This window comes from Topomyia yanbarensis, chromosome 2 (assembly GCF_030247195.1).
Source record: "Topomyia yanbarensis strain Yona2022 chromosome 2, ASM3024719v1, whole genome shotgun sequence".
In the NCBI taxonomy this organism is placed as follows: Eukaryota; Metazoa; Arthropoda; class Insecta; order Diptera; family Culicidae; genus Topomyia; species Topomyia yanbarensis.
In genome coordinates this window covers 426,675,965-426,799,027 of record NC_080671.1, presented here as the reverse complement: position 1 = coordinate 426,799,027, position 123,063 = coordinate 426,675,965, and the positions used below count along the sequence as shown (strand labels likewise).

General features: G+C 40.2%; 3 protein-coding genes, 1 long non-coding RNA gene and 1 pseudogene across 11 annotated transcripts; 3 read left to right on the top strand and 2 right to left on the bottom strand.

The window, feature by feature from the left end:
- Positions 1–12,065: 12,065 nt before the first annotated feature.
- On the bottom strand, positions 12,066–14,704 carry LOC131685323 (mitochondrial nicotinamide adenine dinucleotide transporter SLC25A51). The gene is made up of 5 exons (XM_058968973.1): positions 14,437–14,704; positions 14,078–14,364; positions 13,401–13,896; positions 13,205–13,334; positions 12,066–13,096 (listed from the first exon to the last, which is right to left on the bottom strand). Exons 2-5 carry the CDS (start codon positions 14,118–14,120, stop codon positions 12,812–12,814), a joined length of 954 nt encoding a protein of 317 aa, XP_058824956.1. The 5' UTR covers positions 14,121–14,364; positions 14,437–14,704; the 3' UTR covers positions 12,066–12,811.
- Positions 14,705–17,911: 3,207 nt separating this feature from the next.
- On the top strand, positions 17,912–18,717 carry LOC131681989 (uncharacterized). Its single transcript, XR_009304004.1, has 3 exons — positions 17,912–18,335; positions 18,400–18,495; positions 18,568–18,717. It is a non-coding gene; the product is annotated as an uncharacterized LOC131681989 (long non-coding RNA).
- Positions 18,718–22,723: 4,006 nt separating this feature from the next.
- LOC131680965 (bifunctional 3'-5' exonuclease/ATP-dependent helicase WRN-like) lies at positions 22,724–24,458 on the bottom strand (annotated as a pseudogene).
- A 5,778-nt stretch (positions 24,459–30,236) lies between these two features.
- On the top strand, positions 30,237–31,564 carry LOC131681987 (cyclin-dependent kinase 7). Its single transcript, XM_058963113.1, has 2 exons — positions 30,237–30,381; positions 30,458–31,564. The coding sequence occupies exons 1-2, from the start codon at positions 30,328–30,330 to the stop codon at positions 31,427–31,429; spliced, it is 1,026 nt and encodes a 341-aa protein (XP_058819096.1). The 5' UTR covers positions 30,237–30,327; the 3' UTR covers positions 31,430–31,564.
- A 1,090-nt stretch (positions 31,565–32,654) lies between these two features.
- On the top strand, positions 32,655–84,239 carry LOC131685322 (phosphorylase b kinase gamma catalytic chain, skeletal muscle/heart isoform). 8 transcript variants are annotated; one of them, XM_058968966.1, is made up of 12 exons: positions 32,655–32,973; positions 33,165–33,613; positions 45,866–46,035; positions 46,379–46,511; positions 46,787–46,938; positions 47,025–47,115; positions 47,277–47,413; positions 55,523–55,620; positions 67,314–67,397; positions 67,971–67,988; positions 82,222–82,380; positions 83,460–84,239. In XM_058968966.1, exons 2-12 carry the CDS (start codon positions 33,522–33,524, stop codon positions 83,592–83,594), a joined length of 1,269 nt encoding a protein of 422 aa, XP_058824949.1. In that variant the 5' UTR covers positions 32,655–32,973; positions 33,165–33,521; the 3' UTR covers positions 83,595–84,239. The 8 variants fall into 8 exon arrangements, with proteins under 8 accessions (XP_058824949.1, XP_058824948.1, XP_058824951.1 ...); XM_058968965.1 differs by having other exon boundaries at positions 33,158–33,613; XM_058968968.1 differs by having other exon boundaries at positions 33,155–33,613; positions 67,974–67,988.
- Positions 84,240–123,063: the final 38,824 nt, after the last annotated feature.

Below are 123,063 nucleotides of genomic sequence, written 5' to 3'. Positions count from 1 at the left end.
CCGTTTCCTTCGATAAACCCTTTTTTCGTGGGTATTGAAGCCCGACCGACATACCATTAGGATGAATGGAAGTCGATTTGAATATTTCGCCAAAGGCAAAAATAATGGCGATAAGTCTCCTTTTCGATACAAATTAAATCCATCTAATACAATCGACCCCTGGATGGTCTACTTCCGGAACAAAGATAATCCATTTAACTTTATCGATATATACCTCATCTAGCTAAACAACACAAAAATTATCTTGTCTACGTACCCGCCCGAGAAGTAGAGATTGATGGTGTAGTCAACAACAGGGGCGTAAATTGCGAAGTATGAGGTTTGCTCCTTCAAGAACCCATTGTTGCAGTCAGTGAAAATACTGGTTTGCGAGCAATTGAGTTCAAAAAAAATCGAGGAGTATATGCAAACGAACTTTCGATCCTTTTACCGGATCTGTTCTTCCAAACTTTAATCTCTTGAACGGGGCTCGTCTACCTGTTTGCCTTTTAGTGCCGCGTTGCATGAACTGCTATCGTTGCAAGCAACAGCTACCTATTGTAGAAAATGCGGAGAGAATCAAGTTTAATGTCTTCTTCTCCCTGGCTCGACAAAGCTAAATGATATGCCAGCTAAATGGAGGAAACAGGTATCAGTTTCGAGAGAAATTCCGTTGCTGGGGAACTCTCAGTCGGATTAAGGTGAGTTTACCGCCGGGGACTGTCCAAGTAGCGGCAAAGCTGAGAGCTAAATGGCTCACGGAAACTGGAGCTAAATGGCTCATGGTATCAGGAGCTAAATGGTTTACGGAAGCCAGAGCTAAATGGGTTGCGGTTACTTACCGCTGGATAATATCCGGTGTTCAGGGTTAAATGGCTCAAGTACGTATATTATCTATATAGCGTAGTCGATGGAGAGAATGACGGAAGACAAGAGATATCTAAATGGAGATCTAAATGGATAAAAGGTCGAGCCATTTCAGGGATCAAGCGAGGTTCCGAGTTTCCTGCAGATAACTCGTGAGCAAAAGGCTTCATAACGGCGTCTTCGTGGGCAACTTTTTCGCACCCCCGAGTCTTTCATCGACGTCACATGCTGCACTCTTGCATTGACGGTGAACATGGACTGAAGAGTATGTGAGAAATATACCCTTAGCGACTGCCAGGCGATACGCTACCGTATCGGCCAACGGAACCCTGCTGTAATACGGAAAAGGATGACCGGCGAGCGAAAGTGCAAGACAAAAGCCTTCAACAAAAACCAATTCGTTAAGGCACTTCGGCCGGAACGTTGATGCGACTGATCTAACAAGAAGGATTCTGACAGCTTATGGCGCCACAATCCCGAAAAAACTGGAGGCACTGATTAGACGGCGTTCAGCTTGCTGGTGGAATCATGCGCTCAGCTATGCGCTGCTATTCCTATAGCCAGTAGGCGGGCTCAGCAGGATCGGAGCCAGATAGAGAGGAGCGTAAGATGGCGTTTCAGGAAGCTAGTGCCGCGAGATCAAGCTTAGCAAGTTTGATTGCCACAAGCAGCTGTGTCGAGAGGTAGACGTGATGGCGAAGATGAAGGGCCCATCAACGCCAGTTGAAATAGGCCCTGGTAAGCTAAAGATAATCGTTGAATCTCTTCCCGAAGCACGATCCAACTACTTGGCCACCGACATCGTACGGCGTAGAAGAAGGAGTAATTACGGAAGTTCATCAAGTGACAAACGATGAGCTCGCAGAAGCGTCGATGCGAAATCAAAGAAATTCTATCCGGTTCGGATGGAACAGACATGTTCAGAATGGTGCTGCAGAAGAGTTTAGGTGATGGCGACATCCCGAAATGTGGAAGGTACAGAAGCTGATGTTGCTGACCAAGCCAGGGCAGCCACCGGGCGATCCAGCCCAGTATATGCCCATAAGTCTGACGAAATACACGGAGAGTACGCGTAGATTGTCCAAGATGTAGCTCGGATTTCGCAAAGGAGTATCGATAGTGGAGGCAATTCAGACAATGGTCGAGAATACCGAGAAGCCATCTAACCAGAAGCGAAGAGGAGATCAATACTGTGAGTGGTTACGATAGATGTGAAAAATGCGTTGAACAGCGCCAGTTGTGAAGCTATCACCACAGTGCTGCACATAATGACCATGCCAGATCCTGAAGAGCTACTTCCAGAGCAGAATGCTACTATACGAGACGAATGAAAGGCAGAAGTCATCTCGAGCTACAGCGGGTGTTCTTCAGGGATATATAATAGGGTCTTGACACCGCGGCTGCCCAGGAAAGTGAAAAGCGTGGGTTTCGTGGACGACGTGTCACTAACGGTGATGGGAGAGACACTTGTAAGTAGAGGTTAGCCCACTACTCGGGTTCTTGTTTGCCCGGCGGACCCTTCTTTTCAGGGCGGCCTAGCTGCTCCTACCGGAATTTCGGATATTCGTATATAAACAAACAAAAAAGATAAAAAAACAAATCAACTAAATTTACCAACTTTTCTACCCTTGTATGCAAAAGTGACGTAAACGCCATCGAGTATATTTTTCAGGAAATCAATCTTTGTCTTGCATGGTACGGGTAAAAGCATGCTTTCGTCACTTTGTTTTTCGCGTTTTAAGTCATTTTTTATTTTTATTTGAAGTCGCTTGCACTGAAAGATGCGGATTGTCGCAGCGAACTTAAAAATACAAAAGTGAAATTTTACCAAAATGGCGTTTACGTCACTTTTGCATACAAGGGCAGTTTTATTCTCCTCTCCTCTATGTAGCACTCTGCCAGTGAAGCTAGCCAGTGAAGCTGACGATAGCGGAAGGCGAAGGTTTATCCGACCGGCCGGGACTCCAACGGCCGTGTTCTCCCGCTGGTATCGTTGGCTGCTATCGCAGCAGTCCTTTACAATTAGCCAGGGGGGTGAGCAAGGCTCTTTTGTTGGAACCTCCCTAACGACGGTGCGATTAATCGCTGGGTCCACTCACTTCCCGTGAATGACCCAGGTAGATGCCGCAGTAAACTACCGCTGGTGGATCCATTGTCCTACCTGCTTCGCCCTCCTTTGCGATTATTTGTGGAGGAGAGCTATGCTCGTTCGACTGATCCTCCTCAGTCAGGGCGGCGTGGTGTCACTGAGTCCTTTGTAATTAGCCGGGGAAGCGAGTGACTCCTTTGCGTTTAGCTGCTGATATCCGGCGATCCAACACCACAAAACACCATAGCACCCGAACCACGACCGACACTTTTCGGCGGGATTACTTACCGTCGCACGCGCTCATTTAACTCACCGTCCAGTGGCGGGAAACTGTCCAGGAACAAAACTATTTCCGGACGTCTGTTCTACTCCGTGGTTCGTCATTTTTTCAATTTTTTACGATAGCCGCCTTCTGCACAACCAAAACAAATCGACTCACCACCTCGATGCATAGCTGTCATCTCCCTTGAAGCATAACTAGCAACCAATTCAACAGCAAGAGGAGAGCGCCCTATGTTATTAATATACAAACATAAGCCAAAAATTACTACACCTATCTGAACGCACGGAACCGTTCACAAACGCGAAACTATACAAAAATTTACAAACTAAATGTGAACGGTATCGAACAGCGGTGAGCACAACTTTAAGTAAACAATACACTCCTCGGAGTGTATACGCAAAAAAGGGTATATTCACACCCAGTGCTAAATTGTTACCCTAACGGATTACACACTTGAAGAAGTGGAGGGGACGGTGACAATAGATGCGATCGAGAGCTGGATGAACGGGGTCAAGCTGCAAATAGCTCACCACAATACGGAGGTGTTGTTGGTCATCAACTGCAAAGAGGTTCAGCGGAGGCAGATCGACGTCGGAAGGCACGTGATTGCATCTAAGCGTGCACTGAAGCAATTGGGAATGATAATCGACGACCGGTTGAGCTTCAACAAGCACGTCAACTACGTCTGCGAAAAGTCAGTGAAGGCACCGAACGCAATAGCGAGAACAGAATATTCCGGCGGATGGTGGTACGAGTCGCAAGTGCTTACAGAACAATATCGTCGGAGGCAGTATGCGTTATCGCCGGGATGATCCTCATCTGCATCACTCTTGTGGAGGACGTGGAATGCTACCAGCGGAGAAATGCACGTATTGCAAGAAGACTGGTCCGAGCGAACTCGTTGGCTAAATGGCAGCAGGAGTGGGGCAATGCGGAGAAAGGAAGGTGGACCCATCGACTCATTCCAAATGTATCGGCTTGGGTGCATAAAAATTGGGTGCATGGAGAGGTGAACTTTCATTTGACGACGGACAACGTTTGGACATGCTTCGTCACACCGGAGTGTGCGAACGTGCAAGAGACACCGGAACACGTGGTCTTCGAAATTCGTAGAAGTTCGTAGAGGTATGCCTGGTGTGACAGTTGACAATATCGTCGAAGAGATGTGCCATGACGAGCATACCTTGGACGCTGTCAATAGAGTGGTTACGAGTATACTCTCCGAGCTGCAGAGGAAGTAGCACCATTGCATTGGCTAGAAAGTCGCTGCGAAATTTGGTTTCGAGAGCAATTCCGCCGCCGGGGAACTCTCCGTCGGTGTAGATCAGTTGAGTAGTACACGACGTAATACCGGGTTTGGATCATCGTGATGCCAGCGAACCGGACGTCGGGCAACACCGGTATCGCCGGACCGACCTCGCAACCCTACAGGATGGCTCGTGAATAGCCTAGATCCACTGCCGAGGATTAGACGGAGTAGATCACGTCGAATAGCTAGCAGTGGGTCGTTGGAGCGCCAGTGAACCGAAATCTACACTCCACCCGGAATCGCTGGATGGACCTCAGCCCCTACTGGCTGGCCCGTTGAGTAGGCTAAGTCCATTGCCGGGGACTACACGGTGTCTTTTTTCAACAACTTTATGCAAAAAAATTCAGCATCTCTGAAACTTCAGGATATGAAAGAATGGGCTTTCCTCTTCCATTTGAAACCAACATCAAAATAATCCGTCGGGGGGTCTAGAGCAACTTTTTTTTGAAGTTTTTTTTCGTGAAAACATAGATTTTACAATAGAACTAGTTCATATTTCTGTCCCTAGATGGTGGTTTCTCGCATAATTGATAGGAAATGGCCGTAAAATCCAACTGTCACAATATACTTTGCGGAAAAAAATTAAATAAATCGTTTCACGCTAACCACTAATTTGGAGAGTTACTTCTGTGGTTTGCGTTCAATTATAAACTGTGTGTCCCCACATTTCGTCTTGAACAGAACTATAATAACTGACTTAAACGATCATAATCTAAATTATGTGACGTATGATCCTTTCCAAAACATAAATGTAAGCAAACCCTTGTAACCCAGAAATACCTTCCGATGAATGGTAGCTCCTTCGAACCTATCGGGAAAGATTACAAACTTGAACCAAACGCACAAATAGTTTTCTGTCTCTGTCCAACATCCTAATTTTCAGAAGGTCAATAGAAACAGTCAACGAAGAAGTTGTAATGAATCCCGTCAAATATTTTCATGTCACTAAACAAAATTATTTTTTGGTAGTGAAATAAGTGCGAGAAAATATATTTCCAAACCACTAGGCCTCGTGTGAAACTATCTTAGATATAACTTCGTTAAAATCTTAAACAACTTTTTCGGGTGATTTCAGATCAATTTTCAGTTGTCAACAAACTTGTAGACAATTAAATTTTCTATCAAATTCTCTCATTTAGTGTTTTTCGAATATCCAAAGCGCCATCTAGGGACAGAAATATGAACTAGCTCGAGTAGTAAAACCAATATTGTTACGAAAAAATCTTCAAAAAAAAAGTTGCTCCGGACCCCCCGACGGATCATTTTGATCTTAGTTTCAAATGAAACGGGAAAGTCCATTCTTTCATATTCCAAAGTTTCAGAGATGCTGAATTTTTTTTGTATAAAGTTGTTCTAATAAATACACCGTGACTACATCAAGTAGATTCGGGGCGAAGCGGAGAGCTAAGCTCAGGCTAGATACATTGTCGGGGACTAGACTGAATAGTTCACGAACAAGATTTTAGTAAACTCGGGAGCTGAATGGCTCACCGGGGAAGTGGGGCGAAATGGAACGGTGAATAGACTGAGTAGTTCGCGAACAAGTCGGGAGATCAACGAGTATTTTTTCATTTATTCAGTTCAACATCAATTTCATGATAACACTGAATCAACAATTACCAGACGCGAGTTGCGGTGCTGAATGGCATGAGGGAGCCGAAGGGCTCGGTAAATTAGACAATCTGAAGTTTGCTGCCCAGATTGTCTTCGCATAGGAAGAGCACTACGTATCGACCCACAGCTAGCTTTCCGACCGCCATGCAGAAATTGGGTCATTAAATGAGAAAAAAAATCTTTTTTGCCTTTCTCAATAGAAAGGTATTGCAATTGCTCTGAAAACCGACTTTTTAACGGAAGCCCGGAGGGCCGAGTGACATATACCATTCGATTCAGTTCGTCGAGTTCGGCAAATGTCTGTGTGTGTGTATGTATGTGTGTGTGTGTATGTATGTGTGTGTGTATGTGCGTCTGTGTGTGTACGCGAACACAATCCCACTCACTTTTCTCAGAGATGGATGAACCGATTTTTACAAACTTAGTCCCAAATGAAAGGTGCAACGTTCCCATAGGCTGCTATTGAATTTCTAATGGATCCGACTTCCGGTTCCGGAATTACAGGGTGATGAGTACGATCACGCAGAAAACGTCGATTTTAAGAAATTCTGCAATGAATGTATAATGGTGAAAATTTTTCCAAAATGTGACCACAACTGCTTCGATTTGTAGTACTAGGTCATTAACAGCCATTCAAAGTCTCTTTGGTCACATTGGCCACCATCATCGGTTCCGGAAGCCCCGGCGGAAGTATCCAAATTCAGAGTAACAGTCACATCGGTTTCTCGGAGATGGCTAGACCGATTCGACTAAACTTGACCTCAAATGAAAGGTATTGCGTCCCCGTAAATGGCTATTAAATTTTATCCCCAACCGACTTCCGGTTCCGGAGTTACGGGTTGTGGCGTGCGATCACATAGCAAATTGTGATTCAAACCGATACCCCGATGGAAGCAAAAAAGGTAAAAATTTCGCTAAAATGTCTCTCAAATAACTTAACTTTGCAGTTCTAGGTCACCGACGGCCAAACAAACTTTCGTTGACTACATTGACCACCATAGACGGTTCCAGAAGTGCCCGGGAAAAGCGGCCATCTTTCATAACTAGCAAACTCATATCAGTTTCTCGAAAATGGTTGGGCCGATTTTCACAAACTTAGTCCCAAATGATAGCTATATTATCCCCACAGATGTCTGTAAAATTTCGCACGGATCGCTTGTATGGTTCCGGAAATATAGACTGAACGGTCCGGTCACACATGAAATTCCCATATAAGCCGGAACTCAAAATTTTTTTTCAAAGGGGGGACCCCATGAAATTTCAGAAATCGAATTCGTATTTTTGATGCCAAACATCTTTAAAATGCATGAAACATCGAGATTTAATGTTATCTCGAAAAAATTTTTTTTATAAAAATCGACTTTTTGGGACTTTGCCGATTTCGCACCATTTTTCAGTTCAATATTACCGTGGCTGTTTTTTCTTTTTCAAAATTTTAGAACTCGAATAATGATTTATTTTCCTGTATATAGTTGTCATGTGATGTATGATAATAAAATGTAATATATGCATTTAAAAGTTTTTAATGAATATAAACAACGCACACATTCTCGTGATTCATGATTGAGAAAGGCACAATTGCACCGCTAGGTGGATTAAAATAGGTTTTTATTACATACATCGATAAAGTTCATTTTCGTGATTCCAGCAATATTTTTTTCCAACTCAGGAAACGTGAAAACAAAATTTAAATTTAAAATAAATAAATATGTTGACAGTCTGGATTTGACATTATCAGAAGCATTTCGAATTTCACGACAAATGATGCCCTGTCAGAAAAAAATTAATACATGTTTTCCCTGTTTTCCCGCAGCATTATTTTTATTTGACATAAACACTATCCAATGCATATAGTTTTTTTTTCATTTTGGGTGTTGTCTTAGTAGGCCAGATGTAAACAACCGCAGTTTTCGTATGTATGGTTGCCAAGTTTACATAAGATTTATTTTAAAAAACAAAAAAAAATCGTTTTTACGTATTATAACGATTTTTTTTTAAATAATGTTATTTTATATATATTGAACCTAAAATTTATCGAATGGAACGGAAAACTATATATACTTTAATGACCCAATTGCACGACCAGTTGGATTAGAACAGGTTTTTAAATTAAAGGCCTATTTACATCCTCGGTGAAAACGAACGTGAACACGATGCGCACTAATTTGTTTTTTTTTTTTCAATATCTCACTTATTAGTGCAAATAAATTGATGAAAATGGAAGTAAACGATAGTATATTAATATACTTAGCGAATTCCTAAGCACTATTTAGACTCTCCGTGAAAATGAACGTGAACATGTGTTGAATATCTTTCATTGTTTACGGTGGACGACATCGTGAACAGTTTCATCAGCGAACAACGATTTCACGCTCAACTGGCAGTTGGCCTATTTACACCGTCAGTGAAAATTAACGTGAACTTCGTGCGCACCAAATTGTATTTTTTCCAATATCTCACTTATTACTGCATAGAAATTGATGAAACTGGATCTAAACGATAGTACATTAATATACTTAGCGAATCCATGCACAATTATTTGATATAATTGAATCAGTGGAATAATATTCCTATTCCCCGATCATTTTAAATATTCCACGGTGAAATATGTTCACAGTGGATTTGTCACTTGTTCACCGGGAGTGTAAACGCGGCGATAAACGGGATTGATACGAAATGGTAAATACAAATGTCATCGCTGTTCACGGTGAACGTTCACTTTCGAATACCAGATTGCATTCTGACAAACTGTAAACTGCCAGTTGAGCGTGAAATCGTTGTTCACTGATGAAACTGTTCACGGCGTCGTCCACCGTGAACAATAGAAGGTATTCAACACTTGTTCACTTCATTTTCACTGAGAGTCGAAATAGTGCTTTACAGTTGGTCAAAATGCAATCGGGTATTCGAAGGCGAACGTTCACCGTGACCAGCGATGACATTTATATTCACCACTCCGCATCAATTCCGTCTATCATCGCGTTTACACTCCCGGTGAACAAGTGAAATATCCACTGCGAACACATTTCGTGGAATATTTAAAATGATCGGGGAATATGAATATTATTGCATTGATTGAATTATATCGAATAATTGTGCATGGATTCGCGAAGTGTATTATACTATGTACTATCGTTTAGTTCCATTTTCATCAATAGTTGGTAAATCGATTGCCTTGTACGCAGCGCACCTGGGTTCGGGTCCCGACCCTGCACATAGGGTTAGAAATATTTCATAAGAGATTTTTCTAACCCGAAAAGGCGAATGACCTTAAGGTTAAAACCTCTATAATCGAAATAAAAAAGTGAGATATTGAAAGAAACTATTTGGTCGAGTTCACGTTCATTTTCACCGAGGGTGTATTGTGGAAATCAGCAAAAATAGCGAAAAATCAAGATAACGACAAGATCGCGACAAGTTTTTTTAAGATTTAACCACAGATAACAGACGTTTAGGCTAGAACAAAATTTCTTCAAAAACCTGTGTAAACTTTCAAATTAATAAACGTTGGAAATCCGTGTTTCACTATTGCCATCTGCGCAACTGTTTGCTACACGTGTTTGACAGCTGCACTCTAACTGCATTGTATCGATCACTGCACCATCTGCAAACGTTTGCCAAGCGTGTTTCAGACGTCTAATTTATTCGGAATTTCAGTAGCGGGTATTTACACACGATTCAAATCGACCCTAAACGTCTGTTATCTGTGATTTAACCTTTTCAATTCCGTAAGGCTACCAAAATGTAATTTGAATTGATTTTTATATGAAATGTTCAAGCGACTATTGGTCTTGAACCAAGGAAAAACTTAGGAGGATGCAAAGGAATCGAGTTAGGAATCAAAAAGGCACACTAGACAACAAATTAAATGGGTACCAAAAAATAGTAATACATAATTTCCGATTTTTGCTCAATAGGAAGTGAAGGGGTGAATAAATCCATGAACTGTCAATTCATGACCGTCCGATACCTGAACAACAGCCCGTATAAATAAATACCATTCCAGAAATCTTCGGAACCATTTCCTAACTGTTCATATAATACTCACCATATTGGGAATACTACTGATACATTCCACCATTATAATTCAACTATTATACTACCATACTCATTAAGTAACCATTTCTAATACCTTCCGTGTATCCTATATTGAAGATTCGTATACTACATTGTACTTTTGCGCCAGAGGTTATACACACTAACCCAGCCCAAACTTGTTCAGTAATTTCTTTTGACGACTTGCTCAGTAAAGTGATATTTTTAAGGAGCTGTCAGCAAATTGTTTAAAAATTTGCAGAATAGTTTTCATTCTTTGGCGATTTTCAGTAAATTTTCGAATAATTTACTGAAACCCGCAATATTTTTCACTGAATTTATCAGTTCTTCTGTTTTTTTCGGTACATAAACATTATCCAGTAAAATACTGACTGATTGTTCAGCAAAATTGTACCAACGTTACCGAACCTCGTCAAAAACTTACAAAACAGGTACAGTAAATCATCTGTCAAGTCGCCATTTTCAGAGGAAACTGCTGACTAAAACTGAAACACTCCTGAACATGCTCTCAGTAACGTATGTTTGATTTTTTTCATCTTGTTTTGCTCTGATCATTTTGATCGATTCCGATCAAAACACTCTAAAACTTGTTTACCCAATTTAAGGGTAACGTTTACCCAAATAACTGTTATACAACAACGTCCTAATCTAAATTTTCACCAGGTTTTGTGGAAGCTAATTTCAAAAAGATTGCTTGACCAAACGAGCATTTTTGATTGAAAATTCCAAAATTCGAATACGTTGTTCGAGCGTATATTTTTGGCATGATACAATTGTATAGAAAACTGAATAAATAAAAAGTAAAATGAAGTTAAGATTTCAACTCAGTCAGTCATCAAAAAAGTTGCAATTTATAATCATCCTTTATCGATGAAGTACATGGTTGCTGGCAGAGAGCGTGGCATTCCGAACGGAGTTCGTTCGGAGGTGAACATCGATAGGGTACCGTACCCTTAGTCTACACAAATCGTTGACACTCGCTGTCTTATCTGTACGGCTATGAGAGAAGCATTTTGATTTGAACGGAACGACCATAAATAGGATTTCTTTTTATATTCTAGTAGTAACCAAAATGTATAAAACCATCTACTTTAATAGTATCTATTTGCTGCGTTTGGTCACTTCAGATCAGCACCTTTTTGACGTCTACTATTTTCTGATTGCAGTTGAAAATGGAAATATTGTACTTGCTTCTTTCGTGTTTTATCCAATTTTCAACGTGACCAGTTATTATTTCTTTATTGGAGACCCTTTACATTTGGCTCTGAAGAGTTCCCATTTTGTGTACATTGTAGTGCATCATCACGCGAATAATATGTATTAGTTGCGAACGAAACGAAAGGCGCCAATACAATATTTCGATTTTCAACTGCAACTAGAATAACACCTAAAATATCCTGCCCAGTCATCGTCGTCATTCTCCAACTTATTCGTTAATCAGCACCACAGCTAACGTTAAGAAGTAGACGTTCAATTGTACAAATATAACAGGAGAAATACAACGGCTCACTAAACGGGAGCAAGCTTTATGCTAACACAAAGCTTTTATTTGTTGTTGAATTCATTGTCTCTGTTTCAACACCGGTAAATGCATTGTCGACTTTGTCTTGATTCAGGATAACGTGTTACTTATATACTAGCGCGCAATCGTAGAATAGTTCAACAGGCCGGCGCTAAGTAAGGGTGCTTACAGAGTGGCGGCGAGAAGCTGAGCTGGGGCTGGTACTGACATTAGAGTGCGAGATGCGAGAAACCTGCTTGCAGCATATTAAATGGAGCCTGTCAGAGTGAAAGCGGGTAGTCGGCGCCGATCCGCTCGGCTTTCACTCTGACATCACCCATTTGGTTTGCAGCAAGCAGGTTTCTCGCATCTCGCATTCTAATGTCAGTTCCAGCGCCAGCTCAGCTTCTCGCCGCCACTCTGTAAGCACCCTAAGAGTGGACTAAGCGACAGTTAAAAACGAGGACAAAATCGCAAAGCTCTAACGCTGAAACGCTATCTAAGATGCCAAGCAAACGAAAAGCATTGTTGCTTAATCAGCTCAGCTTACACATGAGCAAGTTTAAAATTAGTAAAATTATTGACAATTATTATTCATATTACTTGTCATAATAAACAAGTACTACTTTATTTGGCAAAACATTATTTTTGCAACATGCAACACTTGAACTATTTGAGTGGGCCATTTGATGATCGCAAATAACGAATTGTCACTTGATTCTGGCCGACCAGCATTATAGCGAGTGAAAACCTATTAATTGCCCTGCAAAAGATGAACTTTACATACATTCATTTACAGCTCCAATAAAACGGGAGAGAATATACATCCTAGACAACAATGTGAACAGTAGAAATCGCTATGGCTTCTATCCTCATCTAAACAACTTAAAATTACATCTGAATCTAATTGTTTCTTCTTTTTCTCTACCTGTATCTTATCTAAGGACTATGTACATCACATTCGTTTGTCCGCCTTCGTACTGGCACGAAGAACGTCCGATTGTTCTTATTGTCGCCACGATTCGACGCTTTTGGTTTCTTTTACTGGATCTCGCTGCTGTACAATTATTGTAAAGTAAAAACACAGAGCCTCCGCAACTTACGCGCCACTGCTCAATAAAGCACCTTTTTCAGCTGCTCGTAGGCACAGTTCATGATGCCCCAGCTGAAGAAAGCCCGGGTACAGTTCATGCTGACCCCTTTGTACACGTTCCGTAGCTTGCGGTCACGTTCGTTATAAACCTGCCGCAGTGCCACCAGCATACCATCGTAAGGAGTTCCCACGCGACTCTGCATTGTCACTTTTATCACGTTAAGCGGGTAGAACACCGAGCTGATAAATGCACCGATACAGGCACCGGCAACAAATTCCTGCGTCCGTTGCGTCACTAGCGTTGACTGCAAAAAAAACGGAGCTACGCGTTAAAAACCTTGCGTCCCCACCGGATGTTTAGCATTGGAAGCAAACGCACGGTGGATTGTGTTTAAAAATTTAGCTCCACTTACACGTTTCGGTAGTCGCTGATCAGCTTCCTCGCGCATCACGAAAAACATTGCATTGGATGGTCCGTTACGCCACAGGATCGGTACCAGTCCCCGGTACAGCTCCTTGAAACCATACTCGATGGAGATTAAGCTGCATTAGTGAGCATTATTCAACTATAGAAACGAACAAACATTGCCCCAATTCACTTCCACTTACCGAAAAGCATGATGAGTATTCTTGTACTTTTGATGATAATTTGCGTCCGCCAGTAGCGTCTGAATCCGCTCGAACGGTATCAAAATCGCCTCCACCGAGCCCGCAATGCAACCTGCTATCGATTTAGCCGTGTACTGATTCATCCCACAGTAATCCACTAGTGGCCGGCGTGTACCATCGTACACGCCAAACATCAGCGATAGGGAAATGGTTCGTTGCGCCAACGGTGGGAAGATCCCCCGGTACAGATAGGTGATTCCTTCGCTGCGCAGTTGACCGAAAGCCTGATGTAGCTGCACTCCGTGCAACATCTGCCGGAAAATCATCTTGTAGATTGGATAGGTAACGGCAATGTTGACGAAGGCAGCTCCCCAACCGCAAGCAAACTCTCGCCAACTCATCAGCGGAAGTGGACTAGTTGACCCGGTCGGATTTGTTGGGCGTCCATTTATTCCCGATTCGGTGCGAGCGACGGCCATCGTCTCAGCGGTTGCTTCTTTTGAAAAAAATTATAAAATTTCCTAGGAATTATTTACACTATATCAATGCAATGAGACACTTTTAGAATTATTCTTTCTATAACGGTGCCAAAGCTGTACTCGCTTCGTTGAAGCCTAAATTTGTTGATGCGCGTTGATGTTCTCAACCTAAGCATCAACATGCCAATTGTTGCTCACTTGTTATTGTCCGAGAGGTTCCGTTTTGTGTCAATGTCCGCATGATTTTGTTTCCACTCCAGCCACTGTTTCAGCTCAGTTCAGTATCTGTGACTTATCAACATAATGAACCATACGTTATATAACTAGATGTGGTAATCTTTCACGAATGCACGGCTATTCACTTGTCCGTCATCACTTCAGTATTGTTCTGCGCCCACACCTGGATCGGTTCTGTTGCGTTGGATACGTTATCAAGCGTTTTGTTTGGCTACTAAATGAAATCAATCGAGCGGGATTAGGCAGATCTAAAAATACAATGCATTAATTTATTCTATCTGACGGGCACCTCACTAATCCTGTCACGAGAAAAAACTTACTGATAGCTCACAGGTTGAAGATTATTTTTTGTCGTTCATCGGACACGTAGGCGGAGGGGATTCTGCGCATCATAGAACCGACAAGAACTCGTTGACACAAATTGAGCAAAGCATCCAATACACCGCTGCCTCCTCTCCTCCATCTGCTACTGCTGGGAAGTGAGCACCAGAAAGCGGGGTATTTGGATATAATATAAAATAAAAACAGTAAATTTTGCAACATTCGCCAACGTATGATAAAGGCTGATGGGGATGAAGCAGAGAATGCAAAAACGACTGCTGTCAACAACAGCTGACTGAAAATGCGATATTCGAAAAATAGAGCTGGGTTCTTATGACGACATAACAAGCAGGGGCGTCCAAAAAAGACGCCTCGTGAATGTTTTAATCCGAAACATTTATTTTACGCGACATCAACGAAAGCTGCACCGGAGTCCTCTTTTTACATGCGTTTAACACTAGAAGCAGATCACTTATGATGCATTTTTAAAAAATCAGCGAAATTAAATGCATTTCTTTCTTTCAAAATAGAAATTCGTAATGCATTTTGCGTTGCGTGTAAGACGTCAAAACCCTACAAAAAACAGCCTACAGCCTTAAATTCAACAAAACATCGAACAACTCCACTCAGCGTAGGACGATTGTTAAGTAATCTTTTCTGCGAGGGAGTGCAAAGTTGATGCAAAAATAGAAATTAAATGCATTTTGTCTAAGTTGATGCAAATTTGTTATACATTCCTAGAGTGATCTGGCCCTAGGTTTAACATGTTATGACCTACATTCCTTCCTTGACCTGAGTTTAGGCATATGTCGACAGGATATCGTAAAGTTGTTAATAAACAAATACAAATAAAAACAAATTTATTGTCGCGCTTATAATAAAATCTCACACTGCTTCGCAAGCCGTTTTCAGTGGTGCCACTTATAGCGGATATATAGATGTAATTAAGGAGAAGTAAAATTATCAAAAAAGAGCATGCACGAGTACATGACTCTTAAAGTTGACTCTGTATTTGATGAGTGAAGGCAACTGTTCAGTCGATAAACAACCCTGAGAAGCAGGGTGAGATACCAAATGTGAAAACGGTACTTTTTGTGGTACGACGGTTGCCATGGATGTGAGTGCTAGATGAGAGTGTTTGAACGGAATGACCGTGAAAGAAACTCTAGGAGAGAGAGCATGGGTATAACCAAATACAAATATGTTAATACGGAATGCTCTGATGATTTTTCGAGGACACGTTTTAAGCTACCCTGTACCTGGAAAGGTACAGTGTCAAAGAGACAGTGTACCTTGACGAACTAAACTTATAAATGGCAGCACTGAAAAGCGAAAAATCGAAAATTTGTGTTGCTATAGCTACTGTTTATCATTCAAGGAAATCGGAAGAAAAAAACGAACGAGAGAAATTTTTGGTTTATTAGATGTCGTTCAATTTAATAATTATAACATTATTTTCAGGCACAACTTATCAGAAGAACGTTTTTTTGCAAAATCGCGTGGAAATGCGAAGCTGGTAAATGTATTTCTTTAACAGAACTATGTCCATGTTACTTGCTCCAATCCTTTGAAATCTTTGAAGGTGCTGTTTTTGTAGACATTAATGACCGTGTCTCTGATTCGATGGAATTAAGTAGACCAGTTCTTGATATAAAATATAAACATAATGATTCACTTGGACTGATTTCTGCGATGTATGTGAATCAGAAATATTAATTTTTGCTTTGAAATAACATCATGAACTAGCCGACGTAATGGTCGGCTAATTGATTCCTAGTAATCAATTTGCTATGCATAGGGTTTAAATTTATACCATTTTTTCTGACCAAGGATTTTGAAACCAGCCCATCAATAATTTCCGCATTGGACATCACAGGCAACGATATGGCAGTTCTACAATATATGGTTTCAATCCATGCACCTGATAACGGTGTTGATGTAGGGGCTTCACCTTTGTGACAAATGGCATGGGATATAGTTCTCATTGGTGGCGGTCATATTGGTGAGACCAATGTAAAGTTGTATTGTTTTTTAAGTATATACAGAATTAACTAGTATTTTTAGCTTAGATTGTTGCTATTGAAATTAATTTTTCCAATCACGAAATATTAAAAATGATAAAAGGCTATGTTATGAAACGCAATTGCTTAAACACGATGTAAGAATTATAGTGGCGGATCCAGGGGGAGGGTCTTGGTGGTTCGGACATCCTCCGAAATTTTTGAACTTGTTAGTTTAAGTTACTTTTTATTTTAAATTCGTTCTAAACTCAAAGTTATTCAAAACCAAATTCGAACACCAAAACTGATTTTAACTAAAATGAGGTTATTAGGTACATATAGCGTGTTGTACCATTAGTACATTTTAAAATCAAAATTTAAGACTACCTCCGTTATTTTTTTCTGGACCCGCCCATGAACAAGCTTATTTTATTCATTTGTTCATAATGTTTCGCAGAAAATGTGGCGATTTTCGAAAATATCAGATATGAAATCATTGCTCTCAATTTAAGCAATACTATATACTGACATGATTTGCATAACATTCCCAGATATCATTATTATAAGAATATCTCAAACTTGGGTAGGTCATTTAAATATGAACTTAATGACGCAAAGCCCTGCCATAGTTCTGCGTATTAGGATCGTGTGTCATTTGATCTTGACGAAAAACTCGTCTAACGCTCTCACCAAAGTGATTGTAGCCATCTAGACCCTATCTACAGTGTAGTATTGTTTTATTTGTAGTATTAACGTAAGGATTTTTACTGATTGTTGATTTGGTCGGAGACAGGACACCAAAATCCAATCGAATCCCACACAGAAGAAAGTGTCTCTAACCTCTTTCGGATAGCTGATAGTTTGTTTCATGCAGAATCATTTACTCGTTTTCGTGGCGATCCGATCCAAAGAGATTTTTTCACGAATGTCAATTGCGATTTGTAAGGATTTGGCAGTGGAAGGAGCGTTGTTGAGCTCTAAATTTCGCCGCAACATGATGCATTGGAAGCATCTCACCTTCACCTGGAATGTATTCCATCCATTAACGTAAATGCAAGAGGAGAGCCGGTAGTGGAAAGTACTTCATTGACAAGTATAATTTGACGCAGCAAAACCCTTCTGCTCTCTCTGCAGGTCGATCAGGAGCACAATGTTTGTTTTCTATCGTTGGAGTTATGAAGGTGATTGTGGCCAACGCGAGGGCGTGACACTCTTTTATAAAAATATTTCGCCTGATTTTATATTTTTTATGTCCCCTTATATTTATTTATAATTGCCTATAAAAGTTATAACTATATTCGAAGCGTTGAAAGTTCGAAAAAAAATCGAACAGCCGTTACCATAGTAGCCTTAGTTACGCGTGTGATAAAAAACAATGAAAAAAATGGTGTCGCATCAACAAGATATGGTAAGTACCCAAATATGTATACGTAATTCCGGCTGGTTCTAATTAGTATTCGTTCCAGTGACACAAACGATGCTAATTAGAACCGGTTTTTTCACTTGAGATGCGTGCTAACTGGAGCCAGAAGGACTTGCGGCTCATTTTCCGGTTGGTAGTGGGTGCTACTATTTTCACCTGCAGTGCTGGTTCAATAAAATCGCAGTTAATTGCCCCAAAATATCTGTTTTAACACTGATAGTGATTCAACCATCCCAACCCAAATAACCACTATTTCAGCGTCAATCACGAATATTTCCCAGCAGCTGTAGCCTTTCCATCATCCGATCAGTCTGTAACAAAAACGTTCTAACGGCGGTTCTGTCACAGGATTTGATGTTAATTGTACAACCGCAACTAGATGAGCATTGGCTAACAGCAGCAGCTCCATCGGCAATAACAAACTATAATTATCACCCAGATTCCGCAGCAGTAGATACAGCAACATCACCTTTAGGTATAACAGTAACAGTAATGTAAAAATCCTGAACATCGCGCTAAAAAATTTACATTTCTTTCAGACCGAATTGGCCACAAATCGCTCGACAGCAGCAACAGGATATAATCGGTCAACCGCAAACACGCAGCAAGGTGCTCGCAAAGAACTTTTTCTTTTGGTAAGTTTCACCCACAAATTTCTCTTCGTCAGTTGTTCATTTTAATATCAAAATGACTTTACCAATCTATAGAGCAAACATGTGATGGGAGCGCAAACAGGCCAATCGTGTGTTATCCTCGGTTTTCTGTCACCCAAAATCCGCGGCCTAATCTGTCACCATTAAGCTGACCGAGAGCCAGTATTATTCGAAATGTGGATACTAGGTCATTAGTACATAAGCGACCCGTCCAGTATGGATAGGGGACTTGTGGGTAAAATGAACAGGGGGGGTAAAATGAACAGGTAGCCAAATCAAGTCAATGTTAGTTAAATTTAGAACAAACTTCACAGAAACGTGACCTGCCAAGTATTCAAAGGATATTGAAATAATTTCTTTTGATAAAAAGCTGTCGAATGTGAAATAAATATGATGAAAATTAAAATCGGCATTCATGTTTGTCGCTGATGTTAAATTCGGCATGTAGAATATAAGGTCTTTTGTGGTGAAATTTTAATTTTATTGTGAAAATTGTGTTACATGACAGTAGTTGAACCTCTTGCAGATATTTCACAGCAATAAGTAGGGATCAGGACATATCGGCTCAATCGGAACGGCTGTTAGAAAATTAAATGTCTTAGGGGGTAAAATGAACAGGTTGTAGTGGGGGTAATATGAACCATCTTGCTGCTCCAAGTACCAAACCTCAAAATTAATTGCTAAGTTCAAATTTCTATATCTTCACTGTTCTCCAACAGATCCTTAAATTTTAAACACCTATGGATAATCCCAAGTTTCTAGATGTGTTTCCATGTCACAGAATTGTAAATTGGTTAGTATTACATGAAAATTTAATTTTTCCGTGACAAGTTTTTTTGCCTACAAAATGCCCTGTGTGTATGCAATGGTCATGAGCCGCTTGGACATCAGCGTTGCTCGGAAATTGCTTTTCAACGCTAAGCATTGCATACATACAGAACATTTTGCAGGTCACTAGAAGGTGTTCATTTTACCACCAGCACATGTTCATTTTACCCACACGCTATAAACATGTCTCTTTTTTGGACATGTTTTGAAATCAAGAATAATGTTTGAAAACTTGTGTTTATGTCGAAATATTTTCACCAAATATGTACAAAACATGTCTAACAAGAAACGTATGAGGTGATTGTAGTATCTCAATCACTTATTAGTTAGAAAATAATGACTTTGCTTAACGTGTTCATTTTACCACCAGTTCCCCTACCTCTTACTGTACAAACGAAGAAGTCACGTTTATACTTATCGACCATAATCAACAGTGTAGCATACTTATTCCCGTTCGAAGCTTTCGGCCGTATGGAAAACGTGCTCCACCCGCGGCAAATATATTACAAGGCGTTACACCATGGCAGAGGAGTGGGAAGTATTCAACTGCAGCAGGAGAAAGTCCGCTAACCGAAACTAGTCCTGTCAGCAACTAATTAGTTATAATGGCTCTGTAAAAAAACTAATTGCGCGCAACAGACAAATGCAGGTGTCAAAACATTCGATCAGCACATTGGAAGCTTGGTTCGCAACATCATTTCGGGTGTCAGAAACGCTGTCACATGATGATTAGAGCATAGGACATCAGTACTGGTAATAGTAACAAGCATAGCTAACTTGACGGATTGACTACTTTTTGTACCTTCACTATTTTTTCAGTACGATGCAGAGCTCCAATCGAAATGGCACACAATATTCGAAGCAAACAAATCAATTACAACAATCTCGGTTTATCATTAATCATATTTTAACTAAAAAAATAATTTTTGTTAGTTTGTGCTTCTGTGTTTCTGTTTGATTTATATAATTATTTAATTAGATACAGTGGTATTCGTTATATTTTCAAGCAATGTAAAATTAGTATAAAGAATCCACCTTTGGGGCCATCGGGCCCAAGGATGCAAAATGCCTACCTTTTCTGCGGTTGTAATTTTTCTCCCTACATTCTCATTTCTCTCTCGATGCTGTTGTCATTCGCTAGGGCAGGAAGCCCAGCGCTGTACGGCTGCCTGTGTGCAAAGCAGTAACATGAAAAAAACTACTGTCCCCAGTACAGCCACCAGACGCGAGCGGTACAGCTTCTCTTTCCTTATTTTACATTTTTTTTTTAATATTTTCAATCTTTTTAATATTTGTATTCAAATATGACGACATTGAATGCGGCTCATTTACGCCACGGCCGGCATCAACGCTTTCGTGTGCGGGCCTCTCCCTTTGACTATGCAGAGAAAAATGTACAAAGCGAGAGAACAAACTTTACTACGCCACACTCTCACCGAGCAATCGGAGTACAGCAGCAAAACAAAAATGTATTCTACTGCTATACGGGAAAATGTAGTCGGTTTGGCTACCGTTCTGGCAAGAGCTGTAGTGATGCGTCGCTGTAGCGGGCTGTACGGCTTGTGCAAATGTAAATATACCGAAAAAAATGAATTTTATCGGTACCGTTGGCATCCCTGATCGGGCCTGTTGGTGTTACATATATACAAATATAATTGTGTTAGTAACTCTACTACACCATTCCACAGCCCGGGGGTTGAAGTCACCACCAATGACTACCGGCTTCCGGTCGATCAACTGCTCGGTTAACTGCTCCAGCATTAGGCTGAACTGCTCTACTGTCCACCTTGAAGGAGCGTAGCAGCTACATACGAAGATGCCGTTGATTTTGGCTATCACGAAACCCTCATATGAACGTTATACCACTTCTTGCATGGGGAATCTACTCATTACTTGTATCACAGCGGTTCCTGATCTTTTCGCCACCCAGTTACCGTTATTAGGGGGGACTTGATAAGGCTCTGCGATCAAAGCGACATCGCATATAGTTTCTGTCGTAGACTGCCACAACAGTTGCTGTGTGGTATCACAGTGATTCAGGTTTATCTGGGTCATCTCCATCACCGTTGGCCTGCAGTCGTCTTCTTGTAAGCTGGACATTTAAAGCCACCCGTCTGATGGTCGTTTCCTTCCGCTGGGGTGAAAAGCAAGCACTTCGGCCTCACGGTGTTCCTAAAACCGTTATTAACAAAGAAAAATGACCATAAATTTGTCATACAGCATTCGAAAGATACAGTATTCAAGCATCTTCTCAGTGAATTTCAAAATGATCCATCGAGGGATTCGAGAGAAATTGCAATTTGAAGTTTTATGACACGTTTCATAAGGCTTCCAGCGACGGTCGTCAAACGGTGGGATAACAAAATTCTCACAAGTTTCCTATCTCATGCCTCCACGCGAGTCTAAGTCTATTGATGACATTTGGTTCTTAGACCGGCGACGACTGGGTGCTATCAGCCTTCTGCCGATAGTAGCAGAATGAGAGGGTGCGAACAGATCTAGTCGAGAAAACATTGCCGTAAAAATGAATAGTTGATCGGAAATTAGCCCCAATACGAATAATCTGACTAGTATCTATGATCACGGATCAATACGTATTGAAAATTCGCCGCGTCTGTTTTTATGAACCTAATTTCAAGCTCCGTTATTGCTAACAAGCCCGTGCATCAGGTTAACAATCCTTTATATTTCCCTCCAGTGTTCGTTATTATCGCTCGTATACTTGTATTCCACAAATCTGATATGGAAAATAAGAAATACTTTCCCTGATTTATAACATCTCGCGCTATTTTTGCCTATATAATGTGTCACTTCGAGTGGAGTTCAAATTGCTTTTGTTTAGGGAACATAGTATACTCTCGGTAGCCGGCTGCCCAGAGTTTAAAAAAAACCAAAAACTAAAGAAGATCTCTTTTTCGAGTGATCGTGCACTCGAAGACTAACTAAACAACTACGTAATAAAATATGCTTTACAGGTCGCATCGCTTGCTTGGAGCGAATCCTAGACCTGATACCCTTCCAAACTACCAACTCCGCGACACCTATGGAAGAGTCTGATGAATCGTCGTCCTTCCGTTAAGTAGGTGGAGCATCAACACTTCCTGGCTACCTTATCCTTTATCCTTCCCCGTGAACGATGGAGATGGGGGCGGCCGGCAATGATGGCTATCATGCTGTTGAGGTTTTAATATGGGTCGAATTGGTATGAATTCCTACTTACCATTTCCTAAGCAACTCTTATTAGATAATCAGCAGTCAAACATGATGAAGTCAGTGTGCAATCCGCCAAAATCATCGTCACAACGCAACGCAACGCAACGCAACGCAAATCATATTTTAACTAAAAAAAATATTTATTTGAAACATGACCTCCAAAATGCATTTAATGCCTTGTGTCGAAACAATCGTTGCTCAATTTTTTCCTCAGCAGTAGCAACGCATCCCTTTTGCCAACATCATCGTCATCGCTATCAGTATAAATTATTCGTTTGTTTGATAGCCTGCTTCCAGACATTGCCGCACTATTGGTCGTTTTGAATCTGAAAGTGGGTTGAACAGCCCTTGTTGGTTTTTCTGGAGATGGCTCTACTATCTGTTCAATTTTAGTCTGTTTTTTTCTGGACTCGGACCCATTGATTCGTCAGCGCTATCATTGTAAATGATTCTCCTGGATTTGTAACTATTGTTCGTAGTACTCTCGGCTTGAACATTGGAGCCTCCACCAAAGGACGTATCACCTTTTATTACTGACTGTTCCAATGCAACAATTTCATCCAAATCGAAATCTACTTCCTCGTCATCAATGCTGATACAATCGGTCATTTGGAGTTTCTGATCCTCTTTCATACTGTTGATTGCTTCCCCTAACTTGCGATCAATTTCCACGAAGCTGTTATCTCCGACAGATAATTCCTCGTCTTCATCACCCTAAATATTATTTGCGGGTGGAAAGGGTTTTACTGTAGGCACTGGAGCAATATCATCTTTCAACTGAGCATGTAGCGATTGTAGCTGTTGCCTTACGTGAACATATGCCAGTGCCAATTTAATTTGATCGAATGTAACATGTGGGAGGTATTGATTGGAAGATTCGGTTTGATGTGCTCAAACAATCTGCCATCGCCGTCTAATCGAGCGAATTCTTTCCAGCCGAAAGAAAAGTCATGTTTGATTGAGAACTTGCACTGACAGGTGGTGGTAGTAGGTTAGGGAGCGTCTTTGGCTGGCTTTGAAAGTCCGATGTTGTATCATACAGTGGTTACACTTGAACCTGCGAATCAAAGTGGACTATTCATTCGTATTCCATTCTCAAAAATGGTAGATATATCAGTTTTTCGTGTTATCAAAAGAATACTTACAAATCGTAGCGATTTGAATATCTTGGTTGTTGGTTTCATAGACAGTTTCCGGTTTGATGTTTCGTACCATTTTTTCGCCTTCGGAATAGTTGAATTGAATCATGTAAATCAGAACAAATTTGTTATAATCATTTGGCAATTTAATTTTGTTCAAAAATCCTCTTTCTAGCAAAACGGTTAACGCTTTCCACCAGTCCTCATCTCTTAACTTTTCGACACCGTGAAGGGATTTTTAAGGTAATAATCATTTAGTTTCTTGCCTTTGGAGTCGCGCAGCAGCACGATCGGCAGCGTAATACCAGTACCACCACCGAAGGCTTTGATAGCTTTCGTATCGCTTACTGTCTCTTACTCCACTAAGGCGCTAGTCGTTCGGTCACATTTGTCACAGCAATGCTTGCGAGGTTCGACTTTATCATTGTCTCCTTCAAAATATCAGGATAAACCGCCGTCTGCAGTCTCTTGTGTCCAAATATTTGTGCATCTTCTTCGACAAAGCTTCCAAATTCTTCTGAACTCCACCCTGATTATATTCTCGTGGTAGATCATATGTTTTGAAATCAGCACGACTCCAAAACATAATACGCTTGGATGGTTGACTATCCCGGCCAGCTGTACCAGCTTTCAAATAACTTTCTAAATCCTTCGACGCACCATAGTGAATGACCGTCTAGCATCCGATTTGTCGATTCCCATTCCGAAAGCTATCGTAGCCACAATAATCCGAATGCGGTCTCTAACAAACCTGATTTTTAAATTTTAGCTATGCACTTGATTTCAATGTAAACAATAAAAGTGACAACTCCCACAAATTCACCGCACACTGAGAATAAGTTCGAAAACAAGTTCGAAAGTTGTATAAATATAAGCTGTCTATAAAATTATAATGTTATTCTATAATCGTCTATAAATCTACAAAAACAGTATAATTGTATAATAATTCATAAGTTATTAGAAGTGTCACGCCCCTTGGGCCAACGAGCTTAACATTTAATTTACCGGATCATCAGAAAAAACTTGACCCCGCGAGTTCGCTGTTTCAACCGATGCTATATGTAGATGATTTATTTTGACTTTGTCAACAAACGATAATTGCAAAACCAATAGCATACTTGGATCAAGGAGCGTTGCCAGTTTTAATATATTTCGTTAACTATGGGTTGTCAAGGCCAAACAAAACAGTTGGGTAGCGTAACTTGTTTGTTCCGTGAGCCAAAAAATGATGACCCTTTTTTATGGGACCTTGGCGTATTTAATTTGTATTTGGTATAACGGAAAGAACGGAAAAACGACTCACCTGTAAAAGTAGGCTTTGGAAATATTTTCGTTTTTTTTTCGGAAAATAATTCATTTGCGAACGGACGTGTTTAAATTCATTTAAGCGGAAACAGACGTTCCGAGAAAAATGGCGTCGAAAAGGAAGTCGGAAAGCATGCCCTCAGAGCGGTAGGACAATGGGCCAGTCGGTATTGATGCAAAGGAACCACCGCGGTAAGTTAACAATTAAAATAAGTATTAGCTTATTTTACGGTAACCATGTAGTAAATCAAATAAAAAAAAGAAAAACCATTGAAAAAAAAAGAACGGATTATGCGATATGTTAAATGAAAAAAAAATGAATCATGCGATATGATAAAAGAAAAAAACAAATTGAACTATGCGATATAGTGCGTAGTTAGCAATTGAAAAAAAATAAGAAGAGCAAGTAAGCCTAGAAAAAAAAATCGAAATAGGGCCCAAATATAAAATGAATAAAAAGCGATTGAAAAAAAAAGTTTAAAATGATTGATAAAAAAAATAAATTTTAACGACATTCAACTGCTAGAGATTACTGGGTAGGGAAAGTTATGAAACTTAGAGCCATAGTACTCAAGTGAGAGCAAGGATGTGAAGTAAACAGATCGGAAAACTAGAAGTGGCAGGGTCATTAGAACAGGCTTAATATCGTACGGGCTTAATCTTTGTCTTCTGTTAATGAGGGTCGAGCTTAGGCAGAATAACTACGAATCACCCGAGTTCACTAACATGTGTCCTGAAAAGGTAGACGTATCTATCTTTACCGTGACAACCGACAAAAATCAAGCCACGCAAGATCACCACTGAAAACCTGTCGAGGATTAGCATCAATCTTAATGATGATTGCTGCTGTTCATCTCTGTTTGCCTTTTGAATGCCGGGATAGATTTTTATTAGACTATTGTCACTGTTCTTACAGTCGTAGCGGGTTTGCTACATTGTGTAAGGTAATGGCTGTGTCTACAGCGGCTACCCACCGCTGCCGATGGATTCCCATCAGTTCCTTTTTCTTTTTTCCTTTTTTATTTCGACTATGTTAGTCACATTTTCTTTTTTACGACTGGTGGTATCCAACAGGGAAAACGATCGGAAATGGTGAGTGAAGCTAAGCAATCATGTGAAAAAAAATCCCCACCCAGAGGCGAGACTCGAACTCGCAACCTTTGAGACTCCGGCCCAATGCACTAACCCTTATGCTATCCCTGGGTATGGTGACATCCCAGAAAGAACATATGATTATCCCACTGGCGACGGTGATCGTACCCTGCCTGCAAAGCGAGGAATCACACACAACGGCAGCTGATCACCCCAACACATTTGATCTATTTAATTTCCCCGCCAGATACCAAGGCCCGGGTTTTTATAATCGTCTGATGTCTGATGATGATAATTTTTAGTTCATCAGCCATCGTACTTCGGTGGGTGACAGAGCTAATGAAGTGTGCATTGGGCCGGAGTCTCAAAGGTTGCGAGTTCGAGTCTCGCCTCTGGGTGGGGAATTTTTTTTCACATGATTGCTTAGCTTCACTCACCATTTCCGATCGTTTTTCCCCGTTGGATACCACCAGTCCTAAATAAGGTATTGGCACTTAAGCCAAAAGACCAAAAAAATTGAATTATTAGTTCTTTTTTACATTTTAACAACATTCAATTAGCTAGAGATTACTGGGTAGGGAAAGTTATGAAACTTAGAGCCATAGTACTCAAGTGAGAGCAAGGATGTGAAGTAAACAGATCGGAAAACTAGAAGTATCAGAAGTCATTAGAACAGGCTTAATATCGTACGGGCTTAATCTTTGTCTTATGTTAATGAGGGTCGAGCTTAGGCAGAAGAACTACGGATCACCCGAGTTCACTAACATGTGTCCTGATAAAGGTATCTATCTTTACCGTTACAACCGACAAAAATTAAGCCACGCATTTTGGTTCTTTGATGTTTCCATTTTAGAAAATCGAAAAAAAGGAATTCCAAATTCGAATCAGTTCTGAAAGAGCTAGCAGCGGCTAAGGCCAACAATGCATTGTTGAACGAAGAATGGAGTAAGTTAGTACAGAGCTATCACGCTTCGTGTCTTCTGTAAATCAGATGTCGCTTTCATCGGTAACAGTACCAGAGTGCAAACCATCAGTGGGCAGTGAAGAGATCGGACGACAGGATTTTGAAGCATGGAAGGAGCTACTGTTAGATTCTATGCAGCTCGCTGGCATTGTGAACGAAGCCACACAGTTTATAATATTCAAGCTTAAGGCCGGATAAAAACTCCTGGAGATTTTCAGGAACACGAAATCGACCAGCGAGGCTCCAGATCAAAACGATCATCCATTTTTGAATGCGATGTTCCGTTTGAAGGCGTATTTCACTTCGGGATCGGACGCCATGCTGCAAAGAAGAAGATTGGCTTTAATGGAGCAGAAACACGACGAAAATGATCATTTATTATGCGGGTTGGCGCAACGGCCAGATTGTGTGAGTTTGTCGCAGATAAGGAATTCGAAGAGATTGTTAGTACAGTGGCAGAGCATGCACATAACCGAGGAGTACATACGGCTGCCCTTAAACTACTAAGCAGAAAGGGAACATTTACGGACCTAGTAGACGAAGTTCGCGAAATTGAGGCGATTCGGTTGAACGAGGAATATTTCAACAAAAAGCATGGTGGTCAGAATCAGGTAACGATTGCACGTGTAGCCGAAGCAGAGGCTTATCAACGCTACAGTGGAAGATCGGGTCGTGGTTGGTATGATACCTAACACACTCCCCGGGGTGGAGCTGTGTACGCTCGAAATCCGAATTGGAGAGGATCAAACAGTTCGATTCCGCAACGATGCTTTAGGTGCAATAGCTTGTATCACAAATCGACTAATTGTTTCGCCATGGATAAAATCTGTCGGAATTGTGGTGTGAAAGGACACCTACAACGTGCACGTCGCTCATTTGTACGGGATAAATCTATGCAGCAACAAGGTGAACACGTGAGAGATCAAAATCTGTCAGAAATTTCCGCTATCCGCTAGCACAAAAGAGGAGGACAAACTTGAAGCTCAGATCATTCCAGATACCGTAAGTGATACATCTTGAACAGTACTTATGCAATTATGAAATAATGAAATAGAATAATAACTCATAATTTGTTAAATTGGACTGGATAATTGAATTCTTAATAAAGAACATTGAACCAGATGTTAAATATAATATCTGACAATATTTCAATAATTGAATTGAGTTTAATAAAAAAAATAAAGAGAAAAAATACACGACCATGCTACTTCCATGGTTGCGCAGCTAGCACATGTTCGAGATGATGGAGTGATAAATGCTTTAGTATCAGGATTTCCTTGTGAATTTCTTATAGACTCGGGGGACAAGTTAACACGATTACCGAGCAGTTGTGCAAGAAGATAATCGAAAACGAGGATTACAAAAAGAGTTTGCATAACATGCAATACGGATCAGATCATACTCTGAAAGCTTATGCTGTTTCTGGACAGATACCAGTGATAGGGATGCTTGAAGCTTTTTTGTTTTTGTATTATACTACCCTACAAACAACCTCCCAAAAAATGTTTGACGCAGAGTTCTTCCATCAAATTAGAAAAAAATGCATTTAATTTCCATATTTGCACCAACTTTGCACTCCCTCGCAGAAAACTTTGTTTAACAAATGTCCTACGCTACCAATGAACTGTTTTTCGCTTTTTAAAATAAAATTTGAAGGCTACTGTACACCTCGGGAATTCGATCGCGGGATTTTGTTCTCCAGCCATTTCAAATGGGAGATGGATTTTCGATTTTCCGTGGCGGAAAAAAAGTATATACGGAAAATGAACATTCCCGAAGCGTAAACTGAATTTTGGAAAATGTCACGGTTTTTTAAATTTCTCCACACCAAAAATCCGGGCGGAAACAATTCAACATGAATTGTTTCCGTCGGGAAAAATGGTGTTTTTATTACGTTTAAAAATCTGCTGTTCTGAAGCAGATTCTGGTATTTTTTAGAAGCAGTAGAAGTTATATTTTGTCAGTTTGGAGAGATAACGGCGAAAAATTTTCCGTGATAAAAATCCGGCGCAAAATCCCGGCACAAATCCCGCGATTAAATTCCCGAGATGTACAGTAGCCTTTACAGTTCGGGTAATGGGTCACGGGATTTTGCACGGGATATGTGTCGGGATTTGATCAGGGAAAATTTTCCGCCGAGATCTCTCCAAGCTGTCAAAACAAAAGTTCTGCTGCTTCTAAAAAATTTCAACAGTATCAAAATTGCACCGAATGTTAAACCTAATAAAAATACAACTTTTCCCGTCGGAAGCAAATTGTGTTGAATTGTTTCCGGCTGGATTTCTGTGGACAGTTTTAACATGCCGTGATGTTTCCCGCGGATGGGTTTACACTTCATGAAAACTGTCATTATTGTGTAGACTAATTTCCCGTCACGGGATTTGAAATTCCGAGCTATATTTAAAATACACAGGGACCAAAATCCCGTGACACGTTTTCCGAACTGTAAACTAGCGTTTATACTTCATGAAAACTCTAGCCAAACATGTCAAATGGTCCTCAGTGCAAATGACAGTTTCTCTTTGATTACTTTCTCCTTCGCTAATAACTCGGCAGCTTATACGTTTGTTACTCAACTCTTAGCAGGATAAGCTAGTCGGAATCAGAGTTTTTCGATATATCTTGAAACAATATTTAAAAGCTTTGAGATGAAGCCGTAATAATCGAAAGAGAAACTGAACAAAGAGAGGCTCTCATTTGCACTTAGTACCATTTGACATGATTGTCGAGAACTGTTATTTTTGTGTAGACTCTTCTCCCGTCACGGGATTTGAAAACTTGAGCTCCGTTTAAAATGCACAGGGACCCAAACACCGTGACACGTTTTCCGAACTGTAAACTAGCTGAAGTAGTGTGATGTAACGAACTCATGATCCCATGGTTCGATAAAACGAAAGTAATTTATCCGGCATGGATTGGCTCTTGAATCCATGGCTGTGCATGTGCGAAAAGAAGAATGTCGAACGAAAATTAAGGAGCCAGGATTGTCACGTCTTGTCTTGGGTCCAATTAAAAAGCGGTTCAGTTAAAAAGTATCCAACCAGCGAATCACGACTGTACTTAAAAGTTTATCATGGAACAAAACCCTATTCCAGTTTTTTACTACTCCTCGATACCACCCAGCTCTACGTTTTCGAAGTCATTAATTTGTTTACCTTTATGTTGCACTGTCATAACACGTTTTAAGTTTTTCCGTTTGTCGCATTGCATTCGTTTGAAATTTTCAAACAAAATCAAATCTTTTGAAACATTGGTGTCTCAGAAGCGCCCAACATGGAAAGTCGATTAAATCGCTATGAAAAGATAGATTTTTTGGGCGAAGGTCAGGTGAGTAAATCGCTGCAGTGTAAAATCGCTTTTCAAAATAGTTCAAAGCTCATCCATCATTCAACCATCCAACCAGTTTGCCACAGTCTACAAGGCCCGGGATATCGAAACGAACGAGATTGTCGCGGTGAAGAAAATCAAGATCGGCAATCGGGAGGAAGCGGCGGATGGAATCAATCGAACTGCATTGAGGGAAATCAAATTGTTGCATGAGTTGCACCACGAGAACATTATCGGTCTGATGGATGTATTCGGTCACAAGAGTAACGTTTCCCTGGTGTTTGATTTTATGGATACAGATTTGGAGATTATTATTAAGGATCCGAAGATTCTGTTGACTCCGGCGAACATCAAGAGTTACATGATTCAGACACTGAGAGGACTGGAGTATCTTCACATGCACTGGATTTTGCACCGGGATCTGAAACCAAACAATTTGCTACTCAGCGGAAGTGGTGTCCTGAAGATTGGTGATTTTGGTCTGGCAAAATTCTACGGATCTCCGAATCGGTTGAACACCAACCAGGTAGTGACACGTTGGTACCGTAGCCCGGAGCTTCTATTCGGTGCCCGTCAGTACGCGACCGGTGTTGACATATGGGCAGTTGGTTGCATTCTAGCTGAACTGTTGCTTCGTGTGCCGTTTCTACCGGGTGAAAGTGATCTGGATCAACTGACGCGCATTTTCAAAGTTATGGGAACACCGACCGAGGAAAATTGGCCTGACGTTAAAGCGCTGCCGGATTACGTACAGTACAAGTTTGTTCCGCCCATTCCGCTGCGGGATATCTTCACGGCAGCCGCTGACGATCTGATCGAGCTAATTAATAAGATGCTGGCGCTGTACCCTCCGAGCCGATGCAGCTGTTCGGAGGCACTGATGATGCCTTACTTTTCGAACAAACCGGCTCCCTCGCTGGGAAGTAAACTGCCAATGCCGGCTAGTTACTACGCGGGAAGTAAGGAGGAGGATAAACAACCGGCGCTAAAGCGAAAATTGCCGGATAGTGTTGATGGGGGCACGCTGCCCAAGCGGTTGCAGTTTTGATGCGGATAGCGGGTATTTTTGTATTGTAGGCTTAAAGTTTAATGGAAATAACTTATTGTTTGCGATTCTTCAAACAAGTGAGGAATATTTTGCCGAAAACGGGATTTTCAATAGTTGTTGATACAATATATATTTTGAAAAAATAAGCTGAATTTTTTTTTGTTGAGTTTGTTAATAATTGTTGATATTAAAAAGTGACACGTTAGATTCTTAAGACTGGATAAGGAATATGGATTAATTACCAGTGTTCTTGCCACGACAGAAGAGCTTCCCCAAGTTGCAGAATTTGACTACCTTTCTGACTTGATTCTGGAAGCAGTAGAGCAAAGATAAATGAAATGAATTCCTAGCGTGACAATAGATGGTCGAATTCAGTGATATAACTCGGCTAAAATTTCCTAATCGGCCAAATCACACGTTACGCGATTTTCAAGATTCTTCTTAGCTAGTCGTTATAACTCCTTTTATTTCTTATGATTATTACAGCGCTGTAATAGAAATTACCAATAATTTTTCAGCAAATATCGAAAGTCACTGGTTTTGGCTAGCATATTATGCAAACGTAAAATTTAACAAGTTATTAACGGAAGAGAAAGTGAACAATTCCAGTATTGTTATTGCGCACTTCCCACCAACCTGGACTCCGCACTTTCAAAGTGCGAGTGATCTCAAAACTGCGAGCTGTCAAAACACATGTATTTCCAGTGATAGATATGGTGCTTTCATAGACAGACCAGTCCAACTAACCAGTCTATGAGAAGAATTTTATGAAAGAGTGGTAAGTGCGCAGTGCGGTTAGAATCCAGTTTTTAGTGCCACACAAACTTCAAAACTTGTGGTAGTTGCCTCCACTATAGTTCCAGCATTGACATGTTGATGGCGTCGTTAGAAACACATGGTGCCATGTGTCGCGCATACCTTTGCGTATGACGACTTACCGTGCTACTTTTGACAGCTGTTGGATATTTCAACCATAAATTTTGAAAGCAACGTAACTGTTAAATTTACGAGCCAATTTTACATTCTTGTCGTTAATAACTCGGTCACTTTTACGTTTCCTACTTAACACGGTACATCATATATTAGTCCCGATTATCATGTTTCGATAAATACTATAAAATTCTCGAACAGTTTTGTATTAGCGCCGTAATAATTGAAGGAAAAAGTGAACCAAAATGTAACTTATTGGCAGTTACGTTATTTTCAAAAAATGTAGTAGATTTACTAATGGTGTGCGTTTCATTTGCCCATTCACAGTTTTCGGTAATAATCTTTTGGCAGTATCTAGAAAAAGAGTATCTTTTTCTGCTTTCGTAGTTAATTATTTCCAATTTGCACCTTTCAATTTACGAGCAAATATTAGCGAAAATCAACATTTTGATACAGTGACTAATCCGCAAAACTGTGCCTAACCGTGTGCCGTGTGTGGAAATTGCAGTGCTTAAAACCCTTTCGTTGTTTGGCTCTTTAGATTGCCCTTTGTTGGTCGTGTTTTTCACCAGACGTGTCGAGCCTCCGAACTAGTGCCATGATTATTTGAAAAAGTATGTTTATCTGTTGTTGATTTTTATCTATCACCCATAAAGTTTGTATTCGGCTCGCTCGATCGTTCTGATTCGTCTCACTCTACTCACCCACACGTTTGTTTTTGTTGTTTGCTGTGTGCCGTGCTTGCTGCATTTCTATCGGATCTCCCATCTATCGCGGCTGTCATTCATCGTCTAGCAGTGGAAAGTTGACAAGACGTAAGAGGACCGTATATACATGAACAGGCAGCAGTAGAGAGGCGCTTTAACCTTTCTGACATTGAAACTGTTCGTGCGGGTACGAGCTCACTTCTCTCTGTGAATCGGTACAGGCAACAGCCAGAAGATTTCCGTTCTAGTTCCCGGTGAAGTCGCTTCGAACGGAAACTGAATGGCCAGTAGCAGTTAATCCGGTAGACGCAATTCTGCATTTCGGTTTGTTTTTTCTTTCGTTTTTTTTCCTGACGTTTCCGCTGTTCCGGTTGATACCGTGGTGATTTGTCGACGGGTGTCGGTGATTTTCCGTCGTTAGTGTTCGGTGGAGGAAGATTAGCGGACGGAAAAGGATGGCCAAAGACGAGGAGGACGATTTACTGCCCGATAAGGATGCTGCCAAAGGATTCTACGCCAAGTATGAACCAAAGGAGATTCTCGGAAGGTAAGTACCTACCGTAATAAGGGCTAGTTTTGGTTTGTGGGTGAGCGAGATAGGAGAAAAGTTCAATCTGCTTCAATTAAAGTTAATTGAGGGGCGCTTCGGAATCAATCACTAGCGCTGGTTGCTCGGCAGGGCACGATTGAGTATTTATGTCAAAAATCGTAGGCGATTGTGGGATAAGTTCGACGCATGCGGAAGTAGGTAGTTCAAATTTTAGGTCAGACGCAACCTTTCGAATGCGCACAACATTAACGCGTCGCTAATCAATCGCAGCCGTAATACCTCGGGGACAATTTGATAGCTAAAAATTCTCAATTTTGTGCACAGTTTTTGCTTTCATTCGAACTAATTGGGTGGTTAGTTCTATTATTACCGCAGTTGCGGTCGACAGCAGAATGACGCTTGAACACAACAACAATCGGTCGACTGATCCCAGTATAAATGTCTTGGCCCCCAATTCGTCCGCAAATTAATGAACCGATCGAGCCTTAAAGGCGGTAAAACTTGGCCGGTGGGGAAGTAGTGGTAGTGTCGTCATCGACCAGGATAGTGACGACAGTGACCCAACCTCCAACGCGCGAACTGATAATCGAGAACACTGACTTGCCTCTCGGTAGCTGTGTTGGTGTCGGTCGCCCATATGCTTTCGTGCTGTAGCTATATCGAATAGCATTTAAAACGGTTCAAACGACGCACCCACAGCCGCGAGCAAACGAATCGAAATGTAAACAGTGAGGCAAATGAAGCGCGCAATACTTAGCAACGTGGAACAAGTTTGGTTGATTTGGTTCGGTGACTGGTGGGATTATTTTTGCACACACTGGGACACTTCATCAGCCAAACTAGAAACGATTTATGATGTGCCATTGCTCGTTTCGGGGAGACAATCAATATTGAAATTGATGATCCTCACGCGTGCGATCGTTAAGATGGTGTTGTTGTGGAACGGGGCATACAGAACAACGTTTGTCGCACTGCGGGCGCTTGAAGCCTGGTAGAACAATCAAAAATGCAAGCTCAGCTAGGATCCTGTTTCGTTTAGGTGTTAATTGCATTACGCTTGATTTGGTTGCTTTGAACCCGCACCAAGCTGGGTGTCATACCACGATAGATCTAAGCATTGGTCGCAATGGTTCGTCTCCTACAAAAAAGCTAGGCACGATCGCTTTTCTTTCAAAAACCACCGGTGGATTGTTGTTCAACTTTCGTGATTCGGTTGTTTTCAGTCGAATCTTTTGGATTGTATGTGAATGTGGTTAGATTAAACTGTTCTGTGTTTAATACAATATTGCGCCTTACTCGATTGTTCTATTTAATCACATGTTCAACCGCCATACTGCTGTTCCTTGTCGTTTACCAGTTCACTGAAAAATCTGTTCAGCGTAGAAAGGAATCTAAAAAGCTGAGATTCCGAGAAAATCTAGCAAAATCGCTTGCTTCTTTTAACATAATGAACATAAAAACTAGCTCATGTTCAATAATTAATATAAATTAAGAAATGTTCAATAAAACTGAGCCATTCAGATTGAAATTTACAGAAAACCAAAAGTGTTCCCTTTCCGTCAGTGCGCATTAGGCTGACGCAAAACTCTAAATTGCGCTGCGCCACCTGAGTTTCATTTCATGAACGAAAAAAATGTTCTTTTCAGTTTGACAGGCACACTCTACACGCCATCGAAAAACTACCTAAAATTAAGTACTTTTGACTCAATCTCGTGGTATCGTGCAGGAAGGTAAAATTAGGTAAACCGTGTTGAAGGTAGTTTCAATTTAACTGCGGCAAAAATCATAACTCAACCTTGAGTTTAATGTACTTAAATTTAAGTTGAATTTACCTGATTTTGAGTATACCCCAAACAATTCAAAAGTACATTACTGTACGGAAGACCTCGACAAGCCCGGGGACAACTTGACAGCTCCCATATATTGAACTCATAAGCAAATTTTGTGCAGGGGTGCCAACCTTCCAGATTTATCTGGATTCTTCCAGATTTTTAAGCGTTGTCCAGACAAACAGATTTATGTTTGTCTTATCCAGATTTCAGAAACTTTGTTCAGATTTATCCAGACAATTTGAAAAATAGCAAAATGAGATAACAATACATTATTGATTTTTAAACCTGCTTTTCGAGCTCCGATTTTGAAAACAAAGATTTTTAGAATAGCTGGAACCACAAACCAGAAAAAAATCGCCAAAAGCTAATAAATTTTGTTGAGTTTTCATCAGTTAGAAATTTCAGCAATCTAAGATGCTGAAAGCTCATAACCTCAAATTCAATCCTCAAGCTTTTTAAAGAAAAATTAGGCAATCCAGACAATTCCAGACATTTTTGAAAATTATTACAGACTTCTTGGAAAAACACTTGGTATCCCTGATTTCTATCATCAAATTTATTTCGCTGTTCACATTAGAAATTGTCCTCATTCCCCCATATCTAAACAGAAACATAGATTCCATTTGAATTTAAAAAATCCAAAAGAAAATGAATCGATTTTCGGAAATACAAGATGACTTTCAAAATTCAACCCTTATAGTGGAATTTCCGAAACTAATCAACATCTTCTAAGGCATGAAATCCTCCGGTAGAGCCGAGTAAAATGCCAGAATAATTCTGTTAGGGATCCATACCAAAACTATCGCAACATCTTCCGGAAAGAATTATTGCAAAAGTCGAACAAAATTCTGGCCGGAGTCGAACAAAATTGTACATTCCTGGCAGCATTCTTACTGAAACCGGTTTGCTGCCAGAATTCTGATAAAAGCACACATTTTATTCAAAAGCAATTTTGCTAAATGTGTGGAAAATCCTACATATATTGTTTATTCTCCCGATCAAAATACTAGAATTCTTGACGTTCTTAATGAACTTGAAACAATATGTCGCAGGTTCATGAATTGTTAAGCTTGGTGATTTACTTTCATTGGCCAATATGTTTTTCATTTATATTTCATTTATAACAAACACCAATGATTTGCCGATTACAAACTTCACACAACAAGAAAATCAAAACATTTTTAGGAAGGAAGAGAGCCGGTTGCTAAAAACAACGACTTCCAGCTAAATTTAAAATAAGATTTATGTAACTTTGCTGACGGTTTCCAATCAGAGATATTTTTTTTCTAATAATAGTTTTCGTTATCCATATTTTGGAATACGCTTTTTCTAAATGTTCTTCTAGCCGCATTGACGGCGTTCATAACCCACGTAACGAAACACGCTTTTGTCTTGAAACTTTTTCGTGTCGTTGTTCGTGGTACTCGTACAGAGAAGGCATACTAGCGCCACCATCAGATCGGTGGTACATATATGAAACAAGTACTATCTGTTGTCCCTGGGTTGACTTCGACTGAGTCGAATCTCTCTTTTTTGTTTTTGACAACACTAATAAGTGCGAATGCGACGCACAACTAAAATGTACCTAAAATTACGTTAAAACGTCTTATTCTGTAGGACGTTTAATTTTTGCGTGTACATAGTCCGGCACTCGAAGTGTTACCAATTGGAAAGGTCATAAATTCGGTTTTGAATATTATTTTTGTTTACTTCAATGTACAAAATGTGTGAACATAATCAAAAATTCAGAATCTATTCACTTTTGCTTGATTTGTCGACATTTTACCGCTGTTTCACTACCGAACCATCTGACGTAATGTTGCAGTCTTTTATGCCAACCTCCGTGGCGTTTTGCGATGCTACCAGTAATATTAAAACGAGTTATGATGCAATAAGAAAAACTTCATTAACATTAAGGTGTTTGAGCTCACGAACAATTGGTTGGTTGGTTATGATTTTCCAGCTAAATAAAAACCAATCACTATTTCTGTTAAATTCCATCGCTAGTCACTTTTTGCGTTCACTTTTGTCAAAATGCTGTTGTACGCTACTGTACCATACTCCGAATTGCCTTTCAGCCAATGTATAGACTACCAAAGCTAGTGCGTCAGCTGCGCGAATGGTCTGAAATTGGTTACACTTCGAGTGCCGCACCCTGTATAACTGGAAAACAAAATTCTGGAGTGTTTTTTCATAAAGACATATCTGGAATGAGTGACTCTTTGTTTACTTTCTCTTTCGATTTGTTCGGCCTCACTATAGCTCTTTTCACTTATTTTACAGTACAGATCGAAAGACAGTGGTTTTGACTAGCATATTATACAAAGAGTTGAGGGATGAATGATAAAGCGACCGAATTATTAACAGAAGAGAAAGTAAACAAAGAGAGTCACTCATTGTAGATATGTCGTTTTGAATAAAAAGTCTAGAATTGATCATTTCGCAGTAAAGCCCAGTTAAGTTCAGCCGGAAATGAACCGGAATTCTGGCTGGTTCCAGTTCGTATTCCGACTCCAGTGACACAACCGATTCTAGATAGAATCGGTTGTCACTGGAGCCCGTGTACGAACTGGAACCAGGCAGAATTCCAGTTCATTTCCCGCTGAACTTTACTGGGAGGCACCAATTTCTAGGTAAACATTTTCTGTATCTAAAATAACCAACCTAACCTCAACAATACAAAAATAATTCCGGATCTCAATAATTCGCAATAAATATCGAGTTCGACTGAATGTTTTGGTGTCAAACGAAAGAACGAGGATTTTCTTATCACCTGTATTTAAACTTTTTGTTAAATAATGTAATGTTTATCTTAAAACAATTAAAATAGAACAACCATCCGATATCATTAATACAAGAAAATATTGCGCACTTCCCATCAACCTGGACTCCGCACTTTTAAAGTGCGAGTGATCTCAAAACTGCGAGCTGTCAAAAAACATGTATTTCAAGTGATAGAGATGGTACTTTCATAGACAGACCAGTCGAACTAACCGGTCTATGAGAAGAATTTAATGGAAGAATGGTAAGTGCGCAGTGCAGTTAGAATCCAGTTTTTAGCGCCACAAGCAATACTTTCATCATTAGACTGGTACAAATAATGAAATCTAGTTGGCGCGTCGAGCGGATAAGCTTCACTTTTGAGAGCCAATTGACATTTCGCTAAATAATACAAACTAAACCTATTTTCAAGGTTTAAATATCTAAAATTCAATTAAAATTGACCCTCCAACACAGACACTTTTGTAATATTTTGACGATTCGAGTTAGTTCGCAAATAATACTTATAAACAGGAAAAAATTGCTTGTACTTCTGTAGCTCCACTAACAAACTTTTTTTGGTTCTGTGCATTCTTACCGATTAGTTGTTTACATCAATCGCTCCGGTTATTTTTGATTGTTGACGTTTAATCGTTGTTTATCGTATCAATCGAATCGGAATTTTATTTTGTCCGTTATTGTGCAGTTTAAAATTGTCTCCTATTTACTTTTCTGTTGTGAATAAATCTGCAAACGATGCAATCAAGTGAACTTCTGCGACTTAACCACCAAAATTTTTCACCAAGCGCAGCGCTATCTATATTTCATTATCTGCATTCTCAAGTCGGCACGCACTATGGCAAGTGCATAACGATCAGTGCGCGAAGACCGTCAACTCGGACGAACATTTTATCGCATGCACGGGCTTTTGCAAAAATGTGGTACATATGCAATGCGGGAAACAACTTAACAAGCCGTTTTTGAGAATTCTAGCGCAAAACCCAAATCTACTTTGGATGTCAAGTTGAAGAAATTCGCTTGCTTGTGCGACACCCACCGTTTCGAAAACGGATGATGTCTGTGCTGAACTAAAAAGGCCGAGTTACCCAAAAGTAACTGTCACATTTCGCGCATCGCTAGAAAGGTTTCAACACCTACTCCAGTCCGACTAAATCCCGGTACGTTTCGACCACCCAAGAAACGTCGTCGCGATAGCCCTGATCCGAGCAATATTCTTGTTGGCGGTTGAAAGTTAGTCGATAATAGCAACATTGTTACGGTTCCACTTCCCACGCCGTTAATCCCAGCGTTAGCAACGAGACTGTCGAAAAATGTCCAAATAAGGACGAAATTGAAACGAGGATGTAATCATTCAAAGTTTGAGTTCGCTCAAAGTACCGTGATGCAGATCTTAACCCTGACACATGGCCGCATGACAAACTGTTCAGGTAATTTGACGATAATCGTACCCAGAACATTCGATGCCCGCCGACAGATTTTCCTTCGCCTCCAGAAGAAGCATGTACTCCGCTAATGCAACCTGGCCCATCAACGACTCTGCAGAGGACTCCGCAACGATTGGTAATACCGCTATACCAAGCTACATCGCCATTGTGAAGGAGTGTCGACGCTGAACGCATACTGTAACACAACGCAGTTGGTACTATGGAAGCCCTCGATCCCTCCGCCACAGTCGAGTCGCTGGCGCCAGCGTTCACCAGTCGTCCCGGTTCTGTGTATGTGGGTGGAAAAGGGGTCTTCCAAACCGCCACTCTCGGCATGTATTATACTAATCGTAACAATAAAACGGCTGAACCGTTTCACGTTTCTAGCTCTTCGTCTGACTCTTGTCGTATGCTACTACCGTTCCGTTCCTGCTGTCCGCATCGCGTCATCGGGGTACAACGCATACTGGGACACACCGCAGTTGGCATCGTGGAAGCCTTCTTCCTGCCACAGTTGAGCAATTGCAGACTGCGATCATCAGTCGTCCCGGTCTTGTGTGTGGGATGGGGTCTTCCAAACCGCCACAAATGGCAAGTATATCTCTGCTCCGAACAGTAATTTGCCTTTTTACTCCGACATCTTGTGACCAGATGGAAACCACCGGATTTACTCGCCGACGACTATCGTCGTATTGTGGGATGCGATACAGTTGATTCGTGGTGCTTCGAATTTCCCACCACAGTCGACCAAGCGATCGTCAACCGTTTCGATACTGTTCGTGGGATTGACGAAATTACATTCCAACACGCAATGGCGGCATGATTCCGTTCTCTGCTGAACCTGATCCCGTCCCCCAACAACATCGAGGTTTACTACCAGAATGTTGGTGGCTTAAATTCATCAACGAACAGTTATTATCTCGCGACCACGGGCTGCTGTTACGACGTTATCGCCGTGACGTCGAGACGTGGCTCGACAACCGTACTTTGTCTCGCCAGGTGTTTGGTGTTTACCGCTGTGACCGCAACACCCTCAACAGCCACAAAACATCAGGTGGTGGTGTGCTTATCACCGTTCGCCATGGTATAATTCGAATGATCAACGTAAATCGGTAGGCGAGTTTCGAGCAAGTGTGGTTATCATTGAAACTTGCCAATCGCAGTCTGTTTTTGTGTGACGTGTATCTTCCACTTGACAGAATTCGTGATTGTAGTCTGATCGATGTAGATCTCTCCTCCGTTTCTTTCATTACCTCGATTTTTGACACGTATCAGCGGGCTGCTTGAGCCCCTTTCGACGAGTCTTTGAGCTATCGCTCGCTACTAATTTTTTTCCTATTTATTGGAAAGCAGCGCACATGTTTCCAGTTCATAAAAAAGGAAACAAATCGAACAACATTAATTATTGGGGAATCTCGTGTTTAAGTGCCGTATCAAAACTATTCGAGCTGGTTGTCTTAGACCCTATTTTCTTTCACTGCAAACACTTCATTGAAGACGACCAACACGGTTTTATGCCTAAACGATCGGCAACGACCAATCTGCTCTCGTTCATAACATATGTACTCGATAGATTCGCCGACGGATTTCAAACCGGTGCTATTCACACCGATGCGGCCTTCGACAAAATCAACCATGATATCGCAATAGCAAAACTGGACAAAATCGGTATTCATGGACAACTTCTGCGCTGATTCGTTCCTACCTCGATGGAAGGCAAATCCAAATCAGCATTAAGGACTGTTTATCTGCACCATTGTTCGCTACGTCCGGCATCGCATAAGGAAGCCATCTCGATCCAGTGATTTTACTCCTCTACTTTAATGTCGTCAACATTAAATTACAAGGACCCCGCCTTTCTTTCGCCGACGACATGAAAATTTTTCAACAAATACGGGATAAAACCGATGCCGAGCTTCTTCCATCTGGAGAGCAATTAGTGCGTGGTGTAATCTAAACAGAATGGTTTTAAACCCAAGTAAATGTTCAATCGTTGTGTTCACAAGGGTAAGCCATCCCACTCAGTTTAACTACCATTTCTTCGACTCAAGCATTCCAAGACCCACATCGAGGAGCTTGCAGTAATTTTGGATTTGGCAGTAACGTTCGAATCACATACTTCATACATCGTAGATGAGGTATCAAGACAGCTTGGGTTCATTTTCCAAATAGCGAAAAACTTTAGGGACGTATACTGTCTTAAATCGCTTTATGGCGCGTAGGTCCGCTCAGAGTTAGAGTATTGATCTGTTGTTTGGAATCCGTATTATCAGAACGGGTTTTACAGAATCAAGGATGTCTAACGCCGGTTCATACGTTTTGCTCTTCGACATGTCCCATGGCGAAATAGATTCCAACTGCCGAGCTATAAAAACCGTTGCCAGTTAATACACTTCGATACACCCAGCATCCTCTTGAGCCCTATTCGTCTCGGACTTACTCTCTGCCAGAGTGGATTGCACTACAATTCTAGAACGCGTGAATCTTCAAGCCCTCATTCGAACACTGCGTATTAACTCGCCTACTCCTCGATTACCTTTTAGGAGATTCAACTACGGTCACCAGAGCGCTACGACCGGACTTCAGCGAGTTTTCAATAGAGTTGCCACAGGATTCGACTCCCACTGGACTAGAAAGTTTTTGTCTATCCATAAGTGTAACTTGGCTAAGAACCACTTTTGGGTCCAAGGAGTCTGTTGGTGTTTATACTACAAATAAATAAATCACAGAGGGCTGCAGGAGTGTTTTTCCATGAATTGAATATCTGTAACTAACAAAAGTTTCAAGTCATCGGCATAAACGAATTTGCAGCCAGCTCCCAAAAGCAATGCGATATCGTTAAAAATATTGCGAATAGTTACTGCCTTGCGGAACACCTGATTTATTTGAGAATTGCGATGATATGCTATTGGCTCTCAAACGCGAAACTTTTTCGCTCGATGCGCCAACTATATTTCATTTTTGGTACAAGTCAAATGATGATGAAAACATTTTCTTGCATTGATGATATAGGATGGTTGTTCTATTTTAATTGTTTTAAAATAAATATTACATAGTTTCACAAAAAGCTTGATTACAGGTGATAAGAATAAACTCGTTCTATCGTTTGACACCAAAACATTCAGTTGAACTCAATATTTTATCGCGAATTATTGAGATCCGGAATTATTTTTGTATTGTTGGGGTTAGGTTGGTTGTTTTAGATATGGAAAATGTTTATCTAGAAATTGGATTTATCAGTGGATAACCTCGACTGCCAACAACTGCACTCTTTAATCCAGTGATTTTTACCCACCATCGTGTTTTCTATCGAAATTTCAATCTCAGAATTTCATTTTAGTATAAATTGAAACCGGATGAACAAATGTGAGTAACAAGAAATTTACCATCTGGATATTTTTTAGAGGTAGGAAACATATTTTCTTCGTCAATATTACTTTTCATTAGAAGAAATAACATTTAATTATAATATTGATTGAATTTAAAAAAATCAGAATTTACTTTCTAATGTGTTTTGACAGATGAAAAATAAAACATCATCATTGCACTTCCGTGCTCTCTGGCGGTCGACATCTAGCGTTAGATCACGAATCATGCAACTTTGTAAAACTCTTCCATCAGAAAAATATGATTCCAATCATCCCACGAGCTGAGAAGACATTCCCAGGCGAGATAACTAGTATCCTGTGATAAATTTTGTCGAACGCTGCTTTTAGATCAGTTTTATGACTTCCACCTGTGCTTTGACCTCCATGCCCGTGAGGCACTTGGACGTGAAACTTGTGTAAGTTTGTTGTGACTGATCTTCCTGGGATTAATTCCATGCAGATCGAACGAGATGTAATTCTTTGCACAATCTAACATGGCAACACGCTCAATAATCTAAAACAGTTTCGAGGATGCTGAATGCTATTTTATGTAGATCATATCTTCTAGGACAGTGTCCGTGGAACTAACCAGTTATTATTCTAAGGTTCCTCTTATTTAGATTAAGTGAAGTTCGAGCGGCTTTGGCACTCAGCTTTATAAATTTTCTCGCATGTTTTGTAGTATCTGTGGCTTTCCAGGTCGATTCTACCATACCATTTCCCATTTCCTATGTTTCATATTTAAAGTAAAGTCCAAAAGTTCCTTACCCTCGGCTCTAGTAGCACAGGTCCACGCCTTCAGTTGGACCAACCGAAAAAAGTACGCTTATATCTTTTAGACAGCATATTCCATGGCGACATGACCGGGAACTTTAGTGATATGGGGAATTCGCACTCTTCTAGCATTCAGCACGTAAACATACAAACGCTTAGGACCTTCGCGATCATCTACGCATACCTAAGCCGACGGTATCACAAACATGCCAACCACCCGGTGATTAACTGAATGTTTTAGCACTAATAAACTTATAAACGTGGTCTCAAGCGGGAACCTACAAACGCCCGTGTTCGCGCGATAACGCATCGGTTACGTCTGGAAATCTCTATCTTCGGGCTTACCAGCCTAGGGACTTCAGTTGGATTCATGATCGCGAACTCTAGCGAATGGGGTAATGCACTCTCTGTCAGAATCTGAACGGTACACCGAAAACTGAATATCAGAATTCAATGGCGACATGAACCGTACACCGAAAAATAAGTATCATATTCACGGACCGTGCGCGGTCATCCAAGAACACACGCCAATATGCGAAAGGACACAAGGTCATAGAATAGAATTTATACACGAGAAGTTATATACACGTTAGCGCATGCGACATACAAATGCACACGCGATCGAACACCTTAACGTACAAATGCTCGAGCCCTTCGCGATAATACACGCGATCACGAAGTCCCTACGCCCGCACATATCCGATCAGTACAATGAATGTCAGTATCACATTTAGAATCACGGCCCACTGCAATAGGGCTTAAGGTTGCACAGAGAATGCGCAAAATTCGCAAACGAAAAAAGCAGTTTTTTTCCACACCGTATGTCAGATCTTCATAAAAATCAATTAGCAGTACTGTAACAACATTCTACACACGCTGATTGATTTTTAGGAAGATCTGACATACGGTGTGAAAAAAAACTGCTTTTTTCGTTTGCGAATTTTGCGTATTCTCTGTGCAACCTTAAGCAATGTTTTACTGGGTGACATTTCCCGTCTCGTCCGCAATTGTAATGAGTGATCCTGGCGGGAAGCCCTTCCGAGAACATAGCTCTTCTGCTGTAGTAGGACAATTCTCGAAAAATAATTGTCAAAATTCCTTCTTTAGTTTGCTCTATTAAACACGATAGAATCGGAATCTGGAATAATGCTAGAATATAACTTTCCGATAAAGAGAAGATTCTAATTAGATCAATTTGTAAACCTGTTATAAAATTTCCACATCCGAATCCAGAAAAAGTTTGTTCTATAAGGCGATCATAAAATTTAAACCTAATTGCGATACCTAGTTTTGTACCGACATCAGTCGCCATATACGGTCTGGCTACAGCAACAAGTTAATCACAGATACCGTTCACGAGCCATTTCCTTATGGATGCTGCACTTTCTTGGTTCGTAAATCTTAATTTAAATAGTGCATCCATATTTTTAGTTCATCTCCACGCCAGTCCATCACAAAGCCCATCCTAATAATCTCCATAGATAGAGCAGATCTTCCCTATTTCAGAACAATTTTTATTATAATAGAGCTGTCGTGCTGGAACGGCACTATCTCTCCGGCTGGTGCAAGTTTGTACTGTCAGCCAGAGAACTAATGTAAATTTGCATTTCTAAGCAAACTACTGGAGGAATAAGGGAACATCTACTTACACTCGATTGGACGTGGATCACAGCTTGTGGCTGTGCACGCGTCTGATTAGAATGTGTACCTTGTTTTTACTGTGTCATAGTTGCATCACCTCCCAGGCCAGGGCGCAAACAATCGAGTAACTGATTGCTCGGATAGGTACCGTGACTGGGAGTAAACGTTTCTGTCCTTTTTGACCATTTAGATCTAACTATCGAGATATTTGGTTGACTTCGAATGAACATGGGTAAACAGATAGTCGTTTACCCACAATAAATGATGCTCGCCTCGATAAATAACAATCCATTTCATCGAGCAGATTGAACTTCATCCCGTGTAAACTTTTTCTGTAAACAACTCGTCTCAACGCGGCGCAACATCCAGCGTATCGAACTGACTCACTAAAATTTCCCCCCTTTTTCTTATTTCTCCCCTCTCAAACAGAGGCATCAGTTCCACCGTTCGACGATGCATCGAAAAGGAAACGGGTAAGGAATTTGCGGCCAAAATCATCGATCTCGGCGCCTCGGAATCGGGCGACCCGAATCACATGCTGGAAGCGACCCGACAGGAAATCCAAATTCTCCGGCAGGTCATGGGACACAAGTATATCAGTGAGTACCTCGCTAACGTCTAAAGAGTTTATTGCAATTTTTTTGGCATTTCCGCAACGAAAACGAAACGAACCGAGCACGTGACGCAATCCTGATTCACACGTTGTCAGCAACACCATACTGTTAATTGGGGGTAATGGTTGTGAAATTATCGGATTCGGTTTTGGACTCACCGTCGGTGGTGCGATTTAGTTTTTCTGTCTACGGCAATGTGGCTGGACTTGTGTCACGCACTTTGGCAAAGTGTTGCTTTGGAGAATAGTAGTGCGTACGAGATTGTTTTAAATATTTGAACTTTTTTCTCGTTTGTTTATGTTTTTTGCCCGCTTCCGAACGAGTACAGTTGAGCTGCAAGATGTGTTCGAATCAGATGCCTTCATCTTTCTGGTGTTTGAATTGTGCCGGCAGGGCGAGCTGTTCGACTATCTGACTTCGGTGGTCACACTGTCCGAGAAGAAATCGCGTTATATTATGAGGTAGGTACTTGTTCCTAGTATTTACTGCTCAATATACTGCCGCTCTACGCATAATTGTCCCATATGTATAGCAAATTCCATAGCACATGGGACATTTATGCGTATAGCGGCAGTATACTTCAAGAGAGATTGAAGAAACAAATCAAATGGCAACTTTCGACCATAAAGACTACATTAAATAGTTCATCGAACCCAAATATATCACGTTAACCGAATTTATCACACATTCTCGTCCAACAAACATATTTAACCAACCTTGTTCAACCTCATTCCAGACAAATCTTCGAAGGAGTCGATTACATCCACACGAGAAACATCGTGCACCGTGATCTGAAACCGGAGAACATCCTGCTGGACGATAGTCTGAACGTGAAAATAACCGATTTCGGCTTTGCGCGAAAACTTAAGGATGGCGAGAAATTGTACGGTAGGTGAACGACGATCGATCACTTGTTTGATAGCAAGCTCCTCTTCAATGACGATGCGACACTTTTTCTGGTTCCCCTCCTACAGATTTGTGCGGCACACCTGGCTACTTAGCACCGGAGACACTTAAATGCAACATGTTTGAGGATGCACAAGGCTATTCGAAGGAAGTCGATATGTAAGTAATTGTATTGTTACTACCTGAGTTGTACATTGCAACAATTGTCGCGCATGGCTGCCTCATAAAAACTGCGAATTGTGGTGATTGTGATGCGTTCGATCGGTTCTTTAAGCTGCTAGTTCCTCATTGCCGTTTGTTTGCTCCTGTGTCTTTCTTAGTTGGGCTTGTGGTGTCATCATGTTCACACTGCTGGTCGGTTGTCCACCGTTCTGGCACCGGAAGCAAATGATTATGCTGCGGAACATCATGGAGGGCAAATACAGCTTTACCTCTCCCGAGTGGGCCGATATTTCTGGTGAGTTGACTTATTTTTTTTATTAACGTGTTCTATATTTTATGATAGGATAGGATAGTTTTATTTGTGGGGACTTTAACTTTGTTGTCATTCGTCCCTGCATATATTTTATGAGGTATTGTTTTACTTCGATCGTGGTTTATGAGTTGTCGATCTTGACATGTAAAGGGCAAATCAGTATTAGTATTGAGTAAATTTGAGATTCACAAAATCATTCCGGAAAGATTTTTAATGAACACTTACGAAAATGCGACGCAAGATCACAACACTCATCGTTCTTAAAAGCGACAAAAAGGATTATAAATTTATCATGAAAGTTAGATTTTGAATCCTTTGCATCGTTTGTAAAAACAATAAGTGTTGTGTACTTTCGTGCGTTTCTTGTGAGTGGGTTTTTGATGAAATCGCATACATTCTTCGGAATTCCTATCATCGACTATGGCATATTTATCGTAGAGGTGTATTATATGCCAGTCTTAAAGAAGATTCAAGTGGCGTTAATTTGACATTTAAAGAGAGAAAATTGTTGCATCAGAAAAATGTTAAATACAATGCAGCTTTCATGACATCGTTTCAATATTTCGCCAAGTTAGGTAGTGCTAGGCTATTTTTTTATTTCGCTTATAGAAGCCGTTTTAACCTTAGGGTAATTCGCCTCTGTTTACGTATGTTTAGTATCTCTAACTCTATGTGCGAGGATGCGAGTCGAACCCAGGTGAGCTGCGTACAAGGCAATCGATTTACCAACAAGGTTATGCACGCCCCTGGTGCTAGACTAGGTTACACAAATCTCCACCGTTACTACGTTCCCTGAGCTTTGGTGATGATCTCAATCTCTAAGCCGAAACTCCTAGGAACAATGTAGAAATAACAGAGCTGTAGAAGCCCAAGTGTTCGTACGCCTACAGTGGGGCGGTAGGCGTGAGAGATGCGAGTTGCTGCTAGGCCACTGTCCTACCATGATCGAATCGTGTAGCTTTGTTTGCGCCACGGAAAGTCAGAAGCGATGCAGTACTGGTATAGATAATCAAATAGTGAGATCATTAGATTCTGTCGGATCTATTCTATACGGGAAGAGGATGCGAATTATGAAGGAAAGGGCGGAATGTATCTTATGCACGTTAAACTCTTTTCTAACTAAAACATTTCTCATTTAAACAAATAATTCATTTTTTGGGTTTTGACGTACCAATCCAAAGTCTTAAATAAGGTCTTTTTTGGTGGTATCCAATGGAGAAAACATCGAACCCTTGGGACTCTGACTCAATGCACAAACCCTTGTGCTATCCCTGGACTATGATGACGTTCCAGGAAGAATACATGATTATCGCATTGGCGACAGTGATCGCATCGTGATCTCTCTCTCTAGAGACAGTGATACGATCACTGTCGTCAATGCACTAGTCATGTGTTCTTCCCGGGACGTAATCATAGCCCAGAATCCTGCTACTGGGGGGAGTATTGTTTCACATAGTTGTTTTCGTTTAACTCACCATTTCGATATGCTTTCCCCGTTGGATACCACCAAAAAGACTTTTCATTTGCTAATTGATTTTGCAACTAATTCAGCAGTACAACCGAATGAGAGTTGAAGAATTTACTAATGCACCTTGTACCCCCGATCAGCAGAGAATCACAAATTTCTGATGGAATGCAATTCGTGTTAATAGTGATATAATGATAATCTGAAATGTTGATGACAATTTGTTGTGATCTTCTGCTCGGATTTTTTTCTGTTTTTTACACTGAAACGAATTCAAGTACCTAGTTCGATTGCATGTTAGTTATGTTGTTTTCTTTTCCTTCATAAATCAATTAAATTAGCTTCTTTGTTGCTTATACACCAATAATCTCAATAGCTCCAGATTAACACTCGGAATACCAAGGGGGTAAAAAGTTACGCGGACTATCAAGGGGGTCTAAAAAAATGGGAACGCTTACTTTGACCGGTCATATCTCAGCCGTTACATAATCGATTTTAAATTTGTCTTCACCAATAGAAAGATATGTCTTTTGTGAATACGTCAAATTAAAAAGTAGAAGAATAGAGTTGTCTACAGTAAGTTACAGTAAAAAGAGTATAACAAAGTCAGTGAGAAAAAAATGGGAACGCTTCTTTGACTTGCTATATTTTAGCTGTTTGCTCACCAATTTTAATTCTTTCTTCACCATTGGATAGGTAAATCTTTTATAAAAACAGTGAACAAAGAATGATGGAAATCAAATTTGTATATCTGAAGTAAATGTAAAAACAGTAATTGAGAATCAGTACAGACGAAATGACTTTTTCTGTTCAAACAATCGTATCACGACCGTTTGTCAACCAATTTCAATTTTCCTTACACCAATGCAATTCTTAGAGCTTCTAGACTTGTAATATATGCAATAAAAAGTAGATTTTCAAAAATTACTGTACTTTTTCGAGTTTTAGGAGATTTTTACAATGTACGTGGCATACGGTTGATTGAAATTCTTTGCGACTTGTTAGATTTACGGTTTGAAAATTACCTGTTTACTCAATAGTTCTACATATTATACATGGATATTATTATATCAAAATGATTGCACGAACGTGGAGAAACACATTATTCTATGTAAGTTACTAAATAATAGAGTGTGTTAGGACGATTCAGTAAATACGAAGAAGTTCAGAATTTTAAAATATTCGTCATATAACTTTAAATTTGACATCGCTTCACCTATACATTTTAATACACCAGTCGATTGTAATTGATGACGGCTACAATTTCTGAAAAAGCACATATTTATATTTTCTCAAAAAATAGCCAAAAGTACGTAGAACTACAGTAATTTCATTTAGTTGACAAATAACTTCAAGTATTCAAAGCTATCACCTGTGCAATTTATACACCAATCGATTGTAATTGATTTTGGCTACAATTTCTGAAAGAACATATTTTCATATTTTCTAAAAAAATAGCCAAAACTACGTATAAGCACTGAAATTTTATTTAGTGGGTAAATAACGTCGAATTTTAAGGGATGATTTATACTTTTTTATACACCAATCGATTGTAATTAATGGTGGCTACAATTTCTGAAAGAACACATTTTTATATTTTCTCAAAAAATAGACAAAATACGTAGAAGTACGGAAATTTGATTTAGTTGGCAAGTAAGGTCAAATTCAAAGTGATGACTACACTTTTATATATATATATATATATATATATATATATATATATATATATATATATATATATATATATATATATATATATATATATATATATATATATATATATATATATATATATATATATATATATATATATATATATATATATATATATATATATATATATATATATATATATATATATATATATATATATATATATATATATATATATATATATATATATATATACCAATCGATTGTAATTGATTTCGGCTACAATTGTTGCAAGATAAACTTTTTATATTTTCTTAAAAAAACGACAAAAATACGTAGAAGTACAGAAATTTCGTTTGATTGACAAATAACTGGCAATTAAAAGGGATGACCTACACTATTTGTACACCAATCTATTGTAATTGATGGCGGCTACAATTTCTGATAGAACAATTGTTTATATTTTCTCAAAAATTAGCCAAAAATACGTAGAAGTACGGAAATTCGCAGTTATGTGCCAATCAGACGAAATTTCTGTACTTCTACGTATTTTTGTCGTTTTTTGGGAAAATATGAAAAATTTATCTTGCAACAATTGTAGCTGAAATCAATTACAATCGATTGGTATATATAAAAGTGTAGGCCATCATTTTGAATTTGACCTTATTTGCCAACTACATAAAATTTCCGTACTTCTACGTATTTTGTCTATTTTTTGAGAAAATATAAAAATGTGTTCTTTCAAAAATTGTAGCCGCCATCAATTACAATCGATTGGTGTATAAAAAAGTATAAATCATCCCTTAGAATTCGACGTTATTTACCCACTAAATGAAATTTCTGTACTTGTACGTATTTTTGGTTATTTTTTTGAGAAAATATAAAAATTTGTTCTTTCAGAAATTGTAGCCAAAATCAATTACAATCGATTGGTGTATAAATTGCATAGGTGATAGATTTGAATACTTGGAGTTATTTGTCAACTAAATGAAATTATTGTAGTTCTACGTACTTTTGTCTATTTTTGAGAAAATATAAAAATTGTTCTTCCAGAAATTGTAACCAAAATCAATTATAATCGATTGGTATATAAAAAGGTATAGGTCATCGCTTTGAATTCGACGTTATTTGCGAACTAAATGAAATTTCTGTACTTCTACGTACTTTTGGCTATTTTTTGAGAAAATATAAAAATGTCTTTTTTCAGAAATTGTAGCCGCCATCAATTACAATCGATTGGTGTATTAAAATGTATAGGTCATCGCTTCAAATTTGAAGTTATATGACGAATATTTTAAAATTCTGAACTTCTTCGTATTTACTGGATCGTCCTAACACACTCTATTATTAAGCAACTTACATACAATATTGTGTTTTTCCACGTTTGTGCAAACATTTTGATATAATAATATCCATGTATAATATGTAGAACTATTGAGTAAACAGGTAATTTTCAAACCGTAAAACTAACAAGTCGCAAAGAATTTCAATGCCGTATGCCACGTACATTGTAAAAATCTTATCTCCCAAAAACTCGAAAAAGTATAGTAATTTTTGAAAATCTACTATTTATTGCATATATTACAAGTCTAGAAGCTCTAAGAATTGCATTGGTGTAAGGAAAATTGAAATTGGCTGACAAATGGTTGTGATACGATTGTTTGAACAGAAAAACTCATTTCGTCTGCACTGACTCTCAATTACTTTTTTTACAATTACTTCAGATATACAAATTTGCTTTCCATCATTCTTTGTTCACTGTTTTTATAAAAGATTTACCTATCCAATGGTGAAGAAAGAATTAAAATTGGTGAGCAAACAGCTAAGATATGGCAAGTCAAAGAAGCGTTCCCATTTTTTTCTCACTGACTTATTAATTCGACGTGTTCACAAAAGATATACCTTTCTATTGGTGAAGACAGATTTAAAATCGATTATGTAACGGCTGAGATACGACCGGTCAAAGTAAGCGTTCCCATTTTTTTACCCCCTTGGTATTCCGAGTGTTAAAATAATGTTGGCCAACATCAAGAGGGGCCCTCCTTAACGATTAGGGCCTGCAACCCGAGGATGATGTTTATGAGGACTGGACGATTCCTGGTAAACCTCATGACTTCTAATCAAACCATTTAATTGTTTAACCCTTACAAGTTTGATCATATTTTTGCTTCGATTATAGATATTTTAACCTGAAGGTCAATGGCTTCTTCATTCAGGTTAGGAATTTTCCTATAAAAAATCTATTCCTGCGTGCGGGGTTGGGATTCGAACCCAGGTGAGCTGCGTACATGGCATTCGATGTACAAATTCCGCTATGCCCGCTCGATCTGGCGAGAATTAGGTTGGTATAAACATAGTTGATATCAAATATGTAGTAGTTTAGAATTTTCGCTATTCTAGTTACCTCATGCACAAAATATTGAATTTTTAATTGCATTCTCAAATTTTTGTCGAAAAAGTGTTTGTCAAAATTTTAGTTTCTGTTAAAATCCGGGCCCCCTTCAGTACTCCGAGCCCGGGGGGAAACACCCCCCCCCTCTCGGCACACAGTGGCACGACGAGTGACAAAACCCCAAAAATCAATGTCTTGTAATTGTTTTGTAAATATTTATTTTATTTTTCTCTCAGTTTGAATAAAGGTATCTCAAAATTTTACTATAATCGGATGGAAAATGAGTTTTTAACATGTCGTTGAAGCAAGTGATGTCGAGGATTTCTGTTCAATTCAATTCATTAGAATTTTTAGTACTTTAGAGTTTCAAATGGCGATATCTCAAGAACTACACAACCGATTGGAGCAATTTTAAGTTCATTGAAAAGAAGAATGCAAAACTGATTGACGTTTGTTCTGCATCAAAAAAATCCAATTAAAAAGTTTCATATCATATCAGTAATTTATCTTTATACGTCTTCCAATTTTTGAGATGATCTCCCATGGGTCACTTATCATGAATCTGACTCAAAATTTAGTGTAGTTTCAAGATATATATGGCTCATCTTGCGCATTTTTGCGCCGAAGTTGGTATATCTATGTTTTTGAAAATACCCATATGGAGACGCCCTGTAGCTCATAAATCTCCTTACAAATTAATTGCCTAAACAACATCATATTACTGAAAAATTAGTGATTTTTATTAGTTTTGTCAACCATTTCTGCTATCCGATAAGATTGGCTACTATGATTAATGTTAAACGACCAACGCATTCAAATGGATTTAAATAAAAGTAGTTGAAAAAATGAAATATATAATATCTAAACTGAATGCAGAAATGGATTCAGCGACCCAAAATTAGTTAAAACCCCAAGTTTTAGCCACATAGACCAATTTTTATAATTTTGTCCCAACTTTGTATGAACAGGTGCCACTGTGCGGCGGCCTTAGTAGCATTAGTAGTTTTATATCATGCATACCGGAGACATCATCGAGCACTTCCAATCATCTGGGAAATTTGGAGTTAGGGGCGGGCATAGCGTAGTTGGTAAATCGATTGCCTTGTAAGCAGCTCACCTGGGTTCGATTCCTAACCCTGCAGCATAGGGTCAGAGATTTTTTTAAAGACATTTTTCTAGTCCGAAATAAGAGGCGAATGACCCATAGTTCTAAATAAAGTCTGAAAACATAGCACTGAGTGCTGTAGCGTAATATGATTCAATGTTCTGAAATGCAGAGCGAATTGATTGTTCAGAAACAGTGAATACCATATCCACACGTCAACGAGAACCATAGCAGATGGCGCATCCGTCGTAGAGATAGTCACGAGGCACTGACAAATAGTGAACATTTCGCCACTGTCATAGTCGTAACTTATCTATTGAAGACCATCCTAGACGGGAGACCAACTTGATTTCTCTTCGTATTAACGAAAGACCTTAAGATCTCTATAGAATTTGTCGTTCATTTGGTTGAATGCGGTTCACATAACCGTTGTACAGAAGTTTATTGTAACTGTGTATTGGATTGTACGAATCTGTGTTACCCGATAGGATGCTAGAAACCAAGAGATTTCCAGGGAGCGGTTTATAAATTTTGAGTAAGATACTTAGTACCGTAAAGCAAGTGGTTCGGTCACGATTCACTGTGGCACTGTGCACAGCAAAACACTGCTATTTTTCATCAGCTAGTCGTTCACAATTGGACTTTCTAAAAAATTGCTAATCGTTTTATTGGGGTTCTCGATCGATTTTTATTAACATGTCTATGAATTCTCAAAACAGTCAAAAATCCGCGAAGTTTAGTACCAAGACTGTGGATTTTATTTGTTCTGAACAATCCAGTTCTCACCGGTTGCAGATGGCTAGACTGTCTCGGCGTGATAATCGATTTACCAATCGGTATCTTCTGTTTCATGCTGACGATACTGACTATTTCTTGTTTTAGCGATTCGCAACGGACCTAGCATTTCGAAGATAGAAATTCTACGTTCACATTGAACCAATATCAATTGATTGAAAAGTACGGAATGATAGAACACAAAACCGCATCATGTAGGATTAAAGGAACTTTGTGGTGTGGTCTCAGGAAAAGAAATTGTAATACCTAGAAGTGAATTTGTTTTGTCTGTCTTCGATTTTTATATATCGAATGCAATACTTCTAAATGTTTTTTTTTCGCTTACACTTAATTGGAATACGGATAGTTTTGATGTTCAATCATCGCATTATTTCGGTCCCACAGGGACGGATGTTGGTTTTGTTTCGGGATTATAATTATTGCTCTTAACGATTGTCCTTCAACTCGAAGACGGATCGTCGCCTAAACACCAGTTTTGGAACAGGCACATGTGCCTGTCCACTTTCAATAACAATAATAACAATTGAAATGCGAAACAAACTGATATCTGATAGCTACAAAAAGTAAATTTATCGATTTTAAATTTAAGTGTCACCTTGCTTGTGTTCCAAATATCACCCACAAATTGAAAGATTATTAACCGATTTCTTTTTTCCTTTTCTTCCATCCCGGCGAAATCAGAGGATCCGAAAGACCTGATCCGCAAGTGTCTAGTGGTGGACCCAACGAAGCGCATCACCGTGACAGAGGCCTTGAAGCACCCGTTCTTCAATACAGTAGTAAGTAGCGAGGCGTACAAAGCACCACTAGTACTATCTACTAATTATATTGAGCAACTACAACAGCAGCAACAACAGCAACCATTGACTATATTTTCCACACTGAACCAAAAAAACAGCGCCATCAGCAGCGTGTGTTTGTTTTCTGCATCCAGTTTCACCAGAATCTATGTTTGCTGATAACTTCTATTCTACTTCATATTCAATTACTCTGTACCTTATTTGCTATCTATTTCAACAAGGAGAATGTACCGAAGTTCATATATAAGAAGACCCTAGCAGGCGTCAAAAAGAATTTTTTTTGTTGAGTGTGTGACAATACTATAGTATTTTGAAAACTGACACAAATTTTATTTCCGACTATCGGTCCGTGTTCATCAGATCCAAAAATTTCGATGCTAGGACCTCCTTATAACAGAACTTTGGTATCAGTCTCTGAATCTTCGATGGAATGATCGCGTTTGCTCATTACTCAGCAGTTCCATTATGTCCCCCATTACTATTCGTCAACGTTTGAAAGCCTGCGCCACCCCCAACTGTCCTAACGCAAAACTGTTTCGTCAACTATGTATTTATTCCTTTCGCGTGATTTAATTTGTTCGAATAAACAAATCAACCCAACTATACAGAAGCTTGCAATATGACACAGAAAAAAAATGAAAATAAGCGCCACCGGTTGACGTCGTTACCAGTCCAAGTGAGATTCTCACTCGATAAACACGCGCAGCACATGATTGGTGACGAGTCGTTTGTTGGTGCGAAATACGGGTGGAAAAATTTCCACTCAGCCGTTGATCCCGAAATAGTTGCCACCGCCAGGTCCGGAGGCTGGTCTTTCGTGCGTGGTATACTTCCGCCGCCTACGCTAAATCAACACACAAACAGACTCGTGAGCGTAGATCAATGGGAGTGAAAACAATGGTTTACGTGCGATTCGTTCACAATGTTCGCGGGAATGTCGTGACACATGCGCGTCAGTAGGTCGATCGAGCGGACGCATAGCGGACGCGTTGGCGTTTTGACCGGTTCGGTTGGGATAAAATTGTTTATTTTTCTGATTTTTTAGAGATGGAAGTTAGCGATCAGAACCGGATCGTGTCGGTTTGACCTCTGTTGGATGTCAAATTAGCAAGTTGTTATTTTTGGTATCATTCTCGTCATTTGCGCTGCTATCGGGGTGATCTTCTTTTTGAGGTGTTGCTATTGGATCAATATGACCTTGAAAAATTGTTGTAATCTTCGGGTGATTGAATGGAATAGTTCGGCGACGTTAAAATTTATATAGTAAACTCAAAATGATTCAGCCAAAATTCGTGTCGTCAAAGAATACTATCACTTAAATTAAACAAAATTAAACATTACGAGATATATTTTCTGAAAATTTAAACCGCGTATAACCACTTGAGGACTGTCTATCTACACACCTAGAAAAAATAGTGTAAATTTACGTCTCCTGACCCTGACATATACGAGCATTAAAAATGACTTAGTTTTACGTTTGATTTTAATTTTACATGACGTTTAATTTCGTAAATCATTTATTTTACTTCACATACAGCGTTTGTTCTGATTGGTAGGAAGTATAATTTTATGTTATTGCGCATGTAAAGTATACGTTTCATGTAAAATTAAACAGAACACGGTAATGTTCTATCATATCGTAAATTACGGTTTGTTGAATTGTGTCATGTTTGCAATTACGTCAACGATAAAATTCAGATTTTTTTGGTGTAGTGTACATTATTCTTCGCTACATCAGGCATCCCGCAAGGAATCCACCTCGTCCCAGTAATGTTTCTCTTCTATTTTAATGACGTCAATATCAAATTACAAGAACAAGCTTTTCCTTCGCCGACGATATGAAATTTTTCAATGGATACAGATTTCAAGTGATGTCGATTTTTTTTCAGGGTGAGCCGGACAGATTCAGTACGTGGTGCGATCTAAGCAGTATGGTTTTAAGCCCGAACAACTGCTTGATCGTCACGTTCATGCGATACAATTCAACTACAATTTGTCCAACTCGAGGATTCCCCGTAAAAGAACTCGGTGTCATTCGATATTATCGTTCGAACCCCAAACTTCATACATTGCGTATAGAGTATAAATACAGCTAGGTTCCAACAAAACACTTTAGCAACGTACACTGTCTTATATGGCTTTATTGCGCATTGGTTCGATCAACACTAGAATATTGTTCTGCTATGTTGATGCCATATTACCAGAACGGTATGGACAGTATTGAGGCTGTCCAACACCGGTCCATACGCTAGGTTTTTTCATATCTCTCGCGGTGGAACACATTCCAAATATCGAGCTACGAAAACCGTTGTCGGTACACTTCGACACTTTCAGCATTCGGAGGGATTGCTCTCGAGCTCTACTCATCTCAGGTTTACAGTCTGCCAGAGTGAATTGCTCTACAATGTTCGAACGCAAGAATCTTCAATCCTACATATGAGCTCCATGATATAGCACTGTTATGATTACTTTTTCGGACTAAAGCGTGTTTTCAACAGTTTTGTGACGGATCTCAACTTCCTCTTTTTCAAATTATTTATTTCTATCTTCTCTCGCATTATCGTTCACATCTGTGTCATCATCCTACTTTCTTGCTGTACCCGGTCGGATTTTCTTAATTGCTTCATGTTTCTACGTGTCGCTGTTGTAAATCTGACTGCAAAGGTATTTGTTGCGTTATTGGTGGCGCTGGTTGTTGCGCTGGAGGTACTTGACGCAATCGTTGTTACTTCGCTGTTGGTTGTGGCTATTGGTTTAGCATTGTTGGGTGTGATTGTTTGTATTTGTTACTGCCCGATCCGCAGACCGTTTTGGGTTAAGCATAAGACGACTGTATATCAATCTTGGTCGCAGTAGATGGAACTTCCTTAGCAGCCCATGTGCAATGTTTTCCGTGGTGTAGCGGTTGATCACAGAATTGGTTCGAGATCTGCCCTGGGTGCGTAACCAATGTTTTCTGACTGGGTTTTATGTAGTTCTGCAAAGCGGATTCTGTTGCTTGGGTAAGAATTTTGAACATAATCAGTTCCGCATAACGTAGGTATTGAAATTGCACGGCGCTAACTTCTGCTGTGTTAACAATCATATTCGCTTTCAACAACAGTAACATAGTTCGTCCGTATCAGGGTATGTTGCGGTTTTAGATTGTCACTGAAATGTATTCGTTAGAAATCCAAGCTCATTGAGCTTCCTCGTCAGGCCGTTAGCAATAAGGTTTTATTGTAGAGCTAACAGAACGCCACCTTAAGGACAGTCGCAAATACTCAACGCCTGTCTCAGCGACGAGCAAAGATCACGGTTGTTAAGCATTGCGTTTATCGAATCTCAGATACATGCAGGTACTTATAGAGCGCGTGTTGCTTCCACAATAGATTGCCAACCTACCAATTGCCAAGCTCATTGACATTCTTGCAGAGCATAGCGTTGTTTCTAACACCTGTCTTTCAGACCTCGTAAAATTTGGGACGGGAATATGCAGATTTGTACTATTTATACTTATCATTCAATCTAAAAGTCGGGATGTCCTTTGTTGTAGCAATCAATCGTCTCCAGTTCACTCGGTTCATGGTTGTTTGTCACAAAGCACGAAAACTCCTCAGGCCCCCGTCAAATTGGTCGATCTATCCTACTCGTTGTGTACTTCTCCTTCTTGTCCTCGTCGTTCTTGAAACTAGAACTATTTTAATCGGGTTGTCATCCGCCATTCCGAAAATATGCCCAATACACAGCATTCACCCAATTTTCGCTTTGCGAAAGTTCATGAGCCGTCTCCACATTCCGTTCTCCTTCTGCTCCCACCTTAGATTGTTCGAAAATAATAAGGGCATATAGGTCCTCTGCCGACACAGTCCAAATTTCATGGTCGCAGAGGACAACCAGTCTAATGAGCGTTTTGTAGATGGTTATGGTCAGACGATAGCGGAGTTTGTTCGACCGAGGGTTTTTCGGAGGCAAAAGGGCCAGAATACGTCTCTGAATTAATTTGTTTCTTGGTCTTACTTGTCGGTGTTGTAAATCCATCTAAATCAGTTAGTTCTGCGAAGCGGATTATTCTGTTGATGGTTTGTTGGACATAATCAGTTCCGCATGACGTAGATGGTGAAACTGCATTGCGCCAACTTCTGCTATGTTTAGCTGCATATTCGTCTTGAGCTGGTCCTGCGAGTCATTTTGAAACACTAACACCAACGCAGTTCACCTGTATCGGGGCATATTGCGGCTTTAGGTTTTCACTCGTTGTAATCGTTGGAAATCCAAGTTCATTCAACTTTCTCGACAGGCTGTTGGCAACAAGGTTTCAGGAGGAAATAGAGCGTCACTTCCAGGACAACCGCAAATACTCAACGCCTCTCTCAGTGACGAGTAAAGATAGCGATTGCTAAACTTTGCGTTTATCGAATCCGAGATACATGCAGGTGCTTCATGAGTGCGTATCGCTTCTACAATAAATTGAATCAACTATATCTATTTTTCGATCATCTGGATCATTAAATATAAATTCATGATCAGATAAACACAGTTGCAGCACAGTTTCTTTCAAAACCTCCAAAACACCCAGCTCATTCGACATTCTGTCAAAGCATAATGTTATATCCAACACCTCCTCTCTTTCGTAAAATTTGAATGGAAATACGTGGATTATATACTATATAGTCCAGTTCACTCATTCCATTACTATTTGCCGCCAGCCTCACAGGGTACGAATACTTCTTTCGTCCCTTTCAACTTGGTTCATCTCACTTACTCGCTGCACATCTCTCCCGATTAAGTTCGACAACCAAATTTCAAATAACTTTTATAATTCGTGGTTCATACGCCGTCTTTATATTCCGTAGTCCATCCAAACCTCACCGTATTCTATTCTTGGTGGAAGGCGTAGTGATACTTCCTGCACATCTCTTGCTTCCGCGACACTTCAGTAGGGCTTACCGTATCACGAAAATCGGTCCGTAGTGGCCCGAGTACCCGGGAAACCCGCTTGATATTGCATTTTGGAGGCGGCGTCCAGAAATGTAATTGCTTTGTTTTTGCTGTGGTGCAGCTTTTTGATAGATGAGATCCATTACTCCCACCATCCAATTCTGCAGTATCCTCTTCTCCAATTTTGGAAATTATTCAGAGGAGACATCGTGTTTGATCTGCTCACATAGCAATTGATCATTTGGAGTGGTTTTTGGACACCAGAATAATTAGGTGTTGGGAATCTATCGTCGGCTTCGTGCGTCCCCGGACTGATTCTTGCGCTACTCTCACCATGTACTGCTTCGCCAGTTAATGTGCGTCATAACACTGCTTACACTTATCGATCACCTCTCGTTAATTCTATTAGCGGCTCTGCACCTGCACATCTTCTCATAGAACCATTGTGTGTCTTACATCGGGGTACACCTGCTCTACTGTTTCGTTGTCACAATCTTCCTGTATACCGTGTTTTGTCTGGATCGTTCCTTGTTCGCTGCTGCAGCATATTCTCTCTTGCTGTAATTCTTATCTTTCCTGCCGACATTCACTAGATATTTTCTCGATTCGGAGCTGTCGTACCTCGTACAACTTCAGCAGTGCTACCATTGCAATGGCAGTTCGTATGTTAATTCAGCCATTCTCAAAAGTAGCGGCGCCAAACTGCTCTTCCGTTGATAGCGCTGATTCCTGATACTGCACGTATTTCTTGGCAGCACGATCGTCTAGTAGCTACTCGACGTCCGTGAATCTCTGTTCGCACATTTTTGATGTTGGATAAGAATTTCCGTAGTCTCTTTGTTTCTCATTATGCTGTAGTTGAAGAAATGGCCTTTGATCTTCAAATTCGTTAATCTTCTGCCAGTTGATCGCGCGATGGAGTATCCTGCTCAACATTATAAAACCGGTTCTCAGCTCGTATGTTGTGCCGTCATTCAGGAGGAATCGATCGATATTCGCTTTTTCATAACTTCATGCAATGCTATGACCATAGTGAGTTCAGTCGAATTTCGGGATGCCAAAGTGCTTGCAGGTAGTCCCATGTTTCAAGTTGAATGTGAATTCCCCGGTGGTAGATTTCTCCCGATACCGATGTTCGTTTCCGTGAGCCATTTAGCTCCCCGCTTCGTCCCGATCTACTTGATCTAGTCCCCGGCGGTTGACCTAGCCTACTCAACGGGCCTGTGCTGTGGTTTGTCCAGTGATTCCGGGTGGAGCGTAGCTTCCGGTTCACTGGCGCCTCAACGACTGCAATCGTTGGTAATCGACTACTCGCTGTAATCGCCGGCGGTGGATCTAGCCTACTCATGAGCTACCCGATAGGGTGTCGAGGTCGCGTCGGTCCGGCGATTCCGGTGAAGCCTGACGTACGAACCTAAGGCATTCGAAGACCACGTGTTCCGGTGTCTCTTGCATGCCCACACACTATGGGCAAAGGGATGACGTACTACAGGACAAAAACTGCGTTCGATGGAAGTTCACATCGCTATACTTCGTATGCACCCAAGCTCACACATTTGTGATGAGTTGGTGGGTCCACCTTCTTTTCTCCTCGTTGTCCCACACTTGCTGCTACTTAGCCAACCAGTCTCTTTGCATTTCGTGTATTCCTTCGCTGGTAGCATGCCACGTCCTCAGCCAGAGTGATGTAGACGGGAATCATTCAGCATATGACGCATACCGCCTCCGACGATATTTCTCGCGACACGAGCTGCCATTAGGCGAAACGTGCTTATCAACTTCGTCCAGCTCTGCATCAGCCCAGGCCGGTACGCCATAACCTAGTATTGAGGGGAAGACACCCGCCAGAAGACGTTTCGTGCTGCATCTTGCTCCTCCGATGTTCGGCATGATCCTTACCAATACGTTAGTTGTTCTCGTAGCCTTCTCGAATACGTGGTCGACATGGCTGTTATTATTTAATCGATTGTTTAACATCACACCTGGATTGTCCCCCGACGCTTTTTACGGTTGCTGACCAGTACTATCTCCGTCTTGTGGTGAGCTAACTACAGCTTGACTTCATCCATCCAGGTTTCCACGATGCTTATTGTCTCTGCCACTTCCTCGAGGGTCTCGTCGGTTATCGTCAGGACAACGTCATCTGCAAAGCCGACGATCTCGAATCGCCTGGAAAGTTGAAGTGTTAGCACTCCTTTGTACATTATATTCCAGTGCGTTGGGCCGACTATGGAGCCCTGAGGCACTCTCTTCGGGACCCTAATCGACCTCTGACCCATGTTTGTACCGCAGACCAGTAGTCGGTTTTGAAAGTAACTTTTCAGAACCTTGCACAAATAGTCCGGGACCAGCACTACGTACGACAAAAACCATCCAGCTGGCGCTGTTGAACGCGCTCTTCACTTCGATCGTACCCATGGCGCAGTAGCGATTACCTACCCCTTCTCTTTTGCTTCAATGATTTCTCCGCGCTCGCGATGACTGTGTGGATGGCGTCCACCGTCGAGAACCCTTTCCGGAATCCGAACTGCATCTGCGATAGTCCGTTCTCACTTTCAGCGTAGTTCGTCAGCCTGTTGAGGATGAGCTTTTCCAGAAGTTTACCAAGAGTCCAGTATCGAGCAGACATATAGACCGATACGATGCTGTATCTCCTGGTGGCTTCCCTGGTTTTGTCAGCAACACCAGCTTCTGGATCTTCCATCTTTAGAACTAGCCTGTACATCTCCGGAAACGCCAGGATCGCGGTTTTCAGTGCCACGTTGGGGATACCATCCGGTCCGGGAGCTTTCTTCGCTTTCAGTCCTTTTGCCACTATAAGGAGCTCGGCGTTGAAAACTTGATTGTCACCTGCATTTCCACCGTCTGCATCAATGTACGGTGTAGGCGGCCATGCGGTTGGATCGATGTGGACGATGTCGTTAGGCTCCACGATACGGTAACCGTTGCCTCAGGCAGGAGTTAGCGTCTACTTCTCTGACAGCTCAGGTTGCAGGTTGACTTACTAAGCACTAGCACGCATTCAAAAGGGGCCCTAGCTGCTCGGAATGCCACCTTACACTCTTCTATGACAGCCTCAGATCTTGTTCTCTGAACGCGTCTTTTGGCTTTTAGATAAGCAGCACGTAGGATGCTGAGCCTTTCGTCCCATCAATACGCCGGACGCCGGAAGTTCCTCGGCTTATTTTTCCTCGGCATTGTTACCTTTTCACTTCTTCTCGCCAGTCCTCATTCTCCGCGTTACAAAGCAATTCCGCCGACCAAAGGTTTAATGGCTCTCTTGCTGGTCGCTATGTGTGTGCTGCTCACTAACTCACGTTATCTATCAGCTGCAGAATGTTATGTCGATGAGTTACATCCAGCTTCGCCAGAGCTTCCAGCAGGCTGTACCTTTTGCGTTGGTCAGCCTTCTATCCTACCCCATAGCCCAAGCGTAAAAATCTCCTCCTATAACAACTGGCGTTCGTCCGACTAACGAGCCGGGTAGTGCGTCCAGCATCCGATTGAACTGCTCTGGTGTCCGCCATGGGAGAGCGCACAGACGATTACACCGTTGATCCTGGCGATCACGAAGCGTTCGTGTGTAATATCCACCCCTTCTTGGACAGCGAAGCCACCCATCACTTGGATTGCCGCCTTCCCTGTCGCATATCGTTTCTGTTGTTGACTGCAACAACAGTTGCAGTGCAATGTCGCAATAATTGAGATTTAGCTGGGTTATCTCCATTATCATTGGCCTGCATTTGCCATTTTGTACTCTGGGCATAAGAAGCTTCCCGTCATGTGGTCCTTTCCGTCTTCCTTTCTGCAGAGCAAGGACTGGTTGCTTTGTGCAGTTCCAGTTATCAAATTTTCTGCCCAGATCAGATCCGTCCGGGCTTCTACAGTTTCTTGCTTGATGTCCGAAACCCAGGCACCTGAAAGGTTCCGTTTGTTTACTGGCTCTAGGGATCAATCGTAACGTGCACACCGATCATCCGACTTTGATCTTACCGGCTGACATAAGCTGGTTGGCTGCGGCTGGCGATAAGCGTCAGTCAGGTCGAGGCAGGCGTATAGTGGCACACAGACAGCAGCGTGTGTGCCACTATACGCCTGCCTCGACCTGACTGACATCTGCTCTTTCTCCAGGTTGCATTACTCTATTAGCGCACTCCTTACTTCGTCTTCCGTTGTGAAGATTCCTGCACTCGACCACTGCTTCCTGAACTATAGCTCCCATGTTCACTTCTCATCCTACCGCTTCTGCCATGAGTTCCCGATAGGTCGAGCTCTTGATCAATGGATCCTTCTTCAGCTCGAACAGCATCTGGCCTTTCTGTATGCGCCTGGTTCTTACTGCGTTCTCCCTCAGCTCTTTCAGCATGGGATCCTCTGTTACCCTTTTGAGGATCGGAGTGTACGTACCGCCGTCGTATGCTTTGACGACTAGATCGTCTTCCCTATACCTCTTCTAGTGCGGCTGATGATCTTTCTTTTTTTCATCCTCTCCCCCAGCTCCTGCAGCTTGGGATCCTCTTTCACGCTTTTGCGGATCGCATCGTACATCACTCCCTTGTTTGCTTTGACAACTAGAGCGTCTCTTCTGTACCTCTCCTGACACGGCCGAAGGTCTTCTTTTTCTTTTCATCCTTTTCTTTCTGTGTTTTCCTCCTCCATTCTATGGTATGTACGGTTCGTCCTTCACTCTCCATTTGTCGGCTGTCGGTCGATGTCTTTCACCGACCTTCTTGGGCTTCTTCGGTTCCTCATCCTCTTCTGGTGTGTTTCCCTTACGTTTTTTCACAAAACAGGGGTACCGGTCACCCTCCGGTGTCTCATAGGCTTCTGCTTTCGCTATTTCCGTGGCCTTCGGTGTTTTTTCGACGTTTTCAGCCCTCTCCAGTAACGCCATCTGTTGGCATCCTGTTGCTGCTACGGTGGATTCGATGCAAATCACTAGATCCCTGATTTATCCGTGCAAATTACCCTTGATTTTCACGAATTCGAAGAGCTCTTCGATTTTTTGCGTCACCTTCGTCACTTTAGGCAACTCACACTGCAGGTCTTCTTGGATAATCCTTGATTTCGGTGTGCGCACCTGAAACCCTAGCTTTCCTTGGTGCCCTATTGGTTTGTCGTCGCTCGTACTTGGTATGACCTCCCTGGGCTGCTTTCGCTGCTGTTGTTGCGGTTGCATTTGCTGTTGCACTTGGTCGTTTTGCTGAGTCGGCGACCTCGCTAGCACACCTTTGGCGAACGGTTTCACCACACTTGTTTCGTCGCTATCTACGCCCGTAGTAAGTAGTCGCCTCTATATGATTACCTTTGCAAGCTGTGAGGTCGCATGCGCGGGTTCACGCGGTCCTTCATGGGATACCGGATTCAGAGCCGGATCGGCGCTAGTCAGGAACGTTCAACTGAGTCCACTTTCACCGGTCAAGGTGCTGGGTTTCGAACGTACTTGTAGACCTACCAAAGGTTTCACGGAGCGGGAGGCAACCAGTACAATTAGCCCACTCACCGAAGTATCACTTATCCTTACTTGGGCAGTAGAATGGCGTTGCTGTCGGTCCGTTGATAAATTTTGACGAAATCCTTATTCACATCCGTGTTCTACCGCCAGTATGCCATAATTATGATCTTACAGGTATCGACCCTAATGTGCCGGTTGGGTTTGGGTGATTTATGCCAATATCAGGATAAAATCTTAGCGGAAGCGAAACCGACTCGCTTCGACGGAGCTGCTTTATAGAGGTTTATTAGAGCCCAACCTGGCCTAACCCCACCATATCCTAGCAAGACTACGCAACTTTCAGTCCCTGAACTTCTATCTTTGCTGTCCCCTGTCCGGGTCACGTGTAGTGGTACAAAGCGCCATAGGTATCATACGCTAATATTCCAACTTCTTCTGAGTGGTCGACCACATTGCGAAGCAGGCAAAATCGTCTCTTCCGCTGCTCTGCGATCAACGCCAATGCTGTCGACATCGTTCACGAAGCCAAAAAAAAAAAAAAATAGAAAAAGAATTAATACCTAATTATTAATATTTTAGTGCGATATTCAAACTTGCATCCGTAGATGTGCGATATAAGAATAAAAAATATAATTTTTTAAGAATTTTATGTGTCGATTGCAAGCTTTTCTTCTGTTAATAGTTATAAAAAATTCTTTTGAAATGTTTTCTTTGATTTATACTATATTTATTTCTTTTTTTTTCCTTTCCCTGTACATTTCCAACTTGCTTTACTCTGCTGTACTCCATCTACCAACCTATCACAAAACTGTATAAAAAAACAATTCAACCACCCATCGGAACAACCAAATTACGACTATGTGTGCACGGTGCCGGACAAAACAAAAACCACTAAAACCACAAATTATGTTATTATATTTTTTGTAATCCAACAACAAAATTTTGTCCTGATCCCGCCTTGTCGCACCTGAATCGGATTCGACTGCTTTGATTGGTCATCAAACCTCACCACCACCACCACCAATACTACTACTGCAACTGCGACTCCTAAAACTATCACCGTTCGCCACCACCAACAACAACAACAACTACAACTGTGTACTTCTGTGCGTGGAACCATCCTGTCTCCTGTCGTCTGTTTTTCTCTCTCGCTCGCTCGCTCGCCTTGCAACGAACAACGAACAATCACTGAACCATCAAACCAAAAAATCAACTGCAACAACCACCACAAACCAACCATCTCTCCTTCAACCAAAAATCGACCATCGTGCATGACCGACAACACACGCGCACACAGCTTTTCGAACAAGACATTGGCCCGCTGAAACGCAGCCTGTCGGCCAAATCGAGACGGTTGAGTCGTATCGCCGACCTGGCACTGGTAAAGTTTATCCACTTATTTTTTCTCCCACTACTATTATTGTTTTGCTAAGTTCTGTAATCCGGGCCGAAAAAAAATCACTCACTCGTTCTGTTTGTGTTACGTTTCGTTTCGTTTTTTGTCTTGATGAGTTTGTAACACCTGCACGATTCTCTCGGCGAAACATGAAAGAGAAACTCCCGGCTAACAATTCGGATCGGCAGAACGTCGCTCGGGAGAGTCGTGTTTATTTGTTGAATGTTTTTGTTTTCATATTTTCTTTCGTTTAACAAATTATGTTTTTCAACTAGTATCGTTATACTTTTCCCTGACTTTCAAAATAGCTAACGCCGAAACAGTTTAGATCAGTGCGAGCAGAAACTCGAAATGTCAAAATTTGAACCCGCAGTCATTTCAGTATTTGGCAAAACAACACACGCACACGCGTATTCGCTATCCGGTGAACTACCGCAGATCCGCACATAATACTACCTATCAACTGTATTCAACGATGAGACTGACACCTTCTGTTATCTTCTTTCTCTTTTCAAATCGACAAATCGAAACAAATCGGTTATCATACAAACCAAACAGCAGAACGTCCCGGAAAAAGTAAGGCTAGTAAACGTGTTTCACGAGCGTAGAACCATTCGACATTTCTGTTTGCCTAGAGCACCCCATTTTGACGTAGTGGCAGCACACATTTACGCTTGGTAGATTGGTGTTGCTGGTAAACGTTAGATATACTACACTGCTACTACTACCACCACCACTTGTTGGCTACGGTTGCAAATATGTCTACTCACCGTTTCGCGGGTAGTCGCAGTAGGCGTGTTGTAGATTTCTTCCAGCTTTCTTAGTCCACATAAACCGCAGTACCGTAGCTAACTTGTTAGTTTTCACCTATTTCTTCTACTACTTATCCATTGTGTTGTTGCTGTTTGAACGGATTTGACAGCCGCCCGCTGGCGGCTATCGGTTAAATTTAAATTTTTCCATTCAAAACAGATTTCGGTTTCGGTTTCTACTCTGTACACTCCCCTTCGACTCTGTCTGTCTGTCTGTCATCTGTCTTCTCTGTTTGTCTCACTATGAATTTTCACTTTCATCATATCATTCGACATCTGGTGCATCTGGAGTATCCGTCTCTCATCTGTACATTTCTCATCGGTATCGTGTACGCTAATTCGAAACTATCCGATCGTTAGAATTCTGTAGGATTTGGCTAGTTTCGAGTCTAGCGTGTATCCACCAATCGCAAACTTTTCCGTCACATTGTCAAGTGTTGCCATCTCGGCCGCCTACGGTGGTTGGGGCTGTCCTGTTCTGTCAATGGAATGTCATTCGTGTTAGCTTGTAAAACACTCTAGCTTAAGTCGGTTGTTGTGAATCAATTCGGAGCAAGATTGTTTGGTTAAAACAATTGATTCATAACAACTCTACCGAACAGTGAAACCTAAGAGCACGGTGATGAAAATTGTTGATTGGTTTTGGCTTTAGAAAAAAAAACAAATAATGTACAGTATGCGTTGGAAAATTATGAAGAACTGATTGATAACATTTGCACATTTTTTCCCGACGCATACTGTACCGGTGAGTACGATAGCCTGGACAGTTGCGTTGTGTCTGGAGTATGATTCAGCGTTATTCTGGTTATTAGAAATCCGCGTAATTTGGGCAATTGTGCCAGGCTTTCGTACTGAACTAGGTACATAATGGGAGACGTGCGGAGATGGACGTGAAATTTTTTGACTCAAATCAGAACCCTTATTCCGCAGATTGGACATTCTTTTCCTTTTTTTCACCTATAATTTCTAAGATCATAGCCTGCTGTCTACGTCGTCGACGCAGTGTTTTACCGATATTCACAGTAACACGATTTCAGAGATTCGAATCGAAAAATAATGAAGAATTCAAAATTCACGAGTTTCTTATTTATGCAATCAAAATTTTTGTTGTTGAAATTAGTATTCAAAAATGGCTACCGTTTTGCCCATTTCCAATTCATTTCAATACATAAAACTGAATTCAAATCATTGATTTTTCGACGCTTAACTAATAAATTGGCATTTTATTTTTAGCTTGTAATTAAATAAAAATGAAAAACTAAAATACCTACGCTGCGATGGTAATATTCTTAAAAGACAAAGGGCAATCGCTGGAAATGAGATGCCGCCTGTCCTATTCTCCGTGCGTTTCTGCAATACCTTTTAATACACTGACACAAGTTTTGTGCAATTTGAACTGACAATGAGTGATATTTAATCAGGGTCAATATATCACGTAAGTATGAAGCAATGCGAAATTAATCGAAAGACTAAAAGCGTTTATAAACAGTTTATTGTATATACATATTTAACACATCAAAAGCAGTCATTTTTAATAGTTGGAAAAATGGAAGCAGGCATTTTTATAGCTTTTCTGGAAATATGAAAAAAATGTCAAAATCGTGAACCTAATTCTTTGGAGATCATCAGCGATTATATTATCATTATATTATATTACATTATTATATTTAGGAGGAATCGTTCATATGAATTCACCCCACAATCTAATAAACTAATATTCACGGCTTACCTAGAAAGTTTCTTTGACAAAGTTTCAGAATTACTCGAGGGAACGAAATTTTACGACGAAACTGAATTACCAGGATGAAGCATTTAGAGCGCTTTTCGCGGTAATCTCCTTAAACATAGTACTATTTTTCTTTGTGATTTCCCGTGCAAACAGCAATGATTAAGATGAAGGCAGTGGTCGTAAATCTTTACGCATATATAACCATTCATTTAAAAGTTATTGAAGTTATTAACGGCTATAATGTCGATTTCTTTAACCCTCTCATGCCCAACTTTTTTCTAGTTCATGTAGGGTTTCAAAACTATTTTTCCTTGGAAACGGTGGGGTCAAGAAACTCGAAAAACCTTTTTCCAGAAAGGTAGGTGCTTTCCTTGCAGTGCTAGAAGCTGCTCAATTTTTACCTTCCAATGCTCAGTACAATTCTCCTAGAGTATTTACAATAGTCCAACTGCGTGAAAAAAGTAGCCAAAAATAGTCTAAATTGATAAGTTTTATCAGTTTTCACTAATATTGCAACATAACGAAGTTATATCATAACAGTTTTTGCAACCGACCGAGACGGTTGTGCCTCCAGGTGGAAGGTTTTGTTCTCGAGAGAGTGACGGAGTGCGAGACGCTGTATGCGTTATTGTGGGAGAGAGAGAGAGACCAGTTTGTTAAGAGTGAGTCGACAGTTGATACGTCGGAGGCGTGGTCAACGGCATCCTCGACAAGTGGTGTTTTGACAGCAAACCGCGGGTAGACGAATTTGCCTACCGCGGTGGCAGAAATCGACAGTGATCGTGCCTGTACACACAGAAAAAAATATAGTGTATTGGTGTCGTCGAGCAATTCTAATCGACGAGAGGGAAGCGTCACAGGTAGACCCATTTGCTTTATTTGTCTACCGCAGAAGTGGTACGACGAATAAGGAAAACAAGTGGCACCGAAAAGTGCCGCATCGACAGTGGGATTTTCGCAGCAAGCCACAGGTAGCCACATTTGTCTACCGAGGTGGTGGAAACGGAGAGAGCGCGCTTGTGGTGGTGATACCGACGAGCAGCTTAATCGGAGAGAGTTTTGAAGTGTTGCAGGTAGGACTATTTCTCTACTGAAGAAGCAACGCGACGAAGAAGAACAGCAGGTGTCACATTGTCAAACAACGGGCACCGAGTTTTCAACGTAACACATGAGGTGTGTTCTACAGGTATAACAGGTATATTTTTCATTCCTTTTTGTGATAGTTTTTCTTGCTAGGTAAAATGGATGAAGAGATGGGAGAACGAGTAACAGACCCTCCCCCTAAGCCTTATGCTGAAAATGTAAATCCGACTAGAATTAAAATTTACCCAGAGTCGTCAACGGGACCATGGATTGTATTTATTAGGCGTAAAGTAAAGGCGCTAAATATTATTCAAATTTCTAAAGATTTGACTTCGCGATTCTCGGATGTAAAAGAGATCGTCAAAGTCAATAAAGATAAAATACGCATTGTCGTTGGTAGTTTCAAACAAGCCAATGCAATTGCTTCTTGCGAGCTTTTTACGCGTGAGTATAGAGCGTATATTCCTTCAAAGGAAATTGAAATTGATGGGGTCATCACAGAATCGAGTTTGACTGTTGATGACTTAGTTAAGCATGGGGTTGGTCGTTTCAAAGACACCATACTTAAAGACGTAAAAATACTTGAATGCAAGCAATTGCATTCAGTATCACACGAAGGAGATAAAAAAGTTTATCGACTGTCTGACTCATTTCGAGTGACTTTCGCTGGGTCTGCGCTGCCCAACTATGTCATTATCGATAAGATTCGTCTCCCTGTTCGCCTTTTTATCCCTCGTGTAATGAATTGCCTTAATTGCAAACAGCTTGGCCACACAGCCACTTACTGTTCCAATAAGGCACGGTGTGGCAAATGTGGGGGTTCTCATCAAGAGGATACATGCAATGAAAATTCAGAAAAATGTTTAATGTGCGGAGAAAACTCACATGAGCTCCCTGCATGCCCCATTTATAAATTGCGTGAGGATAAAATTAAACGATCCTTGAAGGAGAGGTCTAAGCGCTCCTATGCAGAAATGTTGAAAAATGCTACCCCTAAACCCATTTTCTTAGAAAACACTTACACATCTCTATTTTCGGAACAGTCTGACTCTGACGGAGCGTGCGAAGGTACATCATTTGTTTTACCCGGAAATTCCAGAAAAAGAAAACAGTCTTCTTTTCCCAAGCTGCCAAGAAAGGGCCTTAAAATTTCTCCACCAATAGATAAACTGCGCCCAAAACCGAAAAATTCCGATTCAAAACCGAAATCAATTCCGCCCGGTTTTGGGAACGTACAATCCAAACAGAACACCATTACTGGAAATAATAAAATTTCGACTACCTCTGAGCCTCAGCCGGGGGTAGGATTATTGAAATTTTCTGAAATTGTTGATTGGATTTTTAAAGCATTCAATATTTCTGAACCACTAAAGAGTATACTTTCAGCTTTCCTCCCAACAATTAGAACATTTTTAGAGCAGCTGATTGCTCAATGGCCCATCCTTGCAGCGATTGTATCTTTCAATGGGTAATTCACCTCCTCCAATGAAAGATTCCATCACTGTTTTACAGTGGAATTGCAGAAGTATCATACCTAAAATTGATTCCTTAAAAATTTTACTGCATAATTTAAAATGCGATGCTTTTGCTCTATGTGAAACATGGCTTACCTCAAACATTAATTTCAACTTAAATGATTTCAACATTATTCGCCTAGACCGAGACACCCCGTATGGAGGAGTGCTTCTAGGAATTAAAAAGTGCTATTCTTTCTATAGAATTAACATCCCCTTGTTTGCGGGCATTGAGGCTGTAGCTGTCCAAACGAACATTAAAGGCAAAGACATGTCTATCGCTTCTATATATATACCTCCCAAAGTTCAAATTGGACAACGTCAAATTTTTGAGGTAGTGGAATCCATGGCTGCTCCGCGTCTGATACTGGGAGACTTCAACTCGCACGGAGTATTGTGGGGTTCCCTCTACAATGATAATCGATCCTCTTTGATATACAATGTTTGTGACGAATTTAATATGACAGTTTTAAATACTGGCGAAACAACACGCATTCCCAGACCTCCTGCACGTCCAAGTGCATTAGATCTATCTCTGTGCTCGACATCACTTCGGTTAGATTGCACGTGGAAGGTTGTACCTGATCCTCACGGTAGCGATCATTTGCCAATCGTTGTTTCAATTAACAGTGAATTAGGCCTTACGAATTCAATCAATGTTCCTTATGACTTAACACGAAATATTGATTGGAAAACATACGAAACATTAATTTCCACTTCTCTTGCTTCGACAGAAGAGCTACCCCCTACCGAAGAATATGAATTCCTAGCGGGTTTAATTATTGAAGCAGCAGAACAAGCCCAAACGAAATGCAATCCTGGAATGACAATAAATAGACGGCCCCCTAATCCTTGGTGGGACAAAGAGTGCTCTGATGCATATGAAGCTAAACAAGTTGCCTACAAAGAAATTATGAAACAGAAAGGGGGTATACGTGAGAACTTTGAAAATTATTTCATTTTGCAAAACAAATTTGACAGTATACGTCGTGCCAAAAAATCTAGTTATTGGAGACACTTCGTTAATGGCTTGTCAAGAGAAACATCAATGAGTACTCTTTGGAACACAGCCAGAAGAATGAGAAATCGAAACGTGACTAATGAAAGCGAAGATTTTTCGAATCGTTGGATATTTAATTTTGCCAAGAAAATTTGTCCCGATTCTGCTCCTGCGCAGAAAATCACTCGCGATGCTCCCACAAGTAACGATTTCATAGATTCGCCTTTGACAATGATGGAATTCTCAATTGCACTCCTCTCATGCAACAATAATGCTCCGGGACTAGACAGAATTAAATTCAACTTGGTGAAGAATCTGCCTGACCTAGCAAAAAGACGCTTGTTGAATTTATTCAATAAGCTTCTTGAGCAGAACATTGTCCCGCACGACTGGAGACAAGTGAGAGTTATCGCTATTCCAAAACCGGGAAAACCAGCCTCCGATCATAACTCGTATCGACCGATTGCAATGTTATCCTGCATCAGGAAATTGTTGGAAAAAATTATCCTACGACGTCTCGACAATTGGGTTGAGGCGAACGGCTTGCTATCAGATACCCAGTTTGGTTTTCGGAGGGGAAAGGGAACGAATGATTGTCTGGCGCTACTTTCGTCAGAAATCCAACTAGCTTACGCAAAAAAAGAACAAATGGCGTCTGTGTTCTTAGACATAAAAGGAGCATTCGACTCTGTTTCCATTGATGTTCTCTCAGAGAAACTACATCAATGTGGTCTTTCACCAATATTAAATAATTATTTATACAACTTATTGTCAGAAAAGCACATGCATTTTTCATATGGCGATTTGGCAACATTCAGAATAAGTTACATGGGCCTCCCACAAGGTTCTTGTTTAAGCCCCCTTCTCTACAATTTTTACGTGAATGATATTGATAATTGTATTGTCAGCCCATGCACTCTAAGGCAACTTGCAGATGATGGCGTGGTTTCTGTTACAGGACCAAAAGCCTTAAATTTACAACAACCACTGCAAGATAGTTTGGATAATTCATCAAGTTGGGCTTTGAAGTTAGGCATCGATTTCTCTACGGAGAAAACAGAGTTGGTTGTTTTTTCAAGGAAGCGTGATCCAGCTCAGCTTCAGCTTCAGTTGGTTGGTAGAACGATAGCCCAAGTCCTGACTTTTAAATACCTTGGAATTTGGTTCGATTCTAAAGGCACATGGGGAGGCCACATTAGGTATCTAATAACGAAATGCCAACAAAGGATAAATTTTCTGCGAACAATAACTGGATCATGGTGGGGTTCTCATCCAAGTGACATGATAAGATTGTATCAAACAACAATACTTTCAGTAATGGAATATGGGTGCATCTGTTTCCGTTCAGCTGCGAACACTCACATTATTAAACTGGAACGGATACAGTATCGCTGTTTACGAATTGCCTTAGGTTGCATGCAGTCGACCCATACGATGAGTCTTGAAGTACTAGCGGGAGTTCTTCCTTTAAAAGACCGATTCTGGGATCTCTCTTCTCGTTTACTTATTCGATGTGAGGTTATGAACCCACTGGTAATTGAAAATTTTGAAAGACTTGTCGAGCTTCAACCCCAAACCAGATTCATGACAGTGTATTTCAATCACATGTCACAAGAAATAACGCCTGCTAGGTATGTTCCCACATACGTCAATATACTAGATATTCCTGAATCCACTTTATTCTTCGACACGTCCATGCAAGCAGAGATTCGTGGAATTCCGGATCATCTACGCTCGCGGGAGATCCCTAAAATATTCACAAGTAAATATCAACACATAGACTGCCTTAAAATGTTTTACACTGATGGGTCACGAATCAGTGAGGCCACTGGTTTCGGTATTTTCAACAATAATTTTTCAATTTCTCTCAAACTTGCAGAACCCGCCTCTGTTTATATAGCGGAACTAGCAGCAGTTCACTATAGTTTGCAAATAATTAATACTTTACCCCCGAACCATTACTTTATCCTCACTGATAGTCTCAGCACAATTGCAGCTCTACGCTCAAAGAGGATTGATAATCACGATCCATTCTTTTTGGGGAAGATACGAGAATCTCTGAGTAACCTGACAAGAAAATGTTATAAATTTACCCTAGTGTGGCTCCCCGCCCATTGCTCTATTGCGGGCAATGAGAAAGCTGATAATTTAGCCAAGATTGGTGCACTAGATGGTGAAATATATGAAAGACCCATCGCTTACAATGAATTTTATAGCGCTTCTCGACAGAGGACACTTGCTAGTTGGCAAACATCTTGGGACAATGGAGATATGGGACGATGGCTACACTCAATTACCCCTAAAGTATCAACGAAGGCATGGTTCAAAGGATTGGATGTAAGTCGGGACTTCATCCGTGTGATGTCTAGGCTCATGTCCAATCATTATACTTTAGATGCGCATCTCCGTCGTATTGGGCTCGCTGAGGGTAATCATTGTGCTTGTGGAGAAGGTTACCATGACATTGAGCATGTTGTTTGGTCCTGCACTGAATATCGTGAAGCCAGATCACAATTAGTAGATTCTTTACAAGTCCGAGGAAGACCAATCCATGTTCCTGTTAGAGACATCCTGGCGTATCGCGATCCTCTATACATGGAACTTATCTATCATTTTCTAAAAACAGCGTCTGTCAAAATTTAATTAAATTCATCTCCTCATACTCTCATCCAAGGCTAATCATTCACCAATTAAAGGAACCTAGAATATTTAGTTTTTAAATTTAGACAATAACAGATAAAAAAGTAAATAAATACACCCGAAAATACTAGATCAGTATGAAATACAACAATGTAAGGAAAAAAGCAAACAATAAAGTGATTTCAGTGTTAGTTTTAGACAAAGTACTAGTATAGTTAAAATTAGTCTTAAGGATTTTTGTAACGTGCTATGTAAAAAAAGAAACTGGCGTAAAAAGCTATTGCAAATGCCGTGTCAAATAAACGTATGAAAAAAAAAAAAAAATAACGAAGTTATATGAAAAAATCATTTTCCGTCGTAAACGTAAACGGTCCCTGGCAGCACTGCTCCATTGGAGTTCAATCAGACTAATTGCAATAACTTCAGTTCCAGAGCTGATCCTTATACCTGTTAATGCTCAAATGAAAGCCAATAGTCACATTTATTAGCCTTACTTGTTTTTGTGAGCAAATCTTGCTTCAATCAAAAGTTGCTAAAGGTTCTCAAAAACGTTGTTGTCCACAAACAACATGGGCATGAATGGGTTAACCTTCGCTTGATTCGAGAAAACTATTTGTGCCTTCCTCTGCAGGCAGTACACCAGACGTTTGATAACAGTTCAACAAATTTCGATTTGACGTGCTTGTTACGTGCTTGACGTTTGGAGGATTATCCTTTTTTTGGCACAAATGACATTTTTGCCTATACAGACTTCGCCGATTTTTCGCTTGAAAAATTCGACCAAAACATGATTTTTTCATGAGCGATGAATTGTTTTAATTTCGACAATTACTGATATAAACGTCTGAATCGACCGCTTTAGCTTCGTTTGAACGGATTAGAGACACTGAAACACCCTTCTCAGAAATAGTTGCCCACACCAAAACCTTCGGTTCGAATTTCGATTTACCGGCCTATTTACCATCGTTTGATGGTCCTTCAATGCTATGAGTGTAATAGATATTGTTTCCACTTACTTGAATGGTGCGAAAATATACGTACAATTATGTATTATGCATAATGATGAATTTCCCATTCGAAACGTGTTTACGGTGAAGTGTACGGCAGCAAATTGGTATTTTCTTTTACTTGTTGTTTCGCTGTATATTTTGGTGCTCGCTTACGTTTATGATAAATTACATAGTTTTTCTTCAAAATACAATGGGCGGTGGAGCTTGAGATACCAAATTTTTGTTCCATTTTTATTTTCTTTTGATTATTCAAGTAATGCTGATTTTGAACTTAATAGCACATTTACCTTAGTTTTGGCACTTCAAGCAGGTTGGCGACAGATTTACGTAAATCCAGCTTGTACGACATCTTGTTCGTAAACGACTGCGCCATTTAAAGTTAACAGTGTTTTAGGAGTACAGTTAACTGTGTCAAGTACGTTAGTTGAAATTTTCGTACTGTGAAATAAACGCCTGAATTCAGATAAAAAACTTTCCGATCAGATGTTAGGCACTCAATGCTCACAGGGCAGAGGCTAATGGAAAATAAATACGAAGAAAAATTTATAAAATTGCACTGAAAACCCTTTTTCTACGCTATATTTCATTTGTGTGACTTTTTTACGAAGTAATTTCGAAATATTTTTTTCACAAACCTAGTTCGAACAAAAAAAGTTTGAGTGTGTGCAGTACAGAATGAAGTTTTGTACAATTTAACATATTCTTAGCTAACTTTTACTAATAAAAGTTGGACATTTTCGGAATGAGGTTGATGACGGAAAACGATTCCAAATTTCAAGGCTGCGGCCTCCGGTGCAGCAAAATCAATTGAGTTATCATGAATGTTGCTCAACCAGAATTCGCCATCTTGCATTTTCGAATTACCGTGCCCGTTGCAAAATATCCATATTGTTAAAATTTTATGCAATTAAGGTCAACCAAAAGTCATCTTCTAGGACTTCAGTTGGCGTCAGACATCGATTTTCGTCATCTACTCATCTAACCCTTACGCTATCCCTGGGTATGATGACAGGGATAGTATAAGGGTTAATGCATTGGGCCGGAGTCCCAAAGGTTGCGAGTCCGAATCCCGCCTCTGGGGGAATTTTTTCGCATGATTGCTTAGCTTCACTCACCATTTTCGATCGTTTTTCCCCGTTGGATACCGCCAGCCCTAATTAACAAAGAGTTTCGTCCATTTTAACACGTTGGACTATTGAATATAAAATAATGTTGCGAATTTAAACTTGGAATAATTTGAAATAATTGCGAACTAGTTTCACAAATAATTGTTTTTAAAATAATTGTTTTTAAAATAAGCAAAATCTTAAAAATCAATTTGGAACATCCGGCTCTAAAAAAAATAAAAACTCGATTGGAGTTTGTTACTCTTGCTAAATTCTAAGATTTAATATTTATAAAAATTAGACACTTTACGAAGTTTCGTAAAAATAAGATAAAGTGAAATTTTGGTTTTTTTTGTAATTTTTGTGCCCAAAAAATCAAAGAATATGCTCAAAAAGTACAACAATTCAGTATTTTGTAAGTCTAGCGTAAATATTTTAATGATTCGGTAGACTATTCTGGCCAAATAAACAATTTACGAAAAAAGTTTCGAGTGATCAAAGACACCCCGGTTTACGGTACCTCCGTAGAATGGCTCAAATACAAAGTTGCAAAAAAATTGTCCCCAGTCTATTTCGATTGAAGATTTTTACAAATACCATTATAGAAAAAGATGGAATAAAAATACATCAAATGCTATAACTTTAAAACTACCTGTCCATAAATTTTACTTAAAAGCATTGCCACTAGGCTGTTGAATTAACTAGTTTCTTGCTCCGGACAAACTTAGGCGCCCAGAGAACCCCTAAAAACCATATCCCTAATAGCAATCTGCCTCCACTCGATACATTTGTGGAGTGGAGTGCAATGTTTTGTACGGCCTCTAGCAAAAACAAGTGTCGGACTAACATTTCTTGGCTTTCCTGCTGCGATCTACGTTTGGGCCGGGCCGGTGTGTAAACAAATTGGGAGTACCAGAATTATCATCTACTGTTTCTCAATTGTCGCCGTGACGTTTTGGAAGCCATAGCCCATTTTTTAACACTTTCAGGCAAGAAATTCCAGAGGACGGTCGTCGGTACTGCAAAAATACTGCAGTATTTTCTTTCTGTGATCGAGTTAGTTCTCAGAACTTCCCAGCAAACTACCCGCGAACCAGTATTATGGTAATTAAAATTAAAACATCAGTACTCTTCAAACATTCATTGGGATTCCATGGAATGTAAAGGAATACCTTATTCTGATGAAGGCTATATGATTTGACAATAAAACGGAAGTCCCCTGCCTTCCCGCTTAACTCCTCCAATTTCTGTTTCAGCCTGGTACAGCTTTGTTCGTTATCCGGATCATACCTTAAACCAAACCCACCGAAACTGGGAATGAATGAGGTAGGACTTACTTGCACTCGATAAGTATGGAGACTCTAAGACTCTATACAATAAGCCGAAGCATTGTTGGATAAAGCACCTCTGCAATTGTGTTTCTTTTCTTTGATTTTGATCTAAATTTTTTGCCCATTTTTTTAGGAATCAGAAGAAGAACACTTCTCGCAACTGCCAGTATTCACACCTGATGTTGTGGGACGTGACTCAATTTTCGATTCACCGAAAATCCGAAAAGGATCAATGGTTTAATCAAAAAGTGTGAGAATTTACAATCTAGCTAAGTTCACATAATCAATTCCAAATTTTTGCTTCAAAACTGTATTATTACACAGCCTAACCGCAAGAGATTGCTACATCGGAACGTTTAAATGATCAAAGACGGTGTACTTATGATCAGATAACGACGGTTCGAACTCGCTGGGTACGAGCTAGTTTCCAAACTCATGCGTAATACCGTCAGAGCAGAGAGTTATATATAACACCTCTTCATTGGCAGATTGTGCAAATGTTGAGTAATCTCCTACAGTAATTATATGCCAATTTTTACTGCTTAACTAATCCATCAATTTGGTGCATCTCAAATTGATATCTGAGCTGCCCCAAATTATGTGGTGGATATTTGCATCACTGTCGGTTATGAGTGGAAACCCAGCTCTGCAACAGTATGATATAACCACTTTTAAAATTATCAGAAGGTAATGATTCTTGAAGCGGCAAATATGCCGTACAATAGATGTATTTCCTGTTTATGTTATCAACAGTCATATTGACTGTGACAGCACAAATATCACGAGTTGTGCGGTCGGATAGAAGATATGCGTCAATTCACAAGTTTACATGCACGAGGCATTTCACGTGGTTTTATCATGCCATTTTGTTGTAGGCTATGAATACGGGCTTAAGTAGCTTTCCAATATAGAAATTTCCTTCATGGAAATACGGTTCTTGAGCCTATGGAAGCTTTTCTTTCCTGGAAAAGCGGGATAGATTCATTGTTGCTGTACGGTTATGCTGAAGATTAATTTGTGCTACTCTGACCATGGTCGGTAAGAGCATTGCACATTTCATCACTGGCACTTATTGTACACCAACTAGAAGATATCAAACACGTTGGCTTATAATCACCTATAGCGAACCCCGAAATGGGCATTGGTGACATGATCATCGAGGACTCCTGTTTTCAGTCGCCTCTCATGACAAGGGATCTGGAACCCAGTGGATCAATTCACGGCTGAGATACTTCAACTCGCCAAGTTAATACCTCTATAATCGACATGAGATCTCTAAAAACAGTTTTTTCTGCTGAGATCCCAGTAAATGCGGCATTTGTTGGCTGATACTCAGAAAATATTTTGCTGAAAATTGGTAATTAAATGGTATTTTGCTGAGATATCAGTTTCTAAATTTACTGACTACGTAGCTGTTCGAGAATTCACGCGCTTAATTGATTGCGTAGTAGCAGATTTTTTAACCAATTCTTGCCTAGTACAAAAAAGTCACATAATCGTAAGACCAACGGTGGAACACTGGTTAAAGCTAATCGCTAGATTGTCTATGGTTATGCAAAACAACGCGTAATTTGTTTGGTCTCACTTTTGTTTTTTTTATTTCAGCGGAACAATATTGTATTTGAAAGTTAGAAGGTTAAACTATATTTTACGATTCATTCTCTAAGTAAACGGTTATATAAAACATTCCGCATTGCTTCATATCGTGATGGTATAGATTTGTATATATATAATATTCATTGTGTACAGTACAACACTTGCTCAACGGAACACTAACAGAATAGGCGAAAAAGAAAACAAAACCTACTTCGTTAGTCGTACAAAAACGTTCTGTTTTGTTTTCCGCCGGCAGCGTCATCCCACAGACACACCCAACTAACAGTCATTACACGCACACATCCATACACTCGCTTGGGATGAACCGGTGGCGTCCTCTCGCCACTTATAGACACATTATGAATTAACTACTTTGTTTGCAATGTTTTCTCCCCTGCCCTGATTGGCTCTTGAATTTGATTTATTATGAACAAAAAAATGCACTAATATCAAATCTTGTTGTTTCTGTATTACTATTATTATCGGTTCCACCTTCCGTCCTTTTCAGTCCGTAGAAATATTTACCGCTTTGTTTTCCAATTGCAAAATTAACTCTTAAGTAACCTACACTACTCATTCGAATTAGTATAGAGTATCCCCGTCCCCCCACAAAATTAATCCCCGCTAAGAAATCAAGCAACGTAAAAGTTTGCATTTCTCTTTTTTCTCTTTTTTACCCGTTCTTTCTTCTCCGTTCGCAGGGAGCAAAACAAACAAACAATTCAAGTATTCCCAATAGCAATCATCACATGTGCTCTTGTTTCACCAAAATCCTAGCTTGTTATTTACATGTAAATTTGTACCAGCTATTTTCAGCAACGAGAACGATATCGATATTAATGAATTGCTTTTGTCTCTTCTTCTCTTCTTTTATTTTCATGTTTATCCCCCATTCTTTTTCGTTCGGTTTCGCTCTCCATTTGTTATGATTTCGTATCTTCTTCCATTTTTTTCTGGCCCGTTTTTTGCGACACTATCCTACTTTCAGTTACGTAAACAAAGTCAGTTTAACGCTAGAAAAAAGTTTCAATTCGCTATATTATGTGTTAGAGCAATGGTTAGAATAAAGAGGCTACGGTACACGCCGGAACCGCTGCGGACCGAGGACGCACTCAGAGATCCGTACCGCATCAAGGTGCTGCGAAAGGTGAGTTTTCTATTTTGTATTTAAATGATTGTTGTCTAATTGCCTTTGCTTGGTTCGACCTGTTCGTATTTTGTCGAATAAAATGGTCGCAGTGGCAAGGTTTCCCGTTTGGTCGCATCAAAAGAGATTATAACTACTAGAGGGAGCAAAGCGCTACTGTCTCCATATGTTCACGGACTGAACCATGGGGTCTCCCTCTAGTATATTGTATCCTAGAAAAACTAGAAAGAGAACTGCGGAGACTCCATTTTGGGTCGATTGGATTAGCGTTTAGCTGTCAAAAAACGAATCCAATCGGACATTGCCTATCCTTATAACATTGGACGTGTTGCCATACAATGCCGGGGCATACGTTGCCAAAAATGCCGTTTTTTTTCTCCGCAGTTCTCTTACTATGAATTTTTCTATTGTATCCCATTATTTTGACATGTGTGTACCCGGGGCAATATGTGTCAAACTAATTGGCCTAGCATATGTAAGAGCGAGATGGTAAATTTTGAGTGTTAACAGCGACATGCGACCTCTAGTAGTTTTAATTTCTTTTGTCGCACCAGATTCCTTTGATGGGCGAAGCAGTTTTAACTACAGACACTTTATACACAGACTAGCGAAGTAGCAGCCAAACGGACTGTCAAAACTGCAGCCAAACGAGCATGATGGTATTGTGAGGGGAAGTAAAGAGGGAAGCCTATGCAAGCTTATGGGCTCTCCCGTAATGCCAGTAAATATTCAGTTTCAATGTTTTTGTCTCCGCATGTCTGTGTATAAAGTGTCTGTAGTTTTAACTACAGACATTTTATTGCAACTATTTGCGCAGATTTGTTTTAGGCAGCCAAATGAACTATTAATAAACGTAGGCAATCGAACATATTTGTTTGGCTAGAGGAAGTAAAGGGGAAAACTCATGCCAATCTTATGTCATTGGCCGTGATGCCAGTTTTTATACATCCAATGTTGGTTGCTAATTTTACTGTTTCTTTTTTCGCAAGTCTATGATATAAAGAATCTACGAACATTTAACACAAGCTGAAGCATTTCTATAATCATTCTCTCTTCTATTCTTCCACTACCACTACCAGGTCATCGACGGTTGTGCATTTCGGGTGTACGGCCACTGGGTCAAAAAGGGCGAGGGCCAAAACCGGGCCGCCCTGTTCGAGAACACACCTCGATGCGAGGTTTATAATCTTTACATCAACAGTCTTACTCGATAAGTTGCTGTAGGCGGAGCTGTTTGAAGCTGCCAGCCTGCCGATCAACCCATCAACCAGCATCGAGGAATTGTCGGTGTACCCATACTGTGGAAATCAGGGTCAGTTTCCGGCGGAGTGTAGTGAGTGGACAAGGGCGAACTGATGCCTTGTCCGGGCTAGTTAGCAAACAAGAATTCTTTTTTTTCTTTCTACATTTAGGAAAACAAAGGCAACCGAGTTCCAGAATTCTAGTAGCATCAAGTGAAGGGATTTTTAGTGTGTTCCCTTTACCGAGAGTTCTTGAATATTTGTATCGGTAATTGTTACATAGGGGGAATAGGTGATCAATCTAGCGTGTTTACCTTGTAGTCAATAATGTTATCTACAGTAAGAGTAATTGAATATTCTAACGTTCTACGATTATTTATTTAGGTTTTTTTTGATAATAAAAATTACATGCTGTAATCGATCAGGTCTGACTTCAATGTCTGCCAAATGGAACTTGATCCGAACTGAGAAGCAATTAGTTCATATCATGAAAAGATAGGTTCTTTCCTTTAGTTCTAGAAACATACACGTCCCTTCTATTATACCTTACCATGTATACCATGTTTTGCCATTTTCTTACATCCTCTTTTTAACCGGTAAGCTTACATTAAATGTTAACCAAGTCTATAAATACTGTTAGGTAGATATTGAATTTGTTTTTTGATATTGCAAAATATTGAGTTGTCTATTTCTGTATCTAAGATCTGTATCCAGATTCAGTTGAATTAAGAAAAAAAACATCTGCATGACCAGCATCAGAAATGTCTACTAGAAGGTAGGTAGTGATACACACGTTCTGAAGAACTTCTAATGTATTCTTCGTCCTAGATTATAAAACACTACTGATATGAAGAAGCTACTCTGAACCACAGCTGGAGCTAATAGAGTATGTCAGAATGAAGTTGAATTTCAAACACACAGATAAAAAGTGACAGGTTTGTTTGACAACTGTTTTGGAGTGAACATCCTGGGAATGTGTATCCGGTACAGGGGGCACAGAGTAGTTCTGAGAATGGAGACAAAAGATAACAGAGAGCTAGATTTGGATATTGATTGCTTTTAAGAAGATTCAGAGTCATATAAGGAAGACCGCTGACGGCCAGAAAACCACATTGGGTCGACTCGACGGAATTGATTTAACATATTCTAAACATCATGTTTACAAGGTGTAGAAGACCCTAAATCAAAATGAGTAGAAAAATATCCATAGAATATTCGAACGAAAGGAATGCCAAAATTTACACTAAATCTTCTGATGTAGCAGGTGATTTGTAGATGCGCAGAAACGGTTAAACTTCTATTTATTTGATCTGGCGTCCTACAACTATTACCAGTTTTATGGAATCATGTTAAAATAATTTTTTGATCATTTGGATCAAAATATATATATATATCAATGATTTAATCAACTAAACAAAACTGCCTAGAATTTAATCGATTCAAGAAAACTGTCTACAAATCGAAAGAAAATAACACTGATTACCAATTCTTCTAATTTAATTTTGTTAAATGTATCACCACTACCAAAATAACTACCCTTGTAACAATGACGGTTTTATGGTACACTTGTAGTGTGCTATTAAACTAGAAATGCTACTTGGGTAGAAACTACAAATACGAATAGGCTCAATAATTTCAGCATGCTTTCGACACATGGGAGATAATACATCACACTTACATTTCGTTAAAGAAATATATTGATACTAATCTGTTCAATATATCTGTTGCCTTTCTTACTTTTGTAAGCACGTCTTGAGTAAATTCCCAGGCAACCAAAAGTTCATATAAAGGAGCTGCATAAGCTTCTCGTTTTAAGTAATACGATGTATTATTGTCTAATAGTGGCTTAAGCAGTTCTATTAAATCTTGAGCAGCTTGAAGGTCGCTAAGAACGTTATGTGAACTTTAAAGTGCTTTTTAAGTTTACGGCTATTCGGCCATCTATGGAAGCTGTCCTTCAGTGTCAGCTTCTTTCACCGAACAGCCTAGATAAGCCGTGTAGTGTCGGTAGTGGTTGTTTCAACCGGCTAAGAATTACACTACGGACTACCTGTTCCAGTGGTAAAAATCCACCAAACAGGGAATCCCAATTCCATAGTGTCATACGACCCGTGCTATGGGTAAAATTGTTGAGGGGGTTTAAAATATTCTCAATGGCGAACGGAGCCTGGGAAGAGTTGGGTGAACTCCCCAGTATGCTGCATTACGCAGCGGAACGTTCACTCTACGCACCGAAATTTTTTTCACCGATGATCCGCTTAATTTTGCCGAATTTTTGTTGGCTGGGGGTTTGCTGAGACTATCGGCTGATGGTAGTTCGGTTAAAGTTTGTTGAATTTCGAATATCAAATTTCGATGTGTACAGATGAACCTGCCCAGAGGCCGTGTGGTATCCGGTCAAGAATTGAACCACTGGGGTCCTGCTCCCATGTTGGGATGTCTGAATGTGGGAAATCGACCAACTTTTGCGAGGTCTGGGAGGGAGGAGGTGTTAGACATAACACTCTGCTCTGATAGAATTTTGCATGAGCTGGGAAATTGGCAGGTTCCAAATGAAACTGAACCGTCTCTATCCGATCATAAATATATATTTTTCGATCATTTTGATGTCACCTTCAATGTGGTAACATATCGTAATCCTAAATCTACAAACAATTAGTCAACTAGACGACTTAGATGACGTCGTGGATGCGACAAACTCATTCATATTAGCATCCTACGTAGAAGCTTGTCCACTTCGTACTGTTAAATCGACTAGGGGAACCCCTTGGTGGAGGGCTGAGCTTGAAAGAATGAAAAAAGTTATGAGAAGAGCTTGGAACCGGCGTCAGCGTGATGACTCCAGGGCTTTCAGGTCAGCTCGCAGTGCATATAAGAAATGTCTTAAATCTGCAGAACGGGCTAGCTGGCAAAGCCTATGCACTAATGTCTCTAGTCTGAACGAGGCTAGCAGGTTAAATAAAATTCTCTCCAAATCGAATGATTTTCAGATGAACTCCTTAAAAACCAGAGATGGTGTTCATGTGACGGACGAAAAAGATGTTCTTAATTGTCTCTTCGATACACACTTTCCAGGTTGTATCGATCCGGAGTTGAACAATGTTCACAGATCTCATTCTGGTGATTCGGACTCGTGGGAGTTAGCACGCACATTGGTTTTCACTGAATCGGTCAAGTGGGCAGTTGACAGCTTTGCTCCATACACATCACCCGGAAAAGATGGGATACTACCCGTGCTACTGCAAAAGGGATTTGATATTCTTAAACATGTCTTGAAAAAGATTTTACTTTCCAGTCTTGCTACCGGGTATATCCCGAAAGCATGGCGAGAAATAACTGTCAGATTTATTCTCAAAGGGGGGCGCTCAAGCTATGAAGAAGCCAAGAGTTTAAGGCCTATCAGCTTAAGTTCTTTTCTTCTGAAAGCTCTGGAACGGATAATCGATCATCACATCAGGAACGTTAGATTAGTTGAATATCCACTGCACAAAATGCAACATGCATATCAGTGTGGGAAATCCACCATCACTCTGCTTCACGATGATGTTTACAACATAGAGAAAGCCTTCTCGCTCAAGCAATCTAGCTTGGGTGTATTGCTAGATACACAGGTGCTGTTGACAATGTTTCCTTCCAGTCTATTCTGGAAGCGATGCGCGGTCATGGGATATCTGCATGTATCTCGGGTTGGATAAACGCAATGCTTAGTAGCCGCATACTTTGCTCGTCACTGCGACAGGCTGAGATACGGAAGTTGAGTATTTGCGGTTGTCCTCAGGGCGGCGTTCTGTCACCTTTGTTATGGAACTTGGTAGCTGACGGCTTGTTGAAGAAACTAAATGAGCTTGGATTTCCAACCTACGGGTTTGCTGACGATTACCAAATACTAATTACTGGATTTTGCATCGGAACAATCTTTGACTTAATGCAACAGGCATTAAGAACTGTCGAACAGTGGTGTCGACAAGTTGAACTATCAGTTAACCCAAGCAAAACTTCAATGGTTCTTTTCACGAAGAAGCGAATAACAACCGGGGTTCGTCCCTTGCAGTTCTTTCTGAGCTACTGTGTGCAGATCAAGTCGTTGGAGTCATATTGGATTCCAAACTGAATTGGTCTGCTCACATTGAGTTCAGAGTCAAGAAAGCGTGCATGGCCTTCGGGCAGTGCAGACGAACTTTTGGAAAGACCTGGGGTCTCAAACCTAAATACATCTAGTGGATTTACACGACAATTGTACGTCCAATACTATCATACGGATGCCTTGTGTGGTGGTAGAGGGGAGAGGTGGTGACAGTCCAGTCAAAGCTAAACCATCTGCAAAGAATGGCGCTCATGGCATTGACTGGTGCTTTCACCACGACTCCGACTGCTGCTCTTGAGGCACTTCTAAATATCAAACCATTACACATACACCTCAAACAAGAAGCACTATCATGTGCATACAGACTGCAGGTTACTGGGCTTTGGAACAGTAACCATATTGATCTTGCTACCAGTCATACACGATTGTGGTCACAAATGGTTACATGGGGTGAAGATACTCTTGCTCCCAGCCATATTACACTCACATTTAGTTTTCCTTACAGGACATTCCATGTGGAGATTCCCTCTCGAGAGGAGTGGTTGTCTGGCTTTATGGAAAGACAACAACAAACGCAAGTAGTCTGTTATACTGACGGTTCTCTGATGGAGGGACGTGCTGGTGCTGGTGTCTACTGTCGTGAAATGAACAATTGGAACAATCTCACTAACTAGGTAGATACTGTACTGTATTCCAAGCAGAAATCTTTGCGATTATGTGCGGGGTACAATCGGCCCTACAACTGAGTTTGTCCGGCAGAGTTATAAACTTCTGCTCCGATAGTCAGGCTGCAATCAAGGCCCTTAGCTCAGACAAATCCCGGTCCAAGCTAGTGATCGCGTGCCGAACCCAAATCGAAGAACTAAGCATTTTCAACACAATCTACCTTGTCTGGGTGCCCGGACATTCTGGTATTACTGGAAATGAATGGGCTGACGAATTGGCCAGGGCATGTTCAGCGATTGACTTCGTTGGTCCTGAGCCCGCGCTGCCAATTTCGACAAGTTGGATAAGGGAAAAAATACGGTCCTGGGCTTTGTCCGAGCACCGCAATTATTGGAGAAATCTACAAACGTGTCGCCAAACAAAGGCGTTTCTAGAACAACCATGCCCAGTGGTTTCGAAAAATCTCCAACATTTTTCGAAGCTCCACTGGGGCATGCTGACCAGGGCTTTAACCGGCCACTGCGAACTCATTTATCACATGGCAACTATTCAGCGCGCTGAGTCTTTTTCATGTGATCTTTGTGAATCCGACTACGGAACCTCATATCATCTGATATGCAACTGTCCAGCGGTAACGCAATTGCGATTTCGAGTCTTCGGCCGTCCTTATATAGACGAAACCATGTTTGGACGACTGAAACTCACAGACATACTAAAGTTTCTTATCCAATGTGGTAAAGAGCTTTAGGCTTATTCGCAGGCAAGTTGAACTACTTGTGAGTTTAACTTACCTGTTGTTTATTCTGATTCCTGATTCTGAAGACATTCATCGATGCCATGAACGTAAAAATAGTATAGAAAAGGGTTGGGGAGCCTTGGGGCAGACCCATGTAGCTGAGTGCCAACGTTGTCGAATCAGATAACAAATTCAGTAAAACATTGTTCAAAGTTATTCAAAGACCATGCTGGTGCAGCTTCTCAGAAAGAATGTTGATTCCAACTGAATCAAAAACCTCCTTAAGGGTGGCACTCTAAAGCCTCGTAAAATGATAATTTTTTGGAAAATATTTTGAACAAGAGAACATTGTGGTTATTTGTGTTTATTAAGATACATGTCTGAACTTTACTTTTTGATTTTTAACATATTTAAAATTTTCGAAATGGTGGCCGTGGCAGCCATCTCAGCCATCTTCTGAAGGCCTTCCGTTAAATTATTTGTGGTGGTAATCAAGCTGCAGCCTAGATTAATTATATGAAACTTTTAAAACATTTTTCTTTTTATACTTATGTTGAAATATATTAACAATTTCATCAAAATAAAGAAGACTTATTTTAACCCCTGTTTTGTTGTATTAGCGAATGTAAAATTGTTTAACCAATTAGATTTTACTGATATCGGAGTTTGAAGCACAAGCGGTGAGTTTAATCTAAAAATGTGAGTTTAATCTAAAAATAATTAAATGTAGGTTGAGCTTTATACGTGTAGCGTTTCGTTCGCGTTCATGATTACCGACCGAAAAAAGTGGTTTCGAGAAAACGCGCCCTAAAGTTTTTTTCCGTCCCCTCACGAGAGGTGCGACGAGAGGCACCGATGTCACCACACGAGAGGCGCGGCACAACCACCTGGCGCGACTCCACGCTCCCCTCTTCCTCCGAAATTATTCTCAGTACGACTTTCAAGCTTCAGGATTATCTTCTTGGATAATTGATTATAGGAAAAAAATCGATTTTTCGCAAATTGCAAATAGAGTGCTCCCCGCAATGTCCAAGAAAACTTGTGCCATTTGTTCTTTACGCAAGGCAATCATTCATCGCTTTGCCGTGACCAAATTGTGTATCTGCCAGTAAGTTTGTTGCTTCGACCCAATTGTCGAGGCGGAATAGGATGATTTTCTCGAACAACTTCCGGATACAGGACATCATCGCAATCGGCCGATACGAGAACCTAGTTTTCCTGGCATTATCATAGCATAGACACCATTGGTGATGGCCCGCTCCCGAAGAAGATGGGTCATGCCTGGAATGTCACGTTTCAAATATCTCCGCAGTGTGCAATGAATTGTTCAATAGACGCTCTTGTATTGTATTGTTTATTGGGGCTTTAACCTCGATGGGTCATTCGCTCTTAAAAGTTCGTATGTTCCATTTCGTGTTTATATGTTAATTTTTTAATTCTGCTTTATCTGTTGCCATGGTTGGATGGGTGCACATTGGACCGGAGGGTCGCGGAAACCTCCCTGCAGCTCGAAGGAGTGCGGTTGAGGGCCCATGTGGGAGTCCATTGTGTCCCGTTGCTGTGGGGGGGGGGGTCCATGCTGTACCTTGATTGGAGTTCTCGCTGTCTGGTGGTTTTGTTAAGTCATGGGCGACCTCTCCAGCACCGGCGAGGGGTGTGGTAGAGGGCCCATTGCTAGTGTGGTCGTGGTGGGTTCTTGATTAGATGTTGTCGAAGAGACCGGCGTTTTTTGAACGATTTCTTCTCTTACGGGGTCATTGACCAGGGTGTCGCGAATTGAGGGCGGGATGTCGTGTCTTACCTGGAGGTCCTGGAACTCGAGGCAATTGGAGAGGATGTGTTCTACTGTTGTCCTGGTCCCGCGGGTGGCACAGATTGGTGGTGGTACATTCAAGGTTGTGCGTGGTTTTCGTGTGTTCGGTCCACAATCGGGGCAGGACTTTCTGTTCCTTCCAGACTGGCCGATCGTCTCATTTTGCGAGTATCTTCTTAATTTTATGCAGATATCCCTGGGACGTCTGCCAGTGGTCGCTGAAGTTATTGTTAAGGGCTTCGGCGAAGTACCGAATGATGTCCCCGGGTGGCGTTTCCTTGGTTAGGGTCCTCCTGGCTCTCCGACCTAGCGTTGCCAGGTGGTCTGCTTCGCTGTTCCCTTGTATGCTACAGTGCCCGGGGATCCAGCATAGTGTGGTGAGTGGGTCGGCGTTCATCTCAATGGCCTGGACAAAGGGGTGTCGGGAGTGTCTGCTCTCAATCGCGCGGAGTACCGAGAGGAAGCTGGTGAAGATCATAGTTGCTGTGTCTTCTGGCTTTCGAGACAAATCCAGGGCGATGGCTGCGTTTTCGGCGGAAAAGACCGAGTAGTCTGTCGGGAGCCTGTCCCGCCGTTGCGGACTCCGACTCCGACCTCGCCATCCTTCCCGGATCCGTCGGTGTAGATCCAATTATGATTCGAGAATCGCCGCTCCACTAATTGGTTGTAGGTTGAACGGGTGACTTCAGGGACTCCTCTGGTCTGGATCGTCTGGGACAGTCTTGTGTCGATCTGGGTTAGGGGGTGGAAGGCGTTCCATGGTCGCTCTTGTAGCACTAAGCGTCAGGTTGTGTTTTTGTGATCGTCCAAAGGAACGGACATTCTAAGTCCAACGCCGAACAGTGTCGACCTGGAAAAAACCTAAAATGTTTAGATTGGATTTTTCATAATTTAACTTGTTTTAATATTTGTAAATATGTTGTAAAAGTTGCCTTAAAATATTAAATTTTGAAGAAGAAAACTTGTATTTGTAGCAGTTTAAATGTGAAATAGATGATGAGTTCTGAACAAAATTTCATACAAATCTTTCGTATTCATAAGCATATATCTTTTGAAGCAAGAAATAAGTTCCAATTAGAGTCAAACGGATTTCATTGTATTTATATTTACCATTTGATTTTGGAAATGCACGCCTTTCTTCTCTCTCAGTTGTGTACAAGAATCGTGCACTAAATTATAAGTTTTAATGTTCACAGTACAAGTACATATTTTGAAACATTCCGGAAAGATCGGTTGTAGTGCTGGATGTGCTAGCCCGTTTTGCCCTGAGGCATGGAACAAGTGATTATACGTCTCAAAATTACCATAAGGTCACCAATATGGTTAACTTTTGAGGATTTGTCCGATTTTTATATGGAGGGTGATAATTGCACGCTCTCAGCGAAGTGTACCCTCTTACGCAAAATAAAACTTTCTCCATCGGTCTAACATTTGAACGATACCCCGGTACAACATTCCTGATGTGATGGAACTGGGTAAAGGGAATTCCTGTTAGCTCTATTTATACCTATCAAAGCAGAATCAAACTACAAGGTAGAACTGAAGTAAACTTCAAGAGCAACCTCAAAAATTTCATCCTGTTGATCAGTTATTTTTGAAAGAAAATCATTAAAAGTTACCCTACACTTGGATTGATCATAGCACTTTGACATATTATAGAAGTTATTATTTAGAAATATTGATTAATTTATTTATTCATTGTATTTAGAATTGAAATTCGGCCCCGTATGGCTAACGCCGCTGATCTTCAACAAGTAAACGCTACGAAAAAAACTAATAGAAAGGAAACAGTTTAGACTTAGGGACCATTCATAAATTACGTAACGCTTTTAGGGGGGAGGGGGTTCGACAAGTTGTTACATATTGTGACATTGGGGGGACGGGAGTAAGCTAGATCGTTACGTAACATGTTTTCACCGAAGAAAATTTTTTTTCAAGGAATTTGCTACGTAATAGGGGAAGGGGGGATAAAGAAAAATTTGTTACATGGGGGAAGGGGGAATCAATTTTGGGCAATTTTTGCGTTACGTAATTTATGAATGGTCTCTTAATGTAGGATCGTTGGAATCCGAAAAACCGATACTACCCGAACTACTAACATTTTATGTGTTGACTTGCTATACTCTTCAGTTCTATCGCTAGAACATGTAAAATGGAACATTAAAAGCTTTTTTTGCACTTTTTGTTTATTCAGTGTATAAAAAGACAACCGGTAGTTTGACAATTTTAAACGAATTTAACAACCGAATAAAAACTCAGTACTTCATGAAACTTATTTGAAAACTGGAAAAATGTGAAACTGAAACAATTTATTACAACATAGATTCTAGTTGTTGGTTGGCAATTGGGGTTCTTCTAGGGTTTGATAAGTTGGATTTGTATATTATGTTCGATAAAAAAATATAAATTTACCTGTCTCTAAATGTTATTAGATGCTCTGAGCAAAACATTAAGGTGATAAAAAATATTTATATAATTTTAGTAAGTAAAATAAACGTTTTCGGATTCAGGTTCGTCGCTTCAAACAACATATCAGTCTCACACTCTCACGGCCCTCTGTTTGGCCAAAAACAACACTCGCTCCGAAGCTTTCGCCTTACGCAGATCCTGCATGAAAGCTCTCTTGCTTTCGCTCGCCTCTATCTATACATGCAGATGCAATACACAAACCGAGCCGCTTTTGAACCGTTTTCTTGCGATAGTTCAGCTGTTTCCCACCTTTTGGCGCATTATACATACTTGATCGCGAGCTCGCGCGACCACGCAGCGCAGTGGAACAGCGTTCTTCATCTTAAAGCTACCACCCATCGAACCGATTCGCTCAGTTTACCTGAAGAACTCGCCGAAGATCGATCGTTCCGAGAGGGATAGCTTTCTGCCAGTCGAATGGCTTTACGCGGCGCGTGTGCTTTGACTACAACCTCCAGCTTCGAAGTGTGAGTGTGCCAAGTGGAGTCTCGGCCTGCCAGCAATAAAACTCCGTTTTCGTTCGGGAGCAACAGGAACTTTTCCGATTAGATTTCAGTGGTTTGCGAACCGATTTCGGGTTGGAAAATTATTCCAATTGTTTTTCCGCGTAGAAAACTGCCCAGTGCACTGTGAGCGGCGAGGATTAATCCGGTGGAAAGGTCAAAATTTAAGGTTCAGGAAAAGTTTGTGGAATGTGTTATTATCTTTCTCACTCTGGCGAGATGTTTCCATCGTGTTTGGGCGATGTGGTGGTAGTGTTTTGACCGTTTCTGAGTGATGTGCCGTACAACCTGTCGGTCGAAAGTGTGTGAGTAAGGTCCCGGTTTGGGGGTATGTTGTGCAAGTATGTGAGACATGTTTAGGAAAAAGATCGAAAGGTTCTGTTTTGAAGTTTATTGGAAGCCAAAATATCCGCTAGGACTCTTCATAAAGGCCAAAAAACTGAACTGAAAATGTCATCGACATTAACACGCCAGTGATCCGCGGACCAAGAATGGCATAGCTTAATATGAAATGTAACGTATTGGACCCATGAGAGGTCTTCAGATGTCAGTGTGTGTGTTTAGCAAGAATTTCCACGCATACAAACAAGGCTCCATCTGCCAAGTGCCTAGTGCTATCAAACAGATCGACAGAGAGGGAGAGAGAGAATCCCACAGGTGTGTTTATTTTCCCCCTTTTCTGATGAGGCTGTCAAACGGTGGAGATTGACAAAGCCCAAGAAGACGTGAGTAGTAGGGTCCGGTGATAATGACCACAGTCCGGCCGCAGCCAGGCAAAGAATGAATGACCCCATCCACCGATCAAGGACCGGCAAGCGGAGGCAAGTTGGAGCGCACTTTGAGAAAGTGACGAAGAAAATTGCGTGAAGAATGTGTCATGAATGACGGTAGAGGCTTTCCGCGAGCGTGATCACAACATGGTTATCAGGCTCTGCCAGTGCGTTTATGGGTGTGTGCGTGCGAGCCCTCAAGGAGTGGGTCGTACCTGGTCTGTATTGATTCCTGATAAGCGCACTAATTTCGCAGTTTCGTGATTGTTGACCCGAATGTTTTTGGTGAGTACAATGGTTTAGCTCGATGTTACGTACTTGATGAGGCATGTTGCTGGAAGCTGATTAGCATGATTTATGTTAACAAGTTTTTGTTTAGATCCCTGTGGTGAAGTAACAGTAATTGTACTATTTTCGATGTTTTTCGACTGATCGACAGCCAGTTTCTAAAAAATTAATCAATTGTGAAATCTGTGCTCCAACATGTCTAGTAATATTGCTACAGAAATTCAAAGAAAAATCAGCAGATATATTTTCAATCTATTGAATGATCTGCATCCGAAATAATTTTTTAATAATATATCGAACTAGCTAATACCCATCGCGCGTTGCTGCGACACTCTGCGAAATAGGAGGAAAACACAATTTGTTCCAAAGCGCCATCTGGCGGGCAGATAATCTCCAACTAATAGCACAAACACGCCCCATACCAAATACATACTGTGTGCAATTTTTTACGGAAATCGGTTAAACCGTTTGGGAGTCTATAAATCATATACATACAAACTTTGACTTTTATATATATGGATTTAGAATCGAAAACGCGACATTGATCCATTGCTTGCTTTTTAAGGGGTTGCACCATTCTGCAGCGCAAATCGAGATACTGTAAAACAAAAGTTTTATATTACTAATTGTGATGTATAAAAAAATAATATTTTAGAGTAATTTCAATACAAGATGGCGCCTGTGCAGCATTTTCCCGCCGGCGATTTTTTTTTGCAAGCACCTACGGTCTGAAATCTATTTGCCGTAAATTTTGACCTAGAGCTAAAAACCAGTTTTTTTAATTACTTAGAACGATAGCAAGCGACGTACGTATTTCAGATATTTTGATTCACTCGATGAAAATTTCAAAAATCGACACCAAATGTGATTAAAAATTTTGTTGAAATCTCTAACTTACTAAGATTTTTTTTCATAAAAATACTATTACTTTTTTTAGAGAGAAGGTTCAAATTTTTTGAGAAAACAACAATTCTAATAATCTTAGAACTTGTTCATCGCAGAAACTTGGTATCTCCTAAAGACTTTTAACAAAGCTTTTCCGGTGGGACATCAAAAAACTAGTTCAATTCACCTACAAGTGTACTGCAGTGGTCTAATTTCTCATATATGTTTTATTGGCACTTGCTCAATCAATTGCCAAGGTCTGGTGATAAAGGACCCATAAATAAGTTGACGTCAACATTTCATAAGGCATCAAATACAATGTGTTGAGAAAATGGCGTCTGTAAATTTACCTCGTACTTTACATTTCCACTTATGAACAAGAGCTTGACATAAGGACTAAACAAGGTATTGCCGTGTTAAATTAATATTTTTTTCCAGATTTAAAAAAATGTATTTTGAATGATTTCTGTAGATGAATGTTTTGGTCCCTTTTGAAGGTGTGTACCTTAGCCGCGATCGGTCGATTGTTTTGGAGCTCCTCGCTAGTCGGTCCAAAATCGTAGTTTTTCGGTACGGATTATCAAACAAAAGTGTTTTTAAATACTAAGAACGACTCGGTGAACAGTTTTCGTAAATCGGAAGTGGAATTCAGTGATTTTTTTGGAGTTTCATCCCGGCGTAAAGTGATTCAAAGCCACACAGCATTAGTGTCAAAAGTGCTCTCCCCGCAATACGGGCCGTCTATTCCCGATGCGGGGAAGAAAAAAGTGTTTTAACAACGTAAATAATAATAGTGGAGATCAAAAACTCTAAAAAAGTGTTTTTTCCTAGTGATAAATCTTTCTCAAAAAGAGAAAATTTTTCGGCGTCACTTGGTGAAAAAAGTGGCGATTCCAAATTATCAGCGCGTCACCCGTAGCTATCGCCCGATAGGTGTCGCACCAATTTCTCAGTTCCACATTCGGAAACCTGCAGGTCAGTTTTTCTTTCGACATTTTCCAAACCTCAGGACCACGTGCGTGGCCAGTGGAGTCTTCTGTATCTGCTGCATGCATACTGTTGTTGATAAATTGCGCTGTACTTGCAAACGTGAGAAAGAGAAAGGATTGCTCGGGCTGTTTGATGCGTGAGAAAGAAGCTGGAGATTTTGAGGATATCTGAAGGTTTGGAATGGGACGAAAAATGGATAAGCAAGTATCAGTCACTCGCGTAAGTAGGAGATGAGGAAGGAAATAGAAAAACTGGTATATTTTTCTACAGACATTCTAATTTATATATACAAAAATCAAATAAATACACTAAATACGCGTCGATTTCTTACCTCATGTAAGGAATCGAAAGTCTTATTGTAATGTTATAATCCATTTGATACAAACATTACAGTAAGGCGGGGCTGGTTGATGGAACGATGACCTCGGAACATGTCTGGCACTGTACACGAATTGGGTCATCGGAAAGTCAATTGAGCCAACACCTACCTAAATCCTTGAACCAAGTTATTTGCATGGATATGTTAAAATACATGCAAACATTTTTTTTCTGTAAATCACTACCAGCTAGTGGGAGTTAGGATGGTTAACACACACACACACATGAATGTTTTGGTCCCTTTTGAAACATCGCACTGCTTTTGTGCCCTCTCCTATAAACTCTTTTGAGTGAGACGTTAGCTTATAGTTCATGCGCCCTTTTGTTTACATCAAATGATTATGTGACGTTTATTTTGATCCCTTTCGCGGTGTTGGGATGTTTTTGGTCCCTTTTCAAGTAATCTTTTTCATTAAGAAATGGACCCATAAACAATTTTTTCAATTTGTTGTTTGGTGTATATAAGCCGTCAATTTTTAAGGGGAAGTGAAAGGGAACATAAACAAAACAAGTTATTTTGCTTATGTGCCTTTTCGATAATCCATTATTTCGCGAACAACTAGGCTTCAGTGTCGGCTTATTTAAGGTGTGTCATACGCATGTTAATTGTTTTAGTTGGGAGGCTATTTTAATCACATAGCATGTCCACGTCGCAGAGTGACTTCGCAACGCTTATACTAATACTAATAGATCTGCCATGCACAAAAAAAGTGCCTCCAGTAAAGTTTTTCAACCCATTTGGGGGTTTATGACATAATCAGCTTACTTTGACAGCCGTGTTCAAGCATTATCTTCCCAGTTAGTTTCGTTTCACTGAATCATACGTTGTCTGGAAATCCACAAACACATGGTTAGGTCGCAAGTCGTCTTCCCGAAATTTATTCAAGATATGTCACAGGGAAAACCTCTTATCCATTGCCAATCGACCGCTTTGGCATTCATAGTCAAAAGATTCAGCTGACGGGATCAGTCAATTATTTTCAATCCTTATTGTGTTTGTGCTATCTCTAATTGTTTGTCCGTTCAATAATAAACGCTTTTCCTCCTCGTGTTGTTGATTGTTTTCTAAAACTTTACAGGTTGTTCATGGCAAAGCTTTCCTCTGATTCCGCGAGTACGTCTTCATCGTACCTTCATTTGTTGCATTAAAGAAGCTCACACTATTACTCCTTGTTTAACGTGTAGCCGCTGTAGCATTAGGCTTCTAGCTCTCACAGTAGGACGAGCCCGGACTTAAGTCCATATATGAATGTTATGCGATATTCTCACTAGTATTTTTCTCGTATCAGCTAAGGGACCATTCATAAATTACGTAACGCTTTTAGGGGGGGAGGGGGTTCGACAAGTTGTTACATATTGTGACATAGGGGGGAGGGGGAGTAAGCTAGATCGTTACGTAACATGTTTTCACCGAAGAAAATTTTTTTTTTTAGGAATTTGTTACGTAGTAGGGGAGGGGGAGATAAAGAAATTTGTGACAATTTGTTACATGGGGGGAGGGGGGAGTCAATTTTGGGCAATTTTTGCGTTACGTAATTTATGAATGGTCCTTAAGCCATCAGAGATATTTTCGCGAGGTTTTAGGTGCTTTAAACGTAAAAAGAATTTTTGACAGCTTTTTGAAGGGCTAGGAAATACATCCGGTTATTTTTGTTTTTGAAAGAAACGGTTGATATTATGCATTGCATTACTTAACCAAAATTATCCGTGTGATAAAATTACATCATAAAATCGTCAAAAATAAGACACTAGTTGGTTTAGTTTGTGTTTAGAGAATTGTTTGTTATGATTTTTTATTGCGTTGCGTTGCGTTGCGTTGCGTTGTGACGATGATTTTGGCGGATTGCACACTGACTTCATCATGTTTGACTGCTGATTATCTAATAAGAGTTGCTTAGGAAGTGGTAAGTAGGAATTCATACCAATCCGACCCATATTAAAACCTCAACAGCATGATAGCCATCATTGCCGGCCGCCCCCATCTCCATCGTTCACGGGGAAGGATAAAGGATAAGGTAGACAGGAAGTGTTGATGCTCCACCTACTTAACGGAAGGACGACGATTCATCAGACTCTTCCATAGGTGTCGCGGAGTTGGTGGTTTGGAAGGGTATCAGGTCTAGGATTCGCTCCAAGCAAACGATGCGACCTGTAAAGCATATTTTATTAGGTAGTTGTTTAGTTAGTCTTCGAGTGCACGATCACTCGAAAAAGAGATGATCTTGTTTAGTTTTTGGTTATTTTTAAACTCTGGGCAGCCGGCTACCGAGAGTATACTATGTTCCCTAAACAAAAACAATTTGAACTCCACACAGCCGATCGTGGGAGTATTGCCTGGAAAAGCTAATCTTATCTGCGTAATGGGCCGGATCACTATTTATTGCAACAGTATTTGGACAGAATTCGCTACTTCTTCTCTACGATATATTTATTGGCTTGAAAACTACCAAGTGACAGCATATTATACTGGCAAAAATAGCGCGAGATGTTATAAATCAAGGAAAGTATTTCTTATTTTCCATATCGGATTGTTTGTGGAATACAAGTATACGAGCGATAATACCGAACACTGAAGGGAAATATAAAGGATTGTTAATCTGATGCACGGGCTTGTTAGCAATAACGGAGCTTTAAATTAGGTTCATAAAAACAGACGCGGCGAATTTTCAATACGTATTGAGCCGTGTTCATAGATACTAGTCAGATTAGTCGTATTGGGGCTAATTTCCGATCAACTATTCATTTTTACGGCAATGTTTTCTCGACTAGATCTGTTCGCACCCTCTCATTCTGTTCGCACCCTCTCATTCTGCGGTCTAAGGACCAAATGTCATCAATAGACTTAGAATCGCGTGGAGGCATGAGATAGGAAACTTGTAAGAATTTTGCTATCCCACCGTTTGACTACCAGAATGGATGGGAGAACAGTAATACTAGCAAATACCGACTACCATAAGAGCGGTGCAAATTTGAACGAGTGACGTAGAGTACTGCACTGAAAAAAGGACCAGGAGTGCGATTTTACGAAGTTTTAGCTTCCGATGGCCCTACATTTTCTGACAAAGTGAAGTTCTTGAATGTTGAGATTTTTATTACTGTTTAGAAAAGCAAAAGTATCATAAAGCTAGTGTCAGGCCTTCATGAGACCTCAAGAAGTCACTTTTGGAGGTATTCGTAAATGTAGATTTGTCGGTAGACGGTTCCAAATATAATAGAAAAATACCTAATTTAACACAACTACAGATCACTTGCAACATAAAAAGCTTTTTGTGAAATTCGACAGCTCCATCTTAGGCCAATTCAATAAATTTCCTGCATGAAAGTTTCCATTTTTTAAAAACGGTTTTTAAGCCAAAGCTTTGGAAGTTAAACCTTGGCGTGGAAGTGCCGGTATATTAATATATTCTGTTACTTAGTGTAGAATTAGATTTCGTCATTTACGGCTAATATACAACCGCCAGAAGAAACTTAAAACGTTGGTACACAATCAAGAAAGGCGAATCAGAAAAGGTATATGTCAGTGATTCACTAAATACAGACTGGAAAGAGGGTAATATGGAAAACCTTAAGGTCCGCCCAGATTAAGTCTTCGGTACGGAACAAAACCTCGGCCTAGGAACTCCTAGCATGTTGTTAGTCGCCTCTTACGACATGGGAGCAGTTCCCAGAGGTTCTATTCTTGGTTGAAATAGTGCAAAAAGATTTCAGCCCGCCGGACACCACACGGCTTAATTGTTTGTTATGATTTTTTATTGAATTTAAACTTTTAATGCGATAACAACTACGACGCTCGTGAATGCTCGCAATCACACTATACTTATTTGAAAGCTTTCAATTTTCTCTTTAAAATTAGTCTATGCTAGTTTTGCGAAAACTTGCCATAAGCAGACAAAATTAAAAAAAAATGAATGGAGACGCATGGTTATTACTGATATTGAATTTGAATAATCACTTTATAGCTAGAATAATGAGATAAATACATGGAAAACTTGCAGGTAGAATTGAGAGCATGATCTACAAGGGTTTTACTAGTGATCAAGAGTAAGGTTTTTTTAGATGGTAAAGGTATTAAGAATGTTTAAAAATCAGTAAATATTTTCAACCAATTGAAATATGTTATAAAATGTTTTTGGAACTATTTCTTGCAAACTTAATTTCTATTTTTATAACCAAAATAGGAATTCAGCGAACAAAAATTTATTTAAAACATTTTTTGAACCATCACAACACAACAATTATTTTTGAGCCACCCTAATGTTTAATAAAATTTTTGTTTACAAGTGTCAATATCAAAAACGATTTAGCACACGAAAATTTTATATAGGCCAGATTCGATTATCCGTAGAGTGCAGAAAAATTTCGCTTCGCATAATCGAATCATCCGGATAATCAAATCAAAACAAATGTTTTTTCATGAAATATAATTGTTATATGTTGAAAAACAGTATCTAAGGTGAAAAACATGCATCAATGTTTGCCCCATGGAACATTTTTTTGATCAAACCGTTTTAATAACAAAAATCGATCACTTTATATTTCATAAAATGATAGTAGGACAGTAAGAAAAATAAGTTATATAGCCAAGTTATTTTATTTTAAAGTATTGTGTTCGATTGATTGGGATACTTATGTTTGGTCTAATAATCATGACGCATAAAACTAAATTCTTTGGGTGAAACTTCAGTTATCTTAATGCTGGTTTCGGTAAATTCAGACAGAAATAACAACTGAATTTATGATTAGGCACTATTGATTTGTATGTAACAATAAAAATTTGGGAATTTTCTAAGGGCCGATTTCTTCACCCTCGCTTAACGTTTAAACCAGGTTCACCAGTACGTTTAAACCCGGCTTAACCCTTGTGAAGGCAAGCTAAAATCCTAACATTAAAGGACAAGCCGGGCCTCTCAGGCCCGTCTAAATTCAAGCTCCTTTTTGCTGTTCTCATATAGAAAGGTTATGCAATCGGTCGAAATTTCGACTTTTCAACCGAAACCCGCAAGGCCAAATCTTTTTTACCATTCGACTCGGTTCGTCGAGATCGTAAAATGTCTGTATGTGTGTGTATGTGTGTATGTATGTGTGGATGTTTGTGTGTGGCAAACAATCTCACCGATTTTTCTCAGAGGTGGCTGGATCGATTTCTACAAATTTAGTCTCAAATGAAAGGTACAGCCTTCCCATCGGTTGCTATTGATTTTTTTTATTGATCCGACTTTCGGTTCTGGAGTTACGTGTTGAAGAGTACAATCACACAGCAAATTTCCATAGAAACTGATGCAATATATATTAAAATACGTGCAACATTACTTGGCTTTGCATGTCTAGATCATTAATGACCCACCGAAGGCACTTCGACCACATTGGCCAGCTATGGCGGTTCTTGATGCCCCGGGGGAACTTACCAAGTTCCTAAGATAATGTCATACCTATTTCTCAGCTAGTTCTTTACCGATTTTTACAAACTTGGTTTCAAATGAAAGGTACAGCATTCCCATTGGCTGCTGTTGAATTTCTAATTGATCCGACTTCCGGTTCCGGAATTACAGGATGATGAGTACGAACACGCAGCAAATCCCGATTCCAGCGTATAAGGCGATGGATGTAAAAAGGTCAATTTTTCCAAAAGGTGAGTATTCAGAAGATCACGTTGACGGTCGATTGGTTCTGAGCTCCATTTCGTTTGAACACGATTAATAAATGTTTCTGGGTTGCTTTTAATTTCTTCTGATGTATAACAGGAGTACAAATTCAGATTTTTCTACCGAGTCTGCATCAGATTCATCGTCCGAAGCAATATCATTCACATCTTTTTCCTCGCTTTGCAAATCAGTTTCGGAATCGTCTGCTGTTGAATTTGTTCGAATTTCTTCCATTATTTCAGATTCTTTGAGACGATTGATAACATGGGCATATTGTCTTATAGCCATTTCAATTTTATGTTGCTTTTAGATCCTACAATTTGAATAATTACGACAAATATAACACAAAGAATAGACAACAAAAATAGACAATAACGACAGAGTTAGGTTATGTTGTATCCAAATAATTGTCAAGTAGACCACAGTGGGAGAAATAAAAGTATTTACCCAAAAAAATATGACACTTCGCCTTTATTGTATGCTATTTTTACATTTCCTATAAAAGAAATGTATAGAATTCGGTCAAACTTTCAAGATTTTTTTCTTATAAGAAAAGGTAAAAGGATAAAATCAATCAAAACATGAAAAAAATTCCCGCTAATATGAAGATGTACTCACCAAAATGTTTTTTTTTCAGATAAATATTAATGTATAAAACTCGTGGTATTCCTAGTAAATATTGCATGCACACCGGGCCTGCCAGGCCCGGCTTGCCTTTTTGTGCATGTAAAAAATTCAAACATAGCTGCGCATCACTCCATAGATGAAAATTTCACAATTCTTTATTTTTGTTATAGATTTCAAAGCTACTTATCAAAATTTCCATGCCCAAGCTTATACTGCATACACATTTTTTGTAACTAAAAAATTGTAACGTGCCGGGCCTCTGAGACCCACTTGCCTTTTTGACGGGTAAGCGTAAAGCGAGGGTGATGAAATCGGCCCTCAGAGAAGCAATACGGTAGATTCCACTGAGAAGCCTAAAAATTGCTTCAAAACCGTCCAAAACAGGTCCAATAATGGACGCCTGCTGAACGGTCTGCTGGGTGTCGCTTAACCTTGGTCCAACGAAAGACCAGTATTGGACGATTTTAAAATATGGATTTCCAAGAGGATGAGTTTTGTACACGTTACAAGTAAAAAAACTTTTTTACGCGTGCCATCAAGGATCGTGCGTTGTTCAATCAGCAGCAGCATCATCATCATCGTCGTCATGCGCACTAGGGCTTTGGAGAGCCACTCAGCAACTAGCTGATTCTTGGTTCTTGGAAAATTTTAGCTATAAACACAGAGAACAGACATATAAGCTAGAACAAACTTTCCCGAAAAACCTGTGTAAACATTTAAATGAAAATACGTTGAATATCACCATCGCATACAGGTTTGCATGCGTTAGTCACCATTGTATCCAAGTTTGCTTACAAGTCCCGTATAGTGATTGCTGGCCGATCGAAGCGCCGACCAGTGGCAAGTGTCTACTTGCTGTTGTCATTTCAAAGCGACAGTTATTTTTCTTACACAAGTTGAAAAGTTTACTTGTATGTCAGTTCTCAGTGCTATAAATATGCTCAAACGCATTGAGTGATTCAGTTTGTTATACATCGTCGCACAGGAAACTTTTTTCTCTTGTTTGCTTGGTGGAAACATCATCCAGAATCTTCATTTGGCCATTGTTCGGCGTTCTACGTAGCCGAATCACTTAAAGGATGTTCAGTGCATCTATTTCGTAACGAATTATTGGCGCTGTTCTACAGTGAAGATCCAATTTTATTAGTCCCCGTGTTTATACGTCTCCGAATTTGTCAGCTTTTTGACCCGATTTTGCCAGCCACATTTAAGACAAAGTCTTGTGGTTTGATTCTCCTATGTTACATGTTGAGATTAAAGCAAAATCCTTTTACTTAAGTGTGCTAGGAATTCAAAATGTCGATGTTCTTAAAGTGATTAAAAAGTTTCGATTTTTTTTAACTGATGCGATAACAGACTGGTTCCGAAGAGTTCAGTGGGGTTTTATATCATACTTTAGATAGTCCCAATCAATATGAAACATATATGTTCAGATTTTGTCAATTCCAAGTAACAATTGAAGTTTTATAGCGCGCTACAAGCTCAAACTAAGTTTTATAAGTGACTATAAAACTACCTTAAAACTTCGATTGTTACTAGGGAATCTTCTATACATAATGGGGCGGACAAAATCGGTCATTATATTCATTCTAAAAATTACAAAAAAGATCACAGATTTTAAAATATAGCTGGCATCTACAGGAAATTATAGTTTGTAGCCAATCTATTAGGTGCATAAAATTTTATAGGACACTGCACTGAATTGAATGATTTGTTGATTATATGAAATTTCTTTATTTTCCCAAATTATTGTAATTCTTACGAGTGTTTAAAATTTTGTGCTTCCAGAAATTGTAGCTGATATCAGATTCTATCGATTTTTGTATTTAAATATTAGGATAAAAAAAGTTTTTTTTTGCGGAATATGCGATATTTCTGTGTTTCTGCGTATTTTTGTGAATATTTTTTGAGAACATAAAATTCTGGTCTTCCAGAAACTGTAGCTAGTATCAATTCTAATTGATTGGTGTAGGAAAATATGTAAGTCATCGCATGTGATGATAATCGAAACAATTTACGGATAATCGAGTTACGGATAATCGAGTCTACGGATAATCGAGACTACGGATAATCGAATATGGCCGGTACTTCTAATTAATCTGTTTCTTTATTCGGCATGTTATTTTTTCTTTTATTACTATATCTTAAATTAAATTCATACTAACACTCACTAACACACTCAATTGCATATTCTATCATGTACACTCGCAACCTCCCTCATTCCAAACATACAAACGCTCTTGGCATTCGCGATAACACAAACCTGATCACAAACGCGATTATGCAATTGCAATCTTCCACACATACGTCTGTGATCTATCCAGCATTAAAACACCCCGGTAATTAAGTGTACGTTTTGACACTTAAAAAACACAAACACAAACGTGGTCCAATGCATCAACCCACTACTCGCACGATCATGAATCGGTCACATTCGGAAGTCCCTACCATCGGTCCTAGCAGCCTAGACTAATGCCATCAGCTGGACCAATAAAAAAATGACTCATTTTCACTAGAAAATACGTTCCATGGCGTCATGACCATGAACTCTAGTGATATAGGGAAACTTACTCACTTCAAGCATATGAATCACACACTAAAAATCAAGTATCATATTCACGTTCTGTGCGCAATCATTCAAGAATACACGCGAAAATGTGAATGCATGCGGAGTTACATACACGCTAACACACGCGACCTACAAACGCCCATGCGATCGAACACTTTAACGTATAAACGCTCGTGCTTTTTGCGATGATACACGCGATCGTGTAGTCGTGCACATATCTTAGCCCATTGTATGGAACCATGTTTTTCAAAATTCCGTGAACGATTACAAAAAACTACTAAAACTATGTATACAAGTAAAACACTGTTTTTAAGTAATTTATGTGTGCACCAACTGAACTAAAATGCACTAAAAATCTTATTTTGCGATGTTATTAATGCACTTACTGCTAAAAAAATATTTTAAAATAACTAAAATACAGTGAAGACCCGATTTTATCAGTTTTTTTACCCGATTTCATCAGCTTCATATGAAAATTGATAGTTGGTAGTTTGATGGGCTCTAGCAGACGAACCAAGTTCAATTCGAGTAAATCCGTTCTTGAGAAATTTTTTCTTATCTTGGAAATCCGAAATATCAAAAAAATTTTTTTTTAGTTTTGCGCTGTCAAACCCCCTTAAGGGAAGTTTAAGCTAGATAATCAGGAAAGGTTATGAGGCTATATCTAGGAACTAAAGAAGAATATTTTAAGAGCTTCGGTTTCTTAAAAAGAAAGAAAAATATATGTCCCGATTTTGTCAATGTCCCCGTTTTATCAGCCTAAAATTCAACAAGAGGCTGCTAAAAACGGGTCTTCACTGTATTTAAAATTTCAATTTTCAACCATCATAGTCTATACTATGCAATAAAAGAAGTATTTTAATTTTTTTTTGTTTCAGGTGAAAATTACGGGTTGACTTCACGTGGAGTTTGAGTTGTACGCTAGATTGCAATTTTTATTTATTTTGCTATTCAAAAAACTTTTTTGTTGAGTCAATAGACACTGATAAATAAATTCGAAAATCATTATAATCGTTTTCTACAATGAAGCATTTTCGTGCATTGTAAATAGTTTGTTGAAACGCACATTTCACGATCTAAAAATATGATGAACGATTTTTTTGATTTCAGCGAAAATTTTCGTGATTTTAAATATTTATTGTACCATGCACGAAAAGGAAACAATTCTTCGTGATTTAAACGAAAATTTTCATGATTTTTAAATATTTAGTGTACGTTGCACGAAATTCATCGTAAAAAGGGGGAAAAAATTAGTGATGAAATGATAAATGAAAATTTTTGTGATTTTTAAATATTTATTTTTTCGTGATCAAAACGTAAATTTTCGTCATTTTTAAATATTTAGTCTACATTGCACGAAAATCATCGTAGAAAAGAAAACAATTTTTCGCGATTTGAACGAAAATTTTCGTGATTTTCACATATTTAGTGTGCACTATTGTACGAAATTCATCGTACATTTCGAAACAATTTGTTTCCTTTTCGAGGATGAATTTCGTGCAATATTCACTAAATATTTAAAAATCACAAAAATATTTCGATTCAATCACGAAAATTTTTGTTTCGGTCACGAAAAAAAGTTTCGTTTTCTACGATGAATTTCGTGCAATGTACATAATTTCGTTCAGCGATATAAATGTTTACGCATAATTAGTTTGGGTATTCTTCAGAAAAAAATCGTTCATATTACGAAAGATACTCGTAAATGTTATAAAGACTTTCGTGTATTTTATCAAACAATTCGTTTGAATAATGAAACGGATTCGTAATAAGCCTACGAAAGTCGTTTCGTGATTTGTACGAGAAACTCGTAACGAAAATAAAAAAAATCCGTAGAACTACGAATGATTCATCATATGTACGAAAAATTGGAATATTTTGCGAAAGTTTTCTGTACGAAACCTATTCGTAGCAGATCTACGAATATATTCTCTCAGCGTACATTCAAAAATACACAAAAGATAAATTGACTAAAATCTTGGGAAATGTTGCAACACACTGAAATTTTTGATATTATCCGCAGAGCTACATGTGGGTGATTCCAAAATGAAATTCGTGGAGCACCACAGCATCATTTCCCGTTCCTACTAAGTCAAGCAAAGCCTTTATGAGATGGTGTAAATTCAAGAAGCTCTCTGGATCACGAGAGAAAAGAATAAATCGGGTTCGTTGGGAATTTCCAGTGTCAGTGGGAAGAAGCTGAGTTGGTGTTTTAGAACAGAAAAGCTCAGTAACTTTTTTGCCAGAATCTCCTACGTAGTCCAAAATATCAGGAAGCTTAAGATTGGTATTGATCGGGTCTCGGCTTCCAGTTACATTTCGAAGAAATGCATAAGCCAAATGGTTTTGAATGATTGAAACTCCAAATAAATGCAAATAAAACTAAATTTCTAACTTATTTCTTTCATATTTGGACACTGCAAATGTTTTTTCGTGAATAAAATTAAGTTTTCGTGGTAAGCTACCACTCACTTGTGGGTGTATAAAACAAACTGCTTCACTCTGGCAGTTCATGAGCTGAATCATAGGTGTCGCATGACCAAATTAAGTTTTGCGCCAAATCGCCAGTAGTTTTTACCAAAGAGAATAGGGAAAGAGACGAATAGTGTGAAGCCAAAAATACCTTATTGAGCAGACCAATCGTGCAATGTAAATAAACATTTCTCATGCCTGAGTTGGAGGAGATAAGTATTGTACATCTATCAAAAAAGAGATTTGATTTTCGTCAGAATTTAGTTCAATCGTGATTGTGTAAGGTCCATTCTAGAGTATATGTATGAGTAAAAACAAGCTTTAGAATTATTTCATCTCTTTGTTTCGAAATGCACATCGTTTGATAAACAAATCCAACGATCGACATAACGTTTGTTTTCAAAATATAATAGGAGTCATTTAAAGTGCTGCCTGTGGAAGCGGTTGCCAAAATTCTAGTGTTGAAATCATCATAAAGAGAGTGTTGCCGTTTTGACTGATTTTCACTCTTCGTCTCTTTCCCTATTCTCTTTGGTTTTTACATAACGAATACATTCGATTCCGGGAATATTCATTCTTGCTTATCTTAAAATGATGCGTCGCATTTTTCAAAAAGTGTCTACTTTATGTATTCGAACTTGTGACTTTCTTTTGACAGCAGCCATAACGGTTCTGACAAGTCTGATTATTTTTGCGTTAAACGGCAAACATGTTTTGGGGTGAATAGACTTCGTACCTTTCGATTTTTGCCCGAAAGAAATCGAAGCAACAACACACGTGGAAATTATGAACCCAGTTGACTACATCATCAGGACACGATCGTCAGAATTTTTTTTTGTTCTGAAAGGCAATCTCCGGAGGATCGGTTTGATTAATCTCCCGATTGTTAATCATATTTCCTATCAAAAGAAGAGTAGATATTTACAACCCATACTACTAGTAGCCGTCATTGATCCGACTGTAGAGCCATCACAACTCGAACGAAGAGCTCGATCGAGACGCGAGTAAACATTTACTACCACCATCATAGCTCTGAACAGATTCCACAAATTGGCATCACTGTTCGTGAGTGGGTGTGAGTGAGTTCCAGCGCACGGGGGAACTCACGCACTTTTTTATTTGTTGATTCTTTCGCTTTTGGCTGTTCTGACACATCCAAGCTTACAAGCATGCGTGGCATGAAAGGAGCGAGAGGCGGGTTGTCGGTCGGTAGACGCGATCGAGGCAAGTGTGAAAGGAGAAGAATTGAAATGCGTAAGAAATTTTAATTGCAATATTGGTTGGCCGCAGCTTCACAGGCAGGAAGGTAAGCTCTAAGCTGTTGAGTTCAGTTTTAGCAGAGAGGAGAATAAGACGACGAAAAAAAGAATAAAAGGAATTTTGCGCCCGAGAGGCTTGCGGTGCGACGTTGATGCCGACGAGGGGAAAACGGAATGTTCGACGGGTGAGGTTCGTCGCTTGCCAGTGAGTCTCGCGTAATGACGGTAGGCGTTGAAGTCGTTTGGGCCGACGGGATTTTTTTGTTTTGGGACAAACTTAGTTCATTCCGAAAATGTGGTGTCGTCGTCATGTACTAAATGGAAGATTTCAACGGGTTTGATTGCCAATTTCCAGCGAAGCGTGGTGTGGGAACTCCGCTCGGCGGCTTCACGCACCAAGTGGACAGTAAAGATGGGTAAAACAAATAGAAATCCCGTAGCGCAATAGTGCCGGACGATTAGACTGAGAGCTTTACGACTGTTTCGGGAACCTGTTTATTGTAGGTTTTATGTTTTGTCGGTGGCATTGCGAGTAGTTTAGACGCGTCTTCAATTTATGTTCGCAGGATGGGCGCACTGCACACGTAAAGTCTGAGAGGAGGAATATCGGTTATTGTTATTGTATACAATTATGACGTTGTCAACACGAATACAATTCTTTGTTCAAAATCATTATCTGATTGTGTTTTCTCAAATATAAAGCCAAGTCTAGATATAGTAATCCGTTTGTGGAGTTTTGGCCTTCTATTTTGGTTAGCTTCGCAACCGATTCTCAAAGTACTGTATGATAATAGAACTAATGTGACGATCCTTCGCATTTAGAATCCTTCAGAACACAGGCCCAAATTATCACAGTGCTATGGAAAATTATGGATGGGATTATATATTAACCCTTTCCTTCTTTATTTTTTGCCAATATTTGCGATTCGAGACTATCCGTGGCGTGGTAATATTTCTAGCCGCAACTGTCATCTTGAACCGCAAATATTAGCTATTAGGTTCTTTACTGGCACAGTTAAGCTCACTTTTCTTGACAGTTCGCTTGTACTGTTTACATGGACGTAGAAAAATTTGTGGACGACTAGATTCGCTCGAAGCAATTCGAAAGAAATTTTTTAAGTCCATGTAAACAGTACAAGCGAACTGTCAAAAATGAACACTCAGTTCATTTGTGACGTCAACGTAAAGTATTCATTTAGTGTGGAATGAAATGAGACAATTGAATACTTTACGCTGACGTCACAAATGAACTCAAGTGTTCATTTTTGACAGTTTGCTTGTACTGTTTACATGGACTTAAAAAATTTCTTGCGAATTGCTTCGAGTGAATCTAGTCGTCCACACAATTTTTCTATGTACATGTAAACAGTACAAGTGAACTGTCAAGAAAAGTGAGGTTAACTGCGTCCGTAAAGAACCTAATAACTTTTTTTTTAAAAATCGAACGGTTTCAGATCTCGTTTGGCCTACAATACAGGTATTCTCATACGATGCAAAACACGCAAATCGGCCATGTTGATTTCAAAAACGACAGCCAACCACATTGTTTACTGATTTTGATGATACGTCTTGATTCATGTCTGCTTGGATTTCAGTTTGTACACAAAATAGTTTGCTGTCATTTTTTCTTCCTCGCTGTCTGTTTATTTTACTTCTCATCTAGTTATTACCAAAGACGAATCATCTTAGAACTGTAATCACCTTGGAGCTAAGTTCAAACATCGAAGGTGTGAGGTTATGTTTCAAAGATAGAGAATTGGGTTCTTTGCTGATACAGTTAACCTCACTTCTCTTGACAGTTCACTAGTACTGTTTACATGGATTTAGAAATATTTTGTTGACGATTAGATTCACTCGAAGAAAATCGCAAACAATCTAGGTCCATGTAAACAGTGCAAGCGAACTGTCAAAAATGAACCCTCGAGTTTATTTGTGGCGTCAGTGTAAAGTATTCAATATTTATCACATATAATAATGTAGTTCATATATGTTACGTGGGGAAAATTACACTCATATATTCCTGCTGTTTCTGTAGATAATGAATACTGATACGCTGACGTCACAAATGCACTCGTGTTCATTTTTGACAGTTCGCTTGTGCTGTTTACATGGACTTAGAAAAATTCTTTGCAATTTGTTTCGAGCATATCTAGTTGTCCACAAAATTTTTCCATGTCCATGTAAACAGTACTACTGAACGGTCAAGAAAAATTTAGGTTAACAAAGCTGATGCGGTAAAGGTGATTCGCCATTTTTTCGCATGAGAGATATTTCATTCCAACTACGACAACCACGAATCGATGACTACATTCTGTAAATTTAGCCCCCGGAGTTCAAGTGGCTCCAAAAAATGTTTGGCAATCATCATCTTCGCCACCACCACTGGTCGACCGTCAGTTCGTTGAATTGTTTCCCCTTAGGTCGTAAATATTTGCTGCGGATTTGAAGAGTCCCAAATTTATGCATAGCCACGAATGATACTGCGGTGATTTGTTTTGGCGAATGGGAAACAGACAGGATGTCGAAATTTCTCTTGTTGGTGGACGGAATGGTCTTTTAATTTGTTCATTTATCCGATGTTGGATGCGTTTTCTCATAGGGTAAGGCTATTCTGTGTCAAACTACGAAAAATTGTGTCAATGCTATGCATAACAGGTGGAAAGGCCGAAGGGTAGTCAACCCAATTAACCCATTATATCCTAGCGTATGAAATTTCATACGCAAAAACAACACATTTCAGGATCATACTTGTTATACAATAAAGGCGTTTTCAAACTTCTGGTCTTCTGTGAACGTTGATTAATACCCTATAATTTATAATGTGTATGCTCAATAATCCTTTTTTTTTATAAAATTTCATTGTGTTTTCGAATGTCAAAGTTGGACAAAACTCAAACCAAAATATGAACAATACATATTATTAAATTTCTCTTCTAAATCACTAATTCTTGTTTCGGATTGAGAACGAATGGCAATTAGAGGTGTGAAATATGTGGCTCAGTGCGAAAAAAATGGAAGAAATTGGTGAAACAATTGCGAAAATTCTGCTGGTAGTTCAAGGTATGAAATTTCATACGCTAGGCTGAACCGATATCTTTTTTCCTAAGGTAAAGTTATTTCCTCTTCAGGACACGGAGGGGATTCACAACGTTCTCGCTGATTTTAACGTTGAATCAGTGCATGCAAGGTTAACAAATGCTTAATACGTTGCAAATCATGCCTTGTTGTAACCAGAATATTTTTTATGTAAATTCTTGTAAGAAAATGTTCTTTTTCTTAAAATAATTGCAAAGATTTAGGGAAAGATGGTTTGATGCAACGAACCAATCATGCGGCACGAAAGAGGTGAGAAGTGTTAAAATCATTCAAAAAAGCCGCTAAATTAATGATCTCACAAGGTTGAAGATATTATTCGATTTTATGCTAAATATAAGGATATTAGGCGAAATTTCTTTGTAATGATTTTTTGATACCCTATCAGCCCAGCGTATGAAATTTCATACGTTTGTTTTTCGCGCAACAAAACGTTTCAAAGAGGTTATTTTATTTTTTTCATACTTAATTCGGCAAATATGAGGGCTCACGAAGTATTTTATAAATTATCAAAAGTTTTAACATAGCTGGGTTATAATGGGTTAAAGTGTGTCTCTCGGAACATGTATTTTGATTTCTTAAATTAAATCAAAATAGCGTAGAGTTATGGATCTCAATGGTTAAGAAATCTATGAATAATTGAAACTGATAATCATTTAAATATGGAATGTCTAGATTTCATTTTCCTTGGAGTCTAAGGAATCAAAAACTCAAATAACGAGAACTCATTGATTCAAGCGACCAGTGATCAAAGGTATTTCGGAATATTTCGTAGTCGGATGCACAAAGATCACATGAAAATTACTCAGCCCGCTGGATAATGATCATGTGATAATTGAGTTTGTAATGACAGTTATCATACCTGTGTTATTTCGAAAAGTGTAAGAGGTTTTTCGAAATCACTGGGCATAGTCTGTTTTCACCACTGGAAAGGTATGTCTTTTGTAAACAGGTCGCATTAAAAAAATGGAAGAGTAGAGTTGTCTACCGTAAGTTATAGTAAAAAGAGTAAAACAAAGCGAAAAAATGGCAACGCTACTTTGACTTGTCATATCTTAGCTGTTTGTTCACAACAAAAACGAAAACGGTGATCAAAAATTAATGTAAAACAAATTTGTATATCCGAAGTAATTATAAAAACAGTAATTGAAAGTCACTACAGAAAAAATGAGCTTTTCTGTTCAAACAATCTTATCTCGGTCGTTTGTCAATCAATTTCAATTTTCCTTACACCAATGAACACTAGAGATGGTCGGGTTCGGGTTTTTAGACCCGAAACCCGGACCCGACCCGTACCCGACGGGTTTCGGGTCGGGTTCGGGTTCTATAAATTTAAGCTTCTCGGGTTCGGGTCGGGTTCCGGGTTTTGAAATTTGAAATTCTCGGGCTCGGGTCGGGTCCGGGTTTTTAAAATTTTGAACTTTCGGGCTCGGGTCGGGTTCGGGTTTTTCAAATTAGAAATTGTCGGGGTCGGGTCGGGTTCGGGTTTTGAACAAAACAACCCAACCATTCCTTGACGCTGTCTATACACAAAATCCATCCTTTTTTTTATACTTCGTGATACGAATGGAAGACACATATAACCGTACCAAATGGTAGCACCTTTAAATCGCTAGAATTCGTCGTATTTTCTGGTGCTCAAATATAGTATTTTTTCATTCTTGTATAAAATTCTGTCTCTTCAGATTCGCAAACTGACTGCATTATTTCATGTTTTAAAAGAACATTCATGAGAGAGCATTCAACAATACGTGTCTCACATCTAAAATCTCTTTGCGATTTATTTTTAATGATAATTAGTAATAAATCAAGTCAACAGGAATTTATCGGAAAACATTGGTTCAACTTTTTGTTTTAAAATATTAATTTCGACAGGTATTTTAAAACCGATACGTAGGCCGCGGTCAGAGTAAACGCGTAAAACTCAGCTAAAGCGTACAGCAAATAGTGTCCAAAGCAAAGCAAGTAGAAATCTACGGAAAGTAGAAACAATAAAAACCAATCTATTGATCCGACATCAAACAGTGGGTGTTGCGAGTGCATTTAATGGTAGTACTTTTTGCTACATATTGAATAATACTTGTCCATTAACCCTACAACGGTTTCGTGACTTTTTCTCTAAGTAAAGGGTTTTGTGGGATACATTCGTAGTCAAGAACTAAAATCGTCCAATATGTCTAAGTTTAATTAAATTTATAATTAAATTGGATAGTTTTATTCTAAAAGATACAATTTTTCACAAGTTTTTCGCTTACTGTGTATCGATGTTTTGCTTTAAAAAAATAAAATAATGTCTTCGGAATTATGCAAACATGACAAAACATTAACGTAAATGGTTCTGTGGGGTACATTTGTACCCCAAAAAACTTTAAGCGGGCACTGTTAAGTTGGTCAAATGCAACAAATAGGTTGTACCTGCTTTAATAGAAGTTTCAAATTTCAAATCACAAATTTTTTTCAAATTCAAATCACAAATCAAATTGATTTATGATGAAGAATGCTTGCAGTTAAAATAAACTGTAACCGTTGACTAAAAAGGACGTTGTAGCCCGGGGACGATTTCACAATTCCCATATATTGAATTCACAAATTTGGTGGTACTGCTCTGGTAAATTACCATAGCTAATATGTGATAAATTATACAAAACTGCCTTGCAGGAATGGTTTTACATTTCCTAGAAAAGAAATTTATAGAATTCGCTTTTGATACAAAATTGAAAAATTTGGTTAAGGACGACGGGCAAGGTTGTTTGAAACTGTCACCATTAAGTTTTTTGTTTCCCCATGAGTTAGCGACCGATTTATTCTACATTTCAGTTAATATATCGACAATTTGTAAGTTTCTCATAACATTACATATTCGACGTTCAATAATAGCAAATAAAAACGCGGATTTTACTCGCCAGTAATTCGTTTCGCCTTAGGCAGATATAACTCAACGCGTATGGTGCTACTTCAGATTCGAATGATTCTACTATTCTAGGATGAGCTAGGCTCATCGTAAAATTAAAAATCTTCGAGATCTCTGGTGGATTCTCCATATTAGTAAGTTGGGTTCGGATCTGGTTTCTCAAATTAAAAATTTTCGGGTTCGGGTCGGGTTCGGGTTTTCAAATTTTAAAATTCTCGGGGTAGGGTTCGGGTTTTGGAAAATTTTCATTCTCGGGTACGGGTCGGGTCCGGGTTTTCCTATTTTAAAATTTTCGGGCTCGGGTCGGGTGCGGGTTTTTCAAATTTTATAATTTCGGGCTCGGGTCGGGTTCGGGTTTTTCAATTTTCAAGCTCTCGGGTTCGGGTCGGGTTCGGGTTCGAAAAAAATGAAACCCGACTATCTCTAATGAACACCTTCGAGGTTCTAGATTTGTAATGTATCTAATAGACAGTAGATTTTCGAAAAGTACTATAGTTTTTTGAGGTTTAAGGCGGTATGATTTTCACAATGCACGTGGCATATAGGTGGTTGGAACTTTTTGCGCCTTGTTTAGTATTACGTTTTGAAATGTAACATGTTTACTCAATAGTTCTACATATCACATATACATACAGTTATGTTCAAAATAATAGCAGTGGGTATTCCAAAATATAGAAACTAGAACAATTGTAATTGTACGCATTAATTCGAATGTACTTCATAGTCAATACATGAAACTAGTTCAACCCCACTTGAATATAGGTTTTATTTCGCAAAATTTATTTTGTAGTATTTTAAATTTCAGATATTTATAAAAATCACTGTTCACAAAAATAGCAGCACGTTAGTTTAAAACAAGAAAATCATGGTTTAAAGCGATTCAGCGATCCGCTTGTTCTGAAACGCATTGCTACTCTTCAGTACTTTGTAGCATATCCGTTATTTTCAATAACTGCCACGCATCGCTTCTGCATCGAGTCTACAAGGACTTGGCAACGAGAGACAGGAATTGCAGCCCACGAATCACGAACTACAGACCATAGCTCTTCTACATTTTCGTCTTTGCTTCAGAAACAGCGTATTTTGCATCTTCCCACAGGTTTTCAATTGGATTAAGGTCTGGAGATTGCGCTGGCCACTCCATAACCTCAATCTTCTTCTCCTGGAACCAAGCTTTAGCACGTTTGCTTGTATGCTTTGGGTCATTGTCCTGCTGGAACACCCATTTTAGGGGCATCTCCTCTTCGGCATATGGTAACATAGCTTCTTACTACGCCATAGTAAGAAAAACATCCCCACACCATAATTTTCGCTCCGCCATGTTTTTACCTTTGTTACAAAGAGCACTATTTTTGACTCATCTGTCCACAAAACATTCCGCCAGTCAATGTGCATTTTAGCAAACTTAATGCGATTTAAAACGTGCCGTTTTGTCAAAAACGGTACTTTACGGGGACTACGAGCATACAATTTGGCTTCCATCAACCTTCGCCTGACAGTAACAGGGCTAACATTTTAGTTCAAGTCATCCTTAATTTTTATAGAAGTCGTCATTAGATCATTTCGTGCCAGATTAACAATCGTTCGGTCGATCCTGCGGGAGGTACAGCGCTTCCGGCCTCGGTTTTCAGCTTTGGGAGTCCATTTTATAGCATTTCTTATCATTTTGACGGAGCATCCCAACATTTCCTGTGTCTCTGTGTACGTTTTAACTTGTTTTATCAAGTTTTCATCAGTTTTCGCTGCTCATCGGAACAATGTTTACCACGACCCATTTTCTGCAATAGATGCAAAAAGTTTTACTTTTTCATTCCATCTTGTTTTCCATACACTTACGGAATAATTAAATGAAAAATCTTCAATAAAAGTATTAACGAAAAAATGGTAACCACTGGTATTATTTTGAACGGCCTCAAGTGAACACATAAATAGGTTTGATGTAAAATATACACAGAATGAAATCAAAGCAGAACAAATAATTTTCGTTTCTGATGGGGGATGTCACCACTACATACTGATATGCTTGGTTTGCGAAACTGCTAACACACACATGAATAATAATTGTAGCATTCAAGGTTGATGCAGGGCTGCTATTTTTTAGAATACAACTGTACTCGTACACTCATAATTTCTCCCATTCCAAACGTACAAACGCTCGTGGCCTTCACGATAGCACAAACCTGGTCTCAAACGCGAACATGCAATTGCAGTTATCCATACATACTTACATTAGCGATCTTGCCAAAATTATAACAATGATAATTAAGTGAATGTTTTAGTATACATAAATTTGCAAACGCGGTCTCAAACATTAACCCACCGCTCGCGCGGTCATGAATCGACCCCGTCCGGAGGTCTGTACCCTCAATCCTAGTAGCCTAACCTCATGCGTTCAGTTGGACCACTAAAAAATCAGGCGCATATATACTAGACAACACGTTCCATGGTGACATGACCAGGAACTCTGGTGAAATGGGGGAACTTCCTCTCTTCTAGCAACTGAACCGTACACAGTCAGATTTACGGTCCGCGTGCGATCATTCAAGAACATGCGAATGGTTACACAGGCAAAGAAAATAACTTATGCACGCGAAATTACACGCTAGCACACGGTACAAACACGTTAACATACAAACGCTCGAGTCCTTCGCGATCATCCACGCACACCTGCGTCCGCGATCTTGCGAACAGGTTAACACACCGGTGGCTAAGTGAACGTGTTAGCACTTATAAATTCACAAACGCGGTCTCAGGAGTGAACCTACAAACGCCCGTGTTCGTGCGATCATGAACCGGTTACGTTCGGAAGTCCCTATTCTCGGCGCTAGTAGCATATTTCCAATGGCATCAGGTGGACCAAAAAAAAAGATGATGCCCATATTAACTAAGCAACACATTCCATGACGATATGACCGGGTATTCTAGTGATATGGGAGAACTCACTCTCTTCTAGTATCTTAACCGTACACTGAAAATAAAGTATCAGATTCACGGTCCGCGCAATCGTCCAAAAACCCGCGAACATGCGAATGGACATACGGTTATAAAATACAATTTGTACACGCGAAGTCACATACACGCGACAGACACGTTAACATACAAATGCTTGCGCCTTTCGCGATCATCCATGCAACTTATACGCGCGATCTCGCAAACATCTCGGTGATAATATGAATGTCTCAGCACTTATAAACATTCAAACTCGGTCTCAAACGTGAACCTACAATCTCCAGCGCTCGCTCGATCATGAATCGACCTCTCCCGGAAGTCTCTATCCTCAATAGAGAAGTTTTTTTTACAATGGAAAATACATTTACGTACAAGCCCAGTACACGTGCTATTAGTAGATGCCAAGCTACCACACGGGGTGTACTGGGGGTGTGTCGGGCTCTAACGGTGACGCAGGCATTACTACCGACTAAACTCCGTTGGGCTCCGCCATTGTTCCGCCCAGGGACAACCTCTCGGTATTACTTCTGGGTTGATGGCTGTACTTGACGTACTCATTCACTCTCGCTCACGCGTTCATACGTCCTGTATGAGGCTTACTTGGGTGCTCTTTCTGTCACATCTTGATTCACTCTCTAACACTCCACATGAGGCTTATTTTTGTGCTCACCTTTTTCGTTCCTTGCGAGGCTTACTTTTGTGCTAGCCTTTAACATACCATGTGAGGCTGACTTGGATGCTCACCCTTTCGCTCCTCTGCCACGCCACGACGCATTGATAGCTAAGTCCCAACATACTACGCTACGACCCTCCCATCTTGGCATGAGGCAGTCCACATATACGCCCATACACTCGCTCTTCTGCCTTGCTTCGGGATGGCTGGGTTTACCCCTTACGCGGTTGCTAGTCGCTGCGCCAAACCTGCCTCAGCATGAACAGACTATTCACTCACGTTTCTGCGCTCGGCCTTTTTCGCTCCAACTAACCAATCACTAGTTAGTCGTGCCCGTCGTCTGTTGCTCGGTGCACCAAATTACCTGTAGCCTACAGGCAATCTGGATGGTAGCAGCCGAGACTGCGTTCCACTTCTCCACCGATTGACACATCCCCTGAACAAGGGTATCAGGGGTTGTGTCCCAGTCACAGACGTCAAGCATTTCTCTTCTTTCGACGTCGAACCGAGGACATACGAACAGTATGTGTTCGGCAGTTTCGTCTACACCTGGGCAGTCCGGGCAGGCGGGGACCTCCGCGTGCCCGAACCTGTGGAGGTACTGTCGGAAGCAGCCATGGCCTGACAGGAATTGTGTCAGGTTGAAGTGAACTTCCCCATGGGGTCTTCCCACCCAGCTCGATATGTTAGGTATCACGCTGCCATCTGGCGACCGGGGTCACCCTGGTGCGCTCGCGGGTTCCTCTATTTCCACGTAGCTCGAAGCACTCCTCATCTTCCCGAATGACCAGCCCGACTGGCATCATGCTCGCTATCACGCAGGATGCATCGTGTGATACCTTGCGGTAGGCAGATATCACTCTGAGGTACATCACGCGGTAGGTGCTCTCGAGGTTCTGTAGGTAACTGGTTACCCTCAGTGCTCTTGACCATGACGGGCCGCCGTACCTGAGGATAGATATGGCAACGCCTGCCAGTAGCCTACGTCTACTGGCGCACACCTTTGAGCTGTTGGACATCATCCTCGATAGTGCCGCAACAGCAGTCGACGCTCTCTTGCATGTGTAGTCGACGTGGCTGCCGAAGGTCAGCTTGTCTAAAATGACTCCAAGAGACTTCAGACTCCGCTGTGAGGTGATCACGATTTCTCCCACATGGATAACTGCATGTTGTGCCGACTTGCGGTTGTTGACGATAACTACCTCCGTCTTATGCTGAGCGACCTCCAGGCCTCTCGCGCTCATCCATTCCTCCACCGTGTTTATCGCGTGTTCTGCAGTTAGTTCTACCTCGGGGATTGACTCCCCGTAGACCTCCAAGGTTGCGACGATCTTGACCCCAGGCGGGAACTTCAGTCTCAGAACCCCGTCATACACAAGGTTCCATAGCACCGGGCCTAGGATCGAGCCCTGCGGGACTCCGGCGGTAATCGGAACCCTTTTCTGACCGGCATCGGTCTCGTATAGCAGTACGCGGTTCTGGAAGTAGCTTTCCAGGATCCGGTACAGACCCACCGGTAGGCTAAGCCGGTGTAACGAGAGCGCGATGGCATCCCAGCTTGCGCTGTTGAATGCGTTCTTCACGTCAAGTGTCACTAACGCACAGTATCGAATGCCTCGCCTTTTTCGTTGGATCGCTATCTCGGCAGTCTTTATCACTGAGTTGATAGCGTCCACCGTGGACTTACCCTTTCGAAAACCAAACTGGTTGCCGTACCTTCTGCGCACGGGGTTAGCCTGTTGAGGATGATCCTCTCAAGCAATTTGCCAGTCGTGTCGATCAGACAGATAGGTCTGTACGCCGATGGGTCGCCTGGTGGCTTCCCAGGCTTCGGCAACAACACCAATTTCTGCCTTTTCCATCTATCGGGGAAGCGGCACTCGTCAAGGCACCTCTGCATAGCTAGCCTGAACATGTACGGGTTCGCAATGATCGCTGCCTTGAGAGCGCTGTTTGGAACTCCATCCGGCCCTGGAGCTTTGTTCGCTGCTAGGGAATTAGCCACTGCGGCCGCGCCCGCACTGTCTCGTAGTCTCGTAGTGCAGGTGGCCAGGGGCTTGTGGCTCGAGACGGGAAGAGTGCTTCGATACTCGTCGCCAACCGGTCCGGAGACCGTTCTGGGAGTGAAGAGCCCCCTTTGGTCTTGGCCATCACGATTCTGTAGGCGTCACCCCACGGATTCGCGTTGGCACTCTCACACAGGTTGTCGAAACACGCTCTCTTGCTGCTTTTAATGGTCTTGTTAAGGGCCAATTTTGCAGCACTTCACGGCGGTTCTCTCTTGCATCCTCGGTGCGGGCTCTTTGCATCCTACGTCTAGCTCTGAGGCAGGCTGATCGTAGAGAAGTCTAGGTCATTCAATTAGCCAATAAAAAAAAACCTCTCATATCCATTGGATAACACGTTGCATGGCGACATGACCGGGAACTCTGGTGATATGGGGTAACTCACTCCCTGTCAGGATGTGAACTGTACACCGAAAACTAAATATCAGAATGACGGTCCGCGTGGCCATCCAAGAACGCACGAGAATATGTGAGTGGCTGTACGGTTACAAAATCGAATTTATACACGCGAAGCCACGTACGCGTGAGCACACGCGACAAACACGTTAACATACGAACGCTTAGGCCCTTCGCGATCAACCACGCATACATACGCCCGCGCAAACTTGATAACACCCCGGTAAAAAGGTGAACGATTTAGTGCTTATGAAGCTACAAACGCATTCTCAAACACGATCCTACAAACGTCCGTGTTCGTGCGATCATGAATTGGTCACGTCCGGCAATCTTTACCCTCCGTCTTAGCAACTTTACACCATACATTCAGTTGGATTAACAAAAAAATAAAGCTCATAATCACTAGACAGTACGTTCCATGGCGACATGACCGGGAACTCTAGTGATATTGAAGATCTCACTTTCTTCTAGCATTTAAATCATATACCGAAGAATATGTATCAGAGTCACGGACTGCGCGTGATCATCCAAGAACACACGCGAATATACGAAAGCCACACGGTTATTTATACACGCGAACTTACATACGCATTAGCACCAGTCTTCTCAAATGAATATCGTACACAATGTTCGCTCTGGCTCACATTAAACCCACATTTTGTGTGCGAATTCAAACACGCTATTTCGTACCAAAAGAGTGCACATGTTCGCCTGCACAACCGAACTCCATGTACGTACACGGTGTGCGTACACCTCTCGTACACACAGGTTCGTGGCACCAGTTTTTTCCTTCTCACTTTCATCATCACTAGCGTTGACTCTTTTTGCTTTGTGTGAACCGTTCTCGTGTACGCACCCGGTGTACGCATACTTGAGTTTTTGAACTAGAGTTTGAACATCGTTCGTTTGGAGTCGACGTTCGAGGCAAACATGTACATCGAGACGAAGCATGTTTGAGGTTGCATGCGTGCACGAAATTTTGTACATAGACACTACACGACCTTGCACCACTTACCTCTAATCGCGTAATTAAACAACTTATGCAAATTACGAAAAAGTGGTCCCTGTCAGGGAAGATGCGTGGCAGAACATTTTCTTACATGGTCCCAACGGTGTTGGCGTGGTGAGAAAGCGTCTGACGAAATCTATCCCCTTCTTCGTGGTGCTTCGAATCAATACCAATGGAGTTCCATATGCTTAAAA

Excerpts from the sequence above, each read along its gene's own strand:
- LOC131685323 (XM_058968973.1), bottom strand. The coding sequence starts at position 14,120 with ATGCGGACATTGACACAAAACGGAACCTCTCGGACAATAACAA. Across the intron at positions 13,897-14,077 it reads AACCTCTCGGACAATAACAA|AAGCAACCGCTGAGACGATG; the intron begins GTGAGCAACAAT and ends TTTTTTCAAAAG. Across the intron at positions 13,097-13,204 it reads ATCAGCGACTACCGAAACGT|TCAACGCTAGTGACGCAACG; the intron begins GTAAGTGGAGCT and ends TTTTTTTTGCAG.
- LOC131681987 (XM_058963113.1), top strand. The coding sequence starts at position 30,328 with ATGGAAAGTCGATTAAATCGCTATGAAAAGATAGATTTTTTGGGCGAA. Across the intron at positions 30,382-30,457 it reads ATTTTTTGGGCGAAGGTCAG|TTTGCCACAGTCTACAAGGC; the intron begins GTGAGTAAATCG and ends CCATCCAACCAG.
- LOC131685322 (XM_058968966.1), top strand. The coding sequence starts at position 33,522 with ATGGCCAAAGACGAGGAGGACGATTTACTGCCCGATAAGGATGCTGCC. Across the intron at positions 46,036-46,378 it reads CATGGGACACAAGTATATCA|TTGAGCTGCAAGATGTGTTC; the intron begins GTGAGTACCTCG and ends GAACGAGTACAG. Across the intron at positions 55,621-67,313 it reads ACCCGTTCTTCAATACAGTA|CTTTTCGAACAAGACATTGG; the intron begins GTAAGTAGCGAG and ends ACGCGCACACAG.